This window comes from Petromyzon marinus (genome assembly GCF_048934315.1).
Source record: "Petromyzon marinus isolate PM22_M1 ecotype Great Lakes invasive population chromosome 68 unlocalized genomic scaffold, UKy_Petmar_22M1.pri1.0 chr68_unloc.1, whole genome shotgun sequence".
Classification (NCBI taxonomy): Eukaryota; Metazoa; Chordata; class Hyperoartia; order Petromyzontiformes; family Petromyzontidae; genus Petromyzon; species Petromyzon marinus.
In genome coordinates, this window is record NW_027422597.1 from 7,037,266 (window position 1) to 7,181,444 (window position 144,179).

The 144,179-nt window shown below is 45.9% G+C and overlaps 2 protein-coding genes and 2 pseudogenes across 2 annotated transcripts; 2 read left to right on the forward strand and 2 right to left on the reverse strand.

Annotated features, from left to right (window-relative positions):
- Positions 1–20,768: 20,768 nt before the first annotated feature.
- Positions 20,769–22,215, forward strand: LOC142908051 (uncharacterized; annotated as a pseudogene).
- Positions 22,216–26,639: 4,424 nt separating this feature from the next.
- Positions 26,640–38,269, reverse strand: LOC116958003 (aerolysin-like protein). The gene is made up of 2 exons (XM_032980469.2): positions 38,251–38,269; positions 26,640–28,986 (listed from the first exon to the last, which is right to left on the reverse strand). Exon 2 carries the CDS (start codon positions 28,970–28,972, stop codon positions 28,031–28,033), a length of 942 nt encoding a protein of 313 aa, XP_032836360.2. The 5' UTR covers positions 28,973–28,986; positions 38,251–38,269; the 3' UTR covers positions 26,640–28,030.
- A 4,163-nt stretch (positions 38,270–42,432) lies between these two features.
- LOC142908052 (uncharacterized) lies at positions 42,433–83,374 on the forward strand (annotated as a pseudogene).
- A 3,847-nt stretch (positions 83,375–87,221) lies between these two features.
- On the reverse strand, positions 87,222–96,786 carry LOC116958000 (aerolysin-like protein). The gene is made up of 2 exons (XM_032980465.2): positions 96,748–96,786; positions 87,222–89,590 (listed from the first exon to the last, which is right to left on the reverse strand). Exon 2 carries the CDS (start codon positions 89,574–89,576, stop codon positions 88,635–88,637), a length of 942 nt encoding a protein of 313 aa, XP_032836356.1. The 5' UTR covers positions 89,577–89,590; positions 96,748–96,786; the 3' UTR covers positions 87,222–88,634.
- Positions 96,787–144,179: the final 47,393 nt, after the last annotated feature.

The window sequence follows — 144,179 nt, forward strand, 5'->3', positions numbered from 1 at the left end:
TGCATGTCGGGAAGTACGCTAAACATTTTGAACAGACACATTCACAACTTTGCCTTTCATATATATGGAGATAATAATTTGACCTCCTTTGCCAGTTCCAAAATATAAGAATAGGATTTTCCCCTTTTTTTTGGCAACAAAACCGAAACCTTTTAACGAGGAATCATGTCTGCATTAACTACAATACTTGTGGTCAGAATGCAAACAAAAAACACTGATAATATATGCATTGTCCTTGAAACTGATTGGTCCACACCAGAGACAGCTTTCTTTTGAGCCTCGTCTCAAACGGTGCTAGACCAGAGGACACCAAAAGGCGTCCTCTTGCTTTCATATTATTTAATCGTATTCATTTTGCATATTTGTCTCCAAGACAAAGAGCGCTATAACCAATTAGCGTTTTATGGTGTCGCACCAAGCAAGGTCTGCCAGTATCTCGACCTCTCTACGTAAATGAGCTACATCTGGCGACCCCCACTATAAATTCCTCCTGTCTTATCTATAGAATCAGAATCTGTATTTATACATGACGAATACTATGAACTATGAAGCTCTTTTTCACATATGTCCAGTAGGGGAAGGTAAGATCGCTACAACAACAATCAATACAAAACACGATAGTGGTGCAACGATCAAGAAAGGTAAACAAACCACACTAAACCTTACAAAATAAATTTAACCTTTTTTTATTTCATAGCAGCAAAAAAAAACTAAATAATCTCAATGCATGTTTATAAATGCAGAGGAAAAACCGGAGGACCCGGTTTTGCACGTGACCACGGGGAGAACATGCAAACTTCAAATATACAGGCATCAGGGTTGGAATTGAACCCACGACCTACTGCATACCAGGCGAGGAAGATAACACCATCGTGGTATATAAGTTTAAATTGCGTAATTGGGCAAGGCAGTAAAATAACAGCAACAACAGTCCCAGACCACACCAATACCATACACAGTCCCTCAGGAAAATTATACAAATTTGGCTGCAACTATCACTAATCTGCTTCAGAATATTTTTGAAGAAAGATGTATGATATTAAGTGAGGAGAAAAGGTTGTTCCAAACGTTGGTTCTGCAATGCCCAAGGCATTTTCACCTACTACAATTCTTATTCGTGGGATAGTTAAAAGGCAATTAGATGGCGTCTAAGGTTTCTTGGATTTTACATTAGGATTAATGAATTAGTTAAGTATAGCACAGGTTTGCCAATACGAATTGTATTAAGAACAGGGCCCAATGTAGATTCCTTCTTGCACCAAGTGATGTGAGCTATAATTTTATGTAGATGTAACAATGGTGAATCCTGTATGGTAGGTACCATCATCATGTGCATGCCCCTCGGAGACGTTGCAGTCCCCATGAGCCACCACCAGGCAATCCTATCCTGCGCTAGCTGCCACACTAAATGCAAGTCAAGGCCGTGGTGTCGAAGGTCAGCCTCAATAGTGCATGTCTATGTCAGACGTGGTTTGCCCTGGGGTTATTTTCACAAATATAAAATAACAAAGGGTATTCCACAAGGTTTTGTGCTGGGTCCAATTTTGTTAGCATTATATTTAATCAATTTTGGACTAAACTTAAATCTTTCAGAATTGAATCTCTTTGCTGATGACATTGTCATGCTTGCATCGGGTAAATCTCCAAACCAAATCAGACAGAATCTCCAAAACTATTTCGATTAAATTAAATATAAATTGTAATCACTAAAATTGTTCCTACATCCTCAAAATAACCGAAAATCATGTTTTTTTCCTCAAACAAAAATCGCAATTCCATAATCTTCACCTATTACTGATATCAGAAACGAAATCAATGAACAGAGTACATCAACTAATTTAGTTTACACATTTATTCAAAACTTACATTCCAACCCCATATTTATCACATCTCGAAGAAAATAAAAAATAGGTTATATATTTGTAAACAAACATTGTTTTCCCATTTGATTAAGCCAGCACATTGTTGAAGCTATCATTCTACCACTATGGTGATGCTGCTTACATATCAGCTGCTAATGAATCACTAAACAGACTAAACCCACTTTATGATTCTGCACTTCGATTTGTATTGGATGTGGGCAGTGATGCATCTTGCTATAGTTCTCTTGCTGCCAAATGTGTGTACAGGCACTTTTTCGTGCTCTCCCCCTGTTCATCACCGAGTCTGTACATGCGACCGAACGTCCAGCAGTATAATTGGTCGGGGTGCAGATGCTGGCCCCGTAGCTGCAGCGCGCTGTCCCGACACTCGGCAACAGCTCCCTTTGATCTGAGGTTAAAGGAGCAGCTGGGAAGCTGGCTCAGAGAATCCCAGCTACCTACCCTGGCCTCCTGGCAAGAGACCAGGGACCTATAATTCCCCATGAGTGGCACTACCAAGTTCGTCTTTATACTGCGTAGCTCTTCACGTGGGTTCATAGGTAGCATGCAGCCTGGTTTTTCACCAGCCAGCTGTGACAAGTGTGCTACGGTGGACATGACCGAAACATTCAAACTACGCAAACCATATCGCATTGGCACCTGGAACATCAGAACCCTCTGCCAATCAGGTGCAATTTACGTACACGTTAAATAACTTGAGAGGGCAATAATCAGTATCATGGGCCTCCGTTGGCGTGGTGCTGGTAAAACCTCTGCAGGAAACTAGACCATCCTGTGTTCGGGGCTCCTGATGGCTCTCCATGGCTTTCTGGGGTAGCTATTGCCCTTGATCGGACAGCCAAGTCAGTCCAATTAGAATGGCACCCTGTGAATGACAGGCTACTGATTGCTAGATTCAGGCACACCCCATTGTCGTGGAATACGCAACAACGATCGAAGCACCTGATGACATCAAAGACGACTTCTAACAGCACGCTTTAATTATTTGATTCTCCTTTTCTTGGTTCTTTCGGTAAAGTCACGTGAATAGAAAAAAATCAATACATGTAAAAAACAAGAACTCAAGTAATAATTTGAAAATTATTAAAGAAAAAAACCCACGGTAAAAAATTGTCAAATATTTTTTTTATTGTTTTATATATATTTTATTATTTTATTGTTTCCCTTCAACGTGACTTTACCGAAAGAGCTAAGAATATGAATTACTGCAGTCACAAAAGCTTTAAATCAAAATATTTTTTTGTTAAATAATTAGTTTAAATGTATTTTAATTCAAAATGTAATTTTATTTTACTGTTTTAATTTACTGTGGGTTTTTTTATTTAATTTTTCTATTTATTATTGGTATTTTTTGTTTTTCTATTTACGTGACTTTACCGACAAAAACAAGAATATGAATTCCTGCAGTCACGAAAGTTTTCAGTCCAAATTATATTCTCAGCTGCTGAATTGCCCTCTATCTGAAGAACAAGCTGCAGCAACCGAAGATCCCAGATATCTTGCTCTGAGCCATCTGAGGAAGAAGTGATGGCTGCTCTCGTAAAAATTTAAATGGCAGGCCATCCGGAATTTGCAACATTTTGGCAGAAATGCTGAAGTCCGGAGGCCCAACTGATATCAAATGGCTAACAAGGATCTTCCAGCAGACGTAGAGGTCGGTACCTGCAGACTGGAAGAAAAGCATCGGTTATCCTTTCCGCAAGGGTGAGTGTAAGAACCATCGTGACATCACTCTACTCAGTTTTTTCAGTTTCAGTTTCATTAAATTGGTATAGCCCTGTGAGCCATTCGGCTCTTGAATCGAGTGCAACCGCAACAAACAAAAATATGAATAAGAAAAAACACTATATCAATGCTGTGTGCAAAAATCCCAGTGGGATGCAAGTCAAACAATAACAACCATAAGAAAATTTAGATTAAAGTTATCAGTCTAACTCTATACTACAAGAAACAAATATGGCTCAACCAAAACTTTTTGAAATCACCAAAATAAAGCTATAAAAGCAATGTAACAGTGATCATAGGAACTGTGATTGAAATTTTACAATAAACGATATACATAACATGTACTACCAAACTTTGCAGCCATAGCTGTCTGCATGAGTAGCGGGTAGTTTGTGATAAACTACTTCAGGGGTGACGACCCTGCCTTACGCGAGTCCCAGGCACAGCTGGCCCAGCTGTCAGTACCTGGTAAGGGCCCATCCCAGGGTTACGCGGTTTTCTCACTGCCTTGTGAGTGTCTCGGGAGAGTCAATGGCTAAGGGAGTGAACCCCGACAGAAAATCAGGAGTGGGGCCCCTCAGGCGGTTTTGTGATGCATTGCGGCACATTCCCGGCAGCCCCTGCAGCCAAACTGGTACCAAACGTCGTGCTACGCACTCCTTTGGACATCACCAGCAAGGCCGACGGGGGGATCCTGACGCATGGGCAACCCAGGATTTCCAGAATAACCTGCCAGGGCTTTGCGCCAACAAGAGGTGCAAAAATGGGGAAAGGACACTCCTCGGCCACCTAATCGTGGCCAAGAAACACGGATGGCAGCAGTCACGGGTTATAAGCTCATTTTAGATTGGCGTAAAAAATATGCGCCACGGGTTGCCATCGTCGGTGGGAGGGGTCATTGCACCCCAATGGATAGCTAACGCCCGCCTCAAGCTGGGCAGCCCCCGGTCAATAAGGTGCTTTCCCGCCACGGCTCACCTGCTCCAATGGGTGCTTGGAGCTTATGGTTCATCAAAAATAAAACAACAAAAAATCACGTTTCGGCCACAACACAAGTGGCCTTCATTGGGTGAAGGGGACCGTACTGTCACGAGGACAGCATTGGAGTTAAGACAGTCCAGCCCAGGTCGCGTCCTTTTAAGCTGTGTGGAAGGAAACAAAACGCTTTGACAGAGGAAATAGCATAAAATGACTGAAAAGCACAAGAGAACCGGCACGGAGGGGGGGAGGGGGTGTCAAGTGGAACGTAGAATACCGGCACGGGGGGGAGTTTACAAATTTAGGTGTGAAGTGAAATAAGCTGCTATGAAAGTTTGGTATATCACTATTTGGATAAATACTATTGAAAATTTGTTTAATGTTTGATATGATTTAGAACATCTTTCCAATGTTTGCTTAATTTTAAACCATCTTCTCGGTTGAAATTGTGTCTGTGTTTGTAAATCTGAATTGCCTCGTGGATAAATCGCTGATGAAAACCTTCCATACAGAAACAACCACTTGATACTCCGATCAAAACCATCACACTACCATATATAGCAGGCATTACTAAAAATATCTCCAAAATTCTAAACAAACACAAGATCCTGTTCCAGTTCAATACAGTACACAAAATTCGTGATCTGATCCCATCCGTGAAGGATGTCATTCCTGACTTACAGTACCCCGGGGTTTACAAATTGAGCTGCACCTGTGGTGATTGCTATATCGGGGAGACGAAACGACATGTCTCCGACCGAACTTGCGAGCACAAATCACATTTGAAACACGGCAGAACGAATTATTCTGCCGTAGCTGACCACTGTTACAATGCTGTTGGTTATCACGAATTAGTTTTCTCCGATACCAAAGTCCTTTGTAAACCCACAAGTTTTTATCAGAGATTTATCCACGAGGCAATTCAGATTTACAAACACAGACACAATTTCAACCGAGAAGATGGTTTCAAATTAAGCAACCATTGGAAAGATGTTCTAAATCATACCAAACATTAAACTAATTTTCAATAGTAATTATCCAAATAGTGACATACCAAACTTTCATTGAAGTTTATTTCACTTCACACCAACATTTGTAAACTCCGCCCCCCCCCCCCCCGTGCCGGTCCTCTACGTTCCACTTCACACCCCCTCCGCCCCTCCGTGCCGGTTCTCTTGTGCTTTTCGGTCATTTTCCTTTGTCTAAGCGTTTTGTTTCCTCCCACACAGCTTAAAAGTACGCGACCTGGGCTGCACTGTCTTCACTCCAACGCTGTCCTCGTGACAGTACGGTCCCCTTCACCTGATGAAGGCCACTTGTGTTGTGGCCGAAACGTCGTGATTTTTGTTGTTTTATTTTTACCTACGTGACTTTACCGAATAGAACCAAAGAGTATGGATCCTTGCAGTCACGAAAGCTTCAAATCTAGAATTGATCACCTCTACGGGGAGGGCTTTCACCTATCTGTTAGAGCTTTTAACAGACAACGGGACAAGAAGTCACAGCTCATCGAGACACTGACGTTCCTCAAAAGATGCCGCGACCACAAGGTAATACCCATCGCCTTCACACTCACTTCTGCTGCTGTATCCTCACCGAATTCTAAACAGATTCTGTTTAAGGCCAGCCTATCTTTAATCTCAGAGAGGATTAGGCTACTCCGATTGGAACTCGATACTTTAGACAGGACTCTCCTATAAGGTCATTTAATGTTAACACAAAAAATGTCACCTTCTGATTGGAACCACGTAGACAACATGACTGCTTCTTCTGCTGATTCACTATCAGTCAAATGCAAAGCTAACCTGATTTTCTTAATTCAACCACCTATCAAAGGATAACCCAGTCCCACATATAACAAAACTAGACGTTAACAAAATCGTCATTAATCAGAGTAGCACCCCGATTTCGGACAACCTGAAAACAGTACTAGCTAGCCGGCTAAATTTTGCTGTCACCCCAAAACATATACCTGTAGATGCTATCATCTCTCAGGTCGATGTAGCCCTCAAAGGCGTAGGACACATCCAAGCAGACGTTGCGAGAGCTGAAATAGCCACTATTCTTAAGAATGCTAAGAATCCCATTAGCAATATCAGCAAAAATGAACGCTCTGAACTCGCGAATTTAAAAAACAGAAATGATATATCTTCTTTGGTTCTTTCAGTAAAGTCACATAGAATATCATTCTATGTGACTTTACCGAAAAAACCTAAGAAGATGAATCCTTGTGGTCACGAAAGCTTTAAATAGAAATGATATAGTCATCCTCTCAGCCGACAAAGGCAACGCTACTGTAATTATGGAAAAAGATTCATACAACAACAAAATCCAGAACCTTCTCAACGATGGAAGTTACTCAAAAATTAAAATGACCCTACTAATAGCCTAACGATAAAAACCAACAAGATCATCACAAGTTCGACCTCCCTAATCGAACCAACTAAACGCCCCTCCCTAAAACCTTCTGCTGCAAGACCCCCTAGATTCTATGGTCTCCCCAAGATTCATAAAGAAGGTACCCCACTACGACCCATCGTATCCACGATCAACTCCCCTACCTATAAGCTAGCACGTTTTCTGTCAGATACCTTGCTACCTTTCACTGGCAAGACCTCCTCAGCAGTACTTAACTCAGCCCAATTGGTCCCTATGGTCAAAGACGTTGTACTGTCCCCTGACGATAGCCTTGTCAGCTTCGATGTGGTCTCTCTGTTCACCAAGGTCCCAGTACCTGATACCATTGAAATAATTGAAAATTTGGTACAACATGGACTAGACCCCGATACACCTGCGCTGGTTAGGCACTGCCTTACCAATACCTACTATACTTGGAATGGCACCTTCTACAAACAAAATGAGGGTACCCCCATGGGTTCTCCCTTGTCACCAGTGATAGCCAATGTTTTCATGGAGAAATTTTAATCAGACAACATCCAGACTTCCACCCTCAGACCTTCCCTGTGGAAGAGATATGTAGACGACACTTTCGTCATTTGGCCACATGGCCTCCCAGCTTGAAACCTTTTCCTACACCATATCAATTCCAGACATCCCGCCATCAAATTCACCATGGAAGTGGAGAAAGATGGCAAGCTTCCATTCTTGGATGTTTTGTTTGAGAGGAGACCTGATGGCTCATTGGGACATTTTGTCTACAGGAAACCCACCCACACAGATTCCTACTTGAAACCTGATTCCCACCACCACCCAACTCAAAATAATTCTCTCATCAAAACGTTATACCACAGGGCTCATTGCATTTCGGACCAACACCACCTGACCAGTGAATTAAAACATGTACATCTGGCCCTCAAGAGAAACGGATACTCTGACCGTACCATCCGCCAAGCTGTTTCTCCCTCCATACAGAAACAACCACTTGATACTCCGATCAAAACCATCACACTACCATATATAGCAGGCGTTACTAAAAAGATCTCCAAAATTCTAAACAAACACAAGATCCTGGTCCGGTTCAATACAGTACACAAAATTCGTGATCTGATCCCATCCGTGAAGGATGTCATTCCTGACTTACAGTACCCCGGTGTTTCCAAATTGAGCTGCACTTGTGGTGATTGCTATATCGGGGAGACGAAACGACATGTCTCTGACCGAATTCGCGAGCACAAATCAGATTTGAAACACGGCAGAACGAATTCTTCTGCCGTAGCTGACCACTGTTACAACACTGTTGGTGATCACGATATAGTTTTCTCCGATACCAAGGTCCTTTGTAAACCCACAGGTTTTCATCAGAGATTTATCCACGAGGCAATTGAGATGTACAAACACAGACACAATTTCAACCGAGAAGATGGTTTCAGATTAAGCAACCATTGGAAAGATGTTCTAAATCATACCAACCATTAAATTAATTTTCAATAGTATTTATCCAAATAGTGACATACCAAACTTTCCTAGAAGCTTATTTCACTTCACACCTACATTTGTAAACTCCCAACCCCCCCCGTGCCGGTCCTCTACGTTCCACTTCATACCCTTTCCCCCCCTCCGTGCCGGTTCTCTTGTGCTTTCGGTCATTTTATGCGAATTCCTTTGTCAAAGCGTTTTGCTTCCTCCCACACAGCTTAAAAGGACGCGACCTGGGCTGGACTGTCTTCACTCCAACACTGTCCTCGTGACAGTACGGTCCCCTTCACCTGATGAAGGCCACTTGTGTTGTGGCCGAAACGTCGTGATTTTTGTTGTTTTATTTTTTACCTACGTGACTTTACCGAATAGAACCAAAGATTATGGATCCTTGCAGTCACGAAAGCTTCAAATCTAGAACTTATGGTTCATCGCCAGACAAGTGAGCTGCAAAACCTACACCAGACAAAAGGAAAATAAAACGAAAGAAGGTTCCAGCCCTTCATTTTGCAAGCTGTAATGTACGCACAATGTGTTCTGGACTCTCTGAAATCTATTGCAGAATGAGGACATTCGCACGACTGCAGTTATCGACAGGGAGTTGACGAGACTCAATGTCGATATTGCAGCAATGCAGGAGACCCAGCTTGCTGGCAGTAGCTCATTACGAGAGAGTGACTACACTTTCTACTGGAAAGGAAAACAGCAGAACGAACCAAGGCAACACGGTGTTGGGTTCGCCGTCAAAAACACACTCCTTGGCATGATAGAACCACCGACTGCAGGCTCCGAGCGGATTCTCCTCATTAGATTGCTCACTGCTTCTGGCTATACAAACATCCTGAGTGTCTACGCCCCAACACTCTACTCACCTCCGGAGAGTCATGACCAGTTCTATGAAGAGCTTCACAATATTATTCGCAAAATCCCCAGCTCTGAGCACATGTTTCTGTTGGGAGACTTCGATGCAAGGGTTGGGGCTGACCACGACGCGTGGCCCGCATGCCTTGGCTATCATGGCATTGGACAGATGAATGCCAGTGGCCAAAGACTACTGGAGCTTTGTTCATACCACAATCTCTGTATCACAAACTCATTATTTCTCACAAAACCATGCCATAAAGTATCATGGAGACATTCACGGTCTCTTAATTGGCACCAACTGGACCTCGTCAGCACCCGACGAGCCCTCCTCAACTCGGTACTCATCACACGCAGCTACCACAGTGCAGTCTGTGACACCGATCACTCGCTGGTATCCAGCAAGGTCAGACTTCGCCCCAAAAAGATACACGGACTCTAACAAAAGCGCTACCTATGCATCAACTCTGCCAAGACCTCCCTCCCAGAGCTCACTCAATTATTCCAACACAGCCTTGAGCAGTCCCTACACGACACACCAGATGGAAGTGTGGAGACAAAGTGGACACACATCAGAGACGCCATCTTCAATCCACCCATCAATACCTTCGGCAAGTACACAAGGCGGAACACAGACTGGTTTGAGGAACACCTGGCTATATTGGAACCCATCCTCCAAGCCAAACGCATGGCGCTCCTGAAGTACAAGCAAGTCCTAAGTACAGAATCATTAAGGGCTCTGAAAGCTGCTCGCAGTGAAGCTCAAACGACCGCCAGACGCTGCGCCAACAACTACTGGGTGAATCTCAGTAGTAGGATCCAACTCTCCTCTGACACTGGCAATATCCGTGCCATGTATGAAGGTATCAAGAGAGCCTTTGGTCCAAACATCAGGAGGACTGCTCCCCTTAAATCCATCACAGGGGCCATCATCACTGATAAACAAGAGCAAATGGCCAGGTGGGTAGAACACTACTCAGCGCTCTATTCACGAGACAACGGTGTGTCAGAAGCTGCCCTTGCTGCTGTAAAGCCCCTACCAACGATACACGAACTTGACAATGTTTCAACCTTGAAGGAACTTGACAACGCCATCAACTCACTAGCCAGTGGCAAGTCACTGGGACAGGACGCCATCACACCTGAGGTATTGAAATGTGCCAAACCCGCCGTCCTCACAAAACTCCATGAACTTCTCTGCCAGTGCTGGGAAGAAGGAGCAGTGCCTCAAGACATGAGAGACTCCAACATCATCACCCTATATATAAACAAGGGTGACCGTGGGGACTGCAATAACTACTGCGGCATCTCCCTGCTGAGCATCGTGGGGAAAACCTTTGCCCGTGTGGCCCTCAGCAGGTTACAGATACTAGCTGAGAGGACGTATCCTGAGGCTCAGTGTGGCTTCAGAGCAGGAAGGTCTGCAATTGACATGCTTTTCTCCTTGCGTCAGCTACAGGAGAAATGTCGAGAACAGAGAATGCCCATGTACTTGGCATTCATTGATCTTACTAAAGCCTTTGACCTCATCAGTAGGGGTTGCCTCTTCAAACTCCTCAAAGTGATCGGCTGTCCACCGAAGCTACTGGCAATCATCTCCTCTTTCCATGACAACATGAAAGGAACAATACAGCACAGCGGCACCACCTCAGAGAAATTTCCCATACTCAGCGGTGTAAAGCAGGGGTGCGTGCTGGCCTCAACACTGTTTAGCATCTTTTTCTCACTTATGCTCACACATGCCTTTGGGACAGCAGAAGAGGGAGTCTTTCTTCATACAAGATCTGATGGCAAACTCTTCAACCTTGGCCGTCTCAGATCCAAAACCAAATTCCGCAAAGTCCTCATCAGAGAACTCCTTTTTGCTGATGATGCTGTGCTGACATCTCACACAGAACAAGGTTTGCTGACACTCATCGACCACCGTGCCAATGCCTGCAACAACTTTGGCCTGACGATCAGTCTAAAAAAGACCAATGTCATGGGCCAGGATGTCAGAGACACCCCTTCCATAAACATTGGCAGCTACACCCTGGAAGTCGTTCAGGACTTCACCTACTTGGGTTCTACCATCACCTACAATTTGTCCCTTGTCACAAAGATCGACAAGCGCATTGGGAAGGCGTCTACAGCTATGTTCAGGTTAACTAAAAGAGTGTGGGAGAACAAATCCCTAACGCTCAACACCAAAGTACAAGTGTATTTGGCCTGCGTCCTTAGCACCCTCCTCTATGGGTCTGAGTCCTGGACAACATACGCCCATCAAGAACATCGACTAAACACATTCCACCTCCGATGTCTCAGGCGCATCCTCGATATCGGATGGCAAGATCACATTCCCAACACCTCAGTTCTCAACTTGGCCAACATTCCCAGCATGTACTCTCTACTCAGTCATAGGCGCCTGAGATGGCTTGGACACGTGCGCCTCATGCAGGATGGCAGAATACCCAAGGAGGTCTTGCACGGCGAGTTGGCATCAGGCACACGGGCCACTGGTCGCCCAGTCCTCCGCTTCAAAGATGTCTGTAAACGGGACGTGAAGAGCTTGCGACATCAACCCAAATGACTGGGAGAAAACTGCCGGTGACCGACTCAGCTGGCAGCAGGCTGTGAAAACAGGCCTCAGGAGAGGCGAGGAGGAAAGACACACTGCTTGGCAGACCAAGAGGGAGCAACGTAAAGAAAATGCAACAAACACCTCTGGAGCTGCCACCGCATTCACTTGCAATTGCTGTGGCAAGGATTGTCACTCAAAAACTTGGCCTACTAAGTCATTCTAGGCGCTGCAAAACCTACAGCTGACCTCGTAAGGTGCAAAAAAGAATTGTCTCTCGAGACACGAAGGCCTATGGATCAGTAGGAGCATCAAACATTTTCAATGCACCTTTAAAGATCAGCACACTATAATCAAAACAATACTCTCCAGCCCAGGCAATTTATTTGCCTATATTTTCTGAGAAGAGTAAAAAAAATGCTTTTAGAAGTGCACCGCATGGAACAGAGCAGCTTCACAACTGGACGATCCACCATAGACCGCATCACCACATTGACCTCTCTCATACAAACAAGGAGAAAATTTCGGCATCCGTTCTGGGTAGCCTATGTAGATGTCAAGGCTGCTTTCGACTCTGCCAACAGCAAAGCTCTTTGGCTACTCCTCACAAGCATTGCATTGCCACAGAAGATCGTGAATCTGATGAAGGAGCTCTACACAGACACAATCAGTTGTGTTCGTGTAGACGGAGAGTTGTCCGATTGGTTCAGTATCCAAAGCAGCGTAAGGCAAGGCTGTGGCATTGCCCCAATCCTGTCCCTTGCCCCATTGGACTGGATACTGCTGGGAGTAACCCTTGGTAACGAGGCGTTCACGGACCTGGACTATGCAGATGATTTTGACTTGTTAGCTTAAATGCGTGAAGTTGTACTCCTAGCCCTTGAGATCATGCCTGAAAGTAGCAGCCGCACAACTTGCCTGACGTGAAAATAGCGGGCAACAATGTTGCATTGGTGAAATTATTCAATTAGCTCGGCTACACTATTCAACACACTGGAAGCTGTGAGGTAGAAATTAAAAGACGAATCTCAATTGCACGCGAGTGCATGAAACAGCTCATATGCACCTTTTTGGAAACGTCTGAGAGGTAGCTCTTAAGCCATTGTATTGTAATATCTGAAAAATGTAGCTAACAAAGCTTTGAAGTAGAATATCATGGTCAACAGTTTCAAAGGCTTCTGGCAAGTCGAGGAATATTGCACATCAGTAGTGGCCTTTATCCGGGTGGTGCATTAATCATCTCGAAAACCAGACTGCTTACTGATTTTAGGTAGCAGTTTATTTGAGATTTAAGAATTTTTACGAATATGGTGAAAGAATAGACATTGGTCTATCATTATTAGGGTCTTCTTTGGAGCCATTTTTATATACTGGACTAATAAGAGCGGATTTCCGCTCTCGCGGAAAAGTACTTTCTCGTAAGTCAGTGGTCGAAATGTGTGTGAAAGGCTTATAAATGAGATCTGCCACAGACACAAATACCAATGCAGGCAACTCGTCTTCTCCCGTGGATGATGATGGCTTAATTGATGCTAGCTTACACAATACATCCAGTAAAGATATGGGACTAAGCGAAAAAAATTAACGATGACTTTCATGGACATTTTCATGGTTGGTGTATGAAGAGCAAGGAATGGACAATATGAACATTAGTGTATAGGAGATATTTTACTCCAATGTGTTCTGTAACTACCCTGATGATCCAAAATTATGTTTTTGAATTATTCCAGGATATATCTCTAGTTTTCATTATTTCAGAAAATTTCGGATTAAACCAAAGTGGACGATTACCCTTTATTCCGGACTATTTAAGGGGGCACATTTGTCAATTATTTTTTAAATAAATTGGTTCTTAAAACATGTCCAAATACTTTCAAGAATAGGAAATTTTGATCACCATATTCCATTCAAAATGGAGAGTGTCATGTATGAATTCTTGAAGATCAAACATTGTTATTGCTCGTTTTATAATTAGTTTATGAGGTGTTTTTGTCCTTTCATCTGAGGAATGCCATACGTCAATACTGAGATAGTTACCTAAGGCTCCCACTTTTGAAAATGTGAATTTGTGAGTAGAATATAAATCTGATTCAGAATATATATCCTGGAGAAATACAATAAGTTATGACGCTCTTTTTCACATATGTCCAGTAAGAGCGGGTCAGAGAGTTACCACAACAAACAATACATACACTGAGCAGAATGCAAAGTGTAGAAAAGAAAAGGAAGTCACTAAAAATTAAAAAGTTAAATAAATAAAGTAAATACGTTCAGATTGCATAAGTACACCAATTCCTATGCTTGGGCAAGGCAGAAAAACAATAGCAAGAACAGACCCAGACCACACCACGCAGCTGTGCTGGACATCTATAAAAAATACCTTCATAGCTCATTGGATTCCTCCAGAATAAATTGTAATTCTGGTTACGCCAGCAGTCAATATGCCCAGTTAGCTGTACGTATAGTTGGTACTGCTGCCCATGTTACTACCGCTGTTGTCACTCACTTGTTTCACACACATTTTTTCTAGCGGCTGGACAGATGTCGTTACTGATAAGTAAAATATTTAGTCTCTTCCTTAATTCTATGGGATTGCGCTGTGTACCACAGATAAGCAAATGTCACTTTAAATTATTGAAAAAAAGACAAGGTAAGCCTTAAAATATTACAAGAAAAAAATATTTTCTTGTTTTTTTCGGTAAAGTCACGTAGAAGGGAAACAATAAAATAATTTAAAAAATAAACTTTTGCGCACCGAACTAGATCAGTTAGACAAGACACTCTACAAATCACACTTAACATTGACTGCAACAATGTCTACATCGGATTGGGAACATGTAGACAATATGACTGCCTCTTCAGCTGCCATTATGCCGACCAAATGTAAGGATAACCGAATTTCCAAATTTAACCTCCTCTCAAACAAAAGACCGGACACAAACACCAAAAAGCTAGACGTTAACAAAGTCGTAATTAATTGCAGTAACAGTTCTATTTCTGATGGTTTGAAATCCGTTTTAGCTAAAGGGCTAAACTTTGCAGTCCTACCTAAACACATACCAGTTAATGATATCATTGCCCAAGTAGACGTGGCTCTCAAGGGCCTGGGTCACATCGCTGCAGACGTAGCAAGATCTGAAATCACTGCAACCCTAAAAAACGCTAAGATCCCAGCTAGCAACCTCAGCAAAGATGAACGTTTTGAATAATATAAATTAGAAAAGAGAGATGACATTGTAATCCTCTCAGCCGAAAGGGCAATGCCACTGTCATCATGGATAAAATAGAATATAACAACAAAATTCAAGAATTACTCAACGATGGCAGCTATACAAAAATATTAAGAGATCCCACCAACAGCCTCGTCATGAAAACCAACAGCATACGACGTTTCGATTGCAACACAAGCAATCATCATCAGACTTGGGGTCTGTATGTGTATGTCTGCGGTTATGTGTTTCCTCTCTCTATTAAATTTAGCTCTTCTGTACATGATGATGATCATGCTAATGCAAGTCGTTATGATAATTAGGCCCCGCCTCGGTGACGAGGGTCGGTTATCAGTCGGGATAATGCAATTAATCGTATGCAGTTATGCAGGTGCTGTGCACGTATGCCAGAGTTAACTCGGCTTCGTTGTTTAACTTCGTATTATCGATCAGTATAACACAATTATTCTCGCTTTAACATTTACTGAGTATGGATTCGTGTGTTATGCCAGTTCTCCAGGTTCAGATCTCAACGCAAAATCAGTTCAGGAAAGAAACACACAACACTTCTGCATTAATCAATTGTATTTCTAACTAAACTTTAACTCTAAAATATGCAACTCTCAGGTCGGAATTCCAACAGTATCAACACAGTATCATCAACGACTGCGTGGTTTCACTTTGATTCATTCCCCTACGCGTAGCGTGAGCAGTTGGTGAGAGAGAGAGAGATGCTAAGAACATGCATATGCTATCCTAACAAAAACCTTAACCTTATAATATGCAAATTCGTATTTGAAAATTGCCCACACAGTACCACATCCATTCATAGATCCATAAGCATTTCTTATCACGTTGTTTCACTTTGGGTATCGGATCAATTAATTCTCATGCAATGTAACACGAACATATGAAAATATGAATAAAGTCCTTAAAATTATGCCACGGTATTCATACGAAAAACAATCAAACAATTATTATTCCTAAAGGCACAAATGTGCGTTAATGGATTCGTTGGCAAGATTATGCCATTGAAAAGAAAACAAAAAAAACATACGACTGATTTGCTTATAAATGACCTCATCCACGTAACTCAATGGCAGCAGTGTTTTTCACGAATCAGTTGTATAACCTGGGAATGGCAACTCTTCTTGAAACCCAAAGATAACTTTTTGGAACAACCTTATTGTCGATTCGGGTTCGACTTACGTAGTTGGCGAGCTGACACGGTGCTGCAGTCGCGGTATTTCGTCGGTAGATGGCGATCACTGACTGCGCGCTCTCCAGCGCTGAACGCTCTGTTGCTGCCCGAACGCATTCACTGCTGGATGAGCTGCGCCGGCACGCTCCCCTCCTTGAAGATACGCGATCGCTCTCGTGCTGGTTCGCTGGTTTTCTGACAGCAGGTTTCCTCCACTGCTGTATCACTCAAGTCGCACGCGCTTGGCCGCTGGTTTGCTGGTCTCTCCACTGCTGGATGACTAAGTCGGCACACGCTCTCGCTGGCAGCTGGTTCTCTCCACTGCTGGATGACTAAGTCGAATGCGCTCTCTCTGGCAGCTGGCAGCAGATTCTCTCCAATGCTGGATGACTAAGTCGGCACACGCTCTCGCTGGCAGCAGATTCTCTCCACTGCTGGATGAGTAAGTCGCATGCGCTCTCGCTGGCAGCTGGTTCTCACCACTGCTGGATTGCTAAATCGCATGCGCTCTCGCTGGCAGCTGGCAGCAGATTCTCTCCGATGCTGGATGACTCAAGTCGGCACACGCTTGGCCGCTAGTTGCAGAAGCTCTTGCTTGGTGCGTCGGTCGCGCTGCAGCTGGACTCGATGAAGAAATAAAGGTCTTTAAACGATACTTTGCCTTTCGGCTCTGAACTCACACTCGGTGGCGCCTTGCTACCCTGCGAGCCTCGCCATCCTCAGTTGATCACGGGGCTCGTTGGAGCCAGCCGCTCGTGCCCAATCTTCTGCAGCTCGCCGGCTGACAACTTGTTGTACTCCTGTGCCTTGTTGAACCCGGTTTGAACTGAACTTTTGGAATGATGATTGGACCGTTATATTAAAAAAAAAATCTGCTCTGCGCCGTGGAGGGCGTGGCCTGTGTGTGTGTGTGCGTTCGTGTGTGTGTGTTCGTCAAGCCATCTGCGTTATACAACCCTGGGGGGGGAGGAGGGTGCAACCTCCTTTGTAACAAGAAGCCATTCCTCGCTAGGGTGTTAAATTCCTTTTTCGTGCTGTGGGAAGACAAAGACGACCGGGATCTCTTGGAATATTGTTTATCCTGGCCTCACAAGCTTTACTCGTTCACTCCCTCACCGCGTCTCTGTGCGTGGTTGCCCTTTTCCCCTCTTGGTGACCCTGGAGGCCGTATTATATCAACAGGTTTGTTTGGGAAATCGCAGATAACCTCTAATCTCTTTTGCTGGTGTTTTTTTTTTATTTATGGCCTATTTACGAGCAACATCTGTTTTTTGCTGTGCTCTGGCTTACGTGTTTTCATTCATTGTTTTGATCAATAAAAAAACAATATATATCGGCAAATATTATTTTTAATATCAATTTTGGAAAAGGCCGATATATCCAACACCCCCCCCCCCCCAGGTAAGGCACTGCTTAACCAATACATACTTGACTTGGAATGGAACTTTCTACAAACTGAGGGCACCCCAATGGGCTCCCCCCTATCTCCAGTTGTAGCCAACATTTTCATGGATAAATTTGAGACTGACGCCATCCAGACTGCCACTCTGCGCCCAACCTTATGGAAGAGTTACGTGGATGACACTTTTGTCATCTGGCCACATGGCCGGCCTGCTCTAGACCAATACTTCGACCACATCAATTCCATACACCCAGCCATCAGATTTACCATGGAAGTCGAAAAAGATGGCAAGCTACCTTTTTTGGATGTCCTAATAAAAAAGAGACCTGATGGTTCAATGAGCCACTCTGTCTACATGAAAGCTACCCATACGAATGCTTACCTGAAACGGGATTCCCACCACCATCCATCCCAGAAGAATTCCCTCATCAAGACTCTGCACCATAGAGCACAATGCATTTCCGACCAGGAATATATAGCCAGTGAACTCAAGCACCGACCACACAATCCGCAAAGCTATCACTCCACCCATGAAGAAGGACCCTCTTGAGGAGCCTTTCAAAACCATAACTTTACCCTACATTGCGGGAATCACAAAAAAGATCTCCAAAATTGTTGAAAAAACACAAGATCCAGGTCCGATTCAACACATTACATAAAATCCGTGATCTGGTTCCGTCTGTAAAAGATGTGATTCCGGACATACAGTACCCTGGCGTCTACAAACTAAGTTGCCTCTGTGGTAGTAGTTACATTGGAGAAACCAAACGACATGTCTCGGACCGCATTCGTTAACACAAAGCAGACATGAAACAGGGTAGGACCAACACCTCGGCCGTGGCAGATCACTGTTATAATTCAGTAGGTTCACATGACATTGACTTCTCCAAGACAGAGGTTCTTTGCAAGCCATCTGGCTACCATGAGAGATTCGTTCATGAGGCTATCCACATATACAAACACAGAGACAATTTCAACCGAGAAGATGGATTCTGGCTTAGCAATCATTGGAAAGATTTGATAAACCATTTCAGGTCTTAATTGATTGAACACGCTTAAGGTGGCTTTCAGACCGCATCCATTATTTTTCGTCTCCCCCCTCCCTTTTTCCGAACATAGATGGACTCGTCCATCTGAACAAACTGTCAAATATCTCTCCGTGGTGCTAACGTTAAAAATAACAGCCACTTTTTTTAAATGTTCTTGTTGTGAGTTTCACACCTGATGATTGCTTGTGTTGCAGTCGAAACGTCGTGGGAATTTAATTGTTTTATATTTTTATTATTTTATTGTTTCCCTTCTATGTGACTTTACTGAAAGAACGAAGAATATGAATCCATGCAGTCACGAAAGCTTTAAATCAAAAAGAGAAAATGTCTTTAATTGTTTTTGACAATGATTGTCATATCGGATGACACCTTTTAAAATGATGACGTTCATTTTAATCAATAACAAAGTCAAGGTCCTGACAGGACAACTACCCGCCAAGCGGCATATTGCTTGACTTCTAGATAGATCACTGTCCACAGAAAAAAATTGTTGTGGGGGCCCAATGCATTGGTTGCTGCATATCCAGCAGATTTTGAAAAACCATTCACTGTTAAATTACTGTTGTTTCTTCATTTTTATGCAGAGAAAAACAGTGTCCGATATCTAGATTTGAAGTTATCGTGACTGCAGGAATCCATAATCTTTGGTTCTTTCGGTCAAGTCACGTAGATATCAAATAAAATCAATTAAGTTGCTGCAAGAAGATATAGTGTCAGACATGCTCAAAGCCCAACTATCTGACAAGCTGATCAGCAGCTTTCCGAATGGTTACATTGCTCTAAGGATGTATCTTGCTGTCTTGGGAACGCATTGTGAAAGGGAGTGTTTTTTTTAAAAGCTTCAACTTATTATTATTAAATAAAACTGCACTACTCTCTATTGAGAATAAGATTGTGCGAAAAACACCATTTGAAGATGTTATTGTTAATTTTGCTAAGAAGAAATCTCAAAAAGTTAATCTACAGTGTTAATTTCTCTCACATTATGAAAAACAACTATTGATTTTGACATATATATGTAGAGGTGTTAACTACGCGCTGTTGCGTAACCTGCATTGCCACCAGGGCAGTGCAGCATTACCCCTGGGTACAACGGTTGGGGTCAGTTGAGGTGAAACGGATCGTAGCCAGGGTTTGGTACGAACCAATCAAACGGTTCCACGTGGGAATGTATGATTGGTTCTGCCTGGCCACGAAGGGGTATAAGACGGGTGACCCAACGGACCTCGGGGGGTTCTCTCCCTACAGGAAGACAGAAGACTGGGCTGGAGCCTAGCTAGGACCCTGGACCAGCCTTCCAGCCCTTCTGAGGGCTAAGGCTCGGCATACCCAGTGGTCAGGACCCACCGGGCCAGCTGTGGGTCAGATAGCCTCCCCTATGTCCTAGCCGGAGGACTAGGATAGCGGTAGACATGTGAGTCCCACCAAGTCCAGAGGCTGTACCTCCCTAGGTGAGGGGACCGTATATCCCTCTGTGTGTGTTAAGCATTGTATAAGGAAATAATACCATCGCTGCCTTGGCTTCGACCTTGGAGCTTGCCAGCAGGGATGCCGAGTTCTCCCCTGACCGGACCTTCATGGCGACCAGGTCAACGGACCGGCGATCATCCGACCATGCTGGTCGCCGCAACGACCAGCAGCGGGGACGGCCTCCTCCACGCGGCGACATAACGTGCTTCAACTGTGGCCGACGAGGTCACATCTCCTCCGACTGCCGTGCGCCTCGACGATGCCATACCGCATCCCGGGGCCAGGACTACAGAACATCCACGGCATTGCGGCAAAACCAGGCAAGTCACGACGCCTCTTACGCTCGGCCCTCATTCACACCATACACATCGCACCGCACCATAAGAAAGGCTCGCGAATCGGCGTGTGATGGGGGGTTCTGGCGATTCTTCACGGCCACTCGGACCTGGGCAGTGGCCTGAGTTGGCCCATAGGGTAGTCGCGGCAACGGCAGGTTCGTCCGTGGTTGTCGGATCAATCGAGGGTGTGGAATTTTGCGTGTTGGTCGATACTAATCCGATTTTATTTACAATATACTGCCCGTACAATGCCGCCCCTTGGAACGGGTTTCTATCCCGTGTTTCGCCGCTAATGGCAGTTCGCTGGGCATTATCAGGCAAATCGGGCGCAAATTTCGATTGGAGACATTAAATTGGCAGGGCCTATTTTGGTCTCTTCTTCCCTCGCTGTGCCGTGTTCATTAGGCACTGATTTTCTCGCGGAAATGCCTATTAAGATCCTTGTAGATCAAGGCTGCATCGAACTCCCGTTGGGTCGACGGATGGCGTTCTTGCCCACACCCTCACATCCGCGCATAGCTAATGCCTCGGTGCAGGCGTTTGTCGCGAGCACAGTCCGCATTCCGCCGGGACACAAATGCTCGTGCCCTTGCAACTTAAAAAACCGCTTGCCCCGGAGGCCTTGGCACATGGCATTTTGCTGGGGCCTTCAAACGCAGCTGCTAAGGGGTTAGATTTGGTGGCTGCACAGACCCTCGTAGCAGCCGACAGGGAGCCGTTCTTGCAGGTTTTGAATGTCTGATTGTCCACGACCGTCATTCCGCAAGGAACTGTGCTCGCTCACACGACCCCGGTGCTGCTGGGCACCGGGGTCACGGGACATGTGCATGACATGCCGCAGGTCCCACTTCCTTCCGAATCGGATGAGAGATGGTTGGACGCGCTCTGCACAGACACGGGTGATCTGTCTCGTTCGCAGCGAATTAAATTGCGCGCTCTTCTGCGAGAATTTTCCGATGTCTTCAGTAAATCTAAATTTGATATTGGCTGCACCAAGCTGCTGCGTCACCACATTGATACTGGTGATGCTGCCCCGATTCGACAAAACCCGTTTCGGCTTAGCCCGGCAGAGAAACAGCATGTTAAATCGGCTGTGGATGACATGCTGGAGGCCGATAAAATTTATCCCTCCACTAGTCCCTGGGGTGCTCCAATAGTGCTGGTCAAAAAGCACGATGGCAGTCTCCGTTTTTGCGTTGATTTTCGCCGCCTAAAAAAAATCTCGGTAGCGGACGCCTGCCCTCTCCCGCGTATGGACGAGTCATTGGATGCCCTGGCAGGAGCGCACTATTTCTCCACCTTGGACCTACTGTCGGGGTTTTGGCAACTCCCCCTCGACGAAGCGTCAAAACCTAAGACTGCTTTCGGACACCACAGGGCCTTTTCGAGTTTAATAGATTGCCAATGGGTCTTCACTCGGCCCCAGCGACATTCCAGAGGCTCATGGAGTTGGTCCTCGCTGGGCTCCAGTGGGACTCATGTCTCATTTATCTTGACGATGTCATCGTCTTTAGCTGCACGTTCGGCGTACACATCGAATGGTTGTGTGCTGTTTTCTTGAAAATGCGGGCTGCTAACTTAAAATTCAAGCGCAGAAGTGTCACCTTCTGCGTGAGTCTGTGCGCTATCCGGGCCACGTAGTTTTCCGCTCGGGCATCTCTACTGACCCTGAAAAAACCAAATATGTTCAACAATGGCCGACTCCTATATCTGCGGGCGATGTTTGTAGTTTTATTGGTTTTGCGTCGTACTACCGCCGGTTTGTTGCTTGCTTCGCGACGATTGCCAAGTCACTCCACACCCTTACGTCAAAAGGGGTGGCGTTTCATTGGGGGGACGCAGAACAGTCCGTGTTCGACTCCTTTCGGAACGCGCTCGTGACGGCACCGTCCCTTGCGAACCCCGATTGTTCCGTGCCATTCGTGTTGGACACCGATGCTAGCAATACGGGGATTGGGGGTGTTCTGTCCAAAGAAGTTGATGGCATTGAAAGGGTTGTTGCCTATGGTAGCAGAGTCTTGTCTCCTGCTGAACAAAGATACTGTGTGACCCAACGTGAGCTGCTGGCCATTGTTTTTTTTATTCAGCAATACAGGCCGTACCTGTATGGTTAGCATTTTACCGTGCGATCTGATAATTCAGCTTTACAGTACGCTCTGCGGGTTGACCAACCATCCGGGCAGCTTTCTTGGTGGCTCGAAGTCCTTCAGGACTACGATTTCAATGTCACTTACCGTAGGGGTGCACAACACACGAATGCCGATGCATTGTCTCGCCTCCCACCGGCTTAAAAATGTGCGTGTTTTTTGGGCTCGGGCCGTTGTAAGCCGCCACTTCCTGCGCAAGTCACGCCTCTCACAACGGTGTCAGCCGCACATCCCGCCACCTCAGCGCCGATGTGGGATCATGCAGATCCAATGGCCAGTGACGATTTGCTGGGGCTAACTTTGGCCGAATGGGGTCGGCACCAGAGCGATGACATGTCGTTACTGCGGTTGCGTCGCCACGTGAATAATGCGGCTCCAAGACAGTGCAAATTTAATTCATTCGTCATGAAGCACGGCTTGTTGATGCATTGGGATGCTGACTCATGTCAACATAAAATCGTCGTGCCGTCTGCCTTGAGATGCAAAGCCATATGGCAGCACATGAGCGTTTATTACACCTGGGTGTTCATAAGACCATCGGGTTGTTGCGGTTGCAATTTTTCTGGGTGGGCATGCTGCGCGACGTCACTGACATTTTGCTGGGATGCACCCATTGGCGCAACGTAAACCGCCCGCTAAACTGGCATGTCCACCCCTGCAACCCATTTCGGTCTCTCGTATAAATGAGTTGGTGGCTCTTGATATTTTTGGCCCTTTTCCTACTACGCCACGGGGTAATAAGTACCTTCTGGTTGGGGTAGAGTATTTTATGCGGTGGCCTATGGTCTGGGCCCTCCCCAACCAGTCGGCGGCGGTCGTTGTGGACGCCTTTGTTCAGGGTTACGTCCTGGACAAGGGCGCACCAGAACGGTTGCTGCCCGATCAGAGAAGAAACTTTTCTGGAGCCTTGCTGAATGATGTGTGCCACCTGTTGGGCACTAAGAAAGTGTGCACTTCGCCCTACCATCCCCAGACCGATGGCATGATGGAGCGCCTTCATAGAACTCTCACCGCTATGTTATGCCATCAGGTCGATGAATCCCACCTCGATTGGGACTTGCAGGTTCCGGGGGTCCTCGCCCAATACCGTATGGCACCTCACGCGGCGACGGGATTTTTCCCGTTCTTTCTAATGTACGGCAGGGATGCCTTTCCTCCCGCCGATGTTCGGCTGGAAATCGAACAGCCACCGCAAAAGTCAAAGCTCTTTGATCACTTGCGATTCAACCTCCGTAAGTTGGCCGTAGCACGGGAGGCTGCCATTTAAAATTCGGCTTCCCACCAACGGGCGAATTTGTGACTGCGTGACCCTCGGACGTACATGCATCGGTGGGCACCGGGAGACAGGGCATGGCTCCACTGCCCCCAGGTGCCGGTGTCCACGTCGGCCAAACTCCTCAGACCATGGCTAGGCCCGGTTGAGGTAGTGGAAGTCCTGCATCCCCAATGTGTTAAAATGCGCTGGGGACGGCGTCGCTGGTGTGTTCACCCTTCTCGGTTGAAACCCTTCGTCACGCCACGCGTCCATCCACAACACACACGACATGGGGTCCGAGTGTGCGACGCGTCCGACGAGCCAGATGTCGCCCCATTGGTGCCTAACCCACAGCGCAGGCGTGTCATTCCTCCTGCAGATGACGCGGGAGTGACGGCTCCATGCAGACCACGTTCGGCCTCAATAGACCGTGGAGCATCCGGTGTCCCCGTGGATATGCCTAAAGGCCCACCGGATGCTCTTGCTCATCCTCCTCCTTCCCTTGTGCCGCCGACAAAGCCTGCCATCCCCTACGATGGTCCCGCGAAACACACGCACGCGAAATCTCGCCGGTTGTTATGATGTTCTTTGGCATGTCTAGTGCCTTGTACATACGTTATGTTGTTAAGGGGGGTATTTATAGGGGTTTTATTGTTCTTGTTGTTCGTTAGGCACATTCACAATTCTTCTATCGTTGGTAATTTCGGAGTTTCCCATTGTTGCAACCAGAACGGCTGGAGCTTCCGAAGGAGGGGGTGATGTAGAAGTGTTAACTACGCGCTGTTGCATAACCTGCATTGCCACCAGGGCAGTGCAGCATTACCCCTGGGTACAACGGTTGGGGTCAGTCGAGGTGAAACAGATCGTAGCCAGGGTTTGGTACGAACCAATCAGACGGTTCCACGTGGGAATGTATGATTGGTTCTGCCTGGCCACGAAGGGGTATAAGACGGGTGACGCAACGGACCTCGGGGGGGGTTCTCTCCCTACACAAAGACAGAAGACTGGGCTGGAGCCTAGCTAGGACCTTGGACCAGCCTACCAGCTCTTCTGAGGGCTAATGCTCGGCATAACCAGTGATCAGAACCCACCGGGCCAGCGGTGGGTCAGATAGCCTCCCCTAGGTCCTAGCCGGAGGACTAGGATAGCGGTAGACGTGTGAGTCCCGCCAAGTCCGGAGGCTGTACCTCCTTAGGTATCAAGGAGGTTAGCGGTAGACGTGTGAGTCCCGCCAAGTCCGGAGGCTGTACCTCCCTAGGGTATTGGGTGAGGGGACCGTATATTCCTCTGTGTGTGTTAAGCACACACAGAGGAATATACTACATGTATATACATACCCTGTGCCTATCCTTGCTATGTACATATATTAATGCAAGAAGATATCCTGGTAATTTTTTTGTAATACTTAAAAACATGATCAACATTTTTTTCATAGGCCCTTAAGTTTCCGTAGGCCCTAGGCACAGTAAGTACTGTACCTTTTGGATAATACGGCCCTGGGTTAGCTGCAGAGTTGGCAGCACCGGAATCCAAGCATGAGACCTCTCTATGTGTGACAAATTCGATTAAATTTCTTTTGTCGAATTTCCACCTACAAAAACCTGGAAGTAAATTGTACCTCATCCTGGACTTGTATATTAATAGTAAATTTGATATAAATGTATTAAGATAAAGATGATTTCAGTATTATAACCACTCAGCCCAAACTAGTAATGCTTTGTTATTTGTATTGCCTTTGTACTGTTTATCATTTGGTGTTGTTCCCTGGACTAACACTGCTGAGACAAGACCATAAAAAGGCTGTCTCTGGCGTAGGCCAATCAGTTTCAAGGACAATGCATACATTATAAAATATGTTTGCATGTTTTAACGCAGGCATTTGTAGTTACTGCAGACACGATGCCTTGCAATATGTGTCTATGTGGTGTTTGAACATCTTAACACCTCCTGTATGATTGCTGGCAAAGGGAAAGAACATTCTTTTTCAACATATCATGACGTGTCCATCCTCACTCCACACTACATGGCCATGGCATCACAGTCTCGCTTTCCCCACATTATGGATACTAGTTGGTACCTCCTGCTGTTTTCTAATGCCCTCACTTCTCTTCCGATCATTTGTATGTTTACTGCCTTATCTAAAATGTGTATCTTACAAATTTGTATTTTCCTTGAAGGAGCAATATACAGCAGGCAGACTGCAGGGATCAATGAGAGTATCATGGGTGATGGATCAAAAAATTCATGACAAATTTGAAGTTGTCTGAAATAATCAGACTGTATCAAGCAACCCTAAGATGCTTTGGAGAGGAGGTGGTCAGGTGTCTCAGAGGTTTGAGCTGGCACTGGTAAGGTCCTGGATTCGAAATCAGGTCAGCACTCTGACCTCTGAGCAACGTGGCCATCTCTCTCTGTCGAGAATCGAGATTCCAGGTTGATCACGTGCGATTGAAATGCTAATTAAAAAACAAGTTCTCACTTCTGCTACGAGTTATCCGCACACCTACAAGCTTACGTTTTTTAAACTGTGACAGAAGGGTTTGTCTTCATGCAGTGATTCGTAACCGGATTAAGACCACCAACTCACCACACTTGAGTGTGCAGTTTAATCACAGGCGACTGCCTGGATTTGGCTCAAACGGTTGTGGATGTGATAATGGTGATACTGAATACAAACATAATCCAATGTATTTTTGAAGATATTTTATTTTGCATATCCATCCCAAAGCATTGCATAACATGCAAATGACTATTTGCATGCAATTTACTATGATTAAAAGAGCATTCAATTGTAATGGTGGTGATGATACTGAACTTGTGGATGTCAACTTTGGAGAAACTGTTGCTAATTCGAGGCCAGTTGTCATAATTTGTATTTTACATGCAGTGCGAAATGGAAAAGAAATATATGAGCGTTTCTGAAAAAAGCTGTCCCAACACAAATGATGATTGGATGATTGTATGGGGCATCTTTATCTTTCTGTCACTGTTCAGTTTGCTATCATCCAAACGTGGATGTCGTCTCTCTACAATTTTGGAAGACATATTGGTTAAGTTAATCGATTTTTCTGTACGTGCCAGCATGCAGAATCTGCAATGTCAAGATATATTTGTATTGTTTTGCCGTGAATAATTTGCCCTGTGTAGGTTTTTACTCTCCACCTTCTCATTTCTGCTGCCCATAAAGCTTCCACCTCTTTTCCTCCTTCCAGTTCTTTATATCGTTCATCCAGCCTCTTTGGTTTTTTCGGTCACGAGAGCTTCAAATCAAGATTGGTCATCCAGCTTGTACTTTTATGCCTCAAACCCCTCCAGATTTGTACTCTGCCGATCAGCATTGCCTATGCCAGTTTGTGTTGTCTTGTTACATTGCCCAGACTACTGCTGGAAGGTTACGTTCATTTGCTCTTGCTAGTTGGAGCTCATTTTCACCTAAGCAAATGGAAAATGTGATTTTTAGCTTTGAATCCATAGTTAGATTGTAATTTCCAATATTATGAAGATACGCTCTGCAGTGTTGGTTTGATCTAAAACTGTTTTTGTCGTCGTTTTGTTGCCTTGCCCAAGTTTGCATTTAGTGTTGAAAAATCGTCAGGAATTTACTTATGCTATTTGTACGTATATACTTTTTATTGTTATTTACTTATTTACGTTTTAGCTACTTGCTTACTATTGCTCTACTTTGGACCCCTATCGTGTTTTATATTGTTTGTTGTTGTAACTTGCTGATTCACCCCTACTGGACATCTGTAAAAAAACGATTCATAGATCATCGGATTCCTCCAGGATAAATAAACATTATGATTATGATAATTGCATTGTGATTTCTGAGCGAACAGACTCGCTTATGTATGGAATGTGCGAGAAGAAGTCGTTGAAATAACTGCATCTTTGTGTTAATTATTTTGCACCGATTCAAAGGTTCTTTAATCGCAAGAACTGTACTCTCTCAAATGGCGTATGTATTGCATCATATTTTATACCGCAGGTTTCAATAAATAATTTTTATAAGACAGGCAGCGTTGCATGCAGCATGCAGCTGGTAAAGCGCAGCACGTGCGTGCTTTTGCAATGCCGCGTCACTTTTCCTTTGTTTCTGCAGTCGCTTTGGTGTAGGCGAGGCCCTTGTAGACACCCTCCATTGGGATGTCGAAGGTGGCGCCGTTCAATAAGGACATGCGCACCGTTCCCTTGTACGGGAGATCGATATCTGCACGACCGATGGTTATGTCGATCACCGTGGTTTTGCCTGGAGGAACCGTGACGTCGAATGAGAGGAGCTCGGTTTTCGATTCTGAATTCTCCACACCGCGCGTACTCTCGGTGCCAACGGTGAAACTAAAGCCACTTTCAACCTCTACGACATCTGGAATGCCAGCTTTGACGCTGATGCTCACGGTTGCCTCCAGCTTGTTTGAGATCGACCAGGAGGAGGTTTTGGTCAAGGTCTTAGAGGATTCAATTTTATAGGTTTGGGGGACAGAACCCTTATTCTTGTAACTGATTGATTTGATCTCTTCCATCTGGACTTTTGGAAGCTCCTTGTGCAGTGTAGGGTATGTCACGTTGATCAATTCTGAACGTTTCACCGAATTGATGAACACGAAGCCCATGCAGTCGATGTCTGAACTGGCTTTGCCCTGAATTCCAAGGCAGATCCCAGAGCCGATGTCGACTGGATACTCGGTCTTTAGACCCCAGTCTGTCATCTTCACGAAGAAATCCCTGCCTTTGGTTGTCCTGAACTTGAAGGCGCCCATGCGTGTGCCAGCCCCATTCCCCCATAGCGAGAGGGACGAAAAGAGCTCCCCAGGCTGGAACACAAACTCTTTCTGAGATCCCGATGGATTGCCGTACTGTGCAGACCTTCCATCCGTCAGCCAGGCCTTCACGCACTTGATCTGCCACCCTCCAACCCACACCCACATTTTTTCCAGCGTTGCTCCATTGTTCCTCCCATCAAAGTTGAAGTTTGTTCCTCCTTGTCCTCCACAGGTGTGTATGGCCAATGGATAAGGCATTTTCTCCTTTCTTCCTGCACATTACAAGATACAGATTTGGTTAAATTATGAAAGGAATTTCAAACATTGTGATAGTCACAGTTTTGACTTTCAATACCACATTTTATTGACACATTTGTAATAGTTATGCACTCAAAAATTTGCATGTCGACTCAGAAGTTATCGACAATTCAATAACAACTTCACTATTGCGAACAAACCGTGAAAAAGCAGTATAACATCATCATATTGGGCAAATTGTAAAAAAAAACACTTATTGTATCAGATTATTAACTAGCAATAGCTAAATTATAAAGACAAAGAAAGAACAGCAGACAATGACAAGGTTTCATACTTGACAGGTATGACTGAGGTTAAGAGAGCCTTGTCTGCAAAAGAAATACAGCTCCTCTGAAATAAATTTTGATACAACACAGTACAGCAAACGCTTTCCTCGCGGTTTTGCTGTTTTGGGTCAATTTTATTCATCGAATGTGCCCCTGTGGCTCGACCATTCGCAGGCCACGTGGTGTTCCCAGCCTCCAGTGGGGAGGCAGTGAGGTTCAGCCGCTCACGATTTTTATTTCCTGTGGTGTACAGTACTGTACACGGATACGTATACAGTATTGTACACTGCATATTGTTTTCAATCTGTTTACTTTAACACGTAAGCTGTCACGACGAATATCATTCTTAAAACAGGTTTTTTTTTAGTTAGGTCGCGTAAATATATAAGTGCGTCGTCAAACCCGCCACCACCCGACACAGCCAATTAGTAAGGTTTGTCACATAAACAAACATGCTATTGGTTACTAGTACAGCACACCGGTGTGTTAGAGAGCAAGGCCAACACACCGTGTGCTGTACTAGTAACGAAGTGGCATGTGCTGTTTACGTCAAACACCTTACTAATTGGCCCTGTCGGGTGGTGGCGGGTTTAAGACAATTTTATATATTTACGCGATCTAACCACAAAAACCTGTATTATGAATATATATACTCTATGAGTTATATTTCAAACTAGGACATATTAATCCTATGTTACATTCAAAATATTTCACGTTTAATGTTTAGGTTGATGTAGCGTGTACATAAAACATAATGAGGGAGAGTCGTATTACAAACCGTGAACCTATCCCTAGTTTTCCTATTTGGCTTTGAGTTTATGAATCTCGGTTTTACCCATTCCGGCTCTTTTAGATGACGTGATCTCGTCACTGAACCTATCACTACACCTAAAACAGGTTCCTTCATTGCTTGAGGTAAGCTCACTTCAAATTAAAACCTAAAAAAATGCTTCCAACAGAACAAGTGCAGTACAGCACGCATCAGTACAATACCGCAAACCCTGTCTATCCGTGAGTGTTAGAATCTTGATAACGTTCACGAATGCAGAAACCTTCCATTGTAAAAAGGGGTTATGTTCCTGGTATTAGTGAACATAGGTGGAAGATGGTAAATGTTTGATAACAATGACTGCAAATATTCTCCATATATATAAAAGGCAGAGTTGTGAATATGTGTGCCTGTTAAAAAATGTTTAGCGTACTTCCCGACATGCAACAAACTGGAAATTTGCCATGTGGGTACTTTCCAGACTGTACACCATGCAAAAATTATAAAAATACCCTTTTTTTTGGGGGGGGGGGGAATAGCTCAATAATGCATGTACGTTTTTGCACGGCAAGTGAGCTGTGATGTCAAATCTGTCACGTGACCCGCGCATGTGGAAGCGTTACGCATTGTAGTGTCGTGGTTAGCGCGCTGCGCTAAGAACCCGGCTACCCGAGTTCGATTCCCGCTCACGGCCACCACCGGTGACGATTATTTCAACCGCTTCTGGGCCTCCCGTAGGTCAACTCAGCCTCAAACGAGCAACTGCTGTGGTGTGTGAACATTTCCACTGGGGAGACAAAGGCGGCCGGGCGTGCTCCTGTCACCCACCCCCTCGTGTGCCGTGCCCGCCTTCATAGGTGCTCGCTAACAGCACTTGCCCCCGAAAGGCTATATGGGGGATTTTGTCTTTATCCTGTGTGTGGGAGGGGACTTCGTAGCGATTCGCGCGCTGCGCTACGAACCCGGCGACCAGAGTTTGATTCCCGCTCACGGTCACCACCGGTGACGATTATTTAACCGGTCCTGGGTCTCCCCTAGGTCGACTGAGCCTCAAACGACTAACTGCTGTGGTATGTGCACATCGCCACTGGGGAGACAAAGGCGGCCGGGCGTGGTGGATCCAAGTCCCGGGCGAAGCCGGGTAGTACAGCTAGTCTCCATATATATAAACACACAAGCACATATATCCAATTTACAAGATCGAGTTGCACGTTTTGTGTATAGATTAGCTGTTCCAGACACTTAAAAAGTATGTCGATAGCCACGTGTGGTGGTGGTGTTTTAGGCGAGATATGCAGCACCAAGCATACTGTGGAAGCAAGGGTGGAATTCACTGTTCTTTAACATAAGTTGGAACCACCCCTCGAAAATTGCCTTCGGCCTGGTCTCTACGAGATACATGCGCAACAGAACTGGCCGTGGTGATATGCTGTACAGCGCTCCTGCTTCCTTGATCAAGTTTTCCGCTTCAGACCACTGTGCATGTGTAGTGGTTCAACTTAGATGCGGTAATTCTTGGAGGAACTTATTTTATTATACTCACAATCTCTCTTCACACACCCTACAGTCGCTTAGACTACACACACCCAAGCCTATACACAACACTAGCCGTCTAACACCGGTGGCGCTGACCGATACAGCCAAAAACTATATAACAGCGCAATATCAGGCGACGATGGCAGCGGCCACTAAGAGAAGAATGGTGATGATGACGACGACGATGGACTTGAGCAGCACGATGATGGACTTGAGCAGCACGACAGGGAATTCACTTACAATCAACAGCCCTGAGCTCTCGCTCAGGGCCCCCTGTTATGCTCCCAGTGTGGCCTTGCTCCGCCCTGGCCACGCCCCTTTCTAAGAAACTACGAGCGGGTTCCCGGGGTTTCCCCTATGTGCCCTTTCTGTGACCTTTCCCCCAGATATCCCACTCCCGTCTATACTATCGCCTCCTGGTGTAAGTACTGTCATACATCGCAGTTACACTTTTGCGCCAGCAGCTCGCGTTATTTCTCCACACACGTGATCTTTGCAGAAGGTTGTGTCGCTCAAACATTGTCTTGTTAGTCACAAGCGAACTAACAGGAAACAAACACAACAACCACATAATATGACGAATGATTAATGATTCCGGATGCAAGAGAGATGATGATTAAGTTTTGCATAGAACATTGCAGGGAAGCCAATTGGATGATGCCCCTCCACTTATGCACCTCACTCAGAAGTAGAATGGGGAGGAAGAGCCGCTAAATTCTCCCCTCCTCCCCCGATTCGAAATTCATGGCGTCCCCTATCACCCTCCCCATCCCCATCTTTGGGTTTATGCACACCGGGTCAGCGATTATTTATTTATTTATTCATAATAAAGGTTTTTGGGTTAGATCGCGTTTATTTATAAATGTGTCATAACCCTCCACCACCCGACACGGCCAATCAGCAAAAAAAAAGTGTCACGTTGACAAAAAGACAAATAATTCACTACTTTAGCCCACCGGTGTGTTGAAGAGTGAATCCACATTTACAGTTTGAGTACGATGTTTCGCTGGTAAATACATCCAGCATCATCGGGCAATTCGCCAGAATGGTAAAGCCCTCACTTGCTCCCGGTTTTATATAGAGCAGCAGGGTGACGTCATCACTTAACTCATATCAGGTGCAGTGATTAGAGGCGGAGGGGGGGGGGTATTGTAATTATATAATCGATTAGTAATCAGTCATTGGTTATGATTAGTAATGAGTTGTAGATTAGTAATTCTTTAAATCAAAATGTAATGTGTATTATTTAATAATACGCTTCCAGGCCGCACTAAGCCTGTAGCTGTCAGAGCGTTTAAAGTTATTCTTGTTCCTCTCAATTTCAGTGGATTCTCTAATTAGTCTTTGCCAGTAATAATTAGTTTTACACACCACTGCAACATTGTCAAAATCAATTGAGTGTCCTTGTTGACAAGCATGTTCTGCCACTGCCGACAGTTGTGTTTGAGATAATTTAATATTTCTCTGATGTTCTTTTAGTCTTACGCTGATGTTACGTCCCATCTGTCCAATGTAGCAGCTGCCACATAAACATTTAATCCGATATACACCTTCTGTTGATAATTTAGGTAATGCGTATTTAGGGCAAGATACTAGTTTTTGAATTTTGTGTACTGTACCAAATCTTACTGTAAAAAAATTCAGAACATCTTGTGAATGTGATTAAATATATTGAACTTACTCCTGATGATATTCTGGTAAGTTTTGATGTCATTTCTCTATTCACTAAGGTTCCAGTGGACGAATCGCTTAAATTACTTGATACACTAGTAAAGAATACCGGTTTACCAAAAGATATTCCGAAACTTGCTGGCCATTGTTTAAATAACACTTACTTCTCATGGAGAGGGGATTTCTTTAAACAAAAGGAAGGAGCAGCAATGGGTTCTCCTTTATCCCCTGCTATAGCAAATTTGTACATGGAAAACTTTTAAATAAGAGCACTTGCCTCGAGCACATTAAAACCATCCTTTTGGTTTAGATATGTAGATGACACTTTGGTTGTCTGGCCACATGGTAAAGATACACTTAATGATTTTCTAAATCATCTCAATGCACAAAACCCGGCCATCCAGTTCACCATGTAAATGGAGGTGAATAACAGACTCCCATTCCTAGATATTTTGCTTGGACATGGCCTAAACGGTAAAATAACACACAGCGTTTACATAAAGCAAACGCACACTGATGCCTATCTGAATGCAGAATCACATTATCATCCAGCTCAGAAATCCTCTCTTATCAAGGCGCTCATACATCGGGCTAAAACAGTGTCAGATGGTGAGAGTCTAGTGAGAGAGATTAAACACGTTAAAGACGCACTACGACAGAATGGCTACAATAATGCTCAAATTAACAGAGCACTGAATGCCAAATCACGATCACAAAGCAATACTGCTGAAAGCAACCATATTGTTAAAAAAATAAAAATTCCATATATCTCAGGAGTAACTGACAAATTAGTCCGTGTTTGGCAAAAGCAAAACATTACAGTAAGATTTGGTACAGTACACAAAATTCAAAAACTAGTATCTTGCACTAAAGACGCATTACCTAAATTATCAACAGAAGGTGTATATCGGATTAATTGTTTATGTGGCAGCAGCTACATTGGACAGACGGGACGTTACATCAGCGTAAGACTAAAAGAACATCAGAGAAATATTAAATTATCTCAAACACAACTGTCGGCAGTGGCAGAACATGCTTGTCAACAAGGACACTCAATTGATTTTGACAATGTTGCAGTGGTGTGTAAAACTAATTATTACTGGCAAAAACTAATTAGAGAATCCTTTGAAATTGAGAGGAACAGGAATAACTTTAATCGCTCTGACAGCTACAGGCTTAGTGCGGCCTGGATGCGTATTATTAAATAATACACATTACATTTTGATTTAAAGAATTACTAATCTACAACTCATTACTAATCATAACCAATGACTGATTACTAATCGATTATATAATTACAATACCCCCCCCTCCGCCTCTAATCACTGCACCTGATATGAGTTAAGTGATGACGTCACCCTGCTGCTCTATATAAAACCGGGAGCAAGCGAGGGCTTTACCATTCTGGCGAATTGCCCGATGATGCCGGATGTATTTACCAGCGAAACGTCGTACTCAAACTGTAAATGTGGATTCACTCTTCAACACACAGGTGGGCTAAAGTAGTGAATTATTTGTCTTTTTGTCAACGTGACACTTTTTTTATTGCTGATTGGCCGTGTCGGGTGGTGGAGGGTTACGACACATTTATAAATAAACGCGATCTAACCCAAAAACCTTTATTATGAATAATATTGGTCGCGAAATCCTACATGTTAAACTTATTTATTTATCATTGTCCCTTATCCCTCCCGGTTTGCTCAGTCATTCGGTAGCATCGGTGATGTGCACGGTTATAAAATAATTCCTGGTGCCCGTGATTGGTGTTTGGCACGTAGCTTCTGGTTGCTGGAAAACCAGGTCCTGGATCATAAGTTGATTAAAGAGGAAGTCGGAAAGAAGGTCAGGGAATTAATGTCGATCAATTCAAATATCAGAAACAAGCAACGTGTGCTGCATCAAGACTACAAAACCATGCAATCACAAGGTACCATGAATGAGATCAACATAACTAAACTGGAACGAGAGAAAGTTTAAATGACCAAGACATCCTCCTATATACGAAAGCCAGGATCCCCTTCCATGATCCTTCTTCCTCTACAAAGAACATCCTGGCGAGGCTGGTTCAATCTCGGGGGAACCGGACACAAATCGCCTCTATACGGCTTAACTTTCGATGTTTTTACATTGGGTAGGGGCACCAGCCAAGGCTATCCCCTCTTGCTGCTAATATTTAAAGGGCTATTGAACCCTCTACTGAGAGCATTCTGAAACACCAACAGGTGGTAGGGTGAGAAAATGGAAAGAGGAAAATAAAATCAATCTATACACGGATGACGTCGTCATCACCCTAACAGAACCAGCGTATAAAATAAACGTAACTTAATCAGAGTTGGTGCCCTTATCCCCTGCTACCCCGAAGCCAACTGAAGTGTTTTCACCCTCTCGCCCTTCAGGTGGTGCCCAGTGCCAATAAAGTATCTTTAGATAATAGTCCCTTCCTGTCTCGCATCTCTCTTCAGAACCCCCCCCCCCCCCCCCCATGGTCCAGGAAATCACTACCTCACTGGAGACATGGACGGATATTCACCTTTCCCTTTCCAACAGGGCACACCTACTCAAGATGATGGCATTGCAGATGCTCCTTGACGGGAGAAGGCTAATCGTAGATGGTATTCTGAAATCTTTTTTTTTAAACGCTTCATTCACACATACCCTCATTCATATGGAATTAAAAAATAGAGCAAATGGACTATCATTCCATTATGTTATTGAGGAGAGAAGGGGGCCTGGCTCTTTCAGATTTCCGAAAATAAGACAAATGAATCGCTTTCAGAACGTTAGACACTGCATCAACTCGAAAAAGAAAGGGACATGGAAAAAGTGTGAAGAAGGCTCGGTGAGCCCCTGGTCATTTGCTGTAGTTACCTATGCCCATATCAAAGATAGATGCCGTGTCCTAAACCATTATGGATGGTTTCTTACACCTTTGGTGAGATGTAACAACAGGCGAATCTCATTCCCCTCCATACGTAGACAATTGCCTTTGTTGGGCAACCAATCACTAACAATAGAATGCACAAGGGCTAACTGGCCTGGCTGGAGAGCGACAGGACTGGAAAGGGTAGGGACCTTCTGAAAAACGATACCTAAATGAGGGATAACATCTCCAAAGCTACAAACACAAACTTTGACCACAGCACTCACCCCATCTTAGATGGTCTGGTGGACAAAAATGAAAGTAAAAGTTTCCGCATGTATACCACCTTACTGTTGGAGATAGAGACCAGGTTAGAGCCAAAACTAGAAAGTTGAGAGGGAAAGGCTGCTGGGAAAGGACATCCCTCACCAGGTAAGGACTCAAATATAGTTGGGGCAGGACAACAGGCCCCAGGCCCCTTCCGCTAACAATAATTTAGTTCAAAGTCAGGCATGGGTCCTACCTGACCAATGACAGGAGAGCCACATTAATCAATTCCTCTTTTAATTGCCCTAGATGCCCGCAAGGCATGGTACAGATGTAACAAAATGCCTTCTGGACATGCCCAGATATTGTAGAATTCTTCGAGGATATAACGGATTATTTTAATTGGATCTGGGGCACAGAGCCGAGCTTCTTAGTGGACTCAACTCTGCGGAGCTTTAAACCAAGAGGGCTATCGGGATACCAACATGCCTTCCTCCAAACCTATAATGTAGAAAGAAAGACCATATGGGTGAATTGGAAAATCATGAACCCCCTCTTGGGGTCTGTGGTACAGCATTCCCCTTGCTTTGGCGGGAATGGAACACCTTAGCCAGGAGATGAAAGGAAATAATTGGTATATGAGGCTATGTGGTCCCCATTTTTACTGAACCCTGCGTGAATAACCAGAACAATAGTGGATGGGGCGCGGGGAAGAACTCTTGACGCCTAAACTTTGTAGTAGGCACCGTTGCTCCTGGGGGAAAACAAGGATAACCCCAGACATTGCGCTTATGTTACTTTGTTTCCTGTCTAGTTTGGTTAAATTATTCTCCTTCCTCCCCCTCTTCCTTATTCTTCCCTTCCCAGTTAATATGCCGTTCCCGATCGTTGCCTCTACGTGTGGTAGAGCAGCGAGCCCAAGGGCCTTCAGACGGGCCCCCATTTGAGGGTTTATTGTACCGGTTCGACACACGTTCGTAATTTGTATCTCCCTCTGTGATGTCTGTGTTCTGGGCTCTTTATCACAAAAATAAATAATATATTGGATAAATAAATTGTGGACGATTGACCAAAGACATCAAGAGTCGTATTTTTCTTCTTCATGTGATGCAGTGTGGATAGCAAAGAGAGAGAGAGAGACAGGAATTATTGTGCAATCCAAAGGTTGAACACGAAATTTAACACTCTTCTGAAATTCGTGATCCGCCAGGAAGTGTCTGTGTTGTTGGCCTGACTGGATGTGCTTCACATGTTTTTTCAGGTTTGTTGAATTCTCGTCTCTCATCTTTTTGTTGTATTTACCTCCGTGATTGTTCTTGACACCTGAGGAAGATCGCTTGCGTTGTGGTCGAAACGTCGTGATTGTTTTTGTTTTAATATAATTTTATTGGATTTCCACATACGTGACTTTACCGAAAAAAACAATGAGTAGAGATAGAGAGAGACAGGAAGAGAGCAAAAAGAGAGAGGAAGCACGAGATTTGTGCAATCGACGTCACGTTTAGACAAACGCGATCAGTGGATTTGTCAGTATAGTTTTATTGAACATTCAAACCAATGTTGTATAATTGTAACTTAAATTCACATCTTTATATTCAGGCGTTGCTTTCTGCTGATGCCCGTTGTTTTTTCATTGATTTTGAGGCAGTGCTTTACAGACCGGATTTGTAATGAAAAGAAAACAAACATCCGAAATCAGCATCTTGTTTGCCAACATCACACCAGGCAGGCACGGTCTCAAGGGGTGCCAGCTCAGAGGCACTTACCTGCGAGTCACCTGTCCACCACACACACCACACCACCTGAATTGTTAATAACGAGACCGGTCAGGAGTAACCCACACACTCACCTTAAGGTTCTCTTCCCAGAGCATGATCTTCTATCCCCAGAACACTGTCATTTATACTACTGTTGCATGGGCCACGTGACCCAGCCAGAAATTATAGATCGCGTCGCGTCACTCAAGTCAGATTAGTTTATGTAAATATATTTAAGCATATTACTCATACATTATTAATATTGAATCTATCATACATATACATTTTTCAAACGTGAACCTCTGTTTTATGATGACGAGGTGTAGTGAATCAGTGAGTGCTGTATTATGTATCAAACAAGGTTCTTCCAACGTTGTGGAAGAACCTTGTTTCCTCGCCAAACATCGTAAACCTTCCCTTAAAAATATTCTGAAGCAGAAGGTTAGTAGTGCCAGATACATCAGCCACATTTGGAAATGTGTTTTGTAACATTGATCCTTACTCACCGTGTAGCATTATGTTAATGTCAAACTAAAATGTAATTGAGGTACGTTATTATCTTGGTGTGGTCTGGAACTGTTGTTGTACATATCCGGTAATGGTCTGGGACTGTTATTGTTGTTGTCTTGGTGTGGGATTGTTGGTGTTGTCTTGGAGTGGTTTGGGACTGGTGTTCTCTTGTTTGGGACTGTTGTTATTCTTGTCATGGTGTAGTCCGGGACTCTTGCTGTTGTTGTTGTTTTGCCCCAGGCTTGCATTTGGTGTAAAATAAATTGGCAGGAATGTATGTTCTTGCGCAATTTGTACATCTATAGGGGCGTATCTCACTTAATGAGCATTCTATCTCTGATAATTCGCAATAACGAGCGATTTTAATCGAGATTAATTTATTCCAACACGAGCAACACTCTCACTGAAATACTTTTAGTTGCAAAGATGATAATCTTAAGCATCGCTGAACAATGTTTAGCCGAAACATAACCCTCGTGTTCCTCAAAAGAGAGCTCATTATATAACGCATGTTGGGCTGAAAAACGAGTCCTATAAATCCTCGATGGGAAGGATTTCCTATATTTGTATTCCCTTGGTGTACCCAGAATATCCATACTGACTCTCAAAATACATTTTAAAAAGGGCCTCTCTAAGTTTCACAGTAGGGAGCAATGTAGCTGCTCTGTGTGATCCCATTTGAGTAATTTGCAGATACGTTTTCAACATTTGAATGTTCGGCCAAACCAGTAACATTAAAAAAAGAATTGGGAAAGAAGAAAAGCGGAGAACTCACAGGAAACCCATCCAACAGCGGAGGGGAACACGCAAACCCCCCGCAGAAAGGCACCAGAGTCAGAAACCGAACACAGAACGACTCAGCTGTGAGGCACAGTGGTAACACCTTATGCCTCACAGCTGAGTCGTTCTGTGTTCAGTCGTAACACTTGTCCCACCCCGCCTGTCTAATTGAACACACGAATTGAATCGAATTGGGAAGAAAAAAAGCCCCCGTGCAATGGATTGGAATTATGACTAAAGTTTACCATCAGAATGCCTAAGAATTATGTAGTACATTTAGTAAAACATATAACCCATAACTGGTTAATTACATAATTCTGCTAGTCGTTCCCAACCAGTGTGTTTGATGTGTACACCTCCCAGCCCTATCACCTGTCCCCATTCCATGACCAACACATAATCTACTGCGAATCATCCTTAACTTTACTTTACAATTACTGTTCGTACCCCTTCTGGAGATGGTACACCAGACAGCCACTAACAGAAGATTAATACAGTAATTTATCCGAACGTTTAGGCTCCCCTGTCCCAGAGGGTCAGTCCACTTTATACCCAATAACTCGTTTGGTTGGATCGACTAGTTTCTTCTTCTAAAAAAACGTTAAAATAAACAGACCATAAAATCGAGACGTGACAAATAAAAAAAGCTAAAATTGTGTATCAAGCCATATGACACAGTACAAATAAGGAAGATATGCACGTGTAAGATACACGATATATAAAATTAGTTAATGCAAATGAGACAAACAGCAGAGACAGAACATATGAGTCAGGGCATTTTAGATGAGTTATTACGAATTGGATATTAGATGGGCAAAGGGAATAGGTTGGACATGTTAAACTGTAACAATTGACAGCGAATTAAAAAAAAAGAATAATCATGAGCATCCCCACGCTGAGAAACCTGCAATGAAAGCAATCTTACGAGCAAGCTGTTACGAGTCGCAAAAACACGTTGTGTTAAGCAGACGTGTTGTGTAAGAAGTACCGATATAGTTGTCTCTTCTCTTCCATCAGCTGTCAACAGGTGGTTGACGACGAGGCTGAATGAAATAGTTCCTTGATTTTCGGTCACTGGACACGACATTCGCTATGCCGTGAGGTATGGTGAATTGAATATTGGCTTGGCAACATTGATCTGTAATATTTAACGAATAATTAATAAGTAAATAACCTTTGATTTAAAGCTTTCGTGACTGCAGTAATTCATAATCTTAGCTCTTTCGGTAAAGTCACGTTGAAGGGAAACAATAAAATAATAAAAAATATATAAAACAATAAAAATTTCACGACGTTTCGACCATAACACAAACGGTCGTCATCAGGTGTGTCGGTTTGCATTAATTTATTTATTTTTGAACGGTGTATTTATTTATTTAAAAAACGTCAGCGCCACGCGCAGCGATTTGGCAGTTTATTTAGAAGGACTGGTCCATCTATGTTCTGAAAAGAGGAGGGGGGAGACGAAAAATTAATGTATGCTGTCTGAAAGCCACTGTAAGCGTGACCAATCAATTAAGACCTGAAATGGTTAATCAAATGTTTCCAATGATTGCTAAGCCAGAATCCATCTTCTCGGTTGAAATTGTCTCTGTGCTTTTATATGTGGATAGCCTCATGACGAATCTCTCATGGTAGCCAGATGGCTTACAAATAACCTCTGTCTTGGAAAAGTCAATGTCATGTGAGCCTACTGAATTATAACAATGATCTACCACGGCCGAGGTGTTGGTCCTACCGTGTTTAAGGTCTGCTTTGTGTTCACGAATGTGGTCCGAGACATGGCGTTTGGTTTCTCCAATGTAACTACTACCACAGAGGCAACTTAGTTTGTAGACACCAGGGTACTGTATGTCCGGAATCACATCTTTTACAGATGGAACCAGGTCACGGATTTTATGTAATGTGTTGAAACGGACCTGGATCTTGTGTTTATTCAAGATTTTGGAGATCTTTTTTGTGATCCCGCAATGTAGGGTAAAGTGATGGTTTTGAAAGGCTCCTCAAGAGGGTCCTTCTTCATGGTTTGAGTGACACCAACATCACGTTTCACAAACGAAAATAATAAAGAATAGATGTAATAAAAAGATTAAATAACAAATTAAAACAGCAACAATTCACCTTGTAAGTGAACTTACCAAAACATCTGCTGCATGTTGGAATGACTGGAAAGGTGGATGCGGAGGCGTTATTGTTGTTACATGCGCCCTCATGCCCCATTCTGTCTGTACGGGGTGCACGTTCATCCGTCATGCACTGTGCCGACTGCGGCTTAGCTTTCGAGATTTGTCGAGATTGGGAGGATTCTGAATTATTTGTTCACAGGCAATCAGAGGGAAGGGGTACAATTAGTGAGAGAACAATCTGAGGCCCCTGCATTTTCTTTACATCTCCCGTAGTTCTAAATAGAGCCACATACATAACTAAACTATGAAGTTATACAGGCTACAAACATGAATCACAGCCCAGGGTAACTTTGCAAGTGTGGTCCAGATCAGTCAGTCACTCTACGCCTTGGCCAAGGTGATCTACAAATTGCGACAAGATACAATTTAGCAGGGCCTCCACTGTACAAGTTTACAATCTAATGTTCAAAAACTCCACTTTGTGCCTATTTAACGTGAGCACGAAGCATGCCAATATAGGAGACAGGTAGAGCTTACATCGTAATGTCCATACCGAGACTGTGGAATAATTTTACGTCATTGACCACAGCTGTCTGTGCCATCACGCACACACATCAGACTGTCAGTGTGGAATGAATGCAATGCAGGAAGTTACAATTCCAATGACGGCATCATGATGTTTTCTTTTCAGGCATGAAAACGAAAACATTCTGTGCTCTCCCCACACTCACGGAAACACTTGCTGAGATACCCGCTGAGATACTCGCTGTGATAAGCACTGAGTGACTCAGACAGGAGCAGAGCCATGTCCACCCCAGCTGCTGCTGTTGCTACATCTGAGGAACTCATCTGCTCCATATGCCTGGGTGCGTTCCACTGCCCTTCCACGCTGAGCTGCGGCCACTCGTTCTGCCTCGGTGCCTGGAGGACGCTTGGCAGGTGGCCGGGCGCTGCTTCTGTCCCCAGTGCCAAGCCAAGTTCGAGCAGAAGCCGCAGCTGAGCAGGAACGTGGCGCTCGCCAACCTCGTCGAGGAGCTCAGCGTGGGGGAGAAAGCGGCTCCACAGGTTTCCTGTAACTGCTGTCTGGATGGTGAAGTCCCCACTGTGAGAAGCTGCGTTACGTGCAAGGCGTCCATCGGTGAGTCCCATTGTAAGCGTCACCTGCAGAATGCGAGGTTCAAGGAACATGAACTGGTGGAGATGGGTGTCAGCACGGAAGATCGCATGTGCAAGAAGCACAAGAAGCGTCTCGCGTTCTACTGCACGCAGGACGAGAGCCTGGTCTGCACGAGCTGCGCCATCGTGGGGGAGCACACAGGACACAAGTTCAGCAGCGTGGAGGAAGAGCACGAGGCACGGAAAGTGAGTGGAATCGCTCAGAGACCGGAGCACAGAGATGGGGTCGCGACAGCACTCACCACTGCAACACTTAGACGAACTTACAGATAATTTAAAGTGCAAATTGGAAAAACCATAGCCATGCTAATTACGTTTAAATAAATTAAGGCATAAATATTAGCTTCACCTTATAATGTCTGTGCATTGTACGTAACTGTGGTCAAAATTAGTTGACCCGTTTGTTCCCGTCATTCGCATCACCCACAGCAAGTGTTGTAAATATGTGGTATATTCCACTTACTCTTTGGTTCTATTCGGTAAAGTCACGTAGGTAAAAATAAAATAACAAAAATCACAACACAAGTGGCCTTCATCAGGTGAAGGGACCGGACTGTCCAGAGGACAGCGCTGGTGTGAAGACAGCCAAGCCCAGGTCGCGTCCTTTAAGCTGTGTGGGAGGAAACAAAAAACGCCTTGACAAAGGAATTAGCATAAAATGATGTACTGGACCGGCACGGTGGGGGGGGGGGGGGGGGGGGAGTTTACATGATGTTGGTTTGAAGGGAAATAAGATGCTGTGAAAGTTTGGGATACCACTACTTGAAAAAATATACTGTACCATTGAAAATTAGTTTAATGTTTGGTTTGATTTAGAACATCTTTCCAATGATTGCTTAATTTGAAACCATCCTGTCGGTTGAAATTGTGTCTGTGTTTGTACATCTGAATTGCCTCGTGGATAAATATCTGATGAAAACCTGTGGGTTTACAAAGGACCTTGGTATTGGAGAAAACTGCATCGTGATCACCAACAGCGTTGTAACAGTGGTCAGCTACGGCAGAAGAATTCGTTCTGCCGTGTTTCAAATCTGATTTGTGCTTGCGAATTCGGTCAGAGACATGTCGTTTCGTCTCCCCGATATAGCAGTCACCACAGGTGCAGCTCAATTTGTAAACCCCAGGGTACTGTAAGTCAGGAATGACATCCTTCACGGATGGGATCAGGTCACGGATGTTGTGTACTGTATTGAACCGGACCAGGATCTTGTGTTTGTTTAGAATTTTGGAGATCTTTTTAGTAACGCCTGCTATATATGGTAGTGTGATGGTTTTGACTGGAGAATAAAGTGGTTGTTTCTGTATGAAGTGAGAAACAGCTTGGCGGATGGTACGGTCAGAGTATCCGTTTCTCTTGAGAGCCATGTGTACATGTTTTAATTCACTGGTCAGGTGGTGTTGGTCCAAAATGCAATGTGCCATGTGGTATAACGTTTTAATTAGATAATTATTTTGAGTTGGGTGTTGGTGGGAATCAGGTTTCAAGTAGGAATCTGTGTGGGTGGGTTTCCTGTAGACAGAATGCCCCAGTGAGCCATCAGGTCTCCTCTCAAACAGAACATCCAAGAATGGTAACTTGCCATCTTTCTCCACTTCCATGGTGAATTTGATTGCGTGATGTCTAGAATTGATGTGGTGTAGGAAAAGGTTCAAAGCTGGGAGGCCATGTGGCCAAATGACGAAAGTATCATCCACATATCTCTTCCACAGGGAAGGTCTGAGGGTGGAAGTCTGGATGGCGTCTGATTCAAATTTATCCATGAACACATTGGCTATCACTGGTGATAAGGGAGAACCCATGGGGGAACCCTCATTTTGTTTGTAGAAGGTGCCATTCCAAGTAAAGTAGGAATTGGTGAAGCAGTGTCTAATCAGCGCAGGTGTATCCGGGTCTAGTCCATGTTGTACCAAATTTTCAATTATTTCAATGGTATCAGGTACCGGGACCTTGGTGAACAGGGAGACCACATCGAAGCTGACAAGGATATCGTCAGGGGATAGTACAACGTCTTTGACCATAGAGACCAAATGAGCTGAGTTAAGTACTGCAGAGGAGGTCTTGCCAGTGAAAGGTAGCAAGGTATCTGACAGAAAACGTGCTAGCTTATAGGTAGGGGAGTTGATCGTGGATACCATGGGTCGTAGTGAGTGCCTTCTTTATGAATCTTGGGGAGACCATATAATCTAGGGGGTCTTGCAGCAGAAGGTTTTAAGGAGGGACGTTTAGTTGGTTCGATTAGGGAGGTCGAACTTGTGATGATCTTAAATTTTGATTTAAAGCTTTCGTGACTGCAGTAATTCATTTCCTTAGTTCTTTCGGTAAAGTCACGTTTAAGGGAAACAACAAAATAATAATATATATATAAAACAGTAAAAAATAAAAAAAAATTCTCACGACGTTTCGACCATAACACAAACGGTCGTCTTCAGGTGTGTTATGGTCGAAACGTCGTGATAATTTTTTATTGTTTTATATATATTTTATTATTTTGTTGTTTCCCTTCAACGTGACTTTACCGAAAGAACTAAGATTATATAATGTGATGATCTTGTTGGTTTTTATAGTTAGGCTATTAGTAGGGTCATTTTTAATTTTTGAGTAACTTCCATCGTTGAGTAGGTTCTGGATTTTGTTGTACGAACCATAATTACAGTAGCGTTGCCTTTGTCGGCTGAGAGGATGACTATATCACTTCTGTTTTTTAAATTCGCGAGTTCAGAGCGTTCATTTTTGCTGATGTTGCTAATGGGTTTCTTAGCATTCTTAAGAAGTGGCTATTTCAGCTCTCGCAACGTCTGCTTGGATGTGTCCTATGCCTTTAAGGGCCACATCGACCTGAGAGATGATATCATCTACAGGAATATGTTTCGGGGTGACAGCAAAATTTAGCCCTCTAGCCAGTACTGTTTTCAGATTGCCCGAAATCGGGGTGCTACTCTGATTAATGACGATTTTGTTAACGTCTAGTTTTGTTATATGTGGGACTGAGTTCTTCTTCGATAGGTGGTTGAATTTAGAAATCAGGTTAGCTTTGTATTTGACTGAAAGTGAATCGGCAGAAGAAGCAGTCATGTTGTCTACGTGGTTCCAATCAGAAGGTGACCTTTTTTTGTGTTAGCGTTAAATGAGCGTGTAGGAGAGTCCTGTCTAAATTATCGAGTTCAAAACGGAGTAGTCTTATCCTCTCTGAGATTAAAGATAGGCTGGCCTTAAACAGAACCTGTTTAGAATTCGGTGAGGATGCAGCAGCAGATGTGAGTGTGAAAGCGATGGGTATTACCTTGTGATCGCGGCATCTTTTGAGGAAGGTCAGCGTCTCGATGAGCTAATTCCTTTGTCCTTTGTCAAGGCGTTTTTTTGTTTCCTCCCACACAGCTTAAAGGACGCGACCTGGGCTTGGCTGTCTTCACTCCAATGCTGTCCTCTGGACAGTCCGGTCGCATCACCTGATGAAGGCCACTTGTGTTGTGGCTGAAACGTCGTGATTTTTACTTTTCGATTTGAAGCTTTCGTGACTGCAAGGATTCATCTTCTTTGGTTCTTTCGGTAAAGTCACGTAGAATGAGAATAAAATAATAAAATAACACAATAAACTTCTCACGACGTTTCGGCCACAACGCAAGCGGCCGTCTTCAGGTGAAAGGTACAGAACTGTCGGGACGAAAGAGCGTCAATGAACGATGTTAAGATTCGTAGCGACTTTTAAGCTGGTTGGGAGAAGTGAGGCACCTTGACAAAGGGGTTTACATATCAATAGCTGAGGGATTAGCTTGTGACTGGTCATGGAAATGGCTATGTTAAAGTCAAAACCTACACATCCACAGAGGCAACTAGTAATTTAGCATTGAAATAGCTAAGGGATTAGCTTGTGACTGGTCACAGAAATATATGTTAAAGTCAAACCCTACACATCCACAGAGGCACCTCGTACATGGATGCCAAAGGGGGCTGTAACAACTCAACTGTCATACAGTAAAGCGATGTGAAAAACCTAATTCTAAATTACATCAATATAATAAATGTACTCAATATATTCTTCAATAAGCTGAGCTATTAACATTAACTGGGTATACACTACACTATATAATGAATATCATATAGTAAACCAATAAAAACTAAAATATAAACTACCTCAATGTTATATCACAATGTTATAATGTGTGTGCATTACCATTTGCCAAATAAACCCCTTCACAAAATATTGCCAGTGATATTGAATGACCACACTCATTCTTAGCCCAGCGTTAAGCCCAATATCAGTTTAAACAATTAACCAGTCACAGTGTTTTAATAAATCAAGCAAGGGGTCTGTGGGTTGTTCAGAAGAGGACAGACTTTGAGGCCTCTGTGTGGCTTCTTGTGCAGCAAACACTCAGCTCCACATTTACTCACCACAGCTTCAGCACTGTGGAGCCAGAGGGAGCTCAGACTCAAAATCAGAATCTTTATTTAGACTGGAGGAGGAATCCAATAAGCTTTAGAACTCTTTTCATAGATGGTCAGTATGGACGGATCAGCAAGCTACAACAACAGACAATATAAACAACGATAAGAGTGCAAAATAGAGAAAAGGTGAGCAGGTCACGAAAAATAAATAAATAAAATTGCAGTGGTCCCCTCGGTTAACAGTGACATCAGTTAGCATTTCATCATTTAACGTGTTGCCACCCATGTCACCCCGTGGTTTGATTAACGTTAACAATTTGATTAACGGCATGTTTACACTATTCACGCAGGCGCCAATTTCAGCCAATACAAGCTTTTGTAAGGTGGCTGAGCATGCCTCGCCAATCAGAGACGCCCATTTATGAGCATTTAGACCTCAACTGTCATTATTTACTTTGTTTTCTGTTTGTTAGTGGAAACAGCTCTCTTGTAGACTCAGTGAGTTTTGCTGATTTTTCAACTTTTAAGTATATTCTATTAACAGTTATATCGGTTAACAGTAGTTTTCGTGGAACGGATTTAACACTTTAACTGAAGGCCTACTGTGTCTAAGTACCAATTACGTAAGTTTGTCAAGACTAAATGCAAGCTTGGGCAAGGCAGCAAAACAAAAACAAAAAAGGTCCCAAACCACACCAATAAAATAGTACATTAAAATGTAAGTATCGACAAAGGGATTCGTATAAAATTTACAAATCAAATTTTCAAATGCAGTTGTATCCAACACCAATCTTCTGCTTCAGGATATTTTAGCAGTGTTGAATAGGCAGTGAACTAGGGGAGCCGTTTCCTCATGCCCCTTCACTCCCTGTGTGCCGTGCTGTGTAAGTGGAGGGACTGCACCCACTATGGACTCCGTGTCTCGTACTTTGTGAGTGCAGGAGCTCGGACACGCAGGGGATCGAGGATGCCCCTCCTCCCACATTCTGTCACCAAGAGCTCACAGAGGTCATCTCATTAGGAGGAGTGAAGACGAAGCTCATGGGTCTCGTGTGTGTCACTCTGCATTCTACACTGATCTCTGTGAACATCATTCATTACAAACACAATGTTCCAGACAGGCACTGTTGGGTAGCCTGGTGTCCATACTCTTTGGTTCTATTGGGTAAAGTCACGTAGGTGAAAATAAAATAACAAAAAATCACGACGTTTCGGCCACAACACAAGCGGCCTTCATCAGGTGAAGGGACGAGACTGTCTGGAGGACAGCGCTGGAGTGGAAGAAGCCACGCTTAGATCACGACCTTTAAGCTGTGTGAGAAGAAAAAGACCAAGCACCTTGACAAAGGAATTTGCATATAATTTAGCATTGAAATGGCTCATTGAAATAGCTAAGTTAAAGTATACACATCCGCAGAGGTACCCCTTGACAAAGGAATTAGCATCGAATTTAGCATTGAAATAGCTGAGTGATTAGCTTGTAACTGGTCACAGAAAAAGCTATGTTAAAGTTAGAGCATATACATTCACCGAGGCACCTAGTACTCATCAAACAGGAGAATTTAGCGAAACACAACCACGCTCAGACATCGGACCTGTGTGCGAGCAAACAAGGTGTTCTGACAAAGAAATCAGCTATTTTCGTCCGCAGAGCCCCCTCCCGGCAAACTAAAAATTGGCTCAGCCTATACCTTGGCTCCTCAGCTTCCACCTGACAGCCTCAACTCTCATTCACCGCAACCGTGTGGCGCCTGTCTTCATAGCACTAGATGGCAGTACTGCCATCTAGTGTTAACATTAAAATCATAACGCGCACAAATAAAACAAACTAACCGGAAACGAGTGAACTTAAAACAGTAAATAAGTAACACAAGTAAATATCCAATAAATAAGTAACAGAACTGGTAGATAAGCAAGTAAGCATACTGTTAGAGTTACCAGCATTCGACCTCATCATATTACAGCTACTGGACCGGTAGTTACCCCTGTACAGTTTTAGCACTGGTAGATTGCGCACTGCGCAGACAATAGCAGCACTACAGTAACGCCATTGCCTCCTGGCAACAAAGTCATTGGACGTTTGAAACAAAGCTCATGGTCGCGACTGTATAGTGCTCAGCCAATAGCAACGGCCTAAGGGACTCAGCAATTATGATTCCGCGTCTGGTAGACGCTTGTTAAGGCCCTTCCCATTGTGCAGTCCATAGCCTCAGCTGAAACATTCGCACCCCCCTACAACCACTGAAAGTATTACAGTAAACAAAGTGTGCCCACTTTAAACATTGTCGTTTCATTGTACAAACAATTCGAATAATTTAAAACGTGAAAACACGTGCAATTTTAGTGTGAGTGGTTTATTCAGCAGTGCTTTAGTCAAAGGTAAGTGTTGCATAGTGGATAGTCCTATCATTAAAAAAGTTAAACGAGTTATGACATGTCACAAGTGTAAATATGTTTGGGATAGCCCATGCCTCCATATACCCCGCAGGGTCTTGTTTTGTTTGTAAAAAGTGGTATACCCCGCGGGTTATATACGGGAAAACATGGTAAATGTGCAGCAGACCCAACAAATAGCTTCAAAGCGCCGTACAGAATTAAACAAAAAAGATATATATAAAAAAACTTTTTTTAAACACGCTTTTATGAAATGTACTAAAAAGTTTAAAATAAATATTTTCTTTTTCGATTTAAAGCTTTCGTGACTGCAATGATTCATCTTCTTTGGTTCTTTCGGTAAAGTCACGTAGAATGAGAATAAAATAATAAATTGATAAAATAAAATAACACAATAATATTCTCACGACGTTTCGGCCACAACACAAGCGGCCTTCATCAGGTGAAGGGAGCGAGACTGTCTGGTAGGACAGCGCTGGAGTGAGAGAGCCACGTTCAGATCACGGCTTTTAAGCTGTGTGAGAGGAACAAAGAGCCTTGACGAAGGAATTAGCATAAAATTTAGCATTGAAAAGGCTGAATGATTAGCTTGTGACTGGTCACAGAAATAGCTATGTTAAAAGTTAAAGCATACACATCCGCAGAGGCACCCATTGTTAAAAGGAATTAGCATAGAATTTAGCATTGAAATAGCTAAATTAAGGCATTCGCTTGTAACTGCTACAGAAATAGTTACGTTGAAGTCAGAGCATACACATTCACCGAGGCACTTAGTACAAATCAAAACAGGAGAATTTAGCATTGAAATAACTAGGCGAATTTAGCATTGAAATAACTGGGTGATTTGCTAGTGACTGGTCACAGAAATGACTACAAATCTGAGCTATTCACAGTACTATATAGTGAACCAATAAAAAATTAAAATATAAATTACCTTCATGTAATGCCACTGTCATCATGGACAAAACAGAATATAACAACAAAATTCAAGAACTACTCAACGATGGCAGCTATACAAAAATAAAAAGAGATCCCACCAACAGCCTGGTCACCAAAACGAACAAAATTATCTCTGATTCAACAGCATTAATTGATGAGAACAAACAGTTCTTGTTGAAACCCTCTGCTGCCAGACCACCAAGATTATATGGCCTTCCAAAGATACACAAAGAAGATACACCCCTTCGTCCCATCGTCTCTACTATCAGCTCCCCCACCTACAAACTGGCACGTTTTCTGGCTGATATACTGCGACCTTTCACTGGAAAAACCACCTCTGCGGTACTAAATTCTACTCACCTGGTATCGACAATCAAAGACATTTCCCTTTCCCCAAACGACCTGCTTGTCAGTTTTGATGTGGTGTCCTTGTTCACCAAAGTCCCGGTACCTGACACCATCGCTATCATTGAAGACCTGGTTCATCAAGGACTGCATACTGATGTACCCCCCCTGGTGAGACATTGCTTAACCAACACATACTTCACCTGGAATGGAACTTTCTACAAACAAACTGAGGGCACCCCAATGGGCTCCCCCCTATCTCCGGTTGTAGCCAACGTATTCATGGAAAAATTTGAAACTGACGCCATCCAGACTGCCACTCTACGCCCGACCTTATGGAAGAGGTACGTTGATGACACCTTTGTCATCTGGCCACATGGCCAGCCTGCTCTAGACCAATTCCGCGACCACATCAATTCCATACACCCAGCCATCAGATTTACCATGGAGGTCGAAAAAGATGGCAAACTACCCTTTCTGGATGTCTTAATTAAAAGGAGACATGATGGTTCAATGAGCCACTCTGTCTACAGGAAAGCTACCCATACAGATGCTTACTTGAAACCGGATTCCCACCACCATCCATCCCAGAAGAACTGCCTCATCAAGACTCTATACCATAGAGCCCAATGCATTTCCGACCAGGAACACATTACCAGTGAACTCAAACACGTACACCAGGCTCTCAGGGCTAATGGCTACTCCGACTACACAATCCGCAAAGCCATCACTCCAGTCATGAAGAAGGATCCTCTTGTGGAGCCACTCAAAACCATCACCTTACCCTACATTGCAGGGGTCACTAAAAAGATCTCCAAAATCCTGAATAAACACAAGATCCAGGTCCGATTCAACACAGTACACAAAATCCGTGATTTAGTTCCATCTGTAAAAGATGCTCTTCCAGACATACAGTACCCGGGCGTTTACAAACTAAAGTGCCTCTGTGGTAGTAGCTACATTGGAGAAACCAAAAGACATATCTCGGATCGCATCCGCGAACATAAAGCAGACTTGAAACACGGTAAGACGAACTCCTCTGCCGTGGCAGATCACTGTTACAATTCAGTGGGCTCACATGACATTGACTTCTCCAAGACGGAGGTTCTTTGCAAACCAACTGGCTACCATGAGAGATTCGTTCATGAGGCCATTCACATATACAAGCACAGAGACAATTTCAACCGAGAAGATGGATTCAGGCTCAGTAACCACTGGAAAGATGTGTTAAATCATTTCTGTTCTTAATTAATTGTAATTTTACGATGACCTTCAGACCGCAGCTCTTTCGCCAGCATTGCCTCTTAATACCTCTCACACCACGGTTAATGGTATGGTTTACAACATGGAGTATACTAGGGCTTCGCAGCTGTCTCTCTCCCCCTCCTCTGTTCCGACCATGGACGAACTCGTCCGTCTGAACGGGGCCCGTAGCTATCCGTGGTACGGAAATTTGAGGGTAAGAATCCACCCATTTTTTCGCCATATAGCATTGTGATATATAACGACTTATGGTTGGTAGCTTAGCTGATTGGAGAATATAGAGTTTATTGATAACATGAAGGTAATTTATATTTTAATTTTTTATTGGTTCACTATATAGTACTGTGAATAGCTCAGATTTGTAGTCATTTCTGTGACCAGTCACTAGCAAATCACCCAGTTATTTCAATGCTAAATTCGCCTAGTTATTTCAATGCTAAATTCTCCTGTTTTGATTTGTACTAAGTGCCTCGGTGAATGTGTATGCTCTGACTTCAACGTAACTATTTCTGTAGCAGTTACAAGCGAATGCCTTAATTTAGCTATTTCAATGCTAAATTCTATGCTAATTCCTTTTAACAATGGGTGCCTCTGCGGATGTGTATGCTTTAACTTTTAACATAGCTATTTCTGTGACCAGTCACAAGCTAATCATTCAGCCTTTTCAATGCTAAATTTTATGCTAATTCCTTCGTCAAGGCTCTTTGTTCCTCTCACACAGCTTAAAAGCCGTGATCTGAACGTGGCTCTCTCACTCCAGCGCTGTCCTACCAGACAGTCTCGCTCCCTTCACCTGATGAAGGCCGCTTGTGTTGTGGCCGAAACGTCGTGAGAATATTATTGTGTTATTTTATTTTATCAATTTATTATTTTATTCTCATTCTACGTGACTTTACCGAAAGAACCAAAGAAGATAAATATTTTCTGTTCAAGTACTTTGCATTATATGTTTCATATACTCTTGTTGTATCTGACTCTAATTGAAAGCGTGGGGCGCAGGTACTATTTTTGAGCAAATATGCCTGTATGGGAAGTAAGTGTTCATATCTTGTTAATATGTTGTAATTTGAACGCAAAGGTTTAAAGCCATTTATTTTTGTGAATGTCTGCATTGAGATTGTAAAGTAACTGTACAATAATAAGATATTCACTACATATGAAATGTACAGCTTTTCACGTATTGATGTTTGTGAATATGTATCGATTGACAATTGCAAGTAACTGCTCATATGTTATTAATATGTCTTCATTGAAAAGTAAACTTTTGATGCCGTTTATTTTTGTTAAATATCTGTGCATTGACAATGGAACGTAACTGCTCAAATGTTGTTAATATATTAAAATGTAAACGTTGAGTTTTTAAGCCTTTTTATTTTTGTGAATGTCTGCATTTACAAAAGAAAATAACTGGTCATATGTTGGTTGTATGTTTTAATTGAAACGTCACATTTTTATGGCGTTTATTTATGTGAATTTGTGCATTGGCAATGGAATGTAACTGTCATATGTGAAATGTTATAATTTAAAAGTTTAGTATTTCAGCCGTTTATTTTAATGTCTGCATTGCCCATGGAAAGTAACTGCTCATATTTTGGTAATATGTTCAAATGTAAACGTTAAGTGTTTATGGCGTTTATTTTTGTTATTATGTCTGAATTGGCAATGTAAAGTAACTGTCCATATGTAGTTAATATTTTAATTGTAACTGTAAGTTTTTATGGCGTTTTTGTTTGCTAATGTCAGAATTGGCAATGGAAAGTAACTGGTCATAGGTAGTAAATATGTTGTAATTTAGATGATGTGTTTAGGCCGTTTATTTTGTGAATGTCTGCATTGGCAATGGAAAGTAACTGGTCATATGTTGTTAATATGTTGTAATTAAAATGTTTTGTTTTAAAGCTGTTCATTTGTGTGAATGTGTGCATTGACAATGAAAATTAACTGGTCATACGTTGTTAATAGGTTGTATTTGAAACGTTACATTTTTAAGACGTATATATTTGGTAATGTCTTAATTGGCAATGTAAAGTAACTGCGCATATGTTGTTAATATGTTCTAATTACATGGTTACGTTTTTGAGGCGGTTTGTTTAGTAAATATGTGTGGATTGACAATGGGAAGAAACTGCTCATATGTTGTAATTGTTACCGAAAAATTCAAAGGCGTTAATATGAGCGCCCCACGCTTTTATTTAGAGTCAGTTACAACAAGAGTATATGAAACATATGTAGTGTTGTAAATATGATGAATAAACTTCTTTATGAGGCACACGTTGTTTATTGTTTTTTACTACAGTGTCCCTAGCAGGATGGGTACATCGGTCCCTTCACCCGTATCCTAGGCACTATGGCCTCCGAACTATACGGGACCTAACTCTGATCACCTGTTCCCTATCGTCCTCCGGCTGGGACCTAGGGGAGCATAACTGACCCCGACCTCCTGGTCCGTGGGTCCTGACCACTGGCCTTACTGAGCTCCAGCCCTTAGAAGGACTGCAGAGCTTGGGTCCAGGGTCCTCTCTGCCAGGGACCTATTCTCCCTTGACCACTGCCCTCTCTGAGTTCCAGCCCTTAGAAGGACTGTAGAGCTTGGGGTCCAGGGTCCTATTCTCCAGCCCGGTCTTCTGTCTTCGGCGTGTAGATACCCGAGCCAGAGCTCTCAGAACTCTGGCTTATATACCCGTTCATGACCGGCTCCACCCTGGCCGCGCCTTCCTTCTGGAACACTCTAAGGTGACATCATTCCCCCGGTTCCCCCCCACCCGGGGGCCCGAGGAATGTGTCCCAGGATCCATTTACTGGGATCCACCGTTGGCCTCTCTGTGACCCATGGCATTTGCCCTGGCGAGGTAATGCCTCTGCACTCTATTGACGTAAGTGGAACTACAGGCTGTTGAATGGTGAGTGATATATTTCAAAAAAGCGTGTTTAAAAAAAAGTTTTTTTTAAATATATATTGTATTTAGTACTTTTAAGTGGCATAAAATGTTGTTACCAATAATATTTGATTAATTATGTACAAAAGTTAAAACATTTAAGTATTAAAGCGTTTAGATGAAGGCTAATTGTTCTCTTGATTGGGGTCGTACTTTCTCATTCGTCCCATTTCTTCTACGGCAGCAGTGTTGCAGGGCTTCTTTCCCGTGAGCAACACAATGATACCGTGCATATACATAAAATGTGCAGTAAAGAAATAAACAGTGTGTCGGCAAATAATAGAAAGTCATCATTAGTGTGTAATGGTGTGCTAGCGATTCATCAGTTTTTTTTAGTATATGTGCAAAAAATGTCATATGTTATAAAATGATTGGACGTGGATCATTAAGGACAGTAAATGATAAATGAAAGTGAAAGGCATTATTGAATGTCGAACATGTATGGTATCAAATAAGTCTGTAGAAATGCTGAAAACAAAAGTCTTGCCATTACGTATATTGGCCAATTACAGGCAAGGTGAGTTGAGCATCGACAATTACACCGTAGGCAAAACAGAGCATTTTTAAAATATGATTTAAAACTGTTTGTACATTGCCTAAAAGTGTGATTAGCCATTCAGCAGTAGATGTATCGTCACATCATAAACATGAATGTACTGTCGTTATGAAAGAAGTTCAGGACTCCAGGAAGTGGCCCCAAAGCTTGCCATAGTGTAAGGGACCATGGTCATTTACAGCAAACGTCAATTAACCGTGAACAATGAAAGGCAAGCCGAAACATAACAGTGTAATAATGTTTTAAATGTTTTTTGTATTTTTTTATGATAGAATATAGTATTGTCATGAGTATCATATAAGTATAGCAAGTTTGCAGTCGATACCACATTGGAAAGTGGGTAATAATTGATTTACAAGATTTGAGGAAAACGACAAGGACAGTGAGTTAAATAAAAGCGTGAAAAATTACGACATCACGCACTCACTGCGGTGACTGGCAAGACCCTGCTGAGCAAAAGTAGCGAGAGACTCGGCGAGGCTTTTCCTTCCTTGGTGAGCCCTGGTTAGAGCAGGGGGGTCGTAGTGTTGCATACGGGCCCCTATTTTCATCTTTAATATCAACAATAATATTTGCCGATATACATATATTTTAACTGAAATAATGAATGAAAAACACAAACCCAGCGCAGCAAACACAGATGGAAATCGTCAAAAGGCCATAAAATATATAAATAATAATACTGTTAGGGTCGCCGGCCCCCGGGATCTCTCCGGCCTGCGACCCTGTCCGCGAAGGACCGACGCTCCCAGACTCCCCACTAGTGTGGGAGCTGCCGCCGCTGCACTCCTCACCGGGCGGGGAAAGGTCGCCGCGCTCCTGTTCCCCCCCCTGTGCTGTCCCCCCCCGAGTCCGGGTTTCCTGCTGGTGAGGCATCACCCTCGACCGCCCTGGGGCCCGCTAGCGCTTCGCCGGCACCCGAACGCGACGCTCCCCGCCCGTGCAGTCCCACGCACCAATCACACGCTGGTAACCGGGGGTTAGAGGTCGGAGGGTAAGCGACGTCGTTCGTACCACTCCGGCGATTGGGGGGATTGGGTTAAACGGGTTTAAAGGGCTATGCGATGGGCATGCGTGCGAGCTGGGTATCCGCTCGCAACGGGGGAGTCCGCCGCCGACGGTTTGTAGCGCCCACACCCCACGCGGCGCCGCTCCACACACGCGGCGACCACCGCGAACAGCGAGCGCACCCACGCTTCCACTCTCTTTCCACACCCTCGCAAAAACCACACCAGTCCGTTATGTAATCGCCGACGATTTATTCCACCGGGTCAGCGAGCCCTTATTTAACCAAGTCAGTCGGGATCGGTGGGGCAGGACCAATCTATCTCTCGATAGTCGGCACTATACTCTACCTGTCCTTCTCCCCTTTACCCTCTCCGGTTTTCCTCTTAAGCTAAGTCCCAACTCCCTCTTTCTCTGTCTCTCTTACTCACGGTTCGTCGTCACTGCCGGCTGGTCCTCGCGGCGCGTCGATACGTCCCACGGACGTTCGCGCGGCTGGACTCGGGAGTTGACGGGCCTGGGGTTGACTCGAGTAGCCAGAGACCCTTTTTCCTTCGGCCTGACTCGCTTTATTCTTTCTACATCAAAAGGGCTACCTGGTGCCGACTCGCGGGCCAATCAGCTCGCTGGGATCACCCGCCAATTGGTAGGCCCATCTGTATCCCAGCATCCCCCGGGCCGTTGCTTTCAGCGACGTCCGCATCTAAATTTACCTGCACAGCGGCCATCCAGCCAGAGGGCGACCCTGCTTTCCCGCCGCTCGTGGCTCTGCCCTCCTCCCTACCTGCCCTGTCGACCCGTGTGCGTGAGGTGCGTACTAACCGCGGTGGCGGGGCAGCCCCACCGTGAACATGTCATTTCTACTCAAGTCACGGCGCCACGGTGTGTGTTAGCGTCGGAGGAGACCGTTCAATTCCCTGGCCGCAGGAAACCGTGAAGATTATCCCTTTACGAGGGCTTCTGGGTGAAAAGCTGTCGGCCAGGGTGTCTCCCCACGTGCTCTAATGGTGGGGGGAGTGCGTGCGTGTGTGTTCCGGTGGGGGGGGTGGGGAGGTGGTGGGGTGGAGCAATGTCGGCCTCGTCGCTCGGGGCGGCGAGATCGCAGGTGGGCCACCCGCCGATCGGCTCCGTGGCGGCGGCATCACATAGCCCCCCGAGGTGCCAGTCCCCGTCCCGGGTTGACTGGAGCACTTCGCCTGGGCCGCGCCCACGAGGTAGCGCTGCGGGGTCCGGGGGATCCGCCCGGACCTCGTGGCTGGCCTCGGGGGAGGTGCCTCCGTCCTCGGGGTTTCCTGCGGCGGTCTCCTTCTCCACTCCAGTGGCTACTTCTGTCCCTCGGCACCTGGGGGCTGGGGGACAAACTCCGCGGCAGCGGGGGTTTAAGGGGCGGCATCCCCGCCGTCCTCTGGCGGGGCCGGGACGCCTCGGGGCTGGGGGCCCGGCGGGGCCCATGTAGTGCGCGAGGCCCCCGAGCACGGGTGGCGCAGGGGCACCGGGATTTCACGGTACTCGGGGAGCGAGGTTCTCCCCCGCCGGGGCTGCCCTCCATGGTTTTAAGCGGCGGACGTTAACCACCGTTTCTCGGCCCCTCTCTCCTCCCTGGATTAATACCGTCCAGGGAGAGATCTGCCGTACCACGGTCCAGGGTCCCCGCCAGTAGGTGGTCAGCTTCCCCACCTGTCCGGCCCCGACGCGAGGGGTGTGTAGCCACACCTTGGTGCCTGTCAAGAAATGGGGGGGCTCCACGCGGGGTCGGGTGCTCTGCTCCTGTCGCCGATGCGCGGCCTCCCCTTGCGGGTAGGCCCGGTCCCGGGCCCCTCGTAGGGTCTCCATCAGATGCTCCACGGGGCGACTCCCTTCCTCCGTTTGGGGTGGAGGAATGCTGAACAGCAAGTCTGCGGGTAGACGAGACTCACGACCAAACATCATTAGGAACGGGGTTTGTCCCGTCGATGTGTGCACCGTGGTGGCGTAGGCGAACAGGGCGTAGGGTAGGTGTTCGTCCCAATCCCGTTGGTTTGCGGCCGCCATACGCCTGAGCTTTCCGGCCAGAGTTTGATTCATACGCTCAACCATACCGTTCGCCTGGGGGTGGTACGCCGTGGTTCGGTCTTTCTGGATTCCGAACTCCCGGCACAGCGCCTGAAACAACTCGGCCTCGAACTCGCTACCCTGGTCGGTAAGGACTCGCTCCGGGATCCCGTGCTTAAGTACATAGTGCTCCACGAACGCCCGGGCCACTACCAGGGCCGTTTTGTCGGGGATGGCCACCGCCACGGGGTAGCGGGTGAAGTATTCCACCGCTACGAGGATATAGCGGTTGCCCCAGTGGGATCGTGGGAACGGCCCCTGGAGATCGATGCCGACCAGCTGGTTCGTCCGACTGACGCGGAACGGCCTTAGGGGTACCTGGTATCGTGCCGGTATCGGTCCGCACTGCTGACAAGCGCGGCAGCCCTGTACCCAGGCGGCCACATCTTGCGTCAATTTGGGCCAGAGATACTGGCGACGCAGAGTCTCCCAAGTGCGCCGTTCCCCGTCATGGCCCCCGAGCAGGTGGTCGTGTACCAGCCGTAGCAGCTGGGGTCGCACCTGGGCGGGAACACAGATGCACCCCGGCTGGCCGGCCTCGGTTAACTCCCGTACCACCCCGTTCTGCACACACAACCGGGCATACAAACCGCTCTAGGGCCCTGGTAGGGTGCTTTTCTCCTCCCGCAGGGCCGCTTCCACCGCCGCCAGATCCGGATCCCGCTGCTGGGTCTGCCTCAGCTGCTCGTCGTTCAGGCCCGGGAAGGCGCAGCCGACGTCCTCCTGGATCCGTCCGATCGGGGCGGGGTGGTCCACTGGGTCCCGAGTCGTGGGTCCTGCGCTCGCCGGGCGGTCGACTGGGTCCGTGCCTCCACCTGTGGGGGTCTCTGTGGCGCATACCGCACTCTCTCTCGCCGGGGGGGGGGTTAGGTTCAGCGGGTTCCCGGGGGTCCGTTGCCTGTCGGCAACGTCCCCCCGTGAAGCACGGGCAGGCCTCCTCCGCCCTCGTCTCAGCACACACCGCGGGTCGCCGTGATAATGCGTCCGCGTTTGCATGCGTCCGCCCCGCCCGGTACTCGATCTGGAGGTTGTACTCCTGCAGCTGCGCCAGCCATCAAGCCATCTGCCCCCGCGGTTCCTTGAAGGTGAGGAGGAACTGCAGAGCATAATGGTCCGTGCGCTCCCGACATTTTCTGCCGTACAAATACGGCCGAAACTGTTTACACGCGAAGATCACCGCGTACAATTCCTGACGGGTCACACAGTAGTTCAGCTCGGCCCCGCTCAGGGTCCGGCTGGCGTACGCAATCACCCGTTCCATCCCTTCCTGCACCTGCGACAACACCGCACCCAGCCCGCTGCTGCAGGCGTCGGTGTCCAAAATAAAGTTGGTGGTAAAATCGGGGAAAGCCAGTGTGGGGGTGTGTGTGAGGTGGTCTTTGAGGGTGGTGAAGGCCGTCTGGCAGGCCTCCGTCCACTGATAGGGGTTCTTGGGGGAAGTGAGTTGGGTGAGGGGGCGTGCAATCTCGCTGAATCCTTTTACAAATCGACGATAATAGGTGGCGAGCCCCAAAAATGATCTTATCTCCGTCAGGTTTCTTGGCTGTGGCCAATCCACTACGGCGCGTACCTTGTCCGGATCGGTGCGCACCCCCGCCTCGCTGACGCAATGTCCGAGGTAACCCAAATCGCGCTGTGCGATGTAACACTTACGCGGCTTGAGCTTGAGATGAGCCGCTCGCAGTCGCTGGAACACCTCCCATAACCTGGACCAGTGCTCAGACAGAGATCTACTGAACACTATCACATCATCCAGGTAAATCAGGCATTGCTCCCACTGCAAGCCCCGCATCACCAACTCCATCAGCCGCTGGAACGTCGCGGGCGCGTTGGTGAGCCCGAACGGGAGTACTCGAAACTCGAATAGTCCCATCGGGGTGGTGAATGCGGTTTTTGGCCGATCCTCCTCCGTCATCTCCACCTGCCAGTACCCGGACGCGAGATCGAGGGTGGAAAAATACCGCGCTCAGGCGACGCTGTCAAAGGTGTCGTCGATACGCGGTATGGGAAAGGCGTCGCCGAGGGTGACTGCGTTTAGTTTGCGGTAATCGACGCAAAAACGGTTTGACCCGTCCTTTTTCGTTACTAGTACCACCAGGGCAGACCAGGGGCTCGCCGAGGGCTGAATTATGTTATCGCGGAGCATGTCCCTGACCGCCTCTTTGATCTGGGCGCGTTCGGGTGCGCCCACGTGGTACGCGGGGAGCTTTATGGGTCGGGCGGCCCCGGTGTCGATTTGGTGCTTAACGAGATCTGTGCGACCCACGTCTGAATCGTGTTCGCTGAACACGTCGGCGTACTCCCGCAGTAACCCGCGTAGCTGATCGGCCTCTCCCTTGGGGAAATCTGCCCAAGGTACGTGTACCGCGTCAAGAAGGGGGACGACCTCGGCGTGGGGAGTCGGGCCGACTCGCCAGGCCAGGTCCTGGTGGTCCTCGGGGCGACCGGGGTCCTCCGCCCAGAGTGCGAATACCGAGTCGCTGGAGTGGCGCGCGTGTAGGGGGTGCACGGTGGCTACTGTGGTGCGCCGTCGTAGTATTGCTGGGGTGCCGTGGGGGTTAAACACACGCATAAACAATCGTCCCCCATCGGCGTTTACCAACGTGGCTGACTCCACAACCCCGTATCGTTTTGCCAACTCCGGGTGAGGAGTTAGCATTACCTCCCCCGATGGTCGGTGCGCGGGGTCGGACGAGGGTGTCGCCACAGGCACCAGCATCTCGGCGAGCGGCCCGATGGTGACGGCCGTCGTCAGGGTAGCGGCCACGGGTGTGAAGCGGGGGCGATTCGGCTCCCGTCCCAGGAATGGAATCCGTTCCCCGCTGCCTTCCACGGTGGCGCACCGCTGTCGGGGCTGCACGTTGAGCCTCAGCTTTTCCAGGAGGTTGGTACCTGCGATACACTCGTGGCACAGCACACTCGAGACGTAGAACTCCTGAGTGCACACCTGGTTTCCGAGACGGACCTCGAGAGAGATCCTTCCCAGCAACCCCATCCCGGCTCCGCTCGCTGTGTGCAGCGCGGAATCCGGGGCCTGCAGGCGGCTCACGTCAACCCCGAGCACGCTGCAGTGCGCGGCGCTCACGAGTGAGGCTACGGCCCCCGTGTCCAGTAGGATCCGGGTGCGCTGCCCATTCACCTGTCCTTCCACCAGTGACGTGGCCCCCGTGATTCCTGCCACCAGCTCCCGTAGCCAGTCGCCCGTCCTCACCGCGTCCTTCGGTGTTGTGGCCGGGACCTGTGTGGGTGTCACTTGCTTACCATTATTATTATCGTCGTTTTGTTTCGGGACCTCGTTGATTGCACCCCTAGGTGGTCCACCCTCTAGAGGGCGTTGGCGTTTAACCCCGGCGCCTTCCTAGCGCGGGTGATCTGGGGACAGTCCCTCACCAGGTGCCCTCGCTGGTCGCACAGGTAGCATGCTCGGGGAAGGGCGGCGGCCCCGTAGGAGCCTCCCCGCCCGCTCCCTCTTTCCCCTCCCGTACGCCGCTGCCCAGACTCCGCCTCTAGTCGGGCTACCCTCCCGGCCAGCCCTCCCAACTCGGTCTGAACCGTCTCTACCGTAGTCTGCAGCGTAGTCATATGTGCCCGTACTTGGGTTACCTTGTTGTCCACTTGGGTTACTCTCTCACCCACTTGGGTTACTCTCTCACCCACTTGGGTTACCTTGTTGTCGATCCCCCCGATGCCCGCCTGTATCCCCGCTACCCATCCCGGGGTGGTCTCGCGGGATACCGGAGGCCCCCTTTCCCGACCCCCTACCGTCCTGGCGAGCTCCTGTTCCTCCTCTTCCTCCTCGGTGGACAGACTTGCGATGGTGCGCTCCCGTCCCAGTCCTCGGAGCTGTGCGCGTTCGCTAGAAATTCTTTCACATTTCGCGCGCGCTCGACAAGGGCATCAAAGGGGAGACGCGTACAGTTCACGTCTGGCTGCCACCACGCCGTGCGCGTTAAGTATCGCTGGATTTTCTCTGCGGCCAGCTCCTCAATCCCTTCCGTGGTGTACCTCGGGCGTGCGATCTTTGTTAGCTCACGCACATCCTCGGCATAATCACGCAGGTCCTCGCCGGGTTGGCGACGGCGTGCCTCTAAGGCCGCTTTTGCCTCCTCCTCATCGCGCGTACCGAAACTCAGATCAAGTCGGCGCATCAGCTCCTCTAGCTGTGTCTGCGCGCTTGCGGGTAGGGCTTCCACAAAATCGGCTGCCCGCCCATCCAGATTCATATTAAGTTGACGTAGCGTCTGCGCGTCCGTCCACCCATTAATTTCCTTAGCCCCTAGGACGTTGTGGGAAAATGCTTTCCACGAAGGTGTACCCCGGCCAGTGAATATATGCCTTATTTTCGCGTGGGGTAACGCGGGGGTTCGTACCGCTTCTGACGCCAAATTGTTAGGGTCGCCGGCCCCCAGGATCTCTCCCGCCTGCGACCCTGTCCGCGAAGGACCGACGCTCCCAGACTCCCCACTAGTGTGGGAAGCTGCCGCCGCTGCACTCCTCACCGGGCGGGGAAAGGTCGCCACGCTCCTGTTCCCCCCCCCCCTGTGCTGTCCCCCCCCGAGTCCGGGTTTCCTGCCGGTGAGGCATCGCCCTCGACCGCCCTGGGGCCCGCTAGCGCTTCGCCGGCACCCGAACGCGACGCTCCACGCCCGCGCAGTCCCACGCACCAATCACACGCGGGTAACCGGGGGTTAGAGGTCGGAGGGTAAGCGACGTCGTTCGTACCCAATCCGGCGATTGGGGCGATTGGGTTAAACGGGTTTAAAGGGCTATGCGATGGGCATGCGTGTGAGCTGGGTATCCGCTCGCAACGGGGGAGTCCGCCGCCGAAGGTTTGTAGCGCCCACACCCCACGCGGCGCCGCTCCACACACGCGGCGACCACCGCGAACAGCGAGCGCACCCACGCTTCCACTCTCTTTCCACATCCTCGCAAAAACCACACCAGTCCGTTATGTAATCGCCGACGATTTATTCCACCGGGTCGGCGAGCCCTTATTTAACCGAGTCAGTCGGGATCGGCGGGGCAGGACCAATCTATCTCTCGATAGTTGGCACTATACTCTACCTGTCCTTCTCCCCTTTACCCTCTCCGGTTTTCTTTTTAAGCTAAGTCCCAACTCCCTCTCTCTCTCCCTCCCTTACTCACAGTTCGTCGTCACTGCCGGCTGGTCCTCGCGGCGCGTCGATACGTCCCACGGACGTTCGCGCGGCTGGACTCGGGAGTTGACGGGCCTGGGGTTGACTCGAGGAGCCATAGACCCTTTTTCCTTCGCCCTGACTCGCTTTATTCTTTCTACATCAAAAGGGCTACCTGGTGCCGACTCGCGGGCCAATCAGCTCGCTGGGATCACCCGCCAATCGGTAGGCCCATCTGTATCCCAGCATCCCCCGGGCCGTTGCTTTCAGCGACGTCCGCATCTAAATTTACCTGCTCAGCGGCCATCCAGCCAGAGGGCGACCCTGCTTTCCCGCCGCTCGTGGCTCTGCCCTCCTCCCTACCTGCCCTGCCGACCCGTGTGCGTGAGGTGCGTACTAACCGCGGTGGCGGGGCAGCCCCGCCGTGAACATGTCATTTCTACTCAAGTCACGGCGCCACGGTGTGTGTTAGCGTTGGAGGAGACCGTCCAATTCCCTGGCCGCAGAAAACCGTGAAGATTATCCCTTTACGAGGGCTTCTGGGTGAAAACCTGTCGGCCAGGGTGTCTCCCCACGTGCTCTAATGGTGGGGGGAGTGCGTGCGTGTGTGTTCCGGTGGGGGGGGGTGGGGAGGTGGTGGGGTGGAGCAATGTCGACCTCGTCGCTCGGGGCGGCGAGATCGCAGGTGGACCACCCGCCGATCGGCTCCGTGGCGGCGGCATCACAATACACTCCCGAGCCAAAGAGAGGTTACGTTATCTGCGAATCACCAGATGGCCAGGGAACGATTTCACAAACAAACCGGTTTGATGGACACAGCCTCCAGGGTCACCAAGAGGGGAGGGGAAGTTAACTCAAGGGTTAGAGAGAGAGCTAGAAAGAGCCTCCCGGCCGTCTTTGTCTTCCCGCAGCACGAGAAAGGAATTTAACACCCTAGCGAGGAATGGCTTGTTGTTACAAAGAGGGTCACCGCCTCCCCCCCCCCCCCCCCAAGGTCGTGTAACGTAGATGGCTTGATAAACAACCAAACACGAACACACACACAGGCCACGCCTCTCCCCACCGCGCAGAGCGGAGATTCTTTTTGAATATAACGGCCCACCATCATCTCGACAAACCAGTCCGTTCCAGTTCGACAAGGCACGAGCAGTCGCAGCGAATGGCTGGCTCCAAGGAGCGTGAGCCTCGCTGAGTAGCGAGGATCGCTGAGTCGCGATGTATCAACGAAAGTGAGTTCAGAGGCGAAAGGCAAAGTATCACTCAAAACTTTATTCCTACATCAAGTGCCAGCCACCCAGCAGCAGAAAAAGCTTGGCCAGCCGCCAACAAACAAAAAGCGCGGCCAGCGCCGCCAAGCAAGAGTGTGCAGCAGCCATCCAGCAGCGGAAAAGCTTGGCCAGCCGACGACAAACAAAGTGTCATCATCTCCAAGGAAAGAGCACGTGCGACGTGGCTCAATCAGCAGCGGAAAGAGCTTGACCAGCCGCCAAGCATGAGCGTGCAGCAGTCATCCAGCAGTGAAGAAGCCGGCTGTCAGGTAATCAGCGCTGAGAGCATTCGGGCATCTCAAGAGAGCGCGTGTGCGACTTGGCTCATCTAGCAGCGGAAAGAGCCTGACCAGCCGCTCGTGAGCAAGAGTGTAAGCGCCAGCGAGCGCGTCGTGGGTTCGATCCACACGCACACCGACCAGCACCAGCTGGGAACCAAGACAAGAGAGAGGAACTGCAGCCAGCGGACGAACTAGGGGCGCTATCTGACGACGGATCATCGCGCAACGACGGTGAGCGTCGTGCCGACTCTTCCAGCCAGCTTTGGACAGAAACTGTGGCAGCCGTGTTCGTTTGCCCCCCCTCCCCCACACTCTCACCCTCCCACCCCCACTGCTTCCCAGGGAACAAACACATTTTTGACACAAGAGATGCCAACCTCGGCGTCTGCTTTACGCAAAGAATTGAAGCAGTGATAAAGAAGACACACGATACGCATATGGGGACAATCAAGAAGGGTTGTCACTCCAAGGTGGTGCATTAAAAATCAATTGATAACGAAGAACATTGTTGCCATCGAGTTACGTGAATACGGTGACTGAGAAATATTTTAGTCGGTCGTCTTTAATGGCATAATCTTGTTATGGATCTAGGAATGTGCAAATTCCAGTATAATCATTCATAATAGAGAGTTAAGGTTTTGCTTAGAGAAGCCTTTGCATTTTTTTGTCTCTCTCTCTCAACAACCGAGGTCGCGTTACGCGGTGGTTAACCATATGTGCCGTGACCAGAGTGAAATAACGCAGAAGTGATGATACGGTGTTGAAATGCCAAGATCGAGAGTGCATCTTCTAAAGTTAAAGTTTAGTTAGAAAATAAAATTGATTAATGCAGAAGCGACTGTGTGATTTTTTCTGAAATTCCGCATAAGAATTGTTCTGCGATTGAGATATGAACTTGGGGGACCTATCATAAGCACACTAACACAAATAATCAATAAATGTTAAAGCGAGAATAATCGTATCCTTATTGATAATACGGAGTTAAACAACGAAGCCTAGTTGACTCTCTCATTCACGCTCACAACACCTGCATAACTGAATATGATGAATTGCATTATTCCAATTGATAACCAACTCTCGTCACCGAGGCTGGGCCCAATTATCATAACGACCTGCATTATCATAACCACACCCACCTGCATAAATTAAAACGATTATCTTCCGAATTAGCATAATTTATACGCATAATTACACAAATTAACATAATCCGGATAATTTACGCAAATTTCAAATTTCATTTAATTTTTTTATTATTTTCATCAAATTTTCATAACCTACATATATAACAGTTGCCCGAAACGTCTGGCCACTTAGACACGCGCTTCCCTTTCGCGTGGAGGTGGTGGTGTTTATGCTGCGCGCCACTTGCCAACTCATTAGTCTACATGCAAATGATATGCAAATTAGATGCTAATGATTGACGGCATGACCACCATCAACACCACCACGACTCTCTTCAAAACTAAAGAAAACAGAAGCACCATCCTCGTCATCATTCAATATTCGTCATCAGAGACATCATTTTAGGGGTTAGATACAATAGTAATAGCAATTTTCAGGAAGTCACCTAGCATCACCCAGCATCACCCAGTTCCACCCAGCACACAACCCAACACCACCCAGCACCACCCAGCACATCACCCAGCACCACGCAGTACCACATATGATAGCACTCAGCACCACCCCGCACAGCACCCAGTACAACACCCAACACAGCACCACCCAGCACAGCACCACCCAATGCAACACCCAACACAGCACCACCCAGCACAGCACCCAGCACAGCACCACCCAGTACAACACCCAACACAGCACCACCCAGCACAGCACCCAGCACAACACTTAACACAGCACCACCCATTACAGCGCCCAGCACAGCATCACCCAGTACAACACCCAGCACTGCCGACTTGTCATCCGACGAATCCCCGCGTCTCCCTGTACAACCCCCACGGCCAACTCCGAGCTGCCCCTCCTCCCCGTGCTCCCTTCCCCCCCCCTCCATCCACAACCCCCGTCCCTCGGCGAGCCACGCTTGGCTCCGCACAACCCACTTTACACGCTCCGCAGGCCCCGTGTCTCCGCCACGCCATTAAAAACACTAAGTCATATTTAAAAAAAAAACTTTTTTTAAAAACACGCTTTAATGAAATGTACCGTACTCGTAATGGCAAAGCTCCACGACTCCAGGAAGTGGCCCCGAAGCTTGCCATAACGTAAGGGACCGTCGTGATTTACAGCCGTCAGTTGAGCGTGGACAATTAGACCCAAGCCGAAACATAACGTAAAAAGATGGTTTAAAATATCTTTTTAATGATAGAATATAGTATTGTCATCAGTATGACATAAGTATACCAAGTTTGCAGTCGATAGCACATTGGGAAGTGGGTTAAATTTAAGTTACAAGATTTGAGGATACAACAACAGAGTGAGTTAATAGAAAGCGTGTAAAAAGAATATTTACATTTTTTTAAGTGATAGAATATAGTATTGTCATCAGTAAGACATAAGTATACAAAGTTTGCAGTCGATACCACATTGGGAAGTGGGTTAAAATTGATTTACAAGATTAGAGGATACAACAACAGACAGAGTGAGTTAAATAAAAGCGTGTAATTATGCGATAAAAAGATCTACTTCATCTGACCTATCATAGGACGTAAGTAGGTGTTGAGCTTATTTCTAAATGGGAGCATCTCAGCATCCCGGCGCAGTTTTTGCTGCAGAGCGTTCCAAATCTGAGGGCCGAAAGGAGTGAATAGTCTCGAGCTCTGAAACGTTGTTGCCGAAAGTGTGGCTGACAGTGGAGCATTGTCATGGTACGTGAGTGAGGAGCTCACACTCCTAAAGAATTGTGAAGCTGCACAGTTTATAGGTAAACTAGCGGTACGTACCTGGCGTTGCCTGGGCGAAAAAGGCAGACACACACATCGACTTACACACAGACATCGACCCACACACATATAAACACATTGACTTAGACGCACACACACATATGGTTAAACCCAGGATGGATCGTTAGCAGGCCAGCATAAATGTTTCTAACCGATGAAGATGTTCCATTAGGGGGGTCCAAGTTTCACAAGCGTAGAGAAGGGAGGGAATGACTGTGGGCGAGAAGACCTGGAGCTTCATGCGGAACGAGAGACCAGGTACCTTCCACACAGCATTACGCAATCGATGAAAAGACAATGCCGCTCGACTGATTTGGAGACCTCTGCTGTTAAACCGGAGCCAGTGATGAGCACACTGCCCAGGTATGGCAAACTCTCCACTCTCTCCACAAGTGGCCCATCAGGAATTGGGAGTTGTGGGGGTGGAGTGTCCGATGGTACAAAATACCCAGGCAGGTGCATCATTTTGGTGGGGCTGATGGTAAGGCCCCACCTCTTAGTGGCAAGCTCCAAGTTCAGCAGCAGTGCCTGCAACTCGTCCTCTGAGTGAGCAGCAATTACCAGATCATGGGCATACATAACATGTTTGAACAATAGGGATCCATCCCTTGACCGCACACGGGCATCGATCAGCCTCCCATTGTATCTGTACCATATGGGAATTCCTCTGGTACAGCCATTGAAGGTGTGGTGCCACCGCAGCGGAGCCGCTCCAGCGGAACCGCGCCCACCACCGGGATTCCGTCACTGATGCCTCGGATTTCCCGCCACTCTCCCGGGGCCGGTGCCTTCTCAGACGTCCGCGTTTTGCCCACTGCGCAGTCGTGAAGCTTCCGCAGCAGAGCCGCTCTGCGGAGGTCGTGCCCCCGCCGCAAAACCGCCACCGGGGGATGCCGACGCGGTACACCCTCGCCACCCCCCCCCCCCGCACACACGCCCCACGTAGAGCCGGGAGGGGAGGTCACCCGCTGATAGGTTTTTGTCCAGAAGTCCCTAGTGGGATCGAACTTCATGGTTTCCTGCGGCCGGGAAATTGGGCGATCTTCCCCCTGTAGCTGATATGCACTGTGGCGCCGCGACCTAATATTAAAGTTGCATGGTCATGGCAAGGGTCATCGAGCCACCGCGAGTGGAACCACACATGCACAAGCACGGGTCAGTGGACTGGTAGCGGGAGAACAGAGAGCGGACGTCGCTGAGATCACTGCGGCGACGTCACCCGAGCTGGGATCCGAGTATCGATAGGGCGGGAAAATCCGAGCCCCTGATTGGATGGGAGGCCAAAAGACCGAAGCGGCGAAATTCCTTTGTTGTAGGTAGGATAAAGGGAGGGGGATTCAGGTAGCAAGTGAGTTCTTCTTCAAGATCATCGCGGTTCCAGGAGCAGCAGAGTCAGCCGTCCGAGACGTCCGTGAGACATACTCCAGCACCGACAGGCTCGCCCCTCTAGAGAGACAACTCGCCGCCTTGTCCCCTTACAGCGGTCAGTACATCAGGTGGAAGTAATTGTGAGGGAGAGAGGTGTAAGTTTAAGCGTTTTAAATCCAGGGTAGAGAGCGGGGCGATCGGTAGGAGAAATTGAATCGAAGACCTCCGAGGGATAGACTAGCGTCCACTGACCCATACCATCACACGTAGATAAAATTGGATACTCGAGGTAAATAAAATTCGCTAGTGGGGGGATAAAACTGTGATGTGTTGTCTTTTGGGAGCATGCAGTGGAGGGCAGAGTGTGCTGGGTGTCTACGTGTATGCGCGGCTGTTCACCTCGAGACAAAGTGTGCGGTGTTTACGTAACCGCACGATTGTTTACAGTAGCGAGTAGCGCTCGCATACTGGTGTGACGGCGTTGCGATCGCGCACCCGTGCAATTGTGTACAGTACTGTGCGGTGCGTACGGGCATACGTGGCGACTTTCGGTGGTGCCCAGTGCTCGCGTACCTGTGATATCGCTCACAATAGTGCTTAGCGATCGCGTACCTGGGTGGCTGTGTTGCGGTCACGCACCCGCACAATTGTCTAATCGCGGAGTAGCGAGTTAAAGCGCCGAGCGCGCGCATATTCGCGCGACTGTTTGAGCGACTCTCCCCAATCAGCGGCGCGCGCACGGCAAAAACCCCGCCCGCCTATCACTCGGCTCCAACCCCCTCGCGTGCGATTGGTGTACGGGGCTGGGCAGAGGGTAGCAGCGTGTTTGTTGTTATCGGAACACGTGGAGCGCGGGTGGGAGGGAAACCCGCGCCGCGCCTGTTTGTTTACGGGCGGGAGGGAGATTTTACTGGCGAGCGCGCTTACAGGGGCACACCGTCTCCAAATGGCAAAGGGCACCGCGAGCATAAAAACAAACCACTGCGTCAATTGGAACATGGTGACGCGGGCAGCCGCAAAGTCGGGGGCGCAAGGGGGCGAGGAATTGGGGGTCGGTTGCCCGGACCCCACAGAGCAGCCAGGGGGTAGTGGTACGAGTGTTACGGGGGAGTCGGAGAGCAATGGTCACGGCAATACGGTGATGGCGGGGGACGGTAGCCCCCACAGTTTGGTGTCAGAAGCGGTACGAACCCCCGCGTTACCCCACGTGAAAATAAGGCATATATTCACCGGCCGGGGTACCCCTTCGTGGAAAGCGTTTGCCCGCAACGTCCTAGGGGCTAAGGAAATTAGTGGGTGGACGGACGCGCAGGCGTTACGTCAACTTAATATGAATCTGGATGGGCGGGCAGCCGATTTTGTGGAAGCCCTACCCGCAAGCGTGCAGACACAGCTAGAGGAGCTGATGCGCCGACTTGATCTGCGTTTTGGTACGCGCGATGAGGAGAAGGCAAAAGCGGCCTTAGAGGCATGCCGTTGCCAACCCGGCGAGGACCTGCGCAATTATGCCGAGGATGTGCGCGAGCTAACAAAGATCGCACGCCCGGGGTACACGACGGAGGTGATTGAGGAGCTGGCCGCCGAGTAAATCCAGCGATACTTGACTCGCACGGCATGGTGGCAGCCAGACATGAACTGTACACGCCTTCCCTTTAACGCCCTTGTCGAGCGCGCGTAAGTGTGAAAGGATTTCTAGCTAACGCGTGCGCAGCTCCGAAGAATGGAACGAGAGCGCACCATCGCAAGTCTGTCCACCGAGGAGGAAGATGAGGAACAGGAGCTGGCCAGAACGATAAGGGGTCGGGAAAGGGAGCCCCCGGTATCCCGCAAGACAACCCCAGGTTGGGTAGCGGGAATACAGACGGGCATCGGGGGGATCGACAACAAGGTAACCCAAGTAGGTGAAAGAATAACCCAGGTGGACAACAAGGTAACCCAAGTACGGGCACATATGACTACGCTGCATACTACGGTGGAGACGGTTCAGACCGAGGTGGGAGGGCTGGCCGGGAGGGTAGCCCGACTAGAAGTGGAGTCTGGGCAGTGGTGTACGGGAGGGGAAAGAGCAGGCAGGGAGGCTCCTACGGGGCCGCCGCCCTTCCCCGAGCATGTTACCTGTGCGACCGTCAAGGGCACCTCGTGAGGGACTGTCCTCAGATCGCCCACGCTAGAAACGCACCAGGGTTAAACGCCAACGCCCCCTAGAGAGTGGACCACCTAGGGGTGCAATCAACGAGGTCCCGAAACCAAACGACGATAATAATAATGGTGAGCGAGTGACCCCCACACAGGTTCCGACCACAACACCCAAGGATGCGGTGAGGACGGGCGACTGGCTGCGGGAGCTGGTGGCAGGAATCACGGGGGCCACGTCGCTGGTGGAAGGACAAGTGAACGGGCAGCGCACCCGAATCCTACTGGACACGGGGGCCGTAGCCTCACTCGTGAGCGCCGCACACTGCAGCGTACTCGGGGTTGACGTGAGCCACCTGCAGGTCCCGGATCGCGCGCTGCACACAGCGAGCGGGGCCGGGATGGGTTGCTGGGAAGGATCTCCCTTGAGCTCCGTCTCGGACACCAGGTGTGCACACAGGAATTCTACGTCTCGAGTGTGTTGTGCCATGAGTGGATTGCAGGGACGGACCTCCTGGAGAAACTGGGGCTCAACGTACAGCCCCGCCAGCGATGCGCCACGGTGGAAGGCAGCGGGGATCGCCCTCGCTTCACACCCGTAACCGCTACGCTGGTGTCGGCCGTCACCATCGGGCCACTCGCCGAGATGCTGGTGCCAGTGGCAACCCCCTCCGCCGACCCACACACCGACCATCGGGCGAGGTAATGCTAACCCCTCACCCGGAGTTGGCAGCGCGGTACGGAGTCGTAGGGTCAGCCACGTTGGTGAACGCAGATGGGGGGCGACTGTTCATGCGGGTGTTTAACCCACACAGTACCCCGGCGATGCTACGACGACGCACCACAGTAGCCACCATACACCCCCTGCACGCGCGCCACTAACGACTCGGTGTTTGCACTCTGGGCGGAAGACCCTGGACACTCCGAGGACAACCAGGATCTGGCCTGGCGGGTCGGCCCAACCCCCCGGGCCGAGATCGCTCCCCTGCATGATGCGTTACATGTGCCTTGGGCAGATTTACCTAAGGGGGAGGCCGATCAGCTGCGCGGGTTGTTACGGGAGTACGCCTACGTGTTCAGTGAGCACGATTCAGATGTAGGCCGAACAGACCTTATTAAGCACCAAATTGACACAGGTGCAGCCCGACCGATTAAACTCCCCGCATACCTGGTGGGCGCGCCCGAACGGACCCAGATCAAGGAGGCAGTCGCGGACATGCTACATGATAACATCATTCAGACCTCGACGAGGCCCTGGTCTGCCCCGGTGGTGCTAGTCACGAAAAAGGACGGGTCGACCCGGTTCTGCGTTGATTACCGAAAATTGAACGCAGTCACCCTCGGCGAACGCGCATCGACGACACCTTTGACAGCCTCGCAGGATCACGGTATTTTTCCACCTTAGATCTGGCATCCGGGTACTGGCAGGTGGAGATGGCGGAGGAGGATCGGCCGAAAACCACATTTACCACCCCGATGGGGCTGTTCGAGTTTTGAGTGCTTCCGTTCGGACTCACTAACGCGCCCGCGACGTTCCAGCGGTTGATGGAGTTGGTAATGCGGGGCTTACAGTGGGAACAGTGCATGATTTAACTGGACGACGTGATAGTGTTCAGCAGATCTCTGTCCGAGCACTGGTCCAGGTTGCGAGAGGTGTTCCAGCGACTGCGAGCAGCCCATGTCAAGCTCAAGCCGCGTAAGTGCTACATTGCGCAGCGCGTGGTAGGGTACCTAGGACACCGAGTCAGCGAGGTGGGGGTGCGCACCGATCCGGAAAAGGTGCGCGCCGTAGTGGAATGGCCACGGCCCAGGAATCTGACGGAGATCAGGTCATTCTTGGGACTCGCCACCTATTATCCTCAATTTGTAAAGGGATTCAGCGAGATTGCACGCCCCCTCACCCAACTCAACTCCCCTAAGAACCCCTATCGATGGACGGAGGCCTTCCAAACGGCCTTCACCACCCTCAAAGACCACCTCACCCACACCCCTACCCTAGCTTTCCCCGATTTCACCACGGATTTTATCTTGGACACCGACGCCTGCAGCAGTGGGCTGGGCGCGGTGCTGTCACAGGTACAGGGTGGGACGGAGCGGGTCATCGCCTACGCCAGTCAGACCCTGAGTGGGCCCGAGCTGAATTATTGCGTGACCCGTCAAGAACTGTATGCCGTAGTCTTCGCGTGTAAAGAGTTCCGACATTATTTGTACGGCAGGAAATGTCGGGTGCGCACCGACCATTATGCCCTGCAGTTCCTCCTTACATTCAAGGAACCGCGGGGGCAGATGGACCAATGGTTGGCGCAGCTGCAGGAGTACAACCTGCAAATAGAGTACCGAGCTGGGCGTACACACGCAAACGCGGATGCCTTGTCGAGGCGGCCCACGGTGGGCGCCGAGACAAGGGCGGAGGAAGCTTGCCCGTGCTTCACGGAGGGCCGTTGCCGGCAGGTGGTGGACCCCCAGGAGCGCACCGAGACTAACCCTCCCCCGGTGAGATGCAGCGCAGTATGTGCCACAGAGACCCGGTAGGAGGAACCAGAGACCCGGGGGACCACTCGGCGGGCACGGAGCCCACACCCCGGGGCCCGACGGGTCGCTCAACCCCACCCGATCGGATCCAGGAGGACGTCGGCTGCGCCTTCCCGAGCCTGGACGACGAGCAGCTGAGAAGGACCCAGCTGCGGGATCCAGATCTGGCGGCGGTGGAGGCGGCCCTACGGGAGAAAGAGGACACCCTACCAGGGCCCTGGAGTGGTTTGTATGCCCGATTGTGCGTGCAGAACGGGGTGGTACGGGAGCTAACCGAAGCCGGCCAGCCGGGATGCATCTGCGTGCCCGCCCAGGTGCGACCCCAGCTGCTGAGACTAGTGCACGATCACCCGCTCGGGGGTCATGACGGAGAACGGCGCACTCGTGAAACCCTGCGCCGCCAGTATCTCTGTCCCAAGTTGGCATAAGACGTGGCCGCCTGGGTGCAGGGCTGCCGCGCATGTCAGCAATGCGGGCCGAAACCAGTGCGATACCAGGTACCCTTGAGGCCGTTCTGCGTCAGCTGGACGAACCAGTTGGTCGGGATCGACCTGCAGGAGCCATTCCCGCGATCCCACCGGGGCAACCGATATATTCTCGTAGCGGTGGAGTACTTCACACGCTATTCCGTAGCGGTAGCCATTCCTGATAAGACAGCCCTTGTAGTGGCCCGAGCGTTCGTGGAACACTACGTACTTAAGCACGGGATCCCCGAACGAGTCATTACTGACCAGGGTAGTGAGTTCGAGGCAGAGCTATTCCAGGCATTGTGCCGGGAGTTCGTGATTGAGAAGGACCGAACTACGGCGTATCACCCCCAGGCAAATGGGATGGTAGAGAGAATGAACCAGACCCTAGCCGGGAAGCTTAAACGCATGGCGGCCGCGAATCAACGGGACTGGGACGAACACCTCCCCTAAGCTCTGTTCGCCTATGCCACCACAGTACACACATCCACGGGACAGACCCCGTTCCTAATGATGTTTGGTCGCGAGTCTCGCCTGCATACATATCTGCTGTTCGGTGTCCCTCCGCCACAACGGGAGGAAGGGAGCCGCCCCGTGGAGCACTTGATGGGGACCCTGCGAGAAGGTAGGGTCCGTGCCTACCCGCAAGGCGAGACCGCACACCGGCGGCAGGAGCGGGGCGCCCGACCCCGGGTGGAGCCCCCCTTCTACTCGGCGGGCTCTAAGGTGTGGCTGCACACCCCTCGCGTCGGGGCCGGGCAGGTGGGGAAGTTAACCACCTACTGGCGGGGGCCCTGGGCGGTGGAGCGACAGATTTCCCCCTGGACGGTACTGATTCAGGGGGGAGAGAGGGGCCGGGAGATGGTAGTTAATGTTCGGCGACTAAAACCATGGAGGGCGGCCCCAGCGAGGGAGAACCCCGCCGTTTAAGGACCCCGAAACCCCGGGGTCCCCACACCCCCGATACCCGGGGACCTTGCAGAGTATATGGGCCCCACGGGGTCCCGGGCCCCAGGGGGTCCCGGCCCAAGCCAGGAGAGATGGGGACGGCGCCCCCTGAACCCTACCGCCCCCGAGTTTGTCTCCCAGCCCGCAGGTACCCAGGGCCGGAGGGAACCATAGGAGTGGAGAAGGAGACCGCCGCCGGAACCCCGAGAGATGGAGCCACCACCATCGAGACCAGCCACGAGAGCCGGGCGAGTCCCACGGACCCCGCGGCGCTACCTTGTAGGGCAACCCAGGCGAGGTGCTCCAGTCAACCCGGGACGGGGACTGGCACTTCGGGGGGCTGTGTGGTGCCACCGCAGCGGAGCCGCTCCAGCGGAACCACACCCACCACCGCGACGCCGTCACCGATGCTTCAGATTTCTCGTCACTTTCCCGGGGCCGGTGCCTTCTCAGACGTCCACGTTTTGCCCACTGCACAGTCGTGAGGCCGCCGCAGCAGAGCCGCTCTGCCGAGGTCGTGCCCACCGCCGCGAAACCGCCACCGGGGGATGCCGACGTGGTACACCCTCGCCACTCCCCCCCCCACTCCCCCGCACGAACGCACACACGCCCCACGTAGAGCCGGGAGGGAATTTCACCCGCTGATAGGTTTTTGTCCAGAAGTCCCTAGTGGGATCGAACTTCATGGTTTCCTGCGGCCGGGAAATTGGGCAATCTTCCCCTTGTAGCTGACATGCACTGCGGCACCACGACCTAATATTAAAGTTGCATGGTCACGGCAAGGGCCATCGAGCCACCGCGAGTGGGACCACACACGCACAAGCACGGGTCAGTGGACTAGTAGCGGGTGAACAGAGAGCGGACGTCGGTGAGATCACTGCGGCGACGTCACCCGAGCTGGGATCCGGGTATCGATAGGGCGGGAAAATCCGAGCCCCTTATTGGACGGGAGGCCAAGAGACCGAAACGGCAAAATTCCTTTGTTGTAGGTAGGATAAAGGGAGGGGAATTCAGGTAGCAAGTGAGTTCTTCTTCAAGATCATCGCGGTTCCAGGAGCAGCAGAGTCAGCCATCCGAGCCGTCCGTGAGACATACTCCAGCACCGACAGGCTCGCCCCTCTACAGAGACAACTCGCCACCTCGTCCCCTTACACGAACATATGAAAATATGAATAAAGCCCTTAAAATTATGCGACGGTATTCATACGAAAAACAATCAAACAATTATTATTCCTAAAGGCACAAATGTGTGTTAATGGATTCGTTGGCAAGATTATGCCATTGAAAAGAAAACAAAAAAAAGTACGACTGATTTGCTTATTAATGACCTCATCCGCGTAACTCAATGGCAGCAGTGTTTTTCACGAATCAGTTGATATTTTAATGTATAACCTGGGAATGGCAACTCTTCTTGAAACCCAAAGATAACTTTTTGGAACAACCTTATTGTTGATTCGGGTTCGACTGACGTAGTTGGCGAGTTGACACGGTGCTGCAGTCGCGGTATTTCGTCGGTAGATGGCGATCACTGACTGTGCGCTCTCCAGCGCTGAACACTCTGTGGCTGCCCGAACGCATTCACAGCTGGATGAGCTGCGCCAGCACGCTCCCCTCCTTGAAGATACGCGATCGCTCTCGTGCTGGTTCGCTGGTTCTCTGACAGCAGGTTTCCTCCACTGCTGTATGACTCAAGTCGCACGCGCTTGGCCGCTGGTTTGCTGGTTCTCTCCACTGCTGGATGACTAAGTCGGCACACGCTCTCGCTGGCAGCTGGTTCTCTCCACTGCTGGATTGCTAAATCGCATGCGCTCTCGCTGGCAGCTGGCAGCAGATTCTCTCCGATGCTGGATGACTCAAGTCGGCGCACGCTTGGCCGCTAGTTGCAGAAGCTCTTGCTTGGTGCGTCGGTCGCGCTGCAGCTGGACTCAATGTAGAAATAAAGGTCTTTAAATGATACTTTGCCTTTCGGCTCTGAACTCACACTCGGTGGCGCCTCGCTACCCTGCGAGCCTCGCCATCCTCAGTTGATCGCGGGGCACGTTGGAGCCAGCCACTCGTGCCCAATCTTCTGCAGCTCACCGGCTGACAACTTGTTGTACTCCTGTGCCTTGTTGAACCCGGTTTGAACTGAACTTTTGGAATGATGGTTGGACCGTTATATATATAAAAAAAATATCTGCTCTGCGCCGTGGAGGGCGTGGCCTGTGTGTGTGTGTGCGTTCGTGTGTGTGTGTTCGTCAAGCCATCTGCGTTATACAACCCTGGGGGGGAGGAGGAGGCGACCTTCTTTGTAACAAGAAGCTATTCCTCGCTAGGGTGTTAAATTCCTTTTTCGTGCTGTGGGAAGACAAAGATGACCGGGATATCTTGGAATATTGTTTATCCTGGCCTCACAAGCTTGACTCGTTCACTCCCTCACCGCGTCTCTGTGCGTGGTTGCCCTTTTCCCCTCTTGGTGACCCTGGAGGCCGTATTATATCAACAGGTTTGTTTGGGAAATCGCAGATAACCTCTAACCTCTTTTGCTGGTCTGTTTATTTATTTATTTATGGCCTATTTACGATCAACATCTGGTTTTTTGCTGTGCTCTGGTTTACGTGTTTTCATTCATTATTATGTCCAATAAAAAAAAAAAACAATATATCGGCAAATATTATTTTTAATATCAATTTTGGAAAAGGCCGATATATCCAACACCCCCCCAGGTAAGACACTGCTTAACCAATACATACTTCACTTGGAATGGAACTTTCTACAAACTGAGGGCACCCCAATGGGCTCCCCCCCATCTCCGGTTGTAGCCAACATTTTCATGGAGAAATTTGAGACTGACGCAATCCAGACTGCCACTATGCGCCCAACCTTATGGAAGAGGTGAGGTACGTAGACCAATTCTTCGACCACATCAATTCCATACACCCAGCCATCAGATTTACCATGGAAGTCGAAAAAAATAGCAAGCTACCTTTTTTGGATGTCCTAATAAAAAAGAGACCTGATGGTTCAATGAGCCACTCTGTCTACAGGAAAGCTACCCATACGAATGCTTACCTGAAACCGGATTCCCACCACCATCCATCCCAGAAGAATTCCCTCATCAAGACTCTGCACCATAGAGCCCAATGCATATCCGACCAGGAACATATAGCCAGTGAACTCAAGCACGGACCACACAATCCGCAAAGCTATCACTCCAACCATGAAGAAGGACCCTCTTGAGGAGCCTTTCAAAACCATCACATTACCCTACATTGCGGGAATCACAAAAAAGATCTCCAAAATTGTTGAATAAACACAAGATCCAGGTCCAATTCAACACATTACATATAAATTCGTGATCTGGTTCCGTCTGTAAAATATGTGATTCCGGACATATAGTACCCTGGCGTCTACAAACTAAGTTGCCTCTGTGGTAGTAGTTACATTGGAGAAACCAAACTACATGTCTCGGACCGCATTCGTTAACACAAAGCAGACCTGAAACAGGGTAGGACCAACACCTCGGCCTTGGCAGATCACTGTTATAATTCAGTAGGTTCACATGACATTGACTTCTACAAGACAGAGGTTCTTTGCAAGCCATCTGGATACCATGAGAGATTCGTTCATGAGGCTATCCACATATACAAACACAGAGATAATTTCAACCGAGAAGATGGATTCTGGCTTAGCAATCATTGGAAATATTTGATAAACCATTTCGGGTTTTAATTGATTGATCACGCTTAAGGTGGCTTTCAGACCGCATCCATTATTTTTCGTCTCCCCCCTCCTCTTTTCCGAACATAGATGGACTCGTCCATCTGAACAAACTGTCAAATATCTCTCCGTGGTGTTAACGTTAAAAATAACAGCCACTTTTTTAAAAATGTTCTTGTTGTGGGTTTCACACCTGATGATGATTGCTTGTGTTGCAGTCGAAACGTCATGGAAATTTTATTGTTTTATATTTTTATTATTTTATTGTTTCCCTTCTATGTGACTTTACCGAAAGAACCAAGAATATGAATCCATGCAGTCGCGAAAGCTTTAAATCAAAAAGAGGAAATGTCTTTAATTGTTTTTGACGATGATTGTCATATCGGATGACACCTTTTAAAATGATGTCGTTCATTTTAATCAATAACAAAGTCAAGGTCCTGACAGGACAACTACACGCCAAGCAGCATATTGCTTGACTTCTAGATAGATCACTGTCCACAGAAAAAAATGTTGTGGGGGCCCAATGCATTGGTTGCTGCATATCCAGCAGATTTTGAAAAATCATTCACCGTTAAATTACTGTTGTTTCTTCATTTTTATGCAGAGAAAAACAGTGTCCGATATCTAGATTTGAAGTTATTGTGACTGCAGGAATCCATAATATTTGGTTCTTTCGGTCAAGTCACGTAGATATCAAATAAAATAAATTAAGTTGCTGCAAGAAGATATAGTGTCAGACATGCTCAAAGCCCAACTATCTGACAAGATTATCAGCAGCTTTCCGAATGGTTACATTGCTCTAAGGATGTATCTTGCTGTCTTGGGAACGCATTGTGAAAGGGAGTGTTTTTTTTAAAAGCTTCAACTTATTATTATTAAAAAAAAACTGTCTCCGATCAGCCATAGGACAACAACGCCTTGTCTTCCTTTGCACTACTCTCTATTGAGAATGAGATTGTGCGAAAAACACCATTTGAAGATGTTATTGTTAATTTTGCTAAGAAGAAATCTCAAAAAGTTAATCTACAGTGTTAATTTCTCTCACATTATGAAAAACAACGATTGATTTTGACATATATGTTTGTAGAGGTGTTAACTAGGCGCTGTTGCGTAACCTGCATTGCCACCAGGGCAGTGCAGAATTACCCCTGGGTACAACGGTTGGGGTCAGTCGAGGTGAAACGGATCGTAGCCAGGGTTTGGTACGAACCAATCAAACGGTTCCACGTGGGAATGTATGATTGGTTCTGCCTGGCCACGAAGGGGTATAAGACGGGTGACCCAACGGACCTCGGGGGGTTCTCTCCCTACACGAAGACAGAAGACTGGGCTGGAGCCTAGCTAGGACCCTGGACCAGCCTTCCAACCCTTCTGAGGGCTAAGGCTCGGCATACCCAGTGGTCATGACCCACCGGGCCAGCGGTGGGTCAGATTGCCTCCCCTAGGTCCTAGCCGGAGGACTAGGATAGCGGTAGACATGTGAGTCCCACCAAGTCCGGAGGCTGTACCTCCCTAGGTGAGGGGACCGTATATCCCTCTGTGTGTGTTAAGCATTGTGTAAGGAAATAATACCATCGCCGCCTCGGCTTCGACTTTGGAGCCTGCCAGCAGGGACGCCGAGTTCTCCCCCGACCGGACCTTCATGGCGACCAGGTCAACGGACCGGCGATCATCCGACCATGCTGGTTGCCACAACGACCAGCAGCGGGGACGGCCTCCTCCACGCGGTGACATAACGTGCTTCAACTGTGGCCGACGAGGTCACATCTCCTCCGACTGCCGTGCGCTTCGACGATGCCCCTCCGCATCCCGGGGCCAGGACTACAGAACGTCCACGGCATTGCGGCAAAACCAGGCAAGTCACGACGCCTCTTACGCTCGGCCCTCATTCACACCATACACACCGCACCGCACCATAAGAAAGGCTCGCGAATCGGCTTGTGATGGGGCAGTGGCCTGAGTTGGCCCATAAGGTAGTCGCGGCGACGGCAGGTTCGTCCGTGGTTGTCGGATCAATCGAGGGTGTGGAATTTCGCGTGTTGGTCGATACTAATCCGATTTTATTTACAATATACTGCCCGTATCATGCTGCCCCTGGAACGGGTTTCTATCCCGTGTTTCGCCGCTAATGGCAGTTCGCTGGGCATTATCAGGCAAATCGGGCGCAAATTTCGATTGGAGACATTAAATTGGCAGGGCCTATTTTGGTCTCTTCTTCCCTCGCTGTGCCGTGTTCATTAGGCACTGATTTTCTCGCGAAAATGCCTATTAAGATCCTTGTAGATCAAGGCTGCATCGAACTCCCGTTGGGTCGACGGATGGCGTTCTTGCCCACACCCTCACATCCGCGCATAGCTAATGCCTCGGTGCAGGCGTTTGTCGCGAGCACAGTCCGCATTCCGCCAGGGACACAAATGCTCGTGCCCTTGCAACTTAAAAAACCGCTTGCCCCGGAGGCCTCGGCACATGGCATTTTGCTGGGGCCTTCAAACGCAGCTGCTAAGGGGTTAGATTTGGTGGCTGCACAGACCCTCGTAGCAGCCGACAGGAAGCCGTTCTTGCAGGTTTTGGATGTTGGATTGTCCCCGACCGTCATTCCGCAAGGAACTGTGCTCGTTCACGCGACCCCGGTGCTGCTGGGCACGCTCTTCTGCGATAATTTTCCGATGTCTTCAGTAAATCTAAATTTGATATTGGCTGCACTAAGCTGCTGCGTCACCACATTGATACTGGTGACGCTGCCCCGATTCGACAAAACCCGTTTCGGCTTAACCCGGCAGAGAAACAGCATGTTAAATCGGCTGTGGATGACATGCTTGAGGCCGATATAATGTATCTCTCCACTAGTCCCTGGGGTGCTCCAATAGTGCTGGTCAAAAAGCACGATGGCAGTCTCCATTTTTGCGTTGATTTTTGGCGCCTAAATAAAATCTCGGTAGCGGACGCCTACCCTCTCCCTCGTATGGACGAGTCATTGGATGCCCTGGCAGGGGCGCACTATTTCTCCACCTTGGACCTACTGTCGGGGTTTTGGCAACTCCCCCTCGACGAAGCGTCAAAACCTAAGACTGCTTTTCGGACACCACAGGGCCTTTTCGAGTTTAATAGATTGCCCATGGGTCTTCACTCGGCCCCAGCGACGTTCCAGAGGCTCATGGAGTTGGTCCTCGCTGGGCTCCAGTGGGACTCATGTCTCATTTATCTTGACGATGTCATCGTCTTTAGCCGCACGTTCGGCGAACACATCGAATGGTTGTGTGCTGTTTTCTTGAAAATGCGGGCTGCTAACTTAAAATTCAATCCGCAGAAGTGTCACCTTCTGCGTGAGTCTGTGCGCTATCTGGGCCACATAGTTTGCTGCTCGGGCATCTCTACTGACCCTGAAAAAAACAAATGTGTTCAACAATGGCCGACCCCTATATCTGAGGACGATGTTTGTAGTTTTATTGGTTTTGCGTCGTACTACCGCCGGTTTGTTGCTGGCTTCGCGACGATTGCCAAGCCGCTCCACGCCCTTACATCAAAAGGGGTGGCGTTTCATTTGGGGGATGCAGAACAGGCCGCGTTCGACTCCTTGCGGAACGCGCTCGTGACGGCACCGTCCCTTGCGACCCCGATTGTTCCGTGCCATTCGTGTTGGACACCGATGCTAGCAATACGGGGATTGGGGGTTTTCTATCCCAAAAAGTTGATGGCATTGAAAGGGTTGTTGCCTATGGTAGCAGAGTCTTGTCTCCTGCTGAACAAAGATACTGTGTGACCCGACGTGAGCTGCTGGCCATTGTTTTTTTTTTATTCAGCAATACAGGCCATACCTGTATGGTCAGCATTTTACCGTGCGATCTGATCATTCAGCTTTACAGTACGCTCTGCGGGTTGACCAACCGTCCGGGCAGCTTTCTTGGTGGCTCGAAGTCCTTCAGGACTACGATTTCAATGTCACTTACCGTAGGGGTGCACAACACACGAATGCCGATGCATTGTCTCGCCTCCCACCGGCTTAAAAATGTGCGTGTTTTTTTGGCTCGGGCCGTTGTAAGCCGCCACTGCCTGCGCAAGTCACGCCTCTCACAACGGTGTCAGCCGCACATCCCGCCACCTCAGCGCCGATGTTGGATCATGAAGATCCAATGGCCAGTGACGATTTGCTGGGGCTAACTTTGGCCGAATGGGGTCGGCACCAGAGCGATGACATGTCGTTACTGCGGTTGCGTTGCCACGCGAATAATGCGGCTCCAAGACAGGGCAAATTTAATTCATTCGTCATGAAGCACGGCTTGTTGATGCATTGGGATGCTGACTCGTGTCAACATAAAATCGTCGTGCCGTCTGCCTTGCGATGCAAAGCCATATGGGCAGCGCATGAGCGTTTATTACACCTGGGTGTTCATAAGACCATTGGGTTGTTGCGGTTGCAATTTTTATGGCTGGGCATGCTGCGCGACGTCACTGACATTTTGCTGGGATGCACCCATTGCGCGCAACGTAAACCGCCGGCTAAACCGGCATGTCCACCCCTGCAACCCATTTCGGTCTCTCGAATAAATGAGTTGGTGGCTCTCAATATTTTTGGCCCTTTTCCTACTATGCCACGGGGTAATAAGTACCTTCTGGTTGGGGTAGAGTATTTTATGCGGTGGCCTATGGCCTGGGCCCTCTCCAACCAGTCGGCGGCAGCCGTTGTGGACGCCTTTGTTCAGGGCTACGTCCTGGACAAGGGCGCACCAGAACGGTTGCTGAACGATCAGGGAAGAAACTTTTCTGGAGCCTTGCTGAATGATGTGTGCCGCCTGTTGGGCACTAAGAAAGTGCGCACTTCGCCCTACCATCCCCAGACCGACGGCATGATGGAGCGCCTTCATAGAACTCTCACCACTATATTATCCCATCAGGTCGATGAATCCCACCTCGATTGGGACTTGCAGGTTCCGGGGGTCCTCGCCGCATACCGTATGGCACCTCACGCGGCGACGGGATTTTCCCCGTTCTTTCTAATGTACGGCAGGGATGCCTTTCCTCCCGCAGATGTTCGGCTGGAAATCGAACAGCCACCGCAAAAGTCAAAGCTCGTTGATCACTTGCGATTCAACCTCCGTAAGTTGGCCGAGGCACGGGAGGCTGCCATTTAAAATTCGGCTTCCCACCAACGGGCGAATTTGCGACTGCGTGACCCTCGGACGTACACGCATCGGTGGGCACTGGGAGACAGGGCATGGCTCCACTGCCCCCAGGTGCCGGTGTCCACGTCGGCCAAACTTCTCAGACCATGGCGAGGCACGGTTGAGGCAGTGGAAGTCCTGCATCCCCAATGTGTTAAAATGCGCTGGGGACGGCGTCGCTGGTGCGTTCATCCTTCTCGGTTGAAACCCTTCGTCACGCCATGCATCCCTCCACAACACACACGACACGGGGTCCGAGTGTGCGACGCGTCCGACGAGCCAGATGTCGCCCCGTTGGTGCCTAACCGACAGCGCAGGCGTGTTATTCCTCCTGCAGATGACGCGGGAGTGACGGCTCCATGCAGGCCACGTTCGGCCTCAATAGACTGTGGAGCATCAGGTGTCCCCGTGGAGATGCCTAAAAGCCCACCGGATGCTCTTGCTCATCCTCCTCCTTCCCTTGTGCCGCCGACAAAGCCTGCCATCCCCTACGATGGTCCCGGGAAACACACGCACGCGAAATCTCGCTGGTTGTTATGATGTTCTTTGGCATGTCAAGTGCCTTGTACATGCGTTATGTTGTTAAGGGGGGTATTTATAGTGGTTTCATTGTTCTGTTGTTCATGAGGCACACTCACAATTATTCTACCGTTGGTAATTTCGGAGTTTCCCATTGTTGCAGCCAGAACGGCTAGAGCTTCCAAAGGAGGGGGTGATGTAGAAGTGTTAACTACGCGCTGTTGCGTAACCTGCATTGCCACCAGGGCAGTGCAGCATTACCCCTGGGTACAACAGTTGGGGTCAGTCGAGGTGAAACGGATCGTAGCCAGGGTTTGGTACGAACCAATCAGACAGTTCCACGTGGGAATGTATGATTGGTTCTGCCTGGCCACGAAGGGGTATAAGACGGGTGACGCAACGGACCTCAGGGGGGTTCTCTCCCTACACGAAGACAGAAGACTGGGCTGGAGCCTAGCTAGGACCCTGGACCAGCCTTCCAGCCCTTCTGAGGGCTAAGGCTCGGCATACCCAGTGATCAGAACCCACCGGGCCAGCGGTGGGTCAGATAGCCTCCCCTAGGTCCTAGCCGGAGGACTAGGATAGCGGTAGACGTGTGAGTCCCGCCAAGTCCGGAGGCTGTACCTCCTTAGGTATCAAGGAGGTTAGCGGTAGACGTGTGAGTCCCGCCAAGTCCGGAGGCTGTGCCTCCCTAGGGTATTGGGTGAGGGGACCGTATATTACTCTGTGTGTGTTAAGCACACACAGAGGAATATACTACATGTATATACATACCCTGTGCCTATCCTTGCTATATACATATATTAATGCAAGAAGATATAATGGTAGTTTTTTTGTAATACTTAAAAACATGATAAACATTTTTTTCATAGGCCCTTAAGTTTCCGTAGGCCCTAGGCACAGTAAGTACTGTACCTTTTGGATAATACGGCCCTGGGTTAGCTGCAGAGTTGGCAGCACCGGAATCCAAGCATGAGACCTCTCTATGTGTGACAAATTCGATTAAATTTCTTTTGTCGAATTTCCACCTACAAAAACCTGGAAGTAAATTGTACCTCATCCTGGACTTGTATATTCCTAGTAAATTTTATATAAATGTATTAAGATAAAGATGATTTCAGTATTATGACCACTCAGCCCAAACTAGTAATGCTTTGTTATTTGTATTGCCTTTGTACTGTTTATCATTTGGTGTTGTTCTCTGGACTAACACTGCTGAGACAAGACTGTAAAAAAGTCTGTCTCTGGCGTAGGCCAATCAGTTTCAAGGACAATGCATACATTATAAAATATGTTTGCATGTTTTAACGCAGGCATCTGTAGTTACTGCAGACGCGATGCCTTGCAATATGTGTCTATGTGGTGTTTGAACATCTTAACACCTCCTGTATGATTGCTGGCAAAGGGAAAGCCTATTCTTTTTCAACATATCATGACGTGTCCATCCTCACTCCACACTACATGGCCATGGCATCACAGTCTCGCTTTCCCCACATTATGGATACTAGTTGGTACCTCCTGCTGTTTTCTAATGCCCTCACTTCTCTTCCGAACATTTGTATGTTTACTGCCTTATCTAAAATGTTTATCTTACAAATTTGTATTTTCCTTGAAGGAGCAATATACAGCAGGCAGACTGCAGGGATCAATGAGAGTATCATGGGTGATGGATCAAAAAATTCATGACAAATTTGAAGTTGTCTGAAATAATCAGACTGTATCAAGCAACCCTAAGATGCTTTGGAGAGGAGGTGGTCAGGTGTCTCAGAGGTTTGAGCTGGCACTGGTAAGGTCCTGGATTCGAAATCAGGTCAGCACTCTGACCTCTGAGCAACGTGGCCATCTCTCTCTGTCGAGAATCGAGATTCCAGGTTGATCACGTGCGATTGAAATGCTAATTAAAAAACAAGTTCTCACTTCTGCTACGAGTTATCCGCACACCTACAAGCTTACGTTTTTTAAACTGTGACAGAAGGCTTTGTCTTCATGCAGTGATTCATAACCGGATTAAGACCACCAACTCACCACACTTGAGTGTGCAGTTTAATCACAGGCGACTGCCTGGATTTGAACTGAGGTTTTCAGTAATGCTGGCTCAAACGGTTGTGGATGTGATAATGGTGATACTGAATACAAACATAATCCAATGTATTTTTGAAGATATTTTATTTTGCATATCCATCCCAAAGCATTGCATAACATTCAAATGACTATTTGCATGCAATTTACTATGATTAAAAGAGCATGCAATTGTAATCAAAATACAAAATCCAGATGGTGGTGGTGATGATACTGAATTTGTGGATGTCAACTTTGGAGAAACTGTTGCTAATTCGAGGCCAGTTGTCATAATTTGTATTTTACATGCAGTGCGAAATGGAAAATAAATATATGAGCGTTTCTGAAAATAGCTGTCCCAACACAAATGATGATTGGTTGATTGTATGGGGCATCTTTATCTTTCTGTCACTGTTTAGTTTGGTATCATTCAAACGTGGATGTCGTCTCTCTACAATTTAGGAAGACATATTGGTTAAGTTAATCGATTTTTCTGTACGTGCCAGCATGCAGAATCTGTAATGTCAAGATATATTTGTATTGTTTTGCCGTGAATAATTTGCTCTGTGTAGGTTTTTACTCTCCACCTTCTCATTTCTGCTGCCCATAAAGCTTCCACCTCTTTTCCCCCTTCCAGTTCTTTATATCGTTCATCCAGCCTCTTTGGTTTTTTCGGTCACGAGAGCTTCAAATCAAGATTGGTCATCCAGCTTGTACTTTTATGCCTCAAACCTCTCCAGATTTGTACTCTGCCGATCAGCATTGCCTATGCCAGTTTGTGTTGTCTTGTTACATTGCCCAGACTACTGCTGGAAGGTTACGTTCATTTGCTCTTGCTAGTTGGAGCTCATTTTCACCTAAGCAAATGGCAAATGTGATTTTTAGCTTTGAATCCATAGTTAGATTGTAATTTCTAATATTATGAAGATACGCTCTGCAGTGTTGGTTTGATCTGGAACTGTTTTTGTCGTCGTTTTGTTGCCTTGCCCAAGTTTGCATTTAGTGTTGAAAAATCGTCAGGAATTTACTTATGCTATTTGTACGTATATACTTTTTATTGTTATTTACTTATTTACGTTTTAGCTACTTGCTTACCATTGCTCTACTTTGGACCCCTATCGTGTTTTGTATTGTTTGTTGTTGTAACTTGCTGATTCGCCCCTACTGGACATCTGTAAAAAAGCGATTCATAGATCATCGGATTCCTCCAGGATAAATAAACATTATGATTATGATCATTTCATTGTGATTTCTGAGCGAACAGACTCGCTTATGTATGGAATGTGCGAGAAGAAGTCGTTGTAATAACTGCATCTTTGCGTTAATTATTTTGCACCGATTCAAAGGTTCTTTAATCGCAAGAACTGTACTCTCTCAAATGGCGTATGTATTGCATCATATTTTATACCGCAGGTTTCAATAAATAATTTTTAAAAGACAGGCAGCGTTGCATGCAGCATGCAGCTGGTAAAGCGCAGCACGTGCGTGCTTTTGCAATGCCGCGTCACTTTTCCTTTGTTTCTGCAGTCGCTTTGGTGTAGGCGAGGCCCTTGTAGACACCCTCCATTGGGATGTCGAAGGTGGCGCCGTTCAATAAGGACATGCGCACCGTTCCCTTGTACGGGAGATCGATATCTGCACGACCGATGGTTATGTCGATCACCGTGGTTTTGCCTGGAGGAACCGTGACGTCGAATGAGAGGAGCTCGGTTTTCGATTCTGAATTCTCCACACCGCGCGTACTCTCGGTGCCAACGGTGAAACTAAAGCCACTTTCAACCTCTACGACATCTGGAATGCCAGCTTTGACACTGATGCTCACGGTTGCCTCCAGCTTGTTTGAGATCGACCAGGAGGAGGTTTTGGTCAAGGTCTTAGAGGATTCAATTTTATAGGTTTGGGGGACAGAACCCTTATTCTTGTAACTGATTGATTTGATCTCTTCCATCTGGACTTTTGGAAGCTCCTTGTGCAGTGTAGGGTATGTCACGTTGATCAATTCTGAACGTTTCACCGAATTGATGAACACGAAGCCCATGCAGTCGATGTCTGAACTGGCTTTGCCCTGAATTCCAAGGCAGATCCCAGAGCCGATGTCGACTGGATACTCGGTCTTTAGACCCCAGTCTGTCATCTTCACGAAGAAATCCCTGCCTTTGGTTGTCCTGAACTTGAAGGCGCCCATGCGTGTGCCAGCCCCATTCCCCCATAGCGAGAGGGACGAAAAGAGCTCCCCAGGCTGGAACACAAACTCTTTCTGAGATCCCGATGGATTGCCGTACTGTGCAGACCTTCCATCCGTCAGCCAGGCCTTCACGCACTTGATCTGCCACCCTCCAACCCACACCCACATTTTTTCCAGCGTTGCTCCATTGTTCCTCCCATCAAAGTTGAAGTCTGTTCCTCCTTGTCCTCCACAGGTGTGTATGGCCAATGGATAAGGCATTTTCTCCTTTCTTCCTGCACATTACAAGATACAGATTTGGTTAAATTATGAAAGGAATTTCAAACATTGTGATAGTCACAGTTTTGACTTTCAATACCACATTTTATTGACACATTTGTAATATTATATACTTAGTTTTTTCGGTAAAGTCACGTTGAAGAGAAACAACAAAATAATAATATATATAACAATAAAAATAAAATAAATAAAAAAACATGTAAAAAAAAACATTTGGAATAGTTATGCACTTAAAAATTTGCATGTCGACTCAGAAGTTATCGACAATTCAATAACAACTTCACTATTGCGAACAAACCGTGAAAAAGCAGTATAACATTATCATGGTGGGCAATTGTAAAAAACAAAACACTTATTGTATCAGATTATTAACTAGCAATAGCTAAATTATAGATAAAGACAAAGAAAGAACAGCAGACAATGACAAGGTTTGATACTTGACAGGTATGACTGAGGTTAAGAGAGCCTTGTCTGCAAAAGAAATACAGCTCCTCTGAAATAAATGTTGATACAACACAGTACAGCAAACGCTTTCCTCGCGGTTTTGCTGTTTTGGGTCAATTTTATTCATCGAATGTGCCCCTGTGGCTCGACCATTCGCAGGCCTCGTGGTGTTCCCAGCCTCCAGTGGGGAGGCAGTGAGGTTCAGCCGCTCATGATTTTTATTTCCTGTGGTGTACAGTACTGTACACGGATACGTATACAGTATTGTACACTACATATTGTTTTCATTCTATTGACTTTAACAAGTAGGCTGTCAGGACCAATATCATTCTTAATACCGGTTTTTTGAGTTAGATCGCGTAAATATATAAATGCGTCGTCAAACCCGCCACCACCCGACACAGCCAATTAGTAAGGTTTGTCACATAAACAAACATGCTATTGGTTACTAGTACAGCACACCGGTGTGTTAGAGAGCAAGGCCAACACACCGTGTGCTGTACTAGTAACGAAGTGGCATGTGCTGTTTACGTCAAACACCTTACTAATTGACCCTGTCGGGTGGTGGCGGGTTTAAGACAATTTTTTATATTTATGCAATCTAACCACAAAAAACCTGTATTATGAATATATATACTCTATGAGTTATATTTCAAACTAGGACATATTAATCCTATGTTACATTCAAAATATTTCACGTTTAATGTGTAGGTTGATGTAGCGTGTACATGAAACATAATGAGGGAGAGTTGTATTACAAACCGTGAACTAATCCCTAGTTTTCCTATTTGGCTTTGAGTTTGTGAATCGCGTTTTTACCCATTCCGGCTCTTTTAGATGACGTGATCTCGTCACTGAACCTATCACTCCACCTAAAACAGGTTCCTTCATTGCTTGAGGGAAGCTCACTTCAAATTAAAACCTAAAAAATGCTTCCAACAGAACAAGTGCAGTACAGCACGCATCAGTACAATACCGCAAACCCTGACTATCCGTGAGTGTTAGAATCTTGATAACGTTCACGAATGCAGAAACCTTCCATTGTAAAAAGGGGTTATGTTCCTGATATCAGTGAACATAGGTTGAAGTTGGTAAATGTTTGATAACAATGACTGCAAATATTCTCCATATATATAAAAGGCAGAGTTGTGAATATGTGTGTCTGTTAAAAATGTTTAGCGTACTTCCCGACATGCAACAAACTGGAAATTTGCCATGTGGGTACTTTACAGACTGTACACCATGCAAAAATTATAAAAATACACTTTTTTTTTTGGGGGGGGGGGGGGGAGCTCAATAATGCATGTACGTTTTTGCACGGCAAGTGTGCTGTGATGTCAAATCTGTCACGTGACCCGCGCATGTGGAAGCGTTACGCATTGTAGTGTCGTGGTTAGCGCGCTGCGCTAAGAAACCGGCTACCCGAGTTCGATTCCCGCTCACGGCCACCACCGGTGACGATTATTTCAACCGCTTCTGGGCCTCCCGTAGGTCAACTCAGCCTCAAACGGGCAACTGCTGTGGTGTGTGAACATTTCCACTGGGGAGACAAAGGTGGCCGGGCGTGCTCCTGTCACCCACCCCCTCGTGTGCCGTGCCCGCCTTCATAGGTGCTCGCTAACAGCACTTGCCCCCGAAAGGCTATATGGGGGATTTTGTCTTTATCCTGTGTATGGGAGGGGACTTCGTAGCAATTCGCGCACTGCGCTACGAACCCGGCGACCCGAGTTTGATTCCCGCTCACGGTCACCACCGGTGACGATTATTTAACCGGTCCTGGGTCTCCCCTAGGTCGACTGAGCCTCAAACGACTAACTGCTGTGGTATGTGAACATCGCCACTGGGGAGACAAAGGCGGCCGGGCGTGGTGGATCCAAGTCCCGGGCGAAGCCGGGTAGTACAGCTAGTCTCCATATATATAAACACACAAGCACATATATCAAGTTTACAAGATCGAGTTGCACTTTTTGTGCATAGATTAGCTGTTCCAGACACTTAAAAAGTATGTCGATAGCCACGTGTGGTGGTGGTGTTTTAGGCGAGATATGCAGCACCAAGCATACTGTGGAAGCAAGGGTGGAATTAACTGTCCTTTAACATAAGTTGGAACCACCCCTCCAAAATTGCCTTCGGCCTGGTCTCTACGAGAAACATGCGCAGCAGAACTGGCCGTGGTGATATGCTGTGCAGCGCTCCTGCTTCCTTGATCAAGTTTTCTGCTTCAGGCCACTGTGCATGTGTAGTGGTTCAACTTAGATGCGGTAATTCTTGGAGGAACTTATTTTATAATACTCACAATCTCCCTTCACACACCCTACAGTCGCTTAGACTACACACACCCAAGCCTATACACAACACTAGCCGTCTAACACCGGTGGCGCTGACCGATATAGCCAAAAACTATATAACAGCGCAATATCAGGCGACGATGGCAGCGGCCACTAAGAGAAGAATGGTGATGATGACGACGACGATGGACTTGAGCAGCACGATGATGGACTTGAGCAGCACGACAGGGAATTCACTTACAATCAACAGCCCTGAGCTCTCGCTCAGGGCCCCCTTTTATGCTCCCAGTGTGGCCTTGCTCCGCCCTGGCCACGCCCCTTTCTAAGAAACTACGAGCGGGTTTCCGGGGCTTCCCCTATGTGCCCTTTCTGTGACCTTTCCCCCAGATATCCCCCTCCCGTCTATACTATCGCCTCCTGGAGTAAGTACTGTCATACATCGCAGTTACACTTTTGCGTCAGCAGCTCGCGATATTTCTCCACATACGTGATCATTGCAGAAGGTTGTGTCGCTCAAACATTGTCTTGTTAGTCACAAGCGAACTAACAGGAAACAAACACAACAACCACATAATATGACGAATGATTAATGATTCCGGATGCAAGAGAGATGATGATTAAGTTTTGCTTAGAACATTGCAGGGAAGCCAATTGGATGATGCCCCTCCACTTATGCACCTCGCTTTGAAGTAGAATGTGGAGGAAGAGCCGCTAAATTCTCCCCTCCTCCCCCGATTCGAAATTCATGGCGTCCCCTATCACCCTCCCCACCCCCATCTTTGGGTTTATGCACACCGGGTCCGAGATTATTTATTTATTTATTCATAATAAAGGTTTTTGGATTAGTTCGCGTTTATTTATAAATGTGTCGTAACCCTCCACCACCCGACACAGCCAATCAGCAAAAAAAAAGTGTCACGTTGACAAAAAGACAAATAATTCACTACTTTAGCCCACCGGTGTGTTGAAGAGTGAATCCACATTTACAGTTTGAGTACGACGTTTCGCTGGTAAATACATCCAGCATCATCGGGCAATTCGCCAGAATGGTAAAGCCCTCGCTTGCTCCCGGTTTTATATAGAGCAGCCGGGTGACGTCATCACTTAACTCTTATCATTGTCCCTTATCCCTCCCGTTTGCTCAGTCATTCGGTAGCATCGGTGATGTGCACGGTTATAAAATAATTCCTGGTGCCCGTGATTGGTGTTTGGCACGTAGCTTCTGGTTGCTGGAAAACAAGGTCCTGGATCATAAGTTGATTAAAGAGGAAGTCTGAAAGAAGGTCAGGGAATTAATGTCGATCAATTCAAATATCAGAAACAAGCAACGTGTGCTGCATCAATACTACAAAACCATGCAATCACAAGGTACCATGAAAGAGATCAACATAACTAAACTGGAACGAGAGAAATTTTAAATGACCAAGACATCCTCCTATATACGACAGCCAGGATCCCTTTCCATGATCCTTCTTCCTCTACAAAGAACATCCTGGCGAGGCTGGTTCAATCTCGGGGGCACCGGACACAAATCGCCTCTATACGGCTTAACTTTCAATGTTTTTACATTGGGGAGGGGCACCAGCCAAGGCTATCCCCTCTCGCTGCTAATATTCAAAGGGCTATTGAACCCTCTACTGAGAGCATTCTGAAACACCAACAGATGGTAGGGTGAGAAAATGGAAAGAGGAAAATAAAATCAATCTATACACGGATGACGTCGTCATCACCCTAACAGAACCAGCGTATAAAATAAACGTAACTTAATCAGAGTTGGTGCCCTTATCCCCTGCTACCCCGAAGCCAACTGAAGGGTTTTCACCCTCTCACCCTTCAGGTGGTGCCCAGTGCCAATTAAGTATCTTTAGATAATGGTCCCTTCCTGTCTCGCATCTCTCTTCAGAACCACCCCCCCCCCCCCATGGTCCAGGAAATCACTACCTCAGTGGAGACATGGACGGATATTCACCTTTCCCTTTCCAACAGGGCACACCTACTCAAGATGATGGCATTGCAGATGCTCCTTGACGGGAGGAGGCTAATCGTAGATGGTATTCTGAAATCTTTTTTTATAACGCTTCATTCACACATACCCTCATTCATATGGAATCACAAAATAGAGCAAATGGACTATCATTCCATTATGTTAATGAGGAGAGAAGGGGGCCTGGCTCTTTCAGATTTCCGAAAATAAGACAAATGAATCGCTTTCAGAACGTTAGACACTGCATCAACTCGAAAACGAAAGGGACATGGAAAAAGTGTGAAGAAGGCTCGGTGAGCCCCTGGTCATTTGCTGTAGTTACCTATGCCCATATCAAAGATAGATGCCGTGTCCTAAACCATTATGGATGGTTTCTCACACCTTGGGGAGATGTAACAACAGGCGAATCTCATTCCCCTCCATAGGTAGACAATTGCCTTTGTTGGGCATCCAATCACTAACAATAGAATGCACAAGGGCTAACTGGCCTGGCTGGAGAGCGACAGGACTGGAAAGTGTAGGGACCTTCTGAAAAACGATACCTAAGATGAGGGATAACATCTCCAAAGCTACAAACACAAACTTTGACCACAGCACTCACCCCATCTTAGATGGTCTGGTGGACAAAATGAAAATAAAAGTTTCTGCATGTATACCACTTTACTGTTGGAGATAGAGACCAGGTTAGAGCCAAAACTAGAAAGTTGAGAGCGAAAAGCTGCTGGGAAAGGACATCCCTCACCAGAAAAGGACTCAAATATAGTTGGGGCAGGACAACAGGCCCCAGGCCTCTTCCGCTAACAATAATTTAGTTCAAATTCAGGCATGGGTCCTACCTGACCAATGACAGGAGAGCCACATTAATCAATTCCTCTTGTAATTGCCCTAGATGCCCGCAAGGCATGGTACAGACGTAACAAAATGCCTTCTGGACATGCGCAGATATTGTAGAATTCTTCGAGGATATAACGGATTATTTTAATTGGATCTCGGGCACAGAGCCGAGATTCTTAGTGGACTCAACTTTGCGGAGCTTGAAACCAAGAGGCCAATTGGGATACCAACATGCGTTCCTCCAAACCTTCTATAATGTAGAAAGACCATATGGGTGAATTGGAAAATCATGAACCCCGTCTTGGGGTCTGTGGTACAGCATTCCCCTTGTTTTGGCGGGAATGGAACACCTTAGCCAGGAGATGAAAGGAAAATAATTGGCGTATGAGGCTATGTGGTCCCCATTTTTAGTGAACCCTGTGTGAATAACCAGAAGAATAGTGGATGGGGCGCGGGGAAGAACTCTTGACGCTTAACCTTTGTAGTAGGCACCGTTGCTCCTGGGGGAAAACAAGAAGGATAACCCCAGACATTGCGCTTATGTTACTTTATTTCCTGTCTAGTTTGGTTAAATTATTCTCCTTCCTCCCCCTTTTCCTTATTCTTCCCTTCCCAGTTAGTATGCTGCTGCCGTTCGTTGCCTCTACTTGTGGTAGAGCAGCGAGCAAAAGGGCCTTCAGACGGGCCCCCATTTGAAGGTTTATTGTACCGGGTTCGACACACGTTCGTAATTTGTATCTCCCTCTGTGATGTCTGTGTTCTGAGCTCTTGATCACAAAAATAAATCATGTATTGGATAAATAAATTGTGGACGATTGCCCAAAGACATTAAGAGTCGTATTTTTCTTCTTCATGTGATGCAGTGTGGATAGCAAAGAGAGAGAGAGACAGGAATTATTGTGCAATCCAAAGGTTGAACACGAAATTTAACACTCTTCTGAAATTCGTGATCCGCCAGGAAGTCTGTGTTGTTGGCCTGACTGGATGTGCTTCACATGTTTTTTCAGGTTTGTTGAATTCTCGTCTCTCATCTTTTTGTTGTATTTACCTCCGTGATTTGTTCTTGACACCTGATGAAGATCGCTTGCGTTGTGGTCGAAACGTCGTGATTGTTTTTGTTTTAATATAATTTTATTGGATTTCCACATACGTGACTTTACCGAAAAAAACAATGAGTAGAGATAGAGAGAGACAGGAAGAGAGCAAAAAGAGAGAGGAAGCGCGAGATTTGTGCAATCGACGTCACGTTTAGACAAACGCGATCAGTGGATTTGTCAGTATAGTTTTATTGAACATTCAAACCAACGTTGTATAATTGTAACTTAAATTCACATCTTTATATTCAGGCGTTGCTATCTGCTGATGCTGTTGCCCGTTGTTTTTTCATTGATTTTGAGGCAGTGCTTTACAGACCGGATTTGTAATTAAAAGAAACACAAACATCCGAAATCAGCATCTTGTTTGCCAACATCACACCAGGCAGGCAGGGTCTCAAGGGGTGCCAGCTCAGAGGCACTTACCTGCGAGTCACCTGTCCAACACACACACCACACCACCTGAATTGTTAATAACGAGACCAGTCAGGAGTAACCCACACACTCACCTTAAGGTTCTCTTCCCAGAGCATGATCTTCTATCCCCAGAACACTGTCATTTATACTACTGTTGCATGGGCCACGTGACCCAGCCAGAAATTATAGATCGCTTCGCGTCACTCACGTCAGATTAGTTTATGTAAATATATTTAAGCATATTACTCATACATTATTAATATTGAATCTATCATACATATACATTTTTCAAACGTGAACCTCTGTTTTATGATGACGAGGTGTAGTGAATCAGTGAGTGCTGTATTATGTATCAAACAAGGTTCTTCCAACGTTATGGAACAACCTTGTTTCCTCGCCAAACATCGTTCACCTTCCCTTAAAAATATTCTGAAGCAGAAGGTTAGTAGTGCCAGATACATCAGCCACATTTGGAAATGTGTTTTGTAACATTGATCCTTACTCACCGTGTAGCATTATTTTAATGTCAAACTAAAATGTAATTGAGGTACGTTATTATCTTGGTGTGGTCTGGAACTGTTGTTGTACATATCCGGTAATGGTCTGGGACAGTTATTGTTGTTGTCTTGGTGTGGGATTGTTGCTGTTGTCTTGGAGTGGTTTGGGACTGTTGTTCTCTTGTTTGGGACTGTTGTTATTCTTGTCATGGTGTAGTCCGGGACTCTTGCTGTTGTTGTTGTTTTGCCCCAGGCTTGCATTTGGTGTAAAATAAATTGGCAGGAATGTATGTTCTTGCGCAATTTGTACATCTATAGGGGCGTATCTCACTTAATGAGCATTCTATCTCTGATAATTCGCAATAACGAGCGATTTTAATCGAGATTAATTTATTCCAATACGAGCAACACTCTCACTGAAATACTTTTAGTTGCAAAGATGATAATCTTAAGCAGCGCTGAACAATGTTTAGCCGAAACATACCCCTCGTGTTCCTCAAAAGAGAGCTCATTATATAACGCATGTTGGGCTGAAAAACGAGTTCTATAAATCCTCGTTGGGAAGGATTTCCTATATTTGTATTCCCTTGGTGTACCCAGAATATCCATACTGACTCTCAAAATACATTTTCAAAAGGACCTCTCTAAGTTTCACAGTAGGGAGCAATGTAGCTGCTCTGTGTGATCCCATTTGAGTAATTTGCAGATACATTTTCAACATTTGAATGTTCGGCCAAACCAGTAACATTAAAAAAAAATAATTGGTAAAGAAGAAAAGCGGAGAACTCACAGGAAACCCATCCAACAGCGGAGGGGAACACACAAACCCCCCGCAGAAAGGCACCAGATTCAGAAACCGAACACAGAACGACTCAGCTGTGAGGCACAGTGGTAACACCTTATGCCTCACAGCTGAGTCGTTCTGTGTTCAGTCGTAATACTTGTGCCACCCCGCCTGTCTAATTGAATACACGAATTGATTCGAATTGGGAAGAAAAAAAGCCCCCGTGCAATGAATTGGAATTATGACTAAAGTTTACCATCAGAATGCCTAAGTATTATGTAGAACATTTAGTAAAACATATAACCCATAACTGGTTAATTACATTAATCTGCTATACCAGTCGTTCCCAACCAGTGTGTTTGATGTGTACACCTCCCAGCCCTATCACCTGTCCCCATTCCATGACCAACACATAATCTACTGCGAATCATCCCTAACATTACTTTACAATTCCTGTTCGTACCCATTCTGGAGATGGTACACCAGACAGCCACTAACAGAAGATTAATACAGTAATTTCTCCGAACGTTTAGGCTCCCCTGTCCCAGAGGGTCAGTCCACTTTATACCCAACAACTCGTTTGGTTGGATCGACTAGTTTCTACTTCTAAAAAAACGTTAAAATAAACAGACCATAAAATCGAGACGTTACAAATAAAAAATAAAATTGTGTATCAAGCCATATGACACAGTACAAATAAGGAAGATATGCACGTGTAAGATACACGATATATAAAATTAGTCAATGCAAATGAGACAAACAGCAGAGACAGAACATACGAGTCAGGGCATTTTAGATGAGTTATTACGAATTGGATATTAGATGGGCAAAGGGAATAGGTTGGACATGTTAAACAGTAACAATTGACAGCGAATAAAAAAAAGAATAATCATGAGCATCCCCACGCTGAGAAACCTGCAAAGAAAGCAATCTTGCGAGCAAGCTGTTACGAGTCGCAAAAACATGTTGTGTTAAGCAGACGTGTTGCGTAAGAAGTACCTATATATATTCTTAGTTCTTTCGGTAAAGTCACGTTGAAGGGAAACAACAAAATAATAAAATATATATAAAACAATACAAATTCTCACGACGTTTCGACCATAACACAAACGGTCGTCTTCAGGTGTGTCGGTTTGCATAAATTTATTTATTTTTAAACGGTGTATTTATTTATAATAAAAAAAACGTTAGCGCCACGCGCAGCGATTTGGCAGTTTATTTAGACGGACCAGTCCATCCATGTTCTGAAAAGAGGAGGGGGGAGACGATTTTTTTTTTTTATGTATGCTGTCTGAAAGCAACTGTAAGCGTGAACAATCATTTACGACCTGAAATGGTTTATCAAATCTTTCCAATGATTGCTAAGCCAGAATCCATCTTCTCGGTTCAAATTGTCTCTGTGCTTGTATATGTGGATAGCCTCATGAACGAATCTCTCATGGTAGCCAGATGGCTTACAAATAACCTCTGTCTTGGAAAAGTCAATGTCATGTGAGCCTACTGAATTATAACAATGATCTGCCACGGCCGAAGTGTTGGTCCTACCGTGTTTAAGGTCTGCTTTGTGTTCACGAATGCGGTCCGAGACATGGCGTTTGGTTTCTCCAATGTAACTACTACCACAGAGGCAACTTAGTTTGTAGACACCAGGGTATTGTATGTCCGGAGTCACATCTTTTACAGATGGAACCAGATCACGGATTTTATGTAATGTGTTGAAACGGACCTGGATCTTGTGTTTATTCAAGATTTTGGAGATCTTTTTTGTGATCCCCGCAATGTAGGGTAAAGTTATGGTTTTGAAAGGCTCCTCAAGTACCAATATAGTTGTCTCTTCTCTTCCATCAGCTGTCAACAGGTGGTTGACGACGAGGCTGAATGAAATAGTTCCTTGATTTTCGGTCACTGGACACGACATTCGCTATGCCGTGAGGTATGGTGAATTGAATATTGGCTTGGCAACATTGATCTGCAATATTTAACGAATAAATAATAAGTAAATAACCTTTGATTTAAAGCTTTTGTGACTGCAGTAATTCATATTCTTAGCTCTTTCGGTAAAGTCACGTTGAAGGTAAACAATAAAATTATAATATATATAAAACAATCAAAATTCTCACGACTTTTCGACCATAACACAAACGGTCGTCATCAGATGTGTCGGTTAGCAATAATTTATTTATTTTTAAACGGTGTATTTATTTATTTAAAAAGGTCAGCGCCACGCGCAGCGATTTGGCAGTTTATTTAGAAGGACTAGGTCCATCTATGTTCTGAAAAGAGGAGGGGGGAGACGAAAAATTTATGTATGCTGTCTGAAAGCCACTGTAAGCGTGACCAATCAATTAAGACCTGAAATGGTTAATCAAATCTTTCCAATGATTGCTAAGCCAGAATCCATCTTCTCGGTTGAAATTGTCTCCATGCTTGTATATGTGGATAGCCTCATGACGAATCTCTCATGGTAGCCAGATGGCTTACAAAGAACCTCTGTCTTGGAAAAGTCAATGTCATGTGAGCCTACTGAATTATAACAATGATCTACCACGGCCGAGGTGTTGGTCCTACCGTGTTTAAGGTCTGCTTTGTGTTCACGAATGCTGTCCGAGACATGGCGTTTGGTTTCTCCAATGTAACAACTACCACAGAGGCAACTTAGTTTGTAGACACCAGGGTACTGTATGTCCGGAATCACATCTTTTACAGACGGAACCAGATCACGGATTTTATGTAATGTGTTGAAACGGACCTGGATCTTTTGTTTATTCAAGATATTGGAGATCTTTTTTGTGATCCCGCAATGTAGGGTAAAGTGATGGTTTTGAAAGACTCCTCAAGAGGGTCCTTCTTCATGGTTTGAGTGACACCAACATCACGTTTCACAACATGAAAATAATAAAGAATTAATGTAATAAAAAGATTAAATAACAAATTAAAACATCAACAATTTACCTTGTAAGGGAACTTACCAAAACATCTGCTGCATGTTGGAATGACTGGAAAGGTGGATGCGGAGGCGTTATTGTTGTTACATGCGCCCTCATGCCCCATTCTGTCTGTACGGGGTGCACGTTCATCCGTCATGCACTGTGCCGACTGCGGCTTAGCTTTCGAGATTTGTCGAGATTGGGAGGATTCTGAATTATTTGTTCACAGGCAATCAGAGGGAAGGGGTACAATTAGTGAGAGAACAATCTGAGGCCCCTGCATTTTCTTTACATCTCCCGTAGTTGTAAATAGAGCCACATACATAACTAAACTATGAAGTTATACAGGCTACAAACATGAATCACAGCCCAGGGTAACTTTGCAAGTGTGATCCAGATCAGTCAGTTACTCTACGCCTTGGCCAAGGTGATCTACAAATTACGACAAGATACAATTTAGCAGGGCCTCCACTGTACAAGTTTACAATCTGATGTTCAAAAACTCCACTTTGTGCCTATTTAACGTGACCACGAAGCATGCCAATATAGGAGACAGGTAGAGCTTACATCGTAATGTCCATACCGAGACTGTGGTATGATTTTACGTCATTGACCACAGCTGTCTGTGCCATCACACACACACACATCAGACTGTCAGTGTGGAATGAATGCAATGCAGGAAGTTACAATTCCAATGACGGCATCATGATGTTTTCTTTTCAGGCATGAAAACGAAAACATTCTGTGCTCTCCCCACACTCACGGAAACACTTGCTGAGATACCCGCTGAGATACTCGCTGTGATAATCACTGAGTGACTCAGACAGGAGCAGAGCCATGTCCACCCCAGCTGCTGCTGCTACATCTGAGGAACTCATCTGCTCCATCTGCCTGGGTGCGTTCCACTGCCCTTCCACGCTGAGCTGCGGCCACTCGTTCTGCCTCGGTGCCTGGAGGACGCTTGGCAGGTGGCCGGGCGCTGCTTCTGTCCCCAGTGCCGAGCCAAGTTCGAGCAGAAGCCAACCTCGTCGAGGAGCTCAGCGTGGGGGAGAAAGCGGCTCCACAGGTTTCCTGGAACTGCTGTCTGGATGGTGAAGTCCCCACTGTGAGAAGCTGCGTTACGTGCAAGGCGTCCATCGGTGAGTCCCATTGTAAGCGTCACCTGCAGAATGCGAGGTTCAAGGAACATGAACTGGTGGAGATGGGTGTCAGCACGGAAGATCGCATGTGCAAGAAGCACAAGAAGCGTCTCGCGTTCTACTGCACGCAGGACGAGAGCCTGGTCTGCACGAGCTGCGCCATCGTGGGGGAGCACACAGAACACAAGTTCAGCAGCGTGGAGGAAGAGCACGAGGCACGGAAAGTGAGTGGAATCGCTCAGAGACCGGAGCACAGAGATGGGTTCGCGACGGCACTCACCACTGCAACACTTAGACGAACTTACAGATAATTTAAAGTGCAAATTGGAAAAACCATAGCCATGATAATTACGTTTAAATAAATTAAGGCATAAATATTAGCTTCACCTTATAATGTCTGTGCAATGTACGTAACGGTGGTCAAAATTAGTTGACCCGTTTGTTCCCGTCATTCGCATCACCCACAGCAAGTGTTGTAAATATGTGGTAGATTCCATTTACTCTTTGGTTCTATTCGGTAAAGTCACGTAGGTAAAAATAAAATAACAAAAATCACGACGTTTCGGCCACAACACAAGTGGCCTTCATCAGGTGAGAGGACCGGACTGTCCAGAGGACAGCGATGGAGTGAAGACAGCCAAGCCCAGGTCGCGTCCATTAAGCTGTGTGGGAGGAAAGAAAAAACGCCTTGACAAAGGAATTAGCATAAAATGATATACTGGACCGGCACGGTGGGGGGGGGGGGGGGGGAGTTTACATAATGTTGGTGTGAAGGGAAATAAGCTGCTGAGAAAGTTTGGGATACCACTACTTGAAAAAATATACTGTACCATTGAAATTTAGTTTAATGTTTGGTTTGATTTAGAACATCTTTCCAATGATTGCTTAATTTGAAACCATCCTCTTGGTTGAAATTGTGTCTGTGTTTGTAAATCTGAATTGCCTCGTGGACAAATCTCTGATAAAAACCCGTGGGTTTGCAGAGAACCTTGGTATCGGAGAAAACTATATCGTGATCACCCACAGCGTTGTAACAGTGATCAGCTACGGCAGACTATATCGTGATCACACACAGCGTTGTAATAGTGATCAGCTACGGCAGAAGAATTCGTTCTGCCGTGTTTCAAATCTGATTTGTGCTCGCGAATTCGGTCAGAGATATGTCATTTCCTCTCCCCAATATAGCAGTCACCACAGGTGCAGCTCAATTTGTAAACCCCGGGGTACTGTAAGTCAGGAACGACATCCTTCACGGATGGGATCAGGTCACGGATGTTGTGTACTGTATTGAACCGGACCAGGATCTTGTGTTTGTTTAGAATTTTGGAGATCTTTTTAGTAATTCCTGCTATATATGGTAGTGTGATGGTTTTGACCGGAGTATCAAGTGGTTGTTTCTGTATGGAGTGAGAAACAGCTTGGAGGATGGTACGGTCAGAGTATCCGTTTCTCTTGAGAGCCAGATGTACATGTTTTAATTCACTGGTCAGGTGGTGTTGGTCCAAAATGCAATGTGCCCTGTGGTATAACGTTTTGATGAGAGAATTATTTTGAGCTGGGTGTTGGTGGGAATCAGGTTTCAAGTAGGAATCTGTGTCGGTGGGTTTCCTGTAGACAGAATGCCCCAGTGAGCCATCAGGTCTCCTCTCAAACAGAACATCCAAGAATGGTAGCTTGCCATCTTTCTCCACTTCCATGGTGAATTTGATGGCGGGATGTCTAGAATTGATGTGTGTAGGAAAAGGTTCAAAGCTGGGAGGCCATGTGGCCAAATGACGAAAGTATCATCCACATATCTCTTCCACAGGGAAGGTCTGAGGGTGGAAGTCTGGATGGCGTCTGATTCAAATTTCTCCATGAAAACATTGGCTATCACTGGTGATAAGGGAGAACCCATGGGGGTACCCTCATTTTGTTTGTAGAAGGTGCCATTCCAAGTAAAGTAGGTATTGGTGAAGCAGTGTCTAATCAGCGCAGGTGTATCGGGGTCTAGTCCATGTTGTACCAAATTTTCAATTATTTCAATGGTATCAGGTACCGGGACCTTGGTGAACAGGGAGACCACATCGAAGCTAACAAGGATATCGTCAGGGGATAGTACAACGTCTTTGACCATAGAGACCAAATGAGCTGAGTTAAGTACTGCTGAGGAGGTCTTTCCAGTGAAAGGTAGCAAGGTATCTGACAGAAAACGTGCTAGCTTATAGGTAGGGGAGTTGATCGTGGATACGATGGGTCGTAGTGGAGTGCCTTCTTTATGAATCTTGGGGAGACCATAGAATCTAGGGGGTCTGGCAGCAGAAGGTTTAAAGGAGGGACGTTTAGTTGGTTCGATTAGGGAGGTCGAACTTGTGATGATCTTGTTGGTTTTTATAGTTAGGCTATTAGTAGGATCATTTTTAATTTTTGAGTAACTTCCATCGTTGAGTAGGTTCTGGATTTTGTTGTACGAACCATAATTACAGTAGCGTTGCCTTTGTCGGCTGAGAGGATGACTATATCACTTCTGTTTTTTAAATTCGCGAGTTCATAGCGTTCATTTTTGCTGATATTGCTAATGGGTTTCTTAGGATTCTTAAGAAGTGGCTATTTCAGCTCTCGCAACGTCTGCTTGGATGTGTCCTATGCCTTTAAGGGCCACATCGACCTGAGAGATGATATCATCTACAGGAATATTTTTCGGGGTGACAGCAAAATTTAGCCCTCTAGCCAGTACTGTTTTCAGATTGTCCGAAATCGGGGTGCTACTCTGATTAATGACGATTTTGTTAACGTCTAGTTTTGTTATATGTGGGACTGGGTTCTTCTTCGATAGGTGGTTGAATTTAGAAATCAGGTTAGCTTTGTATTTGACTGAAAGTGAATCGGCAGAAGAAGCAGTCATGTTGTTTACGTGGTTCCAATCAGAAGGTGACATTTTTTGTGTTAGCGTTAAATGAGCTTGTAGGAGAGTCCTGTCTAAAGTATCGAGTTAAAAACGGAGTAGTCTTATCCTCTCTGAGATTAAAGATAGGCTGGCCTTAAACATAATCTGTTTAGAATTCGGTGAGGATACAGCAGCAAATGTGAGTGTGAAAGCGATGGGTATTACCGTGTGATCGCGGCATCTTTTGAGGAAGGTCAGCGTCTCGATGAGCTAATTCCTTTGTCCTTTGTCAAGGCGTTTTTTTTTGTTTCCTCCCACACAGCTTAAAGGACACGACCTGAGCTTGGCTGTCTTTACTCCAACGCTGTCCTCTGGACAGTCCGGTCGCTTCACCTGATGAAGGCCACTTGTGTTGTGGCTGAAACGTCATGATTTTTATTTTTCGATTTGAAGCTTTCGTGACTGCAAGGATTCATCTTCTTTGGTTCTTTCGGTAAAGTCACGTAGAATGAGAATAAAATAATAAAATAACACAATAAAATTCTCACGACGTTTCGGCCACAATGCAAGCGGCCGTCTTCAGGTGAAAGGTACAGAACTGTCGGGACGAAAGAGCTTCAATGAACGATGTTAAGATTCGTAGCGACTTTTAAGCTGGTTGGGAGAAGTGAGGCACCTTGACAAAGGGGTTTACATCAGGTGAAGGGACGAGACTGTCTGGTAGGACAGCGCTGGAGTGGTCACTCCAAACAAAAAAGATACCAGACAGTCTCGTCCCTTCACCTGATGAAGGCCGCTTGTGTTGTGGCCGAAACGTCGTGAGAATATTATTGTGTTATTTTATTTTATTATTTTATTCTCATTCTACGTGACTTTACCGAAAGACCCAAAGAAGATGAATCATTGCAGTCACGAAAGCTTTAAATCGAAATTTATCTGTGCATTGACAATGGAACGTAACTGCTCAAATGTTGTTAATATATTCAAATGTAAACGTTGAGTTTTTTAACCTTTTTATTTTTGTGAATGTGTCTGCATTTACAATAGAAAGTAACTGCTCATATGTTGGTTGTATGTTTTAATTGGAACGTCACATTTTTATGGCGTTTATTTATGTGAATTTGTGCATTGGCAATGGAATGTAACTGCCATATGTAAAATGTTATAATTTAAAAGTTTAGTATTTCAGCCGTTTATTTTAATGTCTGCATTGCCCATGGAAAGTAGCTGCTCATATTTTGGTAATATGTTCAAATGTAAACGTTAAGTGTTTATGGCGTTTATTTTTGTTAATATGTCTGAATTGGCAATGTATAGTAACTGTCCATATGTAGTTAATATTTTAATTGTAACTGTAAGTTTTTATGGCGTTTTTGTTTGCTAATGTCAGGATTGGCAATGTAAAGTATCTGGTCATAGGTAGTAAATATGTTGTAATTTAGATGATGTGTTTAGGCCGTTTATTTTGTGAATGTCTGCATTGGCAATGGAAAGTAACTGGTCATATGTTGTTAATATGTTGTAATTAAAATGTTTTGTTTTAAAGCTGTTTATTTGTGTGAATGTGTGCATTGACAATGAAAATTAACTGGTCATACGTTGTTAATAGGTTGTATTTGAAACGTTAATTTTTTAAGACGTATATATTTGGTAATGTCTTAATTGGCAATGTAAAGTAACTGCGCATATGTTGTTAATATGTTCTAATTACAAGGTTACGTTTTTGAGGTGGTTTCTTTAGTAAATATGTGGGGATTGACAATGGGAAGAAACTGCTCATATGTTGTAATTATTACCCAAAGTTTTAAAGGCGTTCATATGAGCGCCCCACGCTTTTATTCAGAGTCAGTTACAACAAGAGTATATGAAACATATGTAGTGTTGTAAATATGATGAATAAACTTCTTTATGAGGCACACGTTGTTTATTGTCTTTTACGACAGGGTCCCTAGCAGGAAGGGTACATCGGTCCCTTCACCCGTATCCTAGGCACTATGGCCTCCGAACTATACGGGACCTAACTCTGATCACCTGTTCCCTATCGTCCTCCGGCTGGGACCTAGGGGAGCATAACTGACCCTGACCTCCTGGTCCGTGGGTCCTGACCACTGGCCTTACTGAGCTCCAGCCATTAGAAGGACTGCAGAGCTTTGGTCCAGGGTCCTATTCTCCAGCCCGGTCTTCTGTCTTCGGCGTGTAGATACCTGAGCCAGAGCTCTCAGTACTCTGGCTTATATACCCGTTCATGACCGGCTCCGCCCTGGCCGCGCCTTCCTTCTGGAACACTCTAAGGTGACATCATTCTCCCGGTTCCCCCCCACCCGGGGGCACGGGGAATGTGTCCCAGGATCCATTTACTGGGATCCACCGTTGGCCTCTCTGTGACCCATGGCATTTGCCCTGGCGAGGTAATGCCTCTGCACTCTATTGACGGTAAGTGGAACTACAGGCTGTTGAATGGTGAGTGATATATTTCATAAAAGCGTGTTTAAAAAACGATTTTTTAAAATATATATTGTATTTAGTACTTTTAAGTGGCATAAAGTGTTCTAGATTTAAAGCTTTCGTGACTGCTAGGATCCATACTCTTTGGTTCTATTGGGTAAAGTCACGTAGGTGAAAATAAAACAACAAAAAATCACGACGTTTCGGCCACAACACAAGCAGCCTTCATCAGGTGAAGGGACGAGACTGTCTGGAGGACAGCGCTGGAGTGGAAGAAGCCACGCTTAGATCACGACCTTTAAGCTGTGTGAGAATAAAAAGGCCAAGTGCCTTGACAAAGGAATTAGCATATAATTTAGCATTGAAATGGCTCATTGATATAGCTAAGTTAAAGTATACACATCCGCAGAGGTACCCCTTGACAAAGGAATTAGCATCGAATTTAGCATTGAATAAGCTGAGTGATTAGCTTGTAACTGGCCACAGAAATAGCTATGTTAAAGTTAGAGCATATACATTCACCGAGGCACCTAGTACTCATCAAATAGGAGAATTTAGCTAAACACAACCACGCTCAGACATCCGGCCTGTCGGCGAGCAAACAAGGTGTTCTGACAAAGAAATTAGTATTAAAAAATTGCATTTGATTGGCGGATTTTAGGAAAGAGGTGGTGTACGTGCTGGTGGACTCGCAGTTTGGCGCGGGGGGGAGGGAGAGTTTACCTATTGATGATGTGAAAAGGGAATTTTTAAGAGCTGCGAAAGTTTGTGGTACCACTACATGAAAAATATACTGTACCATTGAAAATTAGTTTAATGTTTGGTTCGATTTAGAACATCTTTCCAATGGTTGCTTAATTTGAAACCATCTTCTCAGTTGAAATTGTGTCTATGTTTGGAGATCTGAATTGCCTCGTGAACAAATCTCTGATAAAAACCCGTGGGTTTGCAAAGAACCTTGGTATCGGAGAAAGTTATATTGTGATCACCAACAGTGTTGTAACAGTGACCAGCTACGGCAGAAGAATTCGTTCTGCTGTGTTTCAAATCTGATTTGTGCTCGCGAATTCGGTCAGAGACATGTCGCTTTGTCTCCCCGATATAGCAATCACCGCAGGTACAACTCAATTTGTAAACCCCGGGTACTGTAAGTCATGAATGACATCCTTCACGGATGGGATCAGATCACGAATTTTATGTACTGTATTGAACCGGACCTGGATCTTGTGTTTGTTTAGAATTTTGGAAATCTTTTTTAGTAACGCCTGCTATATATGGTAGTGTGATGGTTTTGACCGGAGTATCAAGTGGTTGTTTTTGTATGGAGGGAGAAACAACTTGGCGGATGGTTCAGTCAGAGTATCCATTCCTTTTGAGGGCCATGTGTACATGTTTTAATTCACTGGTCAGGTGGTGTTGGTCCGAAATGCAATGAGTCCTATGGTATACAGTTTTGATGAGATAATTATTTTGGGCTGGGTGGTGGTGGGAATCAGGTTTCAAGTAGGAATCTGTGTCGGTGGGTTTATTGTAGACAGAATGCCCCAATGAGCCATCAGGTCTCCTCTCAAACAGAACATCTAAGAATGGTAGCTTGCCATCTTTCTCCACTTCCATGGTGAATTTGATGGCGGGATGTCTGGAATTGATGTGGTGTAGGAAAAGGTTCAGAGCTGGGAGGCCATGTGGCCAAATGACGAAAGTGTCATCCACATATCTCTTCCACAGGGAAGTTCTGAGGGTGGAAGTCTGGATGGCGTCTGATTCAAATTTCTCCATGAAAATATTGGCTATCACTGGTGACAAGGGGGATCCCATGGGGGTACCCTCATTTTGTTTGTAGAAGGAGCCATTCCAAGTAAAGTAGGTATTGTTGAGGCAGTGCCTAACCAGTTTTCAAGTAGTGGTGCCCCAAACTTTCGCAGTTCTTAAAAATTCCATTTTCACACCATCAATAGGTAAACTCTCCCTCCCCCCCGCGCCAACCGGCATGTTCACCCTCATGTACACCACCTCTACACCGTTAATCATGCTAAGTCGGCCAATCAAATGCTATTTTTTATGCTAATTCCTTTGTCAAGGCACCTTGTTTCCTCGCACACAGCTTAAAGGTCACGGTTTGAGCGTGGCTGTGTTTCACTCCAGCGCTGTCCTCGAGACAGCCTGGTCCCTTCAGAGTTCCTCGTCTCCAACCCCACCCAGGTTGACACAGCCTGTGTATTAAATTATTAGTCAAATTTAAAATAAAATGTAACTGTGCGTATTTTAATTCAAATTGGCAAACAGTCAACAATCGTTTAACGAATTAAATCTAACACTATTTTATATGTAATTATATGAATGTTATTGTCACTGTGTGCAGTTTGTGTTTTAGCTGAACTGTTAGGTGCCTCTGCATTAACGGGCTGCGGTCTCACTAGCATGGCCACCTCTGCTCCCTAAGCCTCGATGTGTCGATGGTTCTGGCTGTGTGATGGGCTTTGTGTCTCACTGACGCGAACACCGTTACGGTGGTTCACTTACGTGGATGCACTTGCCTCACTGCGCAGTTGGCAGCGCCGCAGCTTGTGTTACACATAGACATGATATTAACTTACAAATCCCCCTAATATCCCTGCCTAATCTCTCCAATCAACATAGTGCTACTCTCTCATTAACACTGATGTGCGCATATGCGGGGATAACACTCTTAATACTCTTATGTGGCGACAGAAGTTCATTTCGTGCTAAAATTTCTCCCTAATCTCTCTCCCTAATCTCCCCATTAACACAACTGACGTATTCGCTTCCGGGGATGGAATTTCTTTCCAGCTCAGACCCCGCTTGCTTGCCCATCACCACATATATAACCTTGTTGTAACAGTTCTCTCGCTGGTTCAGCAGTTCCACTGCTGGATTGTTTTTTCTCCGCCTGAGGATGACCGCTTGTGTTGCGATCAAAACGTCATGATATATTATTTTTTCTACCTATGTGACTTTACCGAAAGAACCAAAGAGTATGGATTCCTGCAGTCACGAAAGCTACCAATCAAGATTAGCCTCCACTTATTAAACGTTTAGTTAATTTCGTAAATAGATTAAAATATTATAATTTTCATGCCAAGTGTCTGATGCTGCTGTATTCTGTTTTGAGATCCTTTATGAAAAGCATTATATGAATGGAATTATTATATTGCACACCTTAAATATGTGGTGCACCACGGCAGAGGCAAAACGCTGTCTAGTGCATAGTTACGCAAGCAATTAATCCCAAGTAATCACATACCAGCGACAAACAATGGGAGAGAAAAAAAACTCAGTATATTTATGTATTGACAAAAAATTGGGTCAATACTGAAAAGTGTCCAAACAAGGCACGGAGAGAGTTCTTCTTGAAATTACATTGAGAGATGCAACATTTTCACATGGTTCAGGGAGCATCATATTGATTGCTCAGAAAGAAATGTAGCCTTGGACAGATCACATTGCTAAAGGCGCTGATGGCCAGTGAAGGAAAATGGTTATACAATTGGAGTGACTAACTCGGAGATGATGAGACTTGGAAGCACTTCTTTATTTAGCGAGCACCATTGGGATTAACACACAACATATTTATACTCTTTGGTTCTATTGGGTAAAGTCACGTAGGTGTTTGTTTGTTTTGTTATTTTTTTTGTTTTTTTGTTATTTTTTTTGTTATTTTATTTTCACCTACGTTACTTTACCCAATAGAACCAAAGAGTATGGATCCTAGCAGTCACGAAAGCTTTAAATCTAGAAACAAAATATTTAGTCCATCTATTATCGGCGCCGCTACTTAGTTAAAACAGTTGGTATGATGTCTGACTAGCGGTGCCCCGAGATGGTAAAGACGGAGACAACGACGAGAAGAATGGTGATGACGACGAGAAGAATGATGAAGGCGACGAGAATAATGGCGACGAAGGACTGCAGCAGCATGATGGGGATCCCACTCCAAAAACAGCCCCGAGGTCCCCCACAGGGGCCCCTCTTATACTGTCAGCGTGGCCTCGCTCGGCCCCGGTCACGCCCCCTTTCTGGAACCTACTAGCGGGTTCCTTGTGGGCCCCTTCTGTGACCTTTCCCCTAGATCTTCCTCTCGTGTATATCCTGGCCTGCTGACATCAGGACTGCTGTATGCCGCAGATCCGCTTTTCTGCCAGCAGCCAGTGCTATGCCATAACACAATGACACAAAAATTGCTGAGCGGTCGGCCATTGTGGAAATCGATTGAAAAGACCGATTTATGTGCAAATCTAATATTTAGCTTTGATTTATCATATATTTACTTTAAAATATGTTTCGATTCCTCGTGACAGTTGTGTTTTATATATTTACTTAATCGGGCTTTTGATTTTGCTTTCGTTGTTTTTTTTTTTTTACCCAGGTCACTCTTGCTAATGAGACTAATCCTGGTCTTTTGAGTCCTCACCTGGTGAAACAAAATTTAACTTAATTTCTTACTTGGAGCGAGATAGATTGTGATATCAAAGAAACAGGAGGATTGGTGACAGTGTATCTGTGTGCAGGTCTTCATAGTTTTGTGTAGTTCATCAATTCCCGGAGGTAAAGAGTTCAGAACCAAATGTAATGCGTCGTTGTAAAAACATTAATCAAAACCATCAATTTGCTACAATTGAGAACGCAATTTAAACCCTGGATTAAAACTCATGATCTCAGTGTTGTCATCTCTGCATTGTGACCTCTGAGTCAGCCATTCACTCTAACAGCTTGAGTCGTTTCTACTATTGTTGTGCTCGTTCAGTGAGATTCAAAAATTGAGTTTCGTTCTTTTCTTTCTCCGAGCACAGACGAGCACCAACAGAGAGGCTACATCCAGGAAGGGACTCCAAACTCGACAAATATGTGGACAACAGACCCTCATCCTCGAACATCTCTGCTCACGACACAAACTCCTGCGGTGACAACATAAGTAATGAGTCCGTGTGGTTTATGACTTACAACATAAACATACATCCAATGCAGCAATGTAGTACAGCACAATTAGTAAAATGTGCTTTATATCTACATACACTGCCCTTCGTCAAACCATTGAATGATTAGGGCGTCCCTACCTAATACAGGTCGTGGTGGTTATTTGGCCACATCTTATCACGATAGTCAGTCGGGTTCATGAAAGTGGACAACTTAGAAGTGGGACATGTATGTACGACCAATTTATTTTTCTGCCCTGCCTTCTGATGACCAGCACGTGCATTTTCAGCATCGAGCAACCGCTATGCCAGGTGTTCACCTATTCCAAGCCTACATAACTTCAGAGAGTTTATGCGACCATTCACATTCTGATTGTGGATCTTGAGGGACACTTTTTTCGTTGTATTTCAAACTACATACAGTGTAAATGGAAATAAGATGTATTAGATGAATTTTATAGAAGTGTTCATGTAATGCAATGCATTTTATACACTGTTTGAATGCCCATCGAGCCAGCATGTGCTGTTATATTTTATTTAAATGTATGCGTGTTGGTGATCGCCTATTACCAGGCTCAAATCGCCTGGAATGTTCCCAATCCCATCAGATATCGGAAGCTAAGTGGCGTTAAGCCTGAATAGTCTTTGGGTAATCACCATACAGTATGTAGCAAGTATTGTTAAGCTGTCGGGATACATTGGGTACAGCAGAGTAGGAACAACGACCCATTAATGTAATTCATTTATATGCTCTCACGGAGATGTTCATTGTATTCACCAGTCTTCCCTCGTTAGCTTGGTACAGTGTAATCAAATACCATATATGGCATGGGGAGGCCCTTATCCAGCGGTTTATTTAAGAAGGGCTGTACATGTACAGACCGTGTACCTCCATGACGTAGTCAATATTATTCATTACGGGAGTGTCATTGGAGTTTCCACATCTCAAAGAAGCTGTATTTGATTATATAGAAAGAAAATGCTTTTAAACGTCACCTTCAGTTGGTGCTGCCTTTGCCATTCAATGTGTTGCAAACCACGTTGTTGAACCCATCTACTTTATTTTAACGTCTCCATCCAGGAATCATTGGTGTCTGAGGAATGGAAAAAAGATTGTGTACACTCTATTCGAAAATGAGGTGCACTGATGCACCAAGTAACAACCGACTAATTTCTATCCTTTCCCCACTAAAGAAAATCTTCAAAAAGCTTCTAAAAATACGAAATACTGACTTTATCCAGAGGAATAATTTTCTCCACACCAACAAATCAGCCTTCAGGGAAAAGTTCAGCACAAACATTGGCAGTAGTCGACACTCTTGATTTCATCTTCAACAGCATGGGATAATAAACACCTCCTGTGCCTTATTCTTTCGACCCATTGAACGTACGTGATACATTAGGTCACAACGTCCCACAGAGCCAACTTTAAATGTCTGAACTTGTCCTGTATGTATGGTAAACTGGTTTTGGAGTGAGCTCTGTGCCCGTGCGCAGTTAACTTTCTGTAAAAGTAAACCTAACTCGAACAAAACCCCTCAAGGTTAAGGGTGTTCCACAGAGGGCTCCTCATACTATCCCTCTTCTCCCCATTTAGCAATCTTTTCGGAATCTCACATATCAACTCCGACATAAACCTCTTCGCTGATGACATTGCAGTGATTGAGTTTAGAAAATGTTATAAAACGTGTTTCTTATGCCAGGGAGACGACAAGACACGTATGTTCTTTTCTGGAACGTGGTCAATCCCCCCCCACCACTAATAAAATTATGGCGTTTGACTCTCAACAAATTTTACTTTTCGACAATTGTATATACCTCGTTGTCATCCTCGATCACAATCTATCTTTTGCTGCACACATCAATCATATTTGCAACAAAATACTAAAGCTAAACATTGGCTTCCTGTACTTAAATATACTTTGCATTCCAGCCTTCCGATGATTGGATATTGTCAGAACAACTAGACTCTCCATCTTCTTTGGTTCATTCGGTAAAGTCACGTAGAATGAGAATAAAATAATAAATTGATAAAATAAAATAACACAATAATATTCTCACGACGTTTCGGCCACAACACAAGCGGCCTTCATCAGGTGAAGGGACGAGACTGTCTGGTAGGACAGCGCTGGAGTGAAAGAGCCACGTTCAGATCACGGCCCTTAAGCTGTGTGAGAGGAACAGAGCGCCTTGACAAAGGAATTAGCATATAATTTAGCATTGAAATGGCTGAATGATTAGCTTGTGACTGGTCACAGAAATAGCTATGTTAAAAGTTAAAGCATACACATCCGCAGAGGCACCCCTTGTTAAAGGAATTTGCATAGAATTTAGCATTGAAATAGCTAAGTTAAAGCATACACATCCGCAGAGGCACCCCTTGACAATGGAATTAGCATAGAATTTAGCATTGAAATAACTGAGTGATTAGCTAGTGACTGGTCACAGAAATGACTATGTTGAAGTCAAGGCCTACACATCTGAGCTATTCACAGTACTATATAGTGAACCAATAAAAAACTAAAATATAAATTACCTTAATGTTATCAATAAACTCTATATTCTCGAATCAGCTAAGCTACCAACAATAAGTCGTTATATATCACAATGCTATATGGCGACAAAATGGGTGGATTCTTACCCTCAACTTTAGCAGCACGGATAGCTACGGGCCCCGTTCAGACGGACGAGTTCGTCCATGGTCCGAACAGAGGAGAGGGAGAGAGACAGCTGCGAGGCACTATTACACTCCATGTTGTAAAGCCATACCATTAATCGTGGTGTGAGAGGTATTAAGAGTCAATGCTGGCGAAGGAGCTGCGGTCTGAAGGTCATCGTAAAAATACAATTAATTAAGAACAGAAATGATTTAAAACATCTTTCCAGTGGTTACTAAGCCAGAATCCATCTTCTCGGTTGAAATTGTCTCTGTGCTTGTATATGTGAATGGCCTCATGAACGAATCTCTCATGGTAGCCGGTTGGTTTGCAAAGAACCTCCGTCTTGGAGAAGTCAATGTCATGTGAGCCCACTGAATTATAACAGTGATCTGCCACGGCAGAGGAGTTCGTCCTACCGTGTTTCAAGTCTGCTTTATGTTCGCAGATGCGTTCCGAGATATGTCTTTTGGTTTCTCCAATGTAGCTACTACCACAGAGGCACTTTAGTTTGTAAACGCCCGGGTACTGTATGTCTGGAACAGCATCTTTTACAGATGGAACTAAATCACGGATTTTATGTACTGTGTTGAATCGGACCTGGATCTTGTGTTTATTCAGGATTTTGGAGATCTTTTTAGTGACCCCTGCAATGTAGGGTAAGGTGATGGTTTTGAGTGGCTCCACAAGAGGATCCTTCTTCATGACTGGAGTGATGGCTTTGCGGATTGTGTAGTCGGAGTAGCCATTAGCCCTGAGAGCCTGGTGTACGTGCTTGAGTTCACTGGTAATGTGTTCCTGGTCGGAAATGCATTGGGCTCTATGGTATAGAGTCTTGATGAGGGAGTTCTTCTGAGATGGATGGTGGTGGGAATCCGGTTTCAAGTAAGCATCTGTATGGGTAGCTTTCCTGTAGACAGAGTGGCTCATTGAACCATCATGTCTCCTTTTAATTAAGACATCCAAAAAGGGTAGTTTGCAATCTTTTTCGACCTCCATGGTAAATCTGATGGCTGGGTGTATGGAATTGATGTTGTCGCGGAATTGGTCTAGAGCAGGCTGGCCATGTGGCCGGATGACAAAAGTGTCATCCACGTACCTCTTCCATAAGGTCGGGCGTAGAGTGGCAGTCTGGATGGCGTCAGTTTCAAATTTTTCCATGAATACGTTGGCTACAACCGGAGATAGGGGGGAGCCCATTGGGGTGCCCTCAGTTTGTTTGTAGAAAGTTCCATTCCAGGTGAAGTATGTGTTGGTTAAGCAATGTCTCACCAGGGGGGGGGGTACATCAGTATGCAGTCCTTGATGAACCAGGTCTTCAATGATAGCGATGGTGTCAGGTACCGGGACTTTGGTGAACAAGGACACCACATCAAAACTGACAAGCAGGTCGTTTGGGGACAGGGAAATGCCTTTGATTGTCGATACCAGGTGAGTAGAATTTAGTACCGCAGAGGTGGTTTTTCCAGTGAAAGGTCGCAGTATATCAGCAAGAAAACGTGCCAGTTTGTAGGTGGGGGAGTTGATAGTAGAGACGATGGGACGAAGGGGTGTATCTTCTTTGTGTATCTTTGGAAGGCCATATAATCTTGGTGGTCTGGCAGCAGAGGGTTTCAACGAGAACTGTTTGATCTCGTCAATTAATGCTGTTGAATCAGAGATGATTTTGTTCGCTTTGGTGACCAGGCTGTTGGTGGGATCTCTTTTTATTTTTGTATAGCTGCCATCGTTGAGTAGTTCTTGAATTGTGTTGTTATATTCTGTTTTGTCCATGATGACAGTGGCATTGCCTTTGTCGGCTGAGAGGACGACAATATCATCCCTCTTTTTTAATTGAGATAATTCAAAACGTTCGTCTTTGCTGATGTTGCTGGGTGGCAACAGCGTTTTTGAGGGTTGCAGTGATTTCAGATCTTGCTACGTCTGCAGAGATGTGACTCAAGCCCTTGAGTGCAACGTCGACATGGGCAATGATATCATTAACCGGTAAGTGTCTCGGTGTGACAGCAAAGTTTAGACCTTTAGCTAAAACGGATTTCAGACCATCAGAAATGGAACTGTTACTGCGATTAATTACGACTTTGTTGACGTCTATCTTTTCGGTGTGTGGATCCGATTTTTTGCTGACAGGTGATTGAATTTGGAAATCAAATTGTCCCTACATTTGTTCGACATAGTGGCAGCTGAAGAGGTAGTCATATTGTCTACATGTTCCCAATCCGATGTAGACATTGTTGCTGTCAATTTTAAGTGTGATTTGTAGAGTGTCTTGTCTAACTGATCGAGTTCGGTGCGTGTAAGTCTGATTTTTTCCGAGATAAGAGCGAAGCTAGTTCTAGCTAGAATTCGTTTTGCATTGAGAGAAGTTGCAACAGCAGAGGTTAGTGTAAATGCGGTTGGTATTACCTTAGAGTCGCGGCATCTCTTCAGAAAGGTGAGAGACTCGATTCGTTGAGCCTTCTTATCCCGGAGTCTGTTGAATGATCTTAAGGATGTGTGGAATCCCTCCCCGTAGAGGCGGTTAAATTTCGATTTAAAGCTTTCGTGACTGCAATGATTCATCTTCTTTGGTTCTTTCGGTAAAGTCACATAGAATGAGAATAAAATAATAAATTGATAAAATAAAATAACACAATAATATTCTCACGACGTTTCGGCACACAACACAAGCGGCCTTCATCAGGTGAAGGCACGAGACTGTCTGGTAGGACAGCGCTGGAGTGAAAGAGCCACGTTCAGATCACGGCCCTTAAGCTGTGTGAGAGGAACAAAGCGCCTTGACAAAGGAATTAGCATATAATTTAGCATTGAAATGGCTGAATGATTAGCTTGTGACTGGTCACAGAAATAGCTATGTTAAAAGTTAAAGCATACACATCCGCAGAGGCACCCCTTGTTAAAGGAATTAGCATAGAATTTAGCATTGAAATAGCTAAGTTAAAGCATACACATCCGCAGAGGCACCCCTTGACAATGGAATTAGCATAGAATTTGGCATTGAAATAGCTGAGTGATTAGCTTGTAACTGATCACAGAAATAGCTACGTTAAAGTCAGAGCACACACATTCACCGAGGCACTTAGTACAAATCAAACAGGAGAATTTAGCATTGAAATAACTAGGCGAATTTAGCATTGAAATAACTGAATGATTAGCTAGTGACTGGTCACAGAAATGACTATGTTGAAGTCAAGGCGACTCTAAGGTAATACCAACCGCATTTACACTAACCTCTGCTGTTGCAACTTCTCTCAATGCAAAACGAATTCTAGCTAGAACTAGCTTCGCTCTTATCTCGGAAAAAATCAGACTTACACGCACCGAACTCGATCAGTTAGACAAGACACTCTACAAATCACACTTAAAATTGACAGCAACAATGTCCACATCGGATTGGGAACATGTAGACAATATGACTACCTCTTCAGCTGCCACTATGTCGAACAAATGTAGGGACAATTTGATTTCCAAATTCAATCACCTGTCCAGCAAAAAATCTGATCCACACACCGAAAAGATAGACGTCAACAAAGTCGTAATTAATCGCAGTATTAGTTCCATTTCTGATGGTCTGAAATCCGTTTTAGCTAAAGGTCTAAACTTTGCTGTCACACCGAGACACTTACCGGTTAATGATATCATTGCCCATGTCGACGTTGCACTCAAGGGCTTGAGTCACATCTCTGCAGACGTAGCAAGATCTGAAATCGCTGCAACCCTCAAAAACGCTAAGTTGCCACCCAGCAACATCAGCAAAGACGAACGTTTTGAATTATCTCAATTAAAAAAGAGGGATGATATTGTCGTCCTCTCAGCCGACAAAGGCAATGCCACTGTCATCATGGACAAAACAGAATATAACAACAAAATTCAAGAACTACTCAACGATGGCAGCTATACAAAAATAAAAAGAGATCCCACCAACAGCCTGGTCACCAAAACGAACAAAATCATCTCTGATTCAACAGCATTAATTGACGAGATCAAACAGTTCTCGTTGAAACCCTCTGCTGCCAGACCACCAAGATTATATGGCCTTCCAAAGATACACAAAGAAGATACACCCCTTCGTCCCATCGTCTCTACTATCAACTCTCCCACCTACAAACTGGCACGTTTTCCTGCTGATATACTGCGACCTTTCACTGGAAAAACCACCTCTGCGGTACTAAATTCTACTCACCTGGTATCGACAATCAAAGGCATTTCCCTGTCCCCAAACGACCTGCTTGTCAGTTTTGATGTGGTGTCCTTGTTCACCAAAGTCCCGGTACCTGACACCATCGCTATCATTGAAGACCTGGTTCATCAAGGACTGCATACTGATGTACCCCCCTGGTGAGACATTGCTTAACCAACACATACTTCACCTGGAATGGAACTTTCTACAAACAAACTGAGGGCACCCCAATGGGCTCCCCCCTATCTGCAGTTGTAGCCAACGTATTCATGGAAAAATTTGAAACTGACGCCATCCAGACTGCCACTCTACGCCCGACCTTATGGAAGAGGTACGTTGATGACACCTTTGTCATCTGGCCACATGGCCAGCCTGCTCTAGACCAATTCCGCGACCACATCAATTCCATACACCCAGCCATCAGATTTACCATGGAGGTCGAAAAAGATGGCAAACTACCCTTTTTGGATGTCGTAATTAAAAGGAGACATGATGGTTCAATGAGCCACTCTGTCTACAGGAAAGCTACCCATACAGATGCTTACTTGAAACCGGATTCCCACCACCATCCATCCCAGAAGAACTCCCTCATCAATACTCTATACCATAGAGCCCAATGCATTTCCGACCAGGAACACATTACCAGTGAACTCAAGCACGTACACCAGGCTCTCAGGGCTAATGGCTACTCCGACTACACAATCCGCAAAGCCATCACTCCAGTCATGAAGAAGGATCCTCTTGTGGAGCCACTCAAAACCATCACCTTACCCTACATTGCAGGGGTCACTAAAAATATCTCCAAAATCCTGAATAAACACAAGATCCAGGTCCGATTCAACACAGTACATAAAATCCGTGATTTAGTTCCATCTGTAAAAGATGCTGTTCCAGACATACAGTACCCGGGCGTTTACAAACTAAAGTGCCTCTGTGGTAGTAGCTACATTGGAGAAACCAAAAGACATATCTCGGAACGCATCCGCGAACATAAAGCAGACTTGAAACACGGTAGGACGAACTCCTCTGCCGTGGCAGATCACTGTTATATTTCAGTGGGCTCACATGACATTGACTTCTCCAAGACGGAGGTTCTTTGCAAACCAACCGGCTACCATGAGAGATTCGTTCATGAGGCCATTCACATATACAAGCACAGAGACAATTTCAACCGAGAAGATGGATTCTGGCTTAGTGACCACTGGAAAGATGTTTTAAATCATTTCTGTTCTTAATTAATTGTATTTTTACGATGACCTTCAGACCGCAGCTCCTTCGCCAGCATTGACTCTTAATACCTCTCACACCACGGTTAATGGTATGGCTTTACAACATGGAGTATAATAGCGCCTCGCAGCTGTTTCTCTCCCCCTCCTCTGTTCCGACCATGGACGAACTCGTCCGTCTGAACGGGGCCCGTAGCTATCCGTGGTGCTAAAGTTGAGGGTAAGAATCCACCCATTTTTTCGCCATATAGCATTGTGATATATAATGACTTATTGTTGGTAGCTTAGCTGATTGGAGAATATAGAGTTTATTGATAACATTAAGCTAATTTATATTTTAGTTTTTTTTTATTGGTTCACTATATAGTACTGTGAATAGCTCAGATGTGTAGGCCTTGACTTCAACATAGTCATTTCTGTGACCAGTCACTAGCTAATCACTCAGTTATTTCAATGCTAAATTCGCCTAGTTATTTCAATGCTAAATTCTCCTGTTTGATTTGTACTAAGTGCCTCGGTGAATGTGCATGCTCTAACTTTAACGTAGCTATTTCTGTGAGCAGTTACAAGCTAATCACTCAGCTATTTCAATGCTAAATTCTATGCTAATTCCATTGTCAAGGGGTGCCTCTGCGGATGTGTATGCTTTAACTTTTAACATAGCTATTTCTGTGACCAGTCACAAGCTAATCATTTAGCCATTTCAATGCTAAAATATATGCTGATTCCTTTGTCAAGGCGCTTTGTTCCTCGCACACAGCTTAAGGGCCGTGATCTGAACGTGGCTCTTTCACTCCAGCGCTGTCCTACCAGACAGTCTCGTCCCTTCACCTGATGAAGGCCGCTTGTGTTGTGGCCGAAACGTCGTGAGAATATTATTGTGTTATTTTATTTTATCAATTTATTATTTTATTCTCATTCTACGTGACTTTACCGAAAGAACCAAAGAAGATGAATCGTTGCAGTCACGAAAGCTTTAAATCGAAATAGACTCTCCATCTTCGGGTATTGTGATGTTATTTATAGACTTGGTTTTGGGTGAGCACTAAAAAGACTGTTTCCATTGTACCATTCCACACTCCATTTTTCCTTCAATGCCCTCTTCTGAACCTATCACTGAACTTTATTCAAGCTTGGGGAGCCGCTGTGAGGAGATATTGTCTCCCTTGCCTGTTTTGCAGAAGGTTGTGGGTTAGATCCTGATGTTGACGCCTGTATATTTGTAAGTTGCATGTTCTCCCTATGGTCGTATGGATTTTTCTCCGGGTCCTCTGGTTTTTCCCTCGACATTTAAATCAATATCACGCGTTTAGAGTATCTGGCTCCTATAAATGTCCACAGGACATTCGTTGAACTAGAATTTGTGATAGCCAAGTCGCTTCTGAAAAAAATAGATTCTAGCTATGTAGGCCTTATCTGGTAAAATAAAATATTTTTTAGCTTTAATCAGCCCTACTTTGATCTACGCTAAGAAAATCTTTGAGCTGTCTTCATCCTTAAAGTGTTAAAATTTTATCCTAAATCTAATGGATAATTTACTGCCCCAATACATTTCCGCATCCTTAGAAGCTCCACCCCTGTGCTTGCTCAATATTACCACATGGGAGTCCCAAATTTGTCTTCTTTGGTTCTTTCGGTAAAGTCACGTAGAATGAGAATAAAATAATAAATTAATAAATTGATGAAATAAAATAACACAATAAAATTCTCACGACGTTTCGGCCACAACACAAGTGGCCTTCTTCAGGTGAAAGGAACAGGCCTGTCGGGACGACAGAGCTTCAATGAACGTAGTTAAGATTTGTAGCGTCTTTTAAGCTGGTTTATAGAAGTGAGGCACCTTGACAAAGGGGTTTACATATCAAACAGAAGAATTTAGCATTGAAATAGCTTAGTGATTAGCTTGTGACTGGTCATAGAATGTATGCTAATGTATGCAATTGTGCGCATACGTTATGCTAATTAAGAAGATGTAATTGTATTAAGTTATGCAAATGTATGTGATTATACTAATGTATGCAGTTATGATAATTAGGCTCAGCCTCGTTGTCTAGGGTCGTATTACCAATCGGGATAATACAATAATACAATGAATGCAAGTGTGATGTCATTATGCTAATTTAAGCTCGGCTTCGTTGTCTAGGGTGGTATTATCAATCAGGATAATACAATTATTCTCGCTTTAACATTTACTGATTATGTCTTAGTGTGTTTATGTCAGGTCTCCAAATTCAAATCTCACCGCAGGATACAGTTCTTATAATTAAGATTATTATGCATGAACTTAGGAAGGCACCACTCAGACACTTCTGTGTTAAGCAATTTTAATCTCTAAACAAAATCATAACACTCTAATATGCGAACTCTTATGCTAGGAATGTCAACACAGTACTCCTGGAGATGTCCTCCTCATTGATCCGTACATTTAACCCTCAATGATTACGTTTGTTAAACTGACCACTTCTGGCACCAAATGTTGTGGGTATACAACTTCACGGAGACGTCTTCTGGAGGCAACGCGTTTATTACAAATAACCCAGTAACAGTAGCTGTAACACGAAGGGCTACGACCCCTCCACCCGATATCCTAAGGGAGGTACAGCCTCCCTTCTAGCGTGCCCTATAGACTTGGGACTATGCTCTCATGGGTCCTCCGCTAAGGAACCTAGGGGAGGCTAGGCTGACCCCACCTAGCCAGGGTGTACGGGATTGACCACTGGTCCACTACAACCCGGCTCTGACAAGAGCCTCGGTTGAGGGTCCCCCAGGGTGCAAGTCTTCAGGCGTCTTCGGGTCTTGAGTGGACGAACACTGCCTGTCCCGTTGAGAGGACTGGCTTTTATAGGCAAGTTGAGGCTTGCCCCGCCCCTAGCCACTCGTCCCCTCTCGAACCTTCCAAAGAGTTCTGGAAGGGTCTGGAATGAACCGTTAGCCCCCAGCCCCCACCCCTTGGGGGTCTGGGGTCTCCACCTCCGGTCACGAGATACCCAGGGGGGGGTTACCTTAGGCTAACCGCCACACACCCTGTTAAACCTCCCGGCTGTCCTCTATCGGCCTATGAGTGTGGTGGCAAGTTAAATAACATACAGCGCCCTGGCAACGGCGCTACACTAATATGAAGCTAATAATAATATTCTGCCTGATGATTGAAACGTCGTGGGTGTTACCTTTTTTTCTATCTACGTAACTTTACCGAAAGAACCAAGAATATACATATTCCTGTAGTTTATGTCACTCCTTCCCTGCTCTAAACTGAGAGTTGTTATCTTGTATAAAATCATGAATGTCTGGACTATGCAATGTGGCGAGATGTTAACTACCTCGCCTGGTATAAAGGAGGTCGTGGGATCGATCCTCACCCTGACGCCTGCTGTATATTTGGAGTTTGAATGTCTCTCTCCGTCTCTCTCCCTTTCGTCACGTGGATTTTTCTTCGGGTCCTCCGGCTTTTCCCTTCACATTTAGAATCAGCGTCAGGCGTTTAGAGTATGTGGGTGCTATAAATTTCCACATGATGATAAACCACTTTGATGAACTATCATGTGTGGCCAGGTTGCTTCCGAAAAAGAGCTACATGGGACAGTGGACCTTCCCTGGTAAAATAAAATAAATAAAAATCTATAGTAGTTGATAGTTTATAGACGTCGTCATATTTTGCACAATGATGTAGAAATTAGTGATCTCGTCAATTGCCTGCCATGGGCAGTGTTAGGAAAAGTCTCACGAATAATTCCCTTTTCCTAGTAATTGTGGTTTTGTCTTCTACTTTTCCCAGCGAATTTTTAGTCCAATGGCTACAGGAAACAGCAGCATCGGCAATCATTCCACCTCTGTGTTTTCTACAATTCAGCAGACTACCCAACGCGTTACAACTGTTGTAACATCTCCGGTGGTCGTGAGTATTATAGACACACCAATATGGAGAGAGGTGGCACAACGGTTAAAGCGCTCTATGAACCCTGAGACCCCTATTCAATTTCATGGCTTAATATTCGTGATGAGTGGCATCTGAACCTTTTCTGAAGTACCCCCCTCCCACACTGCCAACATCAACCGACCATCGTGGTGGAGTTATGGTCCATCCACCGCTTACAAATTCGTTAATCTATTACTGCATTGAAAATTATTTGCATATGCACCTCCAATTAGTATGGTTTCCTATAGACGGTGTGATAGAAGTTCAACATTAATTCATATAAATGAGCTGAACATTTATTTTTATTATTATTATCAAGTGGTTGTATAGTGACCTATCTGCACATAATTTATATGGTCAATTTCTCTTAGAGAATAACGCTTGAAGTAACAACAATCGCGAAATTCAGTGTACTCTTTATAGTGAATTCGTGTATGGTTTTGAAAAAAAATATTCCGTATGTATTTTCGTAGGATATACGCAAGCTTGTATCGTTAATTATTTTAATTTACTTCCCACAGACTTCTGATGAGGAAAATGATTGTCCTCAAGGACATTACAGAGCAGCACGTGGCATTTGTTGCACACTTTGCCCTGCAGGTGAGTCACTGCACATTACTTAACCATGCCTGTGGCAATGAACAACTGCATCTCTGGAATAATCTCAGGGTGTTTAAACAAGTAACGCAGAATGCTGCACTTCCATTGTCAGGTCCCTTAAGTCCCTCTCGCCCCGACTCTAGAATCAACCCTTTTCGTTACCCATTCCTAATTTTTCTGTCTTTCTCCATTAAAATCCACGAGCCAACCACCCGCCCGTAAACTGATTTGAGCATTAAACCTGAGTGGTTACATTGCCGTCACAACTTTATGCACCGACTTTCAGTGTCCCAAGTCAATGATCTATGCCATGTGGGACAGCTCTAATTAATTTAGCCAGGATCGCCTAACAGCGTCTGGTGCATTAGCCAGCCTTGCCCCTTTTAAGAAAAAAACGTCTTCGTTGAAGTATTTTTTTTCATCCACACGTTGCAACAACAACAACTAAAACAATCCAAGAGGAATAGCAACGTATTATATCGCGAGAAGGAATACTCCTTAGGGGATGGCTGAAGGCAACTTAAAGGCAGCACTGATACAGTATTAGCCCTCAGAAATCTGGGTAACTGCAGCCATGCGACGATTATGCAGGAGCCCTCGAATCCACCTCGTCCATTCCAGGCGTCGATTTGGAAGTCACAGAGTCAGGCGAAGCTCGAGCTGTTACGGTCCTTGGAACATCAGATTTTGAATGTTCTGCCTCAAGAACTGCGTCTGACCGCTGAGATGTTCCAATTCAGAAACAAAATAAATAAAAACATTCTTTCCAATGATATATCAGATAAATTAGACGTAGTTTTTTTTCTGTAAGGCATACCTTCTTGGTCCGCAAGAGGCTACAAATATCCTTAAGTTTGGAGGATAAAATCTTACCGTAGCCTGTCAGAAAGTCCTCTCTGGGAGGCCCTTGTCGATGACACAACAGTGGCAAGATTTCCCTCGCCTGGTATGCGGGAAGTCAATTGGTTCAATCCCGACCCTGATGATGCCTGTTGTATATTGGGAATTTGCATGTACTCCCTCTGTAATATGGATTTTTATCCAGGTCTTATGGTTTTGCCCTCAACATTTAGAAACATGCGTTTATGTTAAGTGGCTACTTTAATTTCCCACATTATAAGCCACTTCGATGAGCTATTATCACGTGTGGCTAGGTTGCCTCTGTAAAATAGATAATAATAGCTTCGTGGGCTATACCTGGGGAAAAAAACGTTTGTGATTGTTAGTATAAGTCCTAGAGACGTCACATCAATGGCCACTGGATCTAATGAATAAATAAAACTTCCACAAAAAAATATTGTATTTCTCTTCGGCGTATCAGGAAAATATCCCTCAGATATTCTTGGTTCTTTCGGTAAAGTCACGTAGAAGGGAAACAATAAAATAATAAAAATATAAAACAATAAAATTCTCACGACGTTTCGACTGCAACACAAGCAATCATCAGGTGTAAAAACCACAGAAAGAATTTTTTTGAAAAGTGGCGGGTTTTTTTTATGTTAGCACCACGGACAGCGATTTGGCAGTTATTCAGATGGACGAGTCCATCTATGTTCGGAAAAGAGGAGGGGGGAGACGAAAATAATGGATGCAGTCTGAAAGCCACCGTAAGCGTGAACAATCAATTAAGACCCGCAATGGTTTATCAAATCCTTCTAATGATTGCTAAGCCAGAATTCATCTTCTCGGTTGAAATTGTCTCTGTGTTTATATATGTGGATAGCCTCATGAACGAATCTCTCATGGTAGCCAGATGGCTTGCAGAGAACCTCTGTCTTGGAGAAGTCAATGTCATGTGAGCCTACTGAATTATAACAGTGATCTGCCACGGTGGAGGTGTTGGCCCTACCGTGTTTTAGGTCTGCTTTGTGTTCATGGATGCGGTCCGAAACATGTCGTTTGGTTTCTCCAATGTAACTACTACCAAGAGGCAACTTAGTTTGTAGACGCCAGGGTACAGTATGTCCGGAATCACATATTTTACAGACGGAACCAGATCACGGATTTTATGTAATGTGTTGAATCGGACCTGGATCTTGTGTTTATTCAAGATTTTGTAGATATTTTTTGTGATCCCCGCAATGTAGGGTAAAGTGATGGTTTTAAATGGCTCCTCAAGAGGGTCCTTCTTCATGGTTGGAGTGATAGCTTTGCGGATTGTGTAGTCGGAGTAACCATTAGCCTTAAGAGTTTGGTGTACGTGCTTGAGTTCACTGGCTATGTGTTCCTGGTCGGATATGCATTGGGCTCTATGGTGCAGAGTCTTGATGAGGAAATTCTTCTGGGATGGATGGTGGTGGGAATCCGGTTTCAGGTAAGCATCCGTATGGGTAGCTTTCCTGTTGACAGAGTGGCTCATTGAACCATCAGGTCTATTTTTTATTAGGACATCCAAAAAGGTAGCTTGCCATCTTTTTCGACTTCCATGGTAAATCTGATGGCTGGGTTTATGGAATTGATGTGGTCGAGGAATTGGTCTAGAGCAGGCCGGCCAGGTGGCCAGATTACAAAAGTGTCATCCACGTAACCTCTTCCATAAGGTTGGGCGCAGAGTGGCAGTCTGGATGGCGTCAGTCTCAAATTTCTCCAGGAAAATGTTGGCTACAATGGGAGATAGGGGGGGGCCCATTGGGGTGCCCTCAGTTTGTTTGTAGAAAGTTCCATTCCAGGTGAAGTATGTGTTGGTTAAGCAGTGTCTCACAAGGGGGGGTACATCAGTATGCAGTCCTTGATGAACCAGGTCTTCAATGATTGCGATGGTGTCAGGTACTGTAACTTTGGTGAATAAGGACACCACATCAAAAGTGACAAGCAGGCCGTCTGGGGACAATGTCTACATCGGATTGGGAACATGTAGACAATATCACTACCTCTTCAGATGCCACTATGTCGACCAAATGTACGGACAATTTGATTTCCAAACTCAATCACCTTTCCAACAAAAAAGTCGGATCCACACACCGAAAAGATAGACGTTAACAAAGTCGTAATTAATCGCTGTAAACAGTTCCATTACTGATGGCCTGAAATCCGTTTTAGCTAAAGGGCTAAACTTTGCTGTCACACCGAGACACATACCAGTTAATGATAGCATTGCCCATGTCGACGTTGCACTCAAGGGCCTGGGTCACATCGCTGCAAACATAGCAAGATCTGAAATCGCTGCAACCCTCACAAAGATAAGATGCCACCTAGTAACATAAGCAAAGATGAGTGCTTTGAATTATCTCAATTAAAAAAGAGAGATGACATTGTCATCCTCTCAGCCGACAAGGGCAGTGCCACTGTCATCATGGACAAAATGGAATATAACAACAAAATTCAAGAACTACTCAACGATGGCAGCTATACAAAAATAAAAAGAGATCCCACCAACAGCCTGGTTACCAAAACGAACACAATCATCTTTGATTCAACAGCATTAATTGATCAGACCAAACAGTTCTCGTTGAAAGCCTCTGCTGCCAGACCACCAAGATTATATGGCCTTCCAAAGATATACAAAGAAGATACACCCCTTCGTCCCATCGTCTCCACTATCAACTCCCACACCTACAAACTGGCGCGTTTTCTGGAAGATATACTGCAACCTTTCACTGGAAAAAAACACCTCTGCGGTACTAAATTCTACTCACCTGGTATCGACAATCAAGGGCATTTCCCTGTCCCCAGACGACCTGCTTGTCAGTTTTGATGTGGTGTCCTTATTCACCAAAGTTCCGGTACCTAACACCATCGCAATCATTGAAGAACTGGTTCATCAAGGACTGCATACGGAGGTACCCCCCCCTTGTGAGACATTGCTTAACCAACACATACTTCTTCTTTGGTTCTTTCGGTAAAGTTACGTAGAATGAGAATAAAATAATAAATTGATAAAATAACGCAATAAAATTCTCACGACGTTTCGGCCACAACACAAGCGGCCTTCATCAGGTGAAGGGACGAGACTGTCTGAAGGACAGCGCTGTCCTCCACCCTTCTGCGCTATTGCACAATGGGGGGTGGGGGGGTGACTGAGGCAACATATATTATCCATGTGCATTATGCGAGCCCTTTGAACTTGCCGTTTCTGTCTATTGTGTTTATTAAATTAGCCCTGCCAATGGCAATCCCTATTGAAGTATGCTGCCATTTGTAGGCATGCATTTAAATAATGCATTATTTGATTATTCACTTCCATTTTCAGCACTAAGTCGGTAGCTATCCGAACGGTTAAAGTTATTTTGATTTATTTCAATTTCGATAGATTCTCTAATTAGTCTTGGCCAGTAGTGGATAGTTTTGCACAAAACTTCAACATTATCAAAATCAATTGAGTTTTCTTGTTGGCACGCATGTTCTGCTACTGCTGACAGTTGAATTTGGGAGCATTTAATATTCCCCTGGTAATTTTTTAATCGCGTTCTGATCATTCGTCCTGTTTGCCCAACTTAACATTTACCACACGTGCAGTTAATCCTGGAAACACCTTCTGTTGATAGCTTCGGTAATACATCTGTTGTACCAGATATTAAATCCTGTATTTTATGTGCCGTGCCTAATCTGACTCGGATGTTTTGTTTTTCCAAACATCTGGCTAAAGCTGAAATATGGATTGCCTCGATGTTATCAATGAACTCTATATGTTCTCCAATCAGCTGGGCTACCAACGGTGAGTCGTTGTGTATCACGGTGCTGTGTGGCGAAGGGGAAAAATGGGTGGATTCTTGCCCTCGGCTTTGGCAACGCGGATGGCTGCGGTCCTCGTTCGGACGGACGAGTTCATCCATGGTCGGAGCGGAGGAGGGGGAGAGAAACAGCTGCGGGGCGCTGTTGTGCTCCGTGTTGTGGACCATCCCATTGGCCGTGGTGTGAGAGGTGTTGGGGGTCAATGCCGGCGAAGGAGCTGCGGTCTGAAGGTCATCTTAAGATACAATTAATTGAGAGCGGAAATGGTTTAAAACATCTTTCCTTTGTCAAGGGGTGCCTCTGCGGATGTGTATGCTTTGACTTTAGCATAGCCATTTCTGTGACCAGTCGCTAGCTGATCACTCAGCCATTTCAATGCTAAATTCTATGCTAATTCCTTTGTCAAGGCGCTTTGTTTTCTTCTCACACAGCTTAAAGGTCGCGATCTGACCGTGGCTTTTTTCACTCCAGCGCTGTCCTCCAGACAGTCTCGTCCCTTCACCTGATGAAGGCCGCTTGTGTTGTGGCCGAAACGTTGTGAGAATATTATTTTGTTATTTTATTTTATCAATTATTATTTTATTCTCATTCTACGTGACTTTACCGAAAGAACCAAAGAAGATCTGGCTAGTTTATCAGTTACTCCCGCAATGTACGGTATTTTGATCGTTTTAATTACTTGGGCAGTTTCAATGCCCTTGTTATTTGATTTGGTTTTGGTATTCAATGCCCTATTGATTTGTGCATCATTGTAACCGTTAATTTGCAGCGCTTGTTTAACATGTTAAATTTCACTTCTCAGACTCTCACCATCTGACACTTATCAAGACGCTCATTCATCGAGCTAAGAAAGTGTCAGATGTAAAGTTATACAACTGACCATGTTAAATATGCCGTGTATTTATTCTATGTGAAGCATTTGAACGGAGTTGCATTATGCTGATTTCTTTCAGATTCACACGGTACACGATCATGTAGTGCCACGCAAGACACGGGGTGCAGTTGATTCCATGATACTTTCTATCTCAGACATCTGACGGGTGTTTCATCTCAAAATTTCTAGGTAAGTGCACAATGGCTGTTTAATGCATTGAATATGAGTCCTTCTAGAAAAAAATCAAAGTTAATTCGCTGTGTACTTTTATTTTTCCTCTCAGAAATCAAATTAATAATCGCAGCCGTTATGGGTTTCTTACTCGGGATTATCGTGGGGGCATTGGCAAAACCTTTGATGCAATGTTTGAAAACGTGTGTTCAACGGGAAGGTAAGCCATACTCATCCTACCCATTCCATATCTTTTCACACGTATGATATATTTCCTTCCTCATAACCCACCGTTGCAGTCCGGGACGAATCTTCTGCTTCAGGATATTTTTTAAGGAATAATCTGGAATTAGAGATAAGCACAACACAACCTCTGCGCCCGCTACTCTTGGCTTTATCTTCACCACTCTTGAATCTCGTCGCCTTTGCGTCAACCTGTTCCGAGACTTGTCTAACGCATTCTTTGAAACGGGTAAGACGTTGGCATGGGATGCGTGGAATTCATACTCTGAGGTCACTCAAGCTTTCACCTACATATCACTGCATGTACACACCCACACACACTTGCATTCCAACTCTGAAGACTTCCACAACCGTTCTCTATGACATCCATGGATAACATCCCGCCCAGCCCTGGATGCTTTCTAAAAGCACTCAAGCGTGTAGAATACCAAGTTGTGATGTGAACCACCAGATAATTGGTTCAACAGCACATGACGACTTAAAAGGCATGGGGTTGGATTTTGAAACGAGCAAATTCTTGGCTTCCAGTCTCCTTGTTGGTTCCAAAGCGTACAGTAAACTGGTGAGGTGTGATAGTAACAGCAATAGGCTGCGTGTACCAACACACGGTGGTGTAGCGGTTAGCACTACGAATCTAGCAACCCTAGTTCACAGCCAACACAAGTTACGACTATCTGAACCAGTCCTGGACCTCCCCTAGGTCGACTCAGTCTCAAATTAGTACCTAGTGTGGTGTGTAAACATCGCACACTTAGGAGACAAAGGCGGTTGGCCGCGGTTCTGGCCACACATCCCTCGTGTGCCGTCCACGCCTTCATAGGTGCTCGCTAACAGCACTTGCCCCAACAGCCTGTAAAAGGCTATAGAGGGAATATTTGTATTTGTGTTTAAACAGGGCCACTGGATATCTACAGGACTTTTAAGCTCTAACTGTGAAACTGCAACACATTAGAGCAGAAAGTAATTGATTTTCATATGTTATGTTACTGCGATACTTTCTGTTTATAATTACATGAATCCATACACTACCTTTGTATGCAATCGCCTTGTGAGTTTTGTGTTTTCCATATTGTGTTGCTATCCGTTACACGTGTTGCATGTGCATTATCTTGCGAACTGCTTCAGATGAACGTAAGTATTGTATATGAAATGAACGCATTGTAACCTCACTGTTAATGTCATTACTTTGTCAGTTACACCGATTTTTTTCATACTGTATGGAAAAATTTAAGCATTCGTTACACTTGATGGCTTACTTGAATATACAATCGGCAAGGTGTCATATAACGGTGTAGAGACATTGAATGTTACGGCTCCAAGCAAAGATTACAATATTACACAATAGATAAGCACCATAGGAAATAGGGTGCTTCTATCCGATTTGTCCCCACTACGCAAAAAATATTACTTAGCTGCCTGACCCTACTGTTGGCCCGTCCACCAGCAATGGCACGAGCAAGCAATTGCAGAGCTGCGCCTATACATGTTGTATACATCCATGTCCTGATCCAATAATGGTCGTTTTAATTATCTCTATTACAATCAGGTGTGCAAGCGGGAACTTCTCGGCTACCTCTCCTGCAGAATGGCTCCGTCCACGACGCAAATGAAGCAGAAACTCCTTCTGTCGTAAATAGAGACAACCAAACAATTAGTGAAACGCAGGGAAGCAATGGGGTCATGAAGGTGGTTGCCGTTGCCGAGAATGGAGAACTCCCCTGTTAACAAGACCCCAGTGGAGACAATCGTGGCAATGACACATTAGCGACAAGACTAACGACGGCATAAAAAATATAAACCTCAAGTCACGTAATTCAGCATCTCCCCGAACGAATAAATTATAAGGTCGCACTCATTACACACAACTTGTTTGCCACGAATGAACCGCAATGAGCAGATCTCGTCAAGGAGCATAAACCATTAAGCGAACTGTGGCCATCCTCGCAGCAGCGGCTTTTAGATAACAATCGAACAAAGACTGTCATTGCATAGTGTGCTTTCAAATGTGCTTCTGCGGCCGTCTGGAACGCTGTTCCGATATTAGGAAGCAACTGGAGCTATGCGCTTTTAAATCCTCCATAGTTTGTTGTTCTTTCCCCACAACTCTGCTTAGCATGGTTGGCTGCGTACGGTGTGAAATAGGTTCAACATGCATACATCTTTGAGATGTTAACATTGACAAAGATACGATTCCAGAATACTGTTTTGTGAGGGCCATCTCTATAACAGGGAGCTTGGAACAGTAAAATATCCCCAAGTGTAGATAAGAGGTCACTTGAAGGCACCTCAGAAGTAGGTCTATCAAGTCTCTTTCTGCAGGCCATTCTCTAACATGGTTAATGTAGCGCACTGGAAGGATGTCGAATTTAAATTGGTGTCATGATGTTGCACCCCATTGTCGTGTGGCTTGCGGCGTCAAGGCACACAACTTAGTTCGTTTTCTCCAAACTCGTATTCACATCTCTCCCGCGCTCTGTTCTACCTCTCATCTTCTCATCGTCTCATCATCACATGGCATACGTCACAGCTCTCTTCTCTTCGGAAGACAACTTAATCAGAGTTAATAATATTACATACATATAATTACTAACAAACAAAGTTGAACACTGCATTCCTACGTGAACCCAAGTAATACGAATGCTATTGTAACGATACCATTTATGCAACTAATACTTCAAGACTTCAACAGTAAATTAATATTGCAGTTCGTGAGGGTGTGCTAGAGCACGCAGTAATCACCCTGCGACTGGGGTGGGCTACTCTGAAATTCCTATGCTACCTTTAACCGGGGATTATCCTGCACCGATACCACGCCAAGCCACATCATTGCTGAGCTCGCATGGTCTGTTCCACCGGCCGTCCAGCTCTCAGTGTGGGGCCGAGGCAATCCTGCTGGCATTGCCTTTGCTGACGGGCTGGACAGCTGTCGACAAAGATCCCCATTCTAGCCCTAACAAACTGTTGGGGCAAGTGTTGTTAGCGAGAAGCACCTATGAAGGCTGGCATGGCACACGAGGGGGTAGGTGACCAGCACCACGCTCGGCCACCTTTGTCTTCCAAGTGGCGATATTTACACACCGCACCAGTCTGAGTCGACCTAGGGGAGGTCCAAGACCGGTTCAGATAACCCTAACTCGTGTTGACCGTGAGTGGAAATGAATCTCGGGAAACACGGTCCATAGGGCAGCGGGCTAACTGCTGCAGAACCGCTCCCTGCTTAACGAACAATGGGACCTGACTCACAGGATGGTCATTGTGGTCATCACTTCCCTGAGCTTCCAATGGGACAAGTGTCCTTTACTGGGGTCTTGGGTTGAACAGGCGGGGTTGTAGCAGGCAAGCTGTCAGTTGCATCCATTTCTGCTGGGTCACTTGGGGTTGGGGCTACCAGAGAGGCCAGTGGTATATGTATATTTGTTCAACTTCTTTTGCACCGTACGTAACCAACAACTGAGGACTTGTGAGCCTTGTTCATGGATAGTCGTGGGTCCCGAATATCTCGGCTGACCTTTTGTCCTCTATAAATGACTGCCAGCATCATTATCTTTGCATCAGCCACATTACAGCTGCCTGGCCTACAGCTCCACGTGAGAGTAGATATTTTAGCGACGTTCATTCTTGTACACCACCTTACAGCAACAAATGCACTCGCCTACCAAAAAAAAATCTACTTCGATTTTTGTCCAGGCTGTATTGGGTTATGAGTTCACTGATTCCGGGAGAGATGGAGACGGATCCATCAATGGTCTGCTGTGGCTATTGGGGATGAATTTCCTGCATCATGGAGTCCACATTACCAACCATCGCGTGATCAAACAACTCCTCGCCATGATAAGATACAAAAAATAATTAGTTTTATTTGTTTTGTTTTTTTTCTTACCTTTTCTATACTTTGCACTCCTATCGAGTTATTGTATTGATTGTTATTGTAACGTTCTGACCTGCCCCGAATAGACATCTGTGAAAAATAACTTTATTGCTTATCGGATTCCTCCAGTATATATACATGTTTAGATTCTGAATTCATGGACTAAGTGTGAATAGCACTGGGTAGAGCAGAGATGGGCTCGTGTGTTATAGGGGCACCTGACTCCAAGTGTGTCGAGTGATGTGAAGATCATCTTCTGTGGATAGGGTGTCTGGCAGTAGCTGCCTTTACCAAAACAATGGGAGACAGAGGAGGGACGATTGGAACATTGAGCATAGCCCTGGCAGCTAAACTACAGAACGTTAACACAGTGGGAAGAGAAGGACGGTGCAACTTACAGTCACCCAAATAATTTCACAATTAATTTGCGGGTCTTTTCTCGTGACATTAAGCACACTAAGCCGAGCACAGTTTATATGGCAATGTCTCCAACACTTAGGTGGGACGTGTTGTTGTTATAGTGTATATAGTGCATGTCTTGTCGGAATCATAGATTTGGATTGGGCTGTAATCATATCAACGATTGTTATTCTAAGTTTATTTGCTGGCCTCATATTAGATTAAACCTCAACATGCAAGTGGGTCCTATTTTTGTCAATTGATAAACATTTATACTTTATATATTAATCATTTTAAAAACCTGTCTTCTATCCATTCGAGTAAATGTATAGCCCATCAAGACATGTAATTTCAAAGGGAATTTGCACTGTAACGGAATAAGGGGTGATTGTTATCTCTGTTCTCAATCTTGAGCTGGAGATTTAAGAATTGTGTTGTATGCACAATCCCCTGTTCGTGCAGACACGAACAAGCATTGACCATGAGCTGAGGCAGTCCACTGGAGAGATGTTAACTACCTCGCCTGGTATACAGAAGGCCGTGGGTTCGATGCAGACCCTGACGCCTGGAAATTTGGAGTTTGCGTCTCTCTCTCCTCTCTCCCTTCGTGATCGCGTGGATTTTTCTCCGGGTCCTCCGGGTTTTCCCTCTACATTTAGATTCAGCATCACCTACAGTGAGGGAAAAAAGTATTTGATCCCCTGCTGATTTTGTACGTTTGCCCACTGATAAGAAATGATCAGTCTATAATTTTAATGGTAGGTTTATTTGAACAGTGAGAGACAGAATAACAACAAAATCCAGAAAAACGCATGTCAAAAATGTTATAAATTGATTTGCATTTTAATGAAGGAAATAAGTATTTGACCCCTCTGCCAAACATGATTTAGTACTTGGTGGCAAAACCCTTGTTGGCAATCACAGAGGTCAGACGTTTCTTGTAGTTGGCCACCAGGTTTGCACACATCTCAGGAGGGATTTTGTCCCACTCCTCTTTGCAGATCTTCTCCAAGTCATTAAGGTTTCGAGGCTGACGTTTGGCAACTCGAACCTTCAGCTCCCTCCACAGATTTTCTATGGGATTAAGGTCTGGAGACTGGCTAGGCCACTCCAGGACCTTAATGTGCTTCTTCTTGAGCCACTCCTTTGTTGCCTTGGCCGTGTGTTTTGGGTCATTGTCATGCTGGAATACCCATCCACGACCAATTTTCAATGCTCTGGCTGAGGGAAGGAGGTTCTCACCCAAGATTTGACGGTACATGGCCCCGTCCATCGTCCCTTTGATGCGGTGAAGTTGTCCCCTCCCCTTAGCAGAAAAACACCCCCAAAGCATAATGTTTCCACCTCCATGTTTGACGGTGAGGATGGTGTTCTTGGGGTCATAGGCAGCATTCCTCCTCCTCCAAACACAGCGAATTGAGTTGATGCCAAAGAGCTCCATTTTGGTCTCATCTAACCACAACACTTTCACCCAGTTGTCCTATGAATCATTCAGATGTTCATTGGCAAACTTCAAACGGGCATGTATATGTGCTTTCTTGAGCAGGGGGACCTTGCGGGCACTGCAGGATTTCAGTCCTTCACGGCGTAGTGTGTTACCAATTGTTTTCTTGGTGACTATGATCCCAGCTGCCTTGAGATCATTGACAAGAGCCTCCCGTGTAGTTCTGGGCTGATTCCTCAACGTTCTCATAATCATTGCAACTCCACGAGGTGAGATCTTACATGGAGCCCCAGGCCGAAGGAGATTGACAGGTCTTTTGTGTTTCTTCCATTTGCGAATAATCGCACCAACTGTTGTCACCTTCTCACCAAGCTGCTTGCAATGGTCTTGTAGCCCATTCCAGCCTTGTGTAGGTCTACAATCTTGTCCCTGACATTCTTGGAGAGCTCTTTAGTCTTGACCATGGTGGGGAGTTTGTAATCTGATTGATTTATTGCTTCTGTGGACAGGTTCCTTTTATACAGGTAACAAGCTGAGATTAGGAGCACTCCATTTAAGAGTGTGCTCTTAATCTCAGCTCGTTACCGGTATAAAAGACACCTGGGAGCCAGAAATCTTTCTGATTGAGAGGGAGTAAAATACTTATTGCCCTCATTAAAATGCAAATCAATTTATAACATTTTTGACATGCGTTTTTCTGGATTTTTTTGTTGTTATTCTGTCTCTCACTGTTCAAATAAACCTACTATTAAAATTATAGACTGATCATTTATTTGTCAGTGGGCAAACGTACAAAATCAGCAGGGGATCAAATACTTTTTTCCCTCTGTATTTGGCTGCTATCAATTTCCAAGTGATAAGCCACTTCGTTGAGCTATTATTTGTGGCCAGGTCACGTCTGAAAATGAGCTACATAATTTAGTGGGCTTTACCTGGTGAAATAAAAAGTCGTGATGAACCGGCCTGTGAAAGTTCTGAATTCATACTTCATTCCATGATATTCCACTAAAAGGACAATTGGAATGACATAGGGGAAAATTACAACAACAAAAGTCAGTTTTCTGCAGTAGTGAAAATATTTCAGGTGATAGGTTTTTTTTATTGATGGCCCATAACATAATAATATCCTATGAGCATAGCCACCTGAGTTCGACTTGTCGCTACAGCTAACATCGGTGGCCAGTGATGTCTGAACCAATCCAACTCGTTCTCTTCACCAATCTGCCCTGACCAGCGTGGTGAAGTATGGTAAAGCAACACCCCGGATTACGTTCATGGCTTGAAGAGGGATTCATAGGAGAGTGGAACAACAAAACGCTGGAATCTTCCCGAACCCAATCCACAGTGCTCTTTGATACTTGATTATTTTTGTAATATTTTTACTATCTTGTTTCTCTTGTTTGTAATATGTTCGTTATTGTCTGCACAGTCGCTCTCTGTCCATTATCCGAATTATTATTTGTATATATAGTCACATGTATATCAAATAAAGAATACAATATCATACTGATGCTTTTGAATGCATGTGTTGGAGAGCTTTCAAGTCAAAGTGGGAGTGAAGCAATGTTCCACCCTGAGCTCCTTCATGTTCATCCTGGTGCTGGACACACTATCGAGAGATATTCAGAGGGTGCCCCCCTGGTGTATGCTGTTTGCAGACGACATTATTCTATGCGGTGAAAGCAGAGGGGTAGTGGAAGATGATTTGAAGACCTGGGTGCAAAAGATTGAAGGGAATGGGTTGAGGATCAATCGGGCAAAGATTGAGTATATGGTGGCAATTTTCAGTGGAAATAATGCAGGAGGTTTGCAAATTGTAAGTCACCAGTTAATAAAGACGAACGAGTTTAAGAACCTGGGTGCAACGATGTGTGATTATGGATCACAAGAACAAGAGCTGGATGGCTGAAATGGCGGGAGATGACTGGTGTGGTGAGTGATGAGAGGGTCCCAGTTTGGTAAAATGGAAAAGCGTACAAAATAGTGGCGAGGCCACTGCTATTCTATGGGGCCAAGTACTGGGACACGAGAAGGAGGGAGGACCAAGCTATATGAGTCACAGAGATGAGGATGTTGCAGTGGATTTGGGGTTTAACAAGGAAGGAGAGGGTGAGAAATTAAGTGAGAGGAAGACTCGAGGTGATGGAAATCACAGAGCAGATGAGAAAGAAAAGGCTGGTATGGTTCGGTCACGTGGAGAAACAACAGTAAAGTTACGTGGGTCAGAAGGTGCAAGTGATGCAAGTGGAAGGAAAGAGATCAAGAGGAAGGCAAAATTAGAGGTGGGGTGATTTGGTGCGATCGGACATGGCAGGACAGGGCAGCGTGGAGAAGGTAGGCAAGGATATCGGACCCCACACGAGGGGGACAAACGCATGGAAGAAGAAGACATTTGAATGACTGCTCTGAACGTAAAAATCGGTAGGAATGCATCGCAACGTAGCGTTACTTGCCCAGTCATGACCATGACACGTGGCTCACCAGAGGGCGCTACTGGATATATTTCAGCAAATAATTGATGGCGAGCCTATAAGCAAAACGCTTTGCCGAGGCAAATTATGACTCCGGTGTAATATTGCATGTGATGTATTACAGATATATTAAGTAAACGATGTGTCATAATGAATCGATCGTCTTCTTTCGTATGGCGCATGTAGTTGCAGTGCAACAATTTCACATCCCGGTGCTTCAGCGAATTAACTGCGTTAGGAGTAGCCGTGTGTATCATCGTTGTGATGTATGCTTCTATTTGTGGATCAGGCGTTATATGTTGTCGTTATATGTTGTGCGATTTGTTCTGGGATTACCACAATCGCACTCTGGAGCGTTTTTCACTTTTCACTTGTGCATCAGGTATCTCCCATGGTTTGCGCTGTGGATGCGGTTTCGTGTGGACCATGGCCTTCGTGGAAGATCAAACCCAGAGATATTCTGCGTTGGGTTTTTCACAATAAGGTGTTTGTGAGTTATTTTGAACTCCATTCAGCTCTCCAAGCATTCTCGTGGTTTAATTCGGATTGTTTAAGGTGAAACGAATGGGAGTGTGTGATACATCGCCTCATCCCTGGGACGGGCTACCCTCTTGTTATTTACATATATTGTATATGCACCACATCATGTTGAATTATAATACTGCTGTAGTAGTGCATTATAATACCAATGTATTATATTAATTAGATTATTAGATCATTGCAATCATAATTTTATATAACATATTAACAACGTAATATTTTTATGATATATACCTTAGTATGTACGTATATATAAAAGTACGAAGGTAGCCTATCCTATGGACCATTATCTTATCCTTACCTGACACCAGACACCCATCACTCATATTCACCATGCACCCAGCATTGGCCTCTCATTGACAAATTAAGCGTCCATAATACAGACTCCCAATAGGAATCCCAGTCATCAGATTAATGCTGAGGCTTGCTGGAACCTTCAAACTGTTGCTTTTTCGGTGGCGACGAGATGTCATCTCCCTCATCTGGTATGCAGGAGATTGAAGGTCCGATTCCCAACCTGACGCCTGTTGTATATTTGGAGTTTATGTGTTCATTCTCCCGGTGGTAACGTAGATTTTTCTCCGGGTCCTCTAGTTTTTCCCTCCACATTTATAATCAATATCACACATTTAGATGATTTGGCCGCTTTCAATTTCCACATGATAAGCCACTTCGTTGAGCTATCATTGGTGGCCAGGTTGCTTCTGAAAAATGTCTTCATAGCTCAATGGGCTTTACCTGGAAAATGTAAAATAATGTCTTCAGTTTTAAATACAGCAAACATCGAGAAAACAAAAACACTATCCAGGTACGACCAACAATGGCCGACTACTGCTGCTTTAGAGGCCATGTGCATTACAGTTGCTGAGCGCACGCCTAATGGTCCAGAACGTCAAACGACTATTGAGTAGAACATCGCCCTCCGCTTCATAAGAACATATACACAGTTATTGCTGGCACCTTGAGAGCAATAAGATTGACCAGGAGTACAAAGTAAACACAAATCGGGACACTGTTACTACACTGCTTCAACTCGGTAAACGTGAACGTGTGTGACACTGCTGAAAGTCTTGATTCTAGGAGGTCAAGCCGCAAAGTCTATGAGCACCTCTGAGCCCTTATATAAGGCTGATCCAGCGGTTCATCAACCACTGGAAATTAGCCCACAGCTACACAACTAATCAGCAACTCGAAAGTACCCATAGTAAAATCAACCAGACAAATAATTTCGAAACAATTCGATGCTCTAGTTAAGGAAGTAGGTAAGAATATCACTATATGGCAATAATTCGGAAATTTCAATGAATCTCGATGGCATATTCCCCGAGTTCCTGCAGGAGTTGGGTCCAAAAGGACAATAATTGCTCAAATATGTTTTCACCCGTTTTACAATTCTGACATAAAAAAACAGACTATCGAGATCATAGCCATCATAAAACTGGAAAATACCGTGAATAACCGCTAAAGTTACCAGCCAATATCTCTTCTCAGCACTTGCTACAAGCAAACGGAGAGACATATCTTGGAAAGATCTCAGCCACTTCTGAAACAAGTAATCCCAAAATACGTGTTCATAGCTGGCTACAACTTGTGTGATTAGGATCTAGCCTTGAAAAACTGACTTCCAATGTAGTTTGATGGCATGAATCAGAATCAGAATCAGAAATCAGAATCAGAAAGGGTTTTATTCGCCATGTAAGTTCACACCGACACGGAATTTACTTTGGCAGGATGGTGCATACATTCAACATATAGGAATCTAAAATCTTAAATAAGTTTTAAACAAGTCTTACTATAATAAGGGTTAAAAGTCTAACACTAAGGGGCTGAAGTATATAAAATTAAATAAATATCGAATATAAAATAGCTTTAAGATATAATTTAAAAATACAAATAGGGAAACATAGTTAATATCAGCAACGTGTCGTTATGTAGATCAAATGTTAAAAACAGTGTTAGCCCTTGGCCTTGTTTAACAGGCCAGCAGCAGATGGGAAGAAACTGTTTTTATGGCGTGAGGTTTTGGTCCTGATGGACCGAAGCCTTCTGCCGGAGGGGAGTAGCTGAAACAGAGAGTGTCCAGGGTGGGAGAAATCGGCCATAATCTTCCTCGCTCGCCTCATAGACCTTGTCGTGTGCAGGTCCTCGAGGGTCGGTAGATTGCAGGCAATTACCTTCTCAGCAGTGTGGATGATACGCTGCAGTCTGCTCTTGTCCTTGGCAGTGGCAGCAGCGTACCAGACGGTTATGGAGGAGGTGAGGATGGATTCAATGATCGCTGTATAGAATTGCACCATCATTGTCTTTGGCAGGTTGAATTTCTTCAGCTGCCGTAGAAAGTACATCCTCTGTTGAGCTTTCTTGGTGAGGGAGCTGATGTTCAATTCCCACTTGAGGTCCCTGGAGAGAATAGTGCCCAGGAAGCGGAAGGACTCTACAATTTTTACTGGGGAGTCTAACAGGGTGATGGGGGTGAGTGGTGCTGTATTCTTCCTGAAGTCCACAACCATCTCAACTGTCTTTAGAGCATTTAGCTCTAAGTTGTTCTGGCTACACCAGGTCACCAGATTGTCAGCTTCCCACCTATAGTCAGACTCATCCCCACCAGAGATCAGCCCAATGAGGGTGGTGTCATCCGCAAACTTCAATAGTTTGACGGACAGATGATTGGAGGTGCAGCTGTTGGTATACAGGGAGAAGAGCAGAGGGGAAAGGACGCAGCCCTGAGGAGTTCCGGTGCTGATGGACCTGGAGCCAGAGACTTGTGTTCCCAGCTTAACGCACTGCTTCCTGTCAGACAGGAAGTCTGTGATCCATTTACAGGTGGTGTATGGCACGTTCAGCTGGAAGAGCTTGTCCTGAAGCAGGGCAGGGATGATGGTGTTGAAGGCAGAGCTGAAGTCCACAAACAGGATCCTGGCGTAGGATGCTGGGGCGTCCAGATGCTGTAGGGTGAAGTGGAGGGCCATGTTAACTGCATCGTCCACAGACCTGTTGGCTCTGTAGGCAAACTGAAGGGGGTCCAGGAGAGGGTCTGTGATGGCTTTGAGGTGTGCCAGGACCAGGCGCTCAAAAGACTTCATTACCACAGATGTAAGGGCGACCGGTCTGTAATCATTTAGTCCTGTTGGCCTTAGCTTTTTGGGCACAGGGATGATGGTGGAGGACTTGAGACAGGCTGGTACATGGCATGTCTCCAGGGAGGTGTTAAAGATGTTGGTGAACACCGGAGACAGCTGGTCAGCGCAGTGCCTGAGGGTGGCTGGAGAGACAGAGTCCGGCCCGGCTGCTTTGCGTGGATTCTGCCTCTTGAAAAGTCTATTAACTTCTCCCTCCTGAAAGGAGATAGTCGTCTCTGTAGTATTGGTGGGGGATGGGGCCTCTTGGGTTGGAAGGGGTGGTTCAGGACAGTCCAATTGTCTTTCAAATCTACAGTAGAACTCGTTCAGGTCGTTGGCTAGGCGGGAGTCGTTAGTGGTGTGGGGGGCTCTGGGTTTGTAGTTGGTGATCTGCCTGAGCCCTCTCCAGACAGAAGCAGCATCGTTTGTAGAGAACTGGTGTTTTAGTCTCTCTGAGTACAGTCGTTTAGCCTCTCTCACCGCTTTGCTAAACCTGTTCTTCGACTCCTTGAATCTGTCTCTATCTCCACTCCTAAACGCTTTCTCCTTCTCCAACCTCAACCTTCTGAGCTTTGCTGAGAACCAGGGCTTATTGTTGTTAAAGTTCACCCTGGTACGTGTTGGGATACAGCAGTCCTCACAGAAGCTGATGTAGGACGTCACAGCCTCTGTGAGTTCATCTAGACTATTGGTAGCAGTCGTGAACATATCCCAGTCAGTACAGTCTAAGCACGCCCGCAAATCTTCCACAGCCTCACTGGTCCACTGTTTAGATGTCCTCACAGCAGGTTTACAGAGTTTTAGTTTCTGCCTGTATGCAGGAATCAGGTGGACCATGGCATGGTCAGAGTGTCCTAGTGCTGCTCGGGGGACGGCGTGGTAGGCTCTACTGACTGTAGTGTAACAGTGATCCAGAGTGTTCCCTTCTCTGGTTGGGCATTTAATGAATTGTATGTATTTGGGGAGTTCGTGGCTGAGATTACCTTTGTTAAAGTCGCCAAGTACGATAACCAACGAATCTGGATTTGCTCGCTCCACACTCAGAATCTGATCGGCGAGCATGCGTTGGGCCTCTTTAACCTGAGGACAAGGCGGCAAATAAACTCCGACCAAAATGAGCGACGCGAACTCGCGAGGCGAGTAAAACGGTTTACAGGTTATAAAAATTGATTCAAGGAGTGGAGAACAATGTTGCAGAATCACTGTGACATCTACACACCAGCCACTGTTAATGTAAAAACAAATACCACCGCCTTTCGTCTTGCCGGAGAGTGCTATGTCACGATCCGATCTTACAAGATGGAGACTCATCATTACAACTGGTAAATTAATTCAAATCTGCCCCCCCCCCTCCCCCCCCCGCTGAATATCTGGAGAAACTGTCACTGGACTGTCTTCATCCTAAATATAGATCCTCTTCAATAAATCTGCCAATTATCTCATGGACCACTTAGTTCCTCTGACTCCCATCCGACGCCTCAGAAGTACCTCTTTATTCCTCCAAAAGAAATTTTAAAAACTTTGTTTGGTAAAAAGTATTTACACAGCGCTGC

Excerpts from the sequence above, each read along its gene's own strand:
- LOC116958000 (XM_032980465.2), bottom strand. The coding sequence starts at position 89,576 with ATGCCTTATCCATTGGCCATACACACCTGTGGAGGACAAGGAGGAACA.
- LOC116958003 (XM_032980469.2), bottom strand. The coding sequence starts at position 28,972 with ATGCCTTATCCATTGGCCATACACACCTGTGGAGGACAAGGAGGAACA.